This window comes from Simochromis diagramma, unplaced genomic scaffold, assembly GCF_900408965.1.
Source record: "Simochromis diagramma unplaced genomic scaffold, fSimDia1.1 OVJJ01000596.1, whole genome shotgun sequence".
NCBI classification, from domain to species: domain Eukaryota; kingdom Metazoa; phylum Chordata; class Actinopteri; order Cichliformes; family Cichlidae; genus Simochromis; species Simochromis diagramma.
Window position 1 is genome coordinate 8,854,228 of NW_024387245.1, and position 144,179 is coordinate 8,998,406.

The 144,179-nt window shown below is 38.9% G+C and overlaps 3 protein-coding genes and 1 long non-coding RNA gene across 9 annotated transcripts; 3 read left to right on the forward strand and 1 right to left on the reverse strand.

Annotated features, from left to right (window-relative positions):
- The first annotated feature begins 7,913 nt into the window (after window positions 1-7,913).
- LOC120714081 (G-protein-signaling modulator 1-like) lies at window positions 7,914-33,077 on the forward strand. 2 transcript variants are annotated; one of them, XM_040000124.1, is made up of 14 exons: window positions 7,914-8,135; window positions 17,251-17,472; window positions 18,942-19,077; window positions 19,189-19,331; window positions 20,439-20,562; window positions 22,573-22,688; window positions 22,915-23,070; window positions 23,164-23,272; window positions 23,364-23,478; window positions 25,264-25,334; window positions 25,428-25,598; window positions 30,465-30,627; window positions 30,795-31,000; window positions 31,124-33,077. In XM_040000124.1, the coding sequence occupies exons 1-14, from the start codon at window positions 8,074-8,076 to the stop codon at window positions 31,322-31,324; spliced, it is 1,995 nt and encodes a 664-aa protein (XP_039856058.1). In that variant the 5' UTR covers window positions 7,914-8,073; the 3' UTR covers window positions 31,325-33,077. The 2 variants fall into 2 exon arrangements, with proteins under 2 accessions (XP_039856058.1, XP_039856057.1); XM_040000123.1 differs by lacking the exon at window positions 7,914-8,135 and adding an exon at window positions 12,990-16,082.
- A 659-nt stretch (window positions 33,078-33,736) lies between these two features.
- Window positions 33,737-38,977, forward strand: ak1 (adenylate kinase 1). Of its 2 annotated transcripts, XM_040000126.1 has the most exons (7): window positions 33,737-33,869; window positions 36,772-36,806; window positions 37,426-37,461; window positions 37,569-37,732; window positions 37,925-38,041; window positions 38,135-38,326; window positions 38,427-38,977. In XM_040000126.1, the coding sequence occupies exons 2-7, from the start codon at window positions 36,800-36,802 to the stop codon at window positions 38,490-38,492; spliced, it is 582 nt and encodes a 193-aa protein (XP_039856060.1). In that variant the 5' UTR covers window positions 33,737-33,869; window positions 36,772-36,799; the 3' UTR covers window positions 38,493-38,977. The 2 variants fall into 2 exon arrangements, with proteins under 2 accessions (XP_039856060.1, XP_039856059.1); XM_040000125.1 differs by lacking the exons at window positions 33,737-33,869; window positions 36,772-36,806 and adding an exon at window positions 37,200-37,324.
- An 8,025-nt stretch (window positions 38,978-47,002) lies between these two features.
- On the forward strand, window positions 47,003-91,143 carry eng (endoglin). 4 transcript variants are annotated; one of them, XM_040053526.1, is made up of 14 exons: window positions 47,003-47,096; window positions 48,061-48,234; window positions 64,514-64,656; window positions 72,160-72,273; window positions 77,393-77,603; window positions 79,759-79,927; window positions 80,011-80,116; window positions 80,279-80,480; window positions 80,839-80,990; window positions 81,289-81,519; window positions 81,674-81,740; window positions 86,573-86,680; window positions 86,777-86,824; window positions 86,900-91,143. In XM_040053526.1, exons 2-14 carry the CDS (start codon window positions 48,174-48,176, stop codon window positions 87,019-87,021), a joined length of 1,734 nt encoding a protein of 577 aa, XP_039909460.1. In that variant the 5' UTR covers window positions 47,003-47,096; window positions 48,061-48,173; the 3' UTR covers window positions 87,022-91,143. The 4 variants fall into 4 exon arrangements, with proteins under 4 accessions (XP_039909460.1, XP_039909463.1, XP_039909461.1 ...); XM_040053529.1 differs by having other exon boundaries at window positions 77,393-77,582; XM_040053527.1 differs by having other exon boundaries at window positions 48,083-48,234.
- Window positions 91,144-137,639: 46,496 nt separating this feature from the next.
- Window positions 137,640-138,107, reverse strand: LOC120714599. Its single transcript, XR_005691439.1, has 2 exons — window positions 137,885-138,107; window positions 137,640-137,795 (listed from the first exon to the last, which is right to left on the reverse strand). It is a non-coding gene; the product is annotated as an uncharacterized LOC120714599 (long non-coding RNA).
- Between the last annotated feature and the right edge of the window lie 6,072 nt (window positions 138,108-144,179).

The window sequence follows — 144,179 nt, forward strand, 5'->3', positions numbered from 1 at the left end:
AAACATGATGGAGCAGCAGCCTCCTCTTACCCATGAGGAGCCTCCAGACGCGGGGTGGAGGGGTGGAACAACCCCCCCTACTCTGTCAAGACAAAGGAAAAGGCAGACTCCTGTAAAGTCTCCCAAAAGCCAAATAAGAGGTTCAGGAACACTAATACCCAAACCTGATGCTCTTATTAGTTCAATCTGATGAATAATTCAGAGGATGTGCCACTTTGTTTCCAGTCCGGAAAAATAAAGGAAAAAAAAATCTGTTAGTTGAGGACTTTATATATTTTTAGGTGGTTCTGCTGATACGCTAAGATTCTTTGTAACCTTTGTAAAAATGTGCATTTATGCAGACGATGTTCTACTTTACTGGAAGATTTAAAATTTAAGTTGTTCAGTGGAACAAAGTGGCAAATACAGCCGCTGAGTGATCTTGGCCTTCATGTCAGATGGTTCTTCTTGAGAAGATTCTTAACACTTCATGCTGATCTGCCAATTCAATGTAGTTCTTTTGTTAACTACATCAGGAAATGGGAAGACTTTAAAGCAAGGATCTCAGCCATTTCCTAATTAAACTACTGAATTAAGCAGAGATCATCCACCGATACAAAGGAAATGAAATGAAAAGAACAGCTTCTCCACTATTATGTCTCATCCCTTGAAAACATGCTGACCGACATCATGGCACGCGCTGAAGGACAAATAGGTCAACAAATGCTGCATTATGCATTAGATCATATCACCACCATACTTCTTATTCTTTTTATTAACCACCACCACCCGCCCCTGCTCTTGCTTTTTTGTTGCTGAAAACACACAGCTCTTACTTCTCTATTTATCTTAATCCCTGGCAGACTTTAAGTGTCTGGCATCGAGGCAAAATCCCAAACTGCAGAGGAGCGTGTTTGGAGACCTAATCCCCTTACCCATAGACTCGAGTTGCCCTCAATTCACCTCTCCCAAAGTAGGCCAAGAACAAGGAGCCACAACAGAGAGGCAAGCGGCTTCACGAGGCTCAGTATTATCACGCGTCCCGACAGACAGACATGAATGACACATACGTTGGCACATGCACACAGACGGATACATGGACTGATGGTGTATAAGCTGGTATACAGTACTATATAGACACATATGTGACAAGCTGACACACAGACACACCCAGATGCTAACCTGAATCATTAGACTTCTTCGACTTCTTTATGTTCTTCAACAGTCAGATTTCAGTGTTTCAATCATCCAAATTGAATCATCTCCATATTCTGTTTCAGCTGATTAGATGATGATTTTCTGTGTACAGCTTACTGGGTCTTATTCTTAGTAGAACAGGAGGGGCTCAGTATTAACTGTTTACACAAATCAATAGTGTTCCAGATCATATCCTGCATGCAAGCGATGCTGTCCACATAGACAGTAGGTGTAAATACTGACATGTCTGCCTTAGACAGTTATTCTTTGTTATTCAGGTTATTATTGACTTAAACATATGCATAGAGGTCAATACAATACCTCAAAGTCCTTTAAAAAAGTAGATTTGTGACATCTTTTATTTTTTTCAAAACTTGTATACGTGGCTTTTTGCTATTTTATTCTACTTGTGGCCAGTGACACTGGGATTTGCAAATGTAAATATGATTTAAGCGATGGCAATAAAATAAACATTTAATGTTCTGTGAAATATGCACTTCTTTGTTCATGTAAATCAAATATATGGCAAATGCACGGAAGCTAATCATTTAGCTGTCACTATCCTCAAGCTGCATGCCAGTAAACAAATGTGATTCCTTTTTATTAGGCACAGGAAACCTGGAAGAACACCGATGGAGACTTATGCACAAAAGCGTGATTATTGTTTTAACATATCATGACTACAGTTTAATGTGGTTTGCAGTTTCTACCATAATAACTGAGTAAACTCAGACCTGAGAGGAATGAACAACGCTGCCACCCCTTGGCTCTTTGGAGTAAATTTTCTCAGATGTGTTGGAAATCTAAGCAGTGGTATTGGCCGTGTGTGCATGCCTTATACCAGTTGACCACATGCTGCAACTTCAAATAAAACAAATGAGTAAATATCAAACTATGTAAATAGCAGTTGCCACCCTTCATGCATACATTATCTATAAATGGTATTGTCAAGATACAGTTGATGATTTCATGATTTTATAGAAATCACGTATGAAATAGAGAGGCTTACCGGTGTATTCTTCAATATCAGGCTCGGTGGAGACTAAAGCATTGTCTTGGTGTTCAAAGAGGTTTAAGAATGGAGCTAAGAGACAAGACGAGCTTGATTTTGAGTATTATTTAAAGGCTTATCCATCACTTTTCCCATTTCTTACATCCTTCCCCCCTCCTTTACTTCATCTTCTTTAAGTTCCCAGGCTGATATCAAGAGATTATGTCAGATTTTCCCATTATGTAAATTGTTTTACCCTTCTCACTTATCCTTCCTCACACAGTTTTATTAAAATAATGCTTTATCACTAGAACCAAACTTAGTAGAAAATAGGCAATTTACTGTAATGTACTAAGCGAATGTGTTGTGTTTGGGCAAGACACTAACTCCAAGTTGCACCTGCATTGGATGGCACTGAAAATTCGCCCACTTTTCTTTCCATCATGGTAGCTGAGATGGCTCACAGAAATGCAGACAGCCTAGAATAAGTATCTGTATTAGTGAATATGAACAGAAGCTCCTTCTTGGTGGCAGCATTTTTTGCCCCTTGAAGGGAGGGATTATGTAATCATTTCTGTTTGTTTGTTTGTTTGTGTGTCTGTTTGTTAGCAGTTTAGCATCCACAGTTGTGAAGATATTATTTTCGAATTTTGTGTGATGGTAGATGCCAATAACAGCTGTTAATTTCAGTGAAAATTGAGTCAAGGTCAAGGTTACACTAAATGTTTTTAAAAAACCTTCAATTATGGACAGTCTTAAGACCTCCCAACTATTTAGTATGCTTTGCGGGACACCAGTACCTAGGTTGGCTAAGCATTTGACCTTGACAATCATTGTTAGCACCCAAGATCAAAGGTGGATATCACACTTTTTTTTTCCCGATATGACACCCTACACAGCACAAAATCACACACTGCATGAATATATCTTCCAATCTCACATTTTTACATCTTGTTCTTTCTTGTTTATCCAGAGCCCTACCACTGTGAGCAATGGCATGCTCCCTGCATATTCCTGTGACAGCACTGCTCCTATGTCTGGACCACTAGCATGTGTACCTATAGCGACTTGTATCTAGCATTTGTATCTGTTAGAGGGTGATATTAAACAAAACTTAGAATGTCCAAAGGTGTCCATCTAGACCACTTACTTTTCTCCTTTAATTGATGGACGGATGAAAAAAGGTTTTCACAATGGCTATCCCAACAAATGCACCTCATTCTGGATCTTTGGCACTGCCATGAAGTGTCTCAAAGGATGAACCAATGCTGTGTCTACACATAAAATACAGCAAACTAATTTTAAATTGTATCTTTACACAAAAAACATGTCATTTGTTGCCATTTCTTCAATTGAATCTATGAAAAAATGTAAAAGATGACATAGTGTGACAGGCATGAAATAGCATTTTTGCACAAACAAGGCCATTCCCAAAGAGCTATTAGTGGAAAACTTTTCTCTGTATTGTGTGCAGTGTGTTCTTAAAAATGAACACGTACATGACAAAAAATAACAAGGAAGAAGTAGCAGACCTAAAAAAAAAATATCTATAGCTGAGCTGAAAATATGAAAGCGGTATCTGAAAATCATGCCCCTAAAGAAATAGGAAAACATCCAGCAAAAATCAGGTGATTCATCTACTGTTCACTGAGCCTCATCAGGAATGGTCTCAGTGAAAAGATGGCTGTCAAGAAGCCATTCTTAAGCAGGGAAAACAGGGAGGAAAGGTTGAGGTGTGCCCAAATTACACAACATCTGGACTAATAGCAGGTCCAATACTGTGTAAATTTTGGTTTGGTTTGGTTATTTGGTTCAAATAGTCATGGATATGCATGAAGGTCAGGAGAGAGATACAACAGTGAGAGTCTACAGTCATCTGCAAAACACAGTAGAGCCGGTGATGTTCAGGATCTTGTTAAAATTGACAGAATTATGAGCACAGAACACATGTAGCATCAGATTTTGATCCACCGGGCAATATCATCTGCAAATCATGTGACTGGTAACGACTTCATGTCCCTTTGGTACAGATTCACAACCTGATCCTACAACAATGGAAAATGAGCAGTACAGAGATAACCTAATATGTACAGGCATACGGTTTGGTTTGTTATTTGTTTGGCTGCCTTACTAAAGAGAAACAAATTTAAGTTGCTCCCTTTAAATCTAAAAATCAGCTTACCTCAATCTCATTGTGATTCTGTTGCTCCTTTTTGTCTGTAATGAGCTATTGCATGGGTGGCCCATGGATGAGATCCAACTGAGGATTAAAGCAAAAACACACCAAAAATGTAAAACAAGTGAGAACAGAAAAAAACATGTTTTTTGAGTGGTGAGAAAATGGAAATTAAAATAGCTTCCATGGGGAGCTTATTATTATCTGAACAGTCAAATGGCAATTCATTAAAATAAGTGGTTCCCACCGCCATAATATCAAACACAAACAAATAAAGCACACTCTGAAGATTAGTGGCTTTTCCTTTGTTCCCAGAATCATTTTATCGCTCTTAGTTTGGCAAAGCAGAAATTTAGAATAACAAAATCTTTTGATCTAAAACTGAGATGACACTGGGCAAAATGTGTGAATTTATTCATAGAAAGTCATAATATTAATTGTATGATGACACCGCATCACAATATGATCGCAAAAAAAGTATTAAAACAATTTTCATCAAACGAGTAAAATGAAATAAGACAGAAATAATCAAATAGCAGATTAATCATTTAAAACAATATAATATACTTTATATAAAAAATGTAGGATTTGTCAGTGTATTCTTTATTTTTTTTTTACACTTGCTTTATAGATTCAACAAAAAATCTGTAATCTCTGATGATTGAAATTATTTAAGATATCTGACATCTTAACATTTATTCTGGTGGTCAGAAATGCTTTTCTTTTCGTGATGGATGAAGAGGACTGGATGTGCACTGATGTCTACACTCTGTATGCTGCTGTTATTTTCACATAGAGTTTCTAAATCTTCCTATAATTGTAATATTCCTCTTGGTGTATTAATATAATAGAAGATCTTTGAGGGGTGCACACCAACCAAATAACAGCACTGTAAACATCACAGCACAACAGCTGTAGGGCTGTGTTCAAAAGGAAATGAAAGAAAATCCCTCGATAAGACAGCTAAGTGAATAATATGATATTATCTTGCATAGCTTGTATATTACAAAGCAAATTGTTTACACACGCAGACTTAATCACATACAAAATTAGTTTAATATTGAAAAAAAAAAAAACCCCACATCACAGACTGACTACTGAATATCCGTCTGTGTTATTGTGCCAGCAGTATATTTATTATATAGAGTAACTGTCTAACTATGCTGAAATATCTTCAGCCATGTTAAAGATCACTGTTTTTTGTTGTTGTTTAATTGCATGCATTCTTGGTTTTCCTTGGGATATAAATCCAGCTTTATTCCTGCTTGTCTTTCACCAGTACAATGCTGCCCTCCTATGGTAAGGTTTAGGTTTTTTTTGCAGGGATCTTTGTATATTTGATACGAATCAAATTTATAACAAAAGCTTGCAGTGTTGAGGGATTTGTTTTTAAAATTCAAACTACATTAGACAAGACTAAACTAATATTTTACTGTTCTAAGCTGCTTAACACAACACCTTATGCAACACCAGTGTACAAGTGTATTATTAGCACTTTGAAGATTGGCATGAAAACCATACGGCTCTTACCTACACGGTCACATATAAAAAGAGAAAAACAATCATATTTTATATCTGTGACATTGACAGCAAAGTAATTTAACAGATGTATGTACGCTGCTATTGTTAGTTCCCATCAAGCACAGAAAAACAACCTCCCGGTCTTCTGCACGAGTATTGTGTGGATCAGTTTAATTTAATCTAACACTTCTTGTTTCCTGTAAAAATGACTCCCCCCCCCATATTCAGAACACATATTTTGTGGAACATGAGGGTTTTTGCAGAATTAGCAGGTATTCTTTGCGTTGTATTTATTCTTCTGTGTTTTCTGAAAAAAAGGGCATCATACCAGCAATACATTTAATGGTTTCCTCAGTCATATTTAGTGATACAGATGAAGGAGAACCAAATACATCCATCCATCCATCCACTCTTCCACCCACTTTCTTATCCTGGTATCAGTAGTGGGTGCAGAGATGAACTTGCTGGCCATTGTCCTCAGGTTTCCCAAGATGCTCTAAGTCTCCTGCTCCACTTTTCACTCAGTCATGAACAACAACACAAATTACTGAAAACCCTCCATGTGATGTGGCATAACATAGTGTGGGCACTCCACCCTTTTCAGGCTAAAATCTATGGATTCAGATATAGAGGAACTAATTCTCATCCCATTTGCTTTTATTTTTACTGCAAGGATCACAGGGTGGGCTGTAGATCATGGCTTGTGGATCCCCACAGGATAAAAAAAATCACTGGAAATGGACACCCTCTGGCCCTTTGTTACACATAAATTGTGCTCATAAAAGTTGTGGTAGTGTCCACATGAAACAAGTCTGACTTGTGGAACAATCCTTGAACGGGTAAAGATCCTCCTAGTTGAAACCTCCTGGCTTTAATGATATTTTTAACTGAAAATCAACTGTTATAAACAAGTGCAACACACCACTACATTCCTGCTTAAAAAAATCTCGAAAGTATAGTTGGTGACAGAAAAACAACAGTGTGTCAAAACTTTACTTACAGTTTGGAGCACTTTTCACAACCATTGCCATTGGTGATTTTCTTCAAATTGCTGGGATACCTAGCTGTTCCAGGTTTATACTACCACCAATTCAACTGACTGTGACACTGCATCAGTCCATTATCTGGGATTAAATTGTCTTGACTTGCTGTGTACAAGGTAACCAATGAGATGTTTGGGTCTGTTAATGAGATGCAGTGAAAGTTAAAATATTTCATGATGCGCTGCAGCACAGGAACCATGAAATCAAATAGTAAAAATAATCAAAATGGTTTTTAAATGAAATTAATTTATACTTTAATAAGTAAATGGTACGTGTACCCATTTAATTACGTATTTTGTAAATTATTAATTATTTATTTCCTACTGTAATTAAATGAGGACACATGCTAGTTTTATTTATGACACGTTGGCACTTTTGGCGTTCAATAAGTTTGTTAGGCGACTCCTGCCTTTCTCACTGCAAAGACTGATTTAAAGCAAAGAGCAACACAAACATTGTGAGCCGGCTGACACTGCCCCCTGCTGACAGTACACATTTAAAACACGTAGACGCCGATCTGCAAATCTCTGGGAGACATTAGGACACGCCCATATTTACGCGTCATCCCCAAGACACCGCTTGACCGCGATGACCTGTGCATGCATGCCTGCTTTCAGGGTACTTGGAAAAAAGTATAACTGTATAACAGGGATGACTACTCATCCGTGGTGGGCATATGTGTCTGCGAACTTGAGAGTGTGCGGCTTATTTTTGTACTTAAATTCTTTTTTTTGTAATTAACTGTCGTACAGGGATTGAGGAAAGACTATTTACTTTCCGCTGCCCTAACAGCCTAGAGAAGATTTGGTACATTTAGGTCTTTTTATGGGTGGGGAAATAATTTTACAAAAGTACTGTTAATATAATATTTATTATTTAATTATTTATTTTTTTAAATGTGAAATTAGTCCTTTCTCACCGGCGACACCACGAGCAGCTACGTGACGTCATTTCGGGGGCGGGGCTTGGATTTTTTTCTGGTGTATTTGCAGAATACCTCACTTCCTCGGCTGCTGCCATTATTGTGGTGAATGAGGAAAGAAGAGTGGGAGATACGGGGACAGTGGGGGAAGAACGAGAGGGAGGGTGGTCTCAAGAAACAAGAGCTAGCTGCCTCTGGAGCATACAGGGAAGGGCCCTCATAACGGGCGCGAGCAAGCCAGGTTATGGCTCATTCGGCTACTAACGGTGTGGACCAGGATCTGGCCAGCAAGAGGCTGCACTCAAGGTAGGAAGCCTCGGGAGGACATCGGTATATCATAAGGGGGGTCAGCTCCGTAGCACGTCCTTGAATGCCGAAAAAGAGACAAGTAAGACGATTGAGAGAGAGAATAGCAAGGGCTGCCAGCTCACAGCTTTGCTTACTAAGGAGGAACTGGGCAGGGGGAGCTTGACCAGCCAGCTTTCACAGATTTAAAGAGCTCAAGACCCAGCCACAGCTGCAGCCAGAGCCCAGCTCCAAGCCTCATTCCTGGCTCGGGTCACTGAGCGGCTGTGGCTGGAATGTACAGACTGAGAGGAGCCTCATAAGATGCAGACGCGGTGTAACAAGGGGAGACTGGCTAAAGGGTGCACAAGCTGACAGCGCGCATGGTTTTTAAGGTGCGACGTGTGTGCTGAACTTCACCTTGAAGGGTGATGGACCTAAACCCAAATGCACACAGACTGGCTCTCAGAGCGTTGCTAGTTAAAACCCAGTGTTTACATACAAATGTCACAGCCTCGTTCAGTTTCATTTGTAGTTTCTTTTAATCATCTTTGATGATCATCAGAAATATGTATACTTGCACCATTTGCCTCTTAATTAGCATAACATTTGACTGTGTCCTCCATGGCCAGGCAGTGAGAGTATTTATTAGTTTTCTGCATTATGAAGAACTCAATAATGACAGTGTTACCGAACTTTAGTTAAGTTTGACAAAACTTGAGCATATGTTATGTTGTTTGTGATTTATGATTAATCATCTCTATTTCATCTCAGATGATCCATTTGCTTATGAGAAATGTGATGTCTCATCATCCGGTCAGCTAGCTGACGGTGTGATTCAGCACCACTTATCACATAATTTTGACATTTTGTCCAGTGTCATGCATTGGACAAAACTACCATTAATCACTGTGAATATCAGAAGTATCCTACATTAAACACATTTATGGTAACATTGCCCAGAGAGCTGGGGTGAGGGAGCAGGCATGTTTATATATAAAGTCAAATCATGCTTGTATACTTTAAGTTGATACCTTATTCCATTGGCTTTAAGGGATATGTAATATACATCTTAAGTGATTATGTTAGATACTTTAAGAAAACAACAATTAAACTTACTATTGTCAAGCTGCAGGAGTGACATTCACAAACCCTGCAAGGTTATCATATGCTCTGCCAACATAAACACAAGATTCATAGACACACACATGGGGTGGGTAGGACTGCTATTAGAGCTGTGATAGGTTTTCCTCTATTTAACTCAACACATGACCTTTGTACATGACGGTTTGGTGAGTGTGTGTGTGTGTGTGTGTGTGTGTGTGTGTGTGTGTGTGTATTATCTTTAAACTCCAAAAAGCATAGGCAAGCACAAAGGGGACGTTATGTTTAGGATTTATTTGTCAACTGACCTATCCTGTAAAATCCTTTTGTTTTCTTCCTAAAATGAGAACGTGTCTGGCTATAGAGATTAGTATTTTAAAGCCTATTTGTCCACTTGTGTGTGTGTGTGTTTGTGTGTGTGTGATGATTGAGGAGAACAAAACAATCTTTATATCTTTAAAAAAGAAAGAAAGAAATTAACAACAACAAAAAAAGCCACAAAACATAATTAGCATTAATTCAATAAATAAATCTAAAAAAAATAAGGCAAGACTTACACAAGCTCTTTTTCAGTACCAAAGCACTTTGAATTAAACCCTCAAAAACAACTATTTGCTGCGGTTTTGTAAGCTTTGGAAATAGTACTGTTGTTTTTCCATAAACTTCATGTAATGGTATTTTCCCTGAACCTATACTAGATTTTTGCGACTGAAAACTGAAACGTTTACTAATACTTAAATTACAAATGTCTGACTCAGCACCTGTTGCCGTGTAACAAATGATTTAAATATAAAATTGTGACTTTGTGTCGTAAAAAAGCAAGCTAGAGAAAGGGATTTACTCTGAAATCTTTAAATCTAGCCTGTCTTTCTGTCAGTAATGACAGTAGTTACTAACTGAAATTCATCTTAGATTGACTAACATCATTGCCGTGTTCATTGCTTTGTTTTCATAGCCCCTGCAGCACTTGGTTCCCTTCGTATGGCCTACAGTGTGTGTGTGTGTGTGTGTGTGTGTGTGTGTGTGTGTATGTATGTGTGTGTGTGTGTGTGTAAGTAGCACTATTCAACCTGGCTCTAGAAAACAGAACATGCAGAGAGTAAAAATGCAGCTTAACAAGAGACTTAGACAAAGGAGAGGAGGAGAGAGCCTAGCTTTAACTGAAAGTGACATGCACTGAGGAAGGAAAGCATTCCTAGAGAGTTTCTCTTTGGTTTCCCTGACAACTAGCCATGGCACTCTGTAATTATGGCTGGATTACTGAGTGCACAGTTTCTTAGCTTAACCAAGATTCACAGTGTTGGACGTATAGGCCTTTAAAAATGAAATAAGAATCAATGAATTGAATTAAATCAGCTAAAACAAAAGTATAACTGATTTTAATGATGAAATAAAATCCAAGTAAATTAGATTGCTGGCCATTAATTGGTTGAGATGTCACATACCAGTTGTAATTAAATACTACTCCGAAGCAGCGTGTATCCTAATGGGTTTACTGCTTTCCCAACTACATGCCTGATAAGAATCTCAGGTATGAGTGTTGAATAGCTCTTTAATGTCCTCCGGACTCTGCTCTGTACCAGGAGAGCAGCAGCAAGAGCCAACACGTGATCGAAGACAGCAGATGTGACACTGATGAAGTCAGGCACAGCTTGGAGGTGGGCATGCTTTGAATGTACAGAAGTGAATCAGCTGCGCTATCAGCTGTGAGCAGACACTGAGGTCAGCTGATCTGCTGAGCGATTACCTGAAGTGATTACCTCACAGTCTGTTACGTATTACATTTTGTTGCACAGAGGCGGTATCTTTGCACAAATCAATATGCTCTGTTTAAATCATAAATTCCAAATGGACCAGTAATAGTTGTTACAGTACTGTGATAGTTGTGTATACTTACATTTCCGGGGGAGCTGCACATAAAGCTACAGCTTAGGCTATGGCGTAAGGTGTGCTGCTCCAGTGCACCTACAGTGTACATTTAGTCTAGACTTACAACTCAAGATTAACATCTGAGCTACTGCGCATTGTCCCCGTCTTTGTAGGCATTGTGTAGCCATGACCAGTTTATGTGTTGAAGGTCACCTTTCCATAAACTTCCACCAACGTAAACATTTGGATGTCTCATCTTTACTCCCCGTCTTTGTCTTCTGAACTTTTTTAAACTTGCATTTACACTTTAGCCTAATGATGAAGCATTATTTCACGTTTATATAGGTTATAATTAATTATTTGACAAATATTTATTATTGGCATTATATTGTTTTCCACTGACATTGTTGCACTCTAACCTCACTTCTGCCTCTCTTACTTACTCTTGAAACCTGCCCAGTGTGCTACATGTACTCCTTGATGCCATGGTAACAGCGCTGGGAGTTTGTCTCTGTTAGACCACAAGCAGGCTATTATGAGATGAGTGTCTCCCAAACAGAACAATTAGAGGGGGTAATAAGAGGAGAGAATGGCCGACTGTTCGGCACAAATTCTTCTTACTCCGACCGCAACGATGGCAAGAATGAATGTCACTTTATGGAAATCCTGCCATGAAATTTTGCTCTTTGTTTGCTTCAACTTTCCCCCCTCTATTCTTTCTTTTTTGTGTGTGAGTCAGCCTGCAGGCTGCCTCTTGAAGTTTAGTTTGCAGACTTTGATTAAAGTGAGTGAGGATGTGTTGACTTCCAACTTTACAACTGCAGAGTTTGGATTTTGCTCAAGCTTTTAAAAATATTGCGAGCCATTATTAAGGCAACACCCTTTTCCACAGCCACAGTTTTACAATGCAAGCCTTTATTGTTCGGCTGTGTTTTAACAAACTGAGGCCCCCGTCACCGTCTCTGACCAGACTTGCTGTCTTTTTGTTTTTCTTCTCATATTCTTGCACATCTGTGACTTCCAGCCATAAATTGAATTCTCGTCCACCCACAATAGCACTGACGATTGGGTAGATCAACATTTTGGCCGGTACCTCCCACCTACTCTTAGCATTATTTACAAACACTCTGTATGCACAAATCCCTGCATAAGCAGTCCATTCAAACATTTAATGCACAAATCTGTGCTACATCAATATCTTCTTACATGAATTTGTCAATACTCTGTGATTAAATGCGCACATATTTGTCTCATTATAAAGTTATTAACAAATGTTCACCAGAACTTCCTCAGACCATGAGCACCAGTAGAGCAGGGCAATATGGCCAAAAATATTTATCGCAATATATATTTAAAAATTTGCGATAATGATATAACTGAGATATAATTGACTCCAGACCATAACTCCGCAACTTTATTAGTGCAAAAAACCCTCAGTGTATTTTCACTGAAACAAGCAGCTGTTTTTTTTTATGCAAATTCCTTGCTGACAGTTTAACCAAAAGACATTTCCAGTGGAAATAGGCTGAGATATCCTGAGCATAACATGTATAATACCCACAAAACTTAAAAAGAGGTTATACACACACAATACGGTAATATTATGTTGAAGCACAGTACATATTACTCTGTGAGGCTCCCGACTATGATAGCCATAATGCTCCGACAATCCATCAAGCGGTGCTCCTTCGTAGCTTGTCAAAGTCGTACTAAAACATCTTTTGACAGATTTTCGAGCGCCGTGTACCACATAAAGTTGGTTCAAGGTTAGTAAGCACAACCAGGATTCATACACAAGGCACACCGGATTATAAGGGGCACTGTCGATTTTTCAGAAAATCAAAAGATTGATTTTAAGTGTGCCTTATTTTCTGAAAGACACGGTAATAGCGATGGCCAGCTTCCATGCTTTACCAAAAATTGTGCTTTTGTGTGTATCTGACGGACGAAAGCCAAACTAGTTCCACACCACTGAAGTTGCAGCATTTTTACGAACCAATTCTGGTTCATCTGTTTCATTCAACGATCCGCTTTTGCCCTTGTCATTCTCTGTTGCCGTCGTGCTTTTTCCACCATGTGCATATAAAAACAAAGGCACTGCGCATGCGCGTTTTACCCATATTCTACCGCAATATTTCATTTTCTTATCATTGCCTAACAGTATACCGGTATTACTGTGAACGGTGTGATATGGCGCAGCCCTACTTTCACCTGTATTTTCATTATCTCTACAGATCCTATCTACTATAGAAATGTTGATGGGAGGGTGGGTGTTCACAGTGAGTCAAAGTGAGTTTGACATGCTGCTGATATAACTGATCAGCTTTAAGTAAATCGCCTCTGTATTCTTTTGTATATGCACCAACTTTATGCCTTTCATCCCTCTGGCTATGGCTGTTAGGCTCTGCTCCACCTTCCTGTTTGCACTGAAGGGTAGCCTTGGCACATTCTGATGCCGGTCTGTCTTTAAGCAAGTTGTTTAGCTATGGCTAGTGCAAAAATCATTTTAGGGCGGAAGGACTACAGAGCTGGCAAGTTTTCCTCCACTGTTGAAGAAGTAGCTGTTGCTGTTTTATGTATACCAAGAAGATAACGTTGTACACTTTCAAGGACTGTTATCTAGGGTGGGAACTAGATTATCCACATTCCAGAGACTGGACTTTTGTTTGTTATTGCCAGCCATACAAAAAGGTGATGAGAGTCCCGCTTTTGCTCTGGCAGCATGTTTTTCTGCAACAACAGCAAAATTTGTTAATGTTAGCTGAAAGACAAAGAGCTGTGGAACCTCAACCAACAATACTTCACAATTTAATTGTTAGTAGTTTGCTAATTTAATGCATTTTTGATTTTTCGATGTCATCGAGGTTTTCACACAAAACCTTAATTTCTAAACAAGGCTGGGTAATAGAAATGGACTGGTGACAGTGCTAACCACTGCATCATTGTGCCACCCTGTTAGTATTTGTATTTTTAGACCGCTGATGACTTTGTTGCAATTCAGTATTGCACGTTCCAAGACTCTTTGATGGTTGGCTTTGCATGTTTCTCCTGTTTGTAAAGTAGTATCTAATTTCACAATGGGTACTTTCTAGTGAGCCACCTCCTAGCAGGCACGAGCAAAATACACAGTCTACCTTAACAGAACAAGACTTATGGTTGCAAACTATATATATATCCGACAATCCTGAACTTCCAATCCCTTGTAGTGGGTTGGGTTCTATAAGGATCTTGTAAAAATAATGCCACCAGCTTTTGAATGATCTTCAGCCGCAGAGCTCCACTGAATAAACACTCTTTTGGTGTAAATTCATGCTTTAGTTTTGGTTTCTACTCATTCTTCTCTTCACCTTCCTTTTTCCTAATATAGTTTATACAGTTATAGTGGTTGTTCCACTGCCCTCCACTTCAGCTATGAAAAATTAAATAAGCATTTTCTTCCTGTTTACATTTTCCAATGCAAGTTTGTATCCAGTTGCAGGAGGAATTGCATACTGAAAGCAAGATTTCTGGGAAACTAATCAAAATCATTGAATTCTCTTTATTACATTGTGCACTGAGAATTAACATTAATAAGTAATTTATTTGCATTCAATTTATCATGTTATTTTGCCATAAAAGGCAAAAATAGCATTTATTATATACATGTAGATGGCAAAAATAGGAAAAAAAACCCCCACTTAAATGTAAATTCCTATGTATATTTCCATGTTACTGTATAGACTGATATTTAATAAAGGGGGAAAACGACGCTGTAGTGAAGAGATCTCTTGTAAATCCCTTGTTTAGCTTGTATTTTGCTTGCTGCCCCTGTGACATTGTCTTGGTTAAGTAGGGCACTTGTTAATGTAGTTGTGCTTTCTGTGCTTTGAAAGCAGTTGGACATGTGTGTCATAGTGGCAAGATTTTCATGCAGGAAGTGTTTTTTATAGCTTTAAAATAAAATTAATCTAAAGATTAAAAACAGAAAAGCAACATGTGTTTCCTTTTTAGTGAAAATAAGTTTACTTAATACGTCCCTTAGGTCTTATTTACTCAGTGTCATCTGTCTCGGTTGGTGACCTAATAATGTTTATGCTAGTGTCAGCATGTAGTTGGATTTGTTTAGGCCACTCACTGTGCTGTATTGTCTCTACTGAGGAGGTGAGGGCATTGGATTAGCCATCCCTGTCTCTCTCATCCTTTCTCTCTGCCTCTCATTGGGGCAATGGTCAAGCTTAGATATAAGGTATTCACTTTGTAATCATTGACTGTTCCTCTACTCTTGCCCAGAATGGTCTGTCATCATGCTCCCCTGTTCTTTTAAAACCTGATAGAACAACTGGTCTCCGGGTCAGACTTGAGGAGAAGTTGAAGAGGATTAGAGATGAGCACAATTTTCTGTTGGGAGTAGCGGGAACTGAATTACATAACAACAATGGATATCTTAACTTGATTAAAATCATCTGGATTAATAAAACATAAACTTGTAAACTTGTGACGTCTTAGAAATTCACTTGTTTTGGAGCTCAACGTTCGTGTGGAATGATCTCAAATTCCCTCTGGACTGTTTTGTCTGCAGGTTGCTTCACTGTGTAGTTTTGGAGCGATCTTGAGGACTTGAAAAGCACACATTTTTCTCGGCTGGCTTTGGACTGTGGTTAGAATTTACAATTGGAGTGTGTCCAGGTTTGTTGTAATGTTGCTGATATGGTGGTTTTTATTGAAGCTGGGAAATATAAACTTTATAAGACCGCAGTTTGTTAAAGTGTGAGAGGAATTCTTAGTTGTAAGCATAGTACTTAAATGAACTCTACAGAGTTAATTTAAGAGTTTTCTGATAAAGTTAGTTTTACTTAACAATACCATCATGGCATCTGAGCCTTGTCCTCTGACTGGAGCAGAGAGAGCCGTGTGTAGACTTGTCCACTGTGGACCCCGACCTCAAGCTATGCTAAAGCCTTTACCTCTGGAGCTCCAGGTGTATGTGGACAAAACAAGGACCAAGCAAAAACACAGGTACTGTAAAAAAAAACCCAAAACAAAACTCAAAAGTAAACCGTCAAGTTTTTACAAACCAAAATGACCATGGTGAACACATACATTCCATATTAGGGCAATGTTATGAAATCTGACTAGAACATAGTGTAATATCAGCTGCTTTAAATGACTGTTCACGTCACAGTAAATCCTTTTTGCCTCAAAAATGACGATGCATTCGCGTCTTCGATTTGACAATAAATAAGCTGTAATGCAGAAAACTGCAAATGGTACGACTCTTTACCTTTTGAATGGAGCCTTTTGCAAAGCCTTTTGATTAGATGCAAGGATAATCCTTGCTTATCTCTACATTCTAGTACTTTATCTGGAATTTAGTGTTACTACTAAACTGTCTGGTCTTGTTTATCCTGGATTATGCAATGCATTTAGGGTGTATATTTCTGGATATAGCTCACTCATGAAGCCTTGTTGTACGCTTACAGTGAGTTCTGACTGGACACCACAGATGTTTTGCTGTATTTTAGCTCAGCAGCCAACTTCAATCTCTGAAACATAGTTTTGTTAACTTCAAGGCATGGAGTGCAACATAGGGCAAAATACTAACCCCTTTAGCTGTCCAGAAATACCAGATTTTCATAGACTTCATGCATTAACCCTGCAGAGGTCTGGCATCCTATCCAGAGCGTACCCCTGCTCTCATCAGAGACAGCTGGGGTAGGCTTTAAGCTGCCGGAGCCCCGAAGTAGATAAGCAGTTAAGGAAGTGGATGGATGACATTGTCTCAGATTGCAGTCAGTAGAGAACTATATTGTTTTTCAAATGTTTTCTCTCTGGTGTGGGTGGGACACTCTGTCTCTGTCTTATTTTGTTTCATATCCTCATGAAAATCTCAGAACATGCAAGAGAACGGCACGTCTTCGAACATCAGGCTGTTAACTGATTTAAGCAGTTAAAAGTGTATCACCTTTTCAAGGTGTTTGTCATCGAGCTCAAACTCAGTTACTAAGGCAACAGTCCACAGAATTTATTACAGACCTTGTTGTCATGGTGATACTGCGTCTCTGTGAAAGTATATTTCACTGCGGCTGTAATGGTATCCATGTTTACTGTATGTCCTAATCTGTGATAGGGCTAATGTTTTTATTTCATTAGTTTCATGACTTTATTGTATGCGTGTATCTTGCAGGATGGAGGCCTCGTGCTTAGAATTGGCCTTGGAAGGAGAGCGGCTATGCAAGGCTGGGGACTTCAAAGGGGGAACAGCGTTTTTCGAAGCAGCCGTAAAGGTCGGCACAGAAGACCTGAAGACCCTCAGTGCCATCTACAGCCAGCTGGGCAATGCATACTTCTACCTTAAGGAGTATGGCAAAGCCCTGGAATACCACAGACATGACCTTACCTTAGCAAGGTGAGCAATGTGCACAAGCTATGAGTAAAACATTCACCTCAGCTTTGTGCTGCTTGTTTTGAGCTGCTTGGGAGTCTTATTCAACAATCTGTTTGCTGCACTGTAAACAGTTAATAAACTTCACATTTGAAATCTTTAGCTGAGAAGAGCGGCATCTTTACGATAAGGGAACTTATACACAGATCAATAAACCCTGCATGCATACTGCATCTATCACACGGACATATAAGAGGACTGTGCACCAGTATGCAGGAATCATATGCTACGTTCTGTTATTTGATGTACACACAGTTCAAAAGGAAAACAGTCTTTTCCACCCTTTTGTCTTTAGATGATTTGATGCATGGAGACCTTCATGAATTTCAGACAAAGAAATTAAAAAAAAAGTGAGGAGACTTTTACGTAGTAACAGTTGACAAATACCAACTGGATATTTAGCTTGTGAGTAATCTGGTCTCCTGCAGTTAGTGCAGCTGGTACTCCTGCAGGGAACTGATTAAGAACCCTAGGGAGATTTACCTTGTTACATTACAGTCTCACCAGGGCCACTGGGGCTTGGTCCTCGGAAGTAGGCAACTGTTGTTGCAGTATTTTAATGGTTATTCATTAGCTAAATGGATAACTCGTGGCTTCCTGTGGGTCATCTGGGCTGCCTGCTAGAGGACAATAACATAATGAAACAATGTGGTAGTAGCAGGTTCATAAGAGCATATAGTAACTGCAAGCACTTAGTGCATACCATCTTTTAGTTGCTCAGTTTCAAAGTGTGAAAGTGAAAAAAGGAGAACGACACAATGGGGAAATTATTTCTCACTTCCAGCATGAAGAGAAAGTAGGCCATAGCAACCAGAGAGGAACTAATCGTGTTGACAAGTTCCGATTCAACGATGCATGATTAAGCCTAAAGTAATTAGTGGACATGGTGCTCTATTTAGTGCTTGTTATGCTTTATAATGCATTGTCAGTGACTCTCTAGGGTTGTGCATAACTTTACATGTATAACAAATAAAGAAAATCAGTTATGTTCAATAGCCCGTTGTTGAATAAATGTAATATAGCAGCAATATGACTGAATATCTTACAAATTCCTTGATGTGGATGGTCATTTTAGGTCCAGAAAAAACAGTCTTGGAAAACAGAAGCAGTGACCAAAACCACAACCTTAAAGTGACATTTGATTTCCTTGATTCACTTTACAGTCATCTGGTGAAGAAAACGATCAGATACGGTCTGTTGTAGATATTAATTGCAGTGATATTTAGTTTGTGGTACACCAAGCTTATTGTGTATTTTTTATTTTATTTATTCATTTTTAAAATAAAAGTTGTGTAGATCACTAATTGATCTAAATGTTTAACTAGCGGGGTCTCAAAAAAGCAGTGATTTTGATTCTAATGGTGCAAGATCTCCGAGCAATAACTTGGTCTTTAACTCTGCCACTAATCGCCAAAGATGTCTTTCCTCCACAGAACAATAGGAGACCGAATTGGAGAAGGAAAGGCCAGCGGCAACCTCGGTAACACTTTAAAAGTATTAGGGCGTTTCGATGAGGCCGCTGTCTGCTGCCAAAGACACCTGGACATTTCTCAAGAGCAGGGCGATAAGGTAAGATTACGTACATATATTTGGATATCCAAACAAACCAACACAAACAGAAATATGAAAACCTTCTCGGAAAAAGATAGTGGCAGCCTGTGTTTCTTCACTGTCCTGAAGGTTGGAGAGGCCAGAGCACTGTATAACATGGGGAACGTGTTTCACGCAAAGGGCAAACAGCAGTTATGGGGCTGCACCCAGGAACCAGGGGACCTGCCTCCTGATGTCAGAGACACACTGCAAAGGGCTACTGGATTTTACGAGTATGTATGTTTTATGCCTGTAGAGCAAATGAATGTATAGAACAGCTACCAGAGTCACAGTAGTCAGTAGCTCTGACATACGAATGTTGCTGCGTTTTGTGGTACTATTGATGATTTTTAAATATTGTCAATTCCCTTTTTTGTCAAGTAGTGGCCGAGAGTTGGTTTGGCTGCTTACTCATTTTAAACAGAATAACAGTGTACATGTGTGTAACAGTGAATTTACTTTTGAGTCCCTGATGATTAAAAGCAACCGTCACAGCCCTCACTGTGCTACCGTCTTTATGACTGGGGTGAGGGTGACTTTGAAAAGATTTTTTTAAATCCGTTTTAATACAGTCTTGGTACCACCACTGTGATAATGAAGGTTTCATTTTATTTTCACCATACTATCAAATATTTTAATTTCTACTCTCCTGCTGTTATTTTACCAAGATCGTTGTCAATAATATGCCAAGATAAGAGCAAATAAGTTAAATAATGTGTGCCAATCAGGTAAACATGATGAGGTCCTTGACCCGGTTTCTCCTCCACATGTTGAGAGGGTTGAATTGGGGCTAAACTGGCCTAAACTTATTGTAATGCAGGTTTTACAGCATAAAGTCTTCAGTTGAACTTTGATAAAGGAAGTGTTGTCTTTCAACACAAGAAGTACAACACACTGAGTATATTGCAACACATCATCTTATTTCTTTATAAATTATGGGCTGAAATGTTCACGGGCAGGCTGTAAATGACATTAAAAAGAAACCAAATGCAATTAGTGCCAATTTGGTGTTTCTGAAAATATGGCCAATACATAAGAAAAAGGGTACACTGAAAAAACACTATTTTACAGATAGAAGTGTGTGCAACACAGCTCATCTTCCTGGGTAACTTAAAGAGCCCATTTAAAAAAAAACAAAGAATTAATATTTTACTTTTTTGGTTTCTTTCTAACTATAATGAATGTAGTAATTGCTTTATATCAACATCAATTAATTAGCTGTTGTCTCATGTCGTACCTCGCATAGTAGACTCAATTCTGTTAATTACACATAAAAATGGGAATGCAAAAAAAAAGTTCAACAACCAATAACAACTAAATGTGTGTGCCTGGATGTGTAGGATGAACCTGTGTTTGGTCAAAGAGCTTGGCGACCGAGCTGCTCAGGGGAGGGCCTACGGGAACTTGGGCAACACCCACTACCTGCTGGGTAACTTTGTGGAGGCTATAAAGTTCCACCGTCAGGTAAGAAATCCACATTTCATCCACAAGTTTCAAGATCGCACTGCTGTAATGCAGAGGTGGGAGGTATCAGCCATAATGATTTCATATGAGCAGTTTTCCAGCTTGGACCATTCACTGTGCAGCTGTTCAGCAGCCGTGGCCTCCCATCATATAATACATGTATGATACATACATATCATGTTTGGGTGAATGATGTTGAAGTTCTTAGGTGTATTAATAGATTGTAAATTAAGTAAGGAAACTCAATAAAATATATTTCAATAAAAATGTTTACAAGAATCGCGTTATTACACAAAGTCAAAGAATTTATAAATCCCATTTCTTTTTAGATAATGTGCTGCTCACTCGTAGTTCCATACTTGACCTACAAAGTGGAATGGAATACAGTGCTGTGCAAAACCAAAATGCTGTAAACAAAGAATGCTTTCAAAAATGGAAGTGTTAATCATTTATTTTCATCAATCAACAAAATGAAGTGACTGAACAAAAGAGAAATCTAAATCAAATCAATACTTGGTGTGGCCACACTTTGCCTTCAAAACAGCATCAATTCTTCTAGGTACACTTGCACACAGTTTTTGAAAGATCTCGGCTGGTAGGTTATTCCAAACATCTTGGAGAACTAACCATAGATCTTAATCATGTAATCCCAGACACACTCGATGATGTTGAGGTCAGGGCTCTGTGGGAGCCATACCATCACTTCCAGCACTTCTTGTTCTTTACGCTGAAGATAATTCTTAATGACTTTGGCTGTGTGTTTGGGGTCGTTGTCTTGCTGCAGAGTACATTTGGGGCCAATAAACAATTATTTATATTTCTGAAAGCATTCTTTGTTTATAGCATTTTTTCCACACCTGCCTAAAACTTTTGCACAGTACTGTAAATAGATAAATAATAATTCTAAAAGGAATAAAGCGTAGTTGCATATACGTTTGTTTATATTATGTGCCCTTTTTGCAGAGATAAAGTTGTTCTTTTCTTGTTTCCCTTTGCTTTTGGAAAATATTGCTTGTTTTGCAGTATTTTTGCAGTATTTTCAGACAGAAATAAAATGAATTAATGAACAAACGTTATTTGCATCTGGCTGAGCAAAAAAAACAAACCCCAAAGATTTGAATGAAGCTCTTTCATTTTCCAAATTTGTTTCACAACATCATGTAAAAGATGAACCTAATGTTTTACATATGTTTTGCCTTGTCTGGTGTGGTTTTGGTGGCCTGTGTCCTTACTGTTGTGGCCTTGACATCCTGGATGTTTGAACTGCAGCACTGAGTGAAACTACATTTTCTTTATTTTAGCCTCCTTTATCTGTTAAATGCACCTGAGAAGCAAACAGGTGGCCCGCACCGAATTTGCTTTGGTGTTGAGATAAGATCAGAAACATTTGCATGACTTGAGCGTTTAGCTACTAAGTTCAGTCAGAGTAGAGTACAGTTCATTTAATTTCAGTCAGTGAAGCAGATGGTGTTCCTGAGAGATGTTTTTGCTGGTCTTACCAAGGTAAATGTGGTGTAAAAGTGTGTGTTTCAGTGCTTTGGTATCCATCTAAAGCTGCCCTAGCGGACAGTTTGCAGAGATTGATGGCTACTCATACAGAAAAAGGACAAAATTGGTTTCTTGGTGAATCAGCGGGAAGCATGGCTTCAGGCTTCCACCCTCCATTTTTCTATTGAAAACCAAGTTTTTCCTCAAGTGGGAAACTGATTTCTCCCCTTCCTTCCCTGTTACAAATCTATCAGTATGCTGCAGAGGAGAGGTTTCCTATGGAGAGAATCAGAGGAGCTGATTTGATGCACCGCTGCTGCAGCATCACCTCTGCTTATGAAATAAGGTTTCCTACAGAGCTTCCAATATGAACTTGTGAAAAATCTCTCTGCCTGAGCACCAAGTAAAACAAATGCACCTAAGTAAAGCAAAGTGAAAGGAGGATTTAACTTGTTGTCATTAAAGTTAACAATTGAAATTAAAAGTCTTGATTTGTGAACTTGTTGCTGTCATCATTTACAGCGATTATCCATTGCCAAAGAATTCGGGGACAAAGCAGCTGAACGGCGGGCTTACAGTAACTTAGGCAATGCCCTGATATTCCTGGGACAGTTCAACACAGCCACAGAGTACTACAGGTGAGGAAAGAGTGCAGTCTGACATCTAGTGGATTGAAGGAGAAATGAAACAATTTTAACCACTTAGAATATCTCATGAATGCTTAAGTACGTGTAGTGAAATAGCTATGTAGCTGTTTAATCATCATTCTTATTCATGTACCCTGTTTCTTGCATTCCTTTGTTAGCCTCTATTTTCTTCATTTTTTCCCTACCCTTATTTATCCCATTATTTTCCTTCCTATAGGAAAACTCTGCAACTGTCCAGGCAGTTGAGGGATCAGGTGATGGAGGCTCAAGCGTGTTACAGCCTGGGCAACACTTACACTCTTTTACAGCAGTATGAGAGGGCCATAGACTATCACCTCAAGCACCTGTACATAGCGCAGGAGCTAACAGATAGGTATTGTTTAAAAACAATTGAAAGAAAACCAAACAAATGACCACAGGAACAGTTTTTTTTTTTTTTTAATGTTGTGCGTTCACTTTTTCATAGGGTTGGAGAGGGCCGTGCATGTTGGAGTCTGGGAAATGCATATGTGTCTTTAGGGAACCACAAACAAGCGCTTTACTATGCCAGAAAGCACCTGGAAATCTCTAAAGAAGTGAGAAATCTTTACAAGCGCAATAATATAAAAAGACCACTTGCATTTCATGTAATTTCTTTTGTCTCTTTGTCCCTGATTTCATCCGCAGATTGGAGACAGAAATGGTGAACTGACAGCCAGGATGAATGTGGATCAGCTGATGGAGGCCCTGGGGGTCACTGAGAGCGACCTTTCACCCTCAAGTTCAGAGTTTGAGATGCAAGGTAGCACTGAAAAATTTTTTTTTTTTTTTGCTTTTTTTACATGAAAGGTAATGTGGTCATGCTGGACTTTGTGTTTAGGATATACTTTATTGATGTCGAAAGTTGGGAAATTATCGTCACAGTAGATAAAACATGAAAAACAACCTGCCTTAGTAACATGAATACAAGATCCCAAAACAGAAATAGCTCAGAAATATTAAAAAATATACTTGTTGATTAGATTGGTCAGGTACTTTCAGGCAAAGGTCCCACAGAGATGATCTCTTTCAACAAAGTGTGTGTCTGGAATATGTCAGAGCACAAACTGTATCATGTAGCTTGTTAGCATGCTGTTGTTTACGCTCAGTATTAACTTCCTTGTTTTGCTCAATTGTGTGAAGACGGTGCTTCTTCTTTTCAAAGTATGTGCATGTGCTAACTTCTCTCACAGATAAATGCACCAATCCAGAACACAGAACCTTTCTCCTGCATTGACTCTATCGCTTCTCCTCAAATAAAACTGCTTATCGCTGATATGTAATGTGAACGTCCTCATGTGGTTTGCAATGTCTATTTCTTCAGCTGACAGAAAAAAGGCGAACCAAGGCTGAGAGGAAACGCTTCTTACACATATGCATGCATAAACAATAAATGGAACAGCAGTGGAAAGTGCTTATTATCACTAAGAAACACATATATCTGCTAGCATGTGCAGACTGTGTAATCAAAATTATGCTTTTAATGCTAAAATGTAATAATAACCATCATCATCATTGTTGTTATTATTATTACTATTATCCACAAATTTACAAAAAAGCTGGAAAAAATATTTGCTTAAGATGCCAAATCACACCTGTTTAACTTGCATTCTTAAACAGAAAACGTTAGTGATGAAATTATTTGGTTACTTGTTACTTAAATACACATAAATACACTTCAGTAAATTTGTATTTAATTAATTTTTTTACAGATTTCTAAAATATTTCTGTTTTGTTGTTATTATGACAGGTCATGGTTAAGCACTACATATATCATCAAAAACAAGAATCATTCTGAACTTTGTTGAAGTTTAGTAAATGTGCAGTTAAATGCTTTTCTCATCCGATTAGGCCCACACATACTGCACAAGTTCTGTGTGGTATGTGTAGGCCTGAGCAAGCTAACTACAATGTTTTATGTGTGCACAAAATTATAAATGCAAAACAAACTCCAGGTGGGACGGTGTGTTAAATCTGCACTGAGGCTAAATGTGACAGAAAACAAGTGGTGTGTGCATATTTATGAGGTAGGATAAAGATACTTGTTTCACTCTCAGTGGTCCAGGAGGATGGGCTGTCCGTAAGCCATATCAGGCCTCGAGTAACAACAATGTTTTATTGAGTCCCCTCAAATGGTCCACCAGCTCACATAGACATCAGAGCCTTGTATAATAAAGTGAGTAGAAACTGTAATATCTGAACAGTTTGTCTGGCTTCTCTGTGATATTTGCTTTCATAAACTATCCTCCAGGCAGAAATTCACACCCATGTCCTACATTTCCCTCTGGAGCAGAGCTGGCAAACAGACTCTTATTCACTTTGCGTGCCTAGTGGTCGGCCTAAGCCTCATATCCACACTGAATATCATGGGACCACAGCCGAGATTACAGCCTACTGCGAAAATAAAAGATAAACAAAGGGCAGCTTGCAAGCTTAAATCAGCTGATAAATGGGATTCAAGACTGTCTAAGTGATCAAAACCCAAAATTGCAATGTAATGTAATGTAATGCTTTATTAAATATTTGAGGGTTTTTTTTTTTCCTGTAGGAGCAAGACCCAAATTCACCAAGAGAAACAGCATGGACAGTGTAGAACTGTGGAAATACTCTTCAGATAAGGTGATTTCCATTATTTGAACATGTCTCTAAACCACTGTAGGAAAATGTGCCTACATTGTGATCCACCTCTAACAGCATGCTCTGTTCATGCAGAATGGTGAGAACCAAGACTTGGAAAGTATACCGAGGAGATCTAAGAGTCACCTGTCGCAGCCTAGCAAAAGAAAAGGCTGTTCTGACAGCCAGTCATCAGAGGAAAGGCTGTGGTTTGACTCACCCGTGGACACTGATGACATCACTGTGCAAGTTCCACCTCCAGTGCCAGTAAGTGGCCTCAATGTTGCTGTTTTTATTAAATACTTATTGACTCCCGACCTCCCATCATATCCTTATTGCCACGTCACTGCACTCGTAACCTGATCTTCAACAAGTATCAAAAATTAAACAGTAGTTATTCCAGCTCCATTTCATGGAATACAATGTGAAAATTCTTAAAGTATAGGTGTGTTCCTGTGTTTCTTTTTGTTTTTAACCCCTCCCCCCCCCTTTTTTTTTTTTTTTGCTGATAACAGCAAACAAAAAACTTAAAATTTAATTTCAAGCTTTACAGTTTCAAGAAGCCTAAAATGTCAAGGATTTTTCTTATAGGATTTTACCAGCACTTGATTAACAGTTTATTTAAACTGTACACAAAAGCTTTATAAACATAGTAGACATTTTTGTTTATGGACTCATTTGAAATAACAAGAAAATGTAGATATTTCTGTTACAGTATAACACAGACACTCATTTACTGTACACGGACTGATGAGTGTTCATTTCACCAGCTTCATATTTCTAAGATACACCTGAGCCTCAGTGCAATCTCTTACAGTGCATCTGAGTAAAGGTGGAGATAATTTTGTAGAAAGCGCGAGATGACTGTGAGATAGTGAATGTTTCACTTAACTTCGCTTTCTTATCTTTTCTGTTCATTGTAGCTTCTGCTTTAAAAGCGAAAAATGAGGGAGAAAATACATTAATTTCAAATAACTTTGGTAAAAGATGTCTTCTGCAGTGTAAAAGTGACTTCTCTGGTAATAATATAAACTAGATTCTTAATGGATATGTTTTTTCCCCCCACAGCTGTTCTGTCTGACTCACCACAGCACCTAATCATGCCTTGTTTCTGTGGCACTGCTAATTGTTGTTATTAGTAATGTGACATGCGGAAAAAAAAAGAGTGAAAATTACAGGGCTTTGGGAATAACAGTTTATCACAGCGAAGTAGAAATAGAAGTACAGAAGTAAATGTGGGTGATCTTGAGTCATACCTATTTTCAAATCTAGCATTAAGACCGTTTAAGACCATTTGTGTATCTGTGAGCTGCAGATGTTACGACTTTTCTTTGTTTTTGCTACAAGTTAATGGAAGGCTGATTTTTGATGAAACCATAGGTGATAAAGTCCTCGGCTTCGGTTGCTAAGCATTTCGTGTTTCTGCTTTTTTTTTTTTTTCATGCTACATCTGCAGCATGCAGTTTGACATTTGATTTTGCCATAGCGAGTGTATCTAGGCAGATAAGCTAACTTTAGCTCTCGAGTCGGTTGAAAAAGCTGCATCGTGCTTAGTTTTTAATATTACCAGACGACTCGTTGCTTGTGTCAACTGCGCCTGCTTGATAGGGTCGGGATTACCCAAAAAGTACCGGCCAAGTTTTAATGACACTTGAATGGAAACTGTTTCACAAATTTAGCCTCACCAGTAGCTTGTGAACAGGCATGCCAAGCTCCGTGCTTGGAGGCTCGGGTTGTTAATGGGCCACTGAGGACTGACAAACTTTACTCCCTCCCTGTTAAGTAACCAGCAGATGGTTTGCAATGACATATCAGTAGAAAAACTCCTGAGAAAGGGGCCCTAGGTAGAGGGTGAATGCAATGCACACCAGCAGTGTAGACTATGAGAGAGTGTTGGGTCTAATTGGGATTTCAGTGATGTTCAGTGTTACTCCTTTGTGGTTTAAGTACATGGTGTGTATGTTAATTGGTGTTACGTTTTGTTCATGAATAAATCATTATGATGTTTGATCTGAGTGCTCGCTGTGGGGGATGTCTGCAGTGTCTGTGTCCTTCTAGTTTTTAAAAATCAGAAACATGCAAAAAGTAGAAATGCACTGACAGGCAGTTTAGGCTGTATGTACCAGGGAAAAAGTTATGTAGAAGACACAGAACTCAATAAGCAGTGCTTTTCTTACATTGGTTGAAATCTGGCAAAGGCCTCCCTCTTCATACTCTATAGACAGGGGAAGGTTAACCCTGAAAGAAACCTCTCCCATCAGGATTAAAAAATTTCATCATAGAAAAAGTTAATCACTTCTTTCTAAGGGGGGAAGTAGACCTAAACCATCAAGCAAAAGGCCCACCAAAGCATATCAAAGTCACCAGATCCCCCTCGCTTTGGGGGGGTCAGTGATTCAGGTCCTCCTTTAATTTTGTCACCTATCTATACTTTAGGAAGAACTTCCTTTTATCATTCACTGTCCCGGTCTGACAGTACTCCCAGTCTCTCTCTGCAAGCACACACATATCTTTACCTCTCCACCCTCCTACTGTCTATTCTCTTCCTCTCTCACCATCATCACGTGTTCCTTTCTCTCTTGTTCTTTCCATATGGCCTACTTGATTAGTTGGCCTATACAGAGAAGCAAATGACAGCATCCACATAGAGACAGAGAGGAAACTGCTTTAAGTCACATTGGGTGTGTGTTTATAGAGCCCAGTCATGTGAGTTTGTAAGAAGTAAGTGAAGATAGTGGTGTTTTTTGCCATCTGAGAGTAGTTGACTTCTGATGGAAATGGGTGCTCGCATGCATTTCACTCATAACTGTACTCCTCCACCCATCTTTCTACCCCTGCTGCCTCCCCCTCCTCCCCTTTGTCCATACCAGCCCTCCCTCTTAGCTGATAATGTGACCTTGATCAGAGAAGCGCTACTCTCCCCATAGGGTCAACCCCCCCCCCCCAGCTCTCCATAATGAGTTGTTTTCCCACAGTGAGTGAACAGGACAAAAATGGCCTGCTGGAGAGCTGCACAGAGAGAGTAAGATAGACACAGGGGGAGAGGGAGAGAGAGAGAGGAGGCGGCAGTGGTTGGTAGAGATTAAAAAACTCTGGAAGAGGAGAATGCAAGGAAATTAGAGGTAGGTAGTAGGAGCAGCAGGAAAGCAGAGAGTGATGTAAAGGGGAGGGTGAAAGTAGGGGAGAAGGAGGTGTGAGCCAGACGTGCGGACAGCGCTAGACAGAAAGAGAGCTCATAAAGACATGAGACAGAAGGGTAGATAGAGGACAAAGAAGTGCTCCTGGTAAGTTGTCTCACTTTTTGTTTTGTAACTTGGAAAAACGGCTTCCCGCAAAGGTTTAGCGGGGTGTATTCACTTTCTTTTCACGTTTGATACCGAAGCGTGCCTTTATTTGCAGTTAGTGTGTTTGTCTTGCACTGCATGTAAAAATATTTTACTGTTTTCACTGAGCAAATACCGCAGAGTTGGGAAAAAAAGACATTTCTTTATGATCTATAGTACAACTTTTTGTGTATTTTAAACAACAGTTTGACTTTTTCAATGCAGAAGTTGAAAAACACGTGATTCTTAGAATAGAGATGCATGAAATCTGGTGTCTGCTGACCTACTTCACATATTGCTGTAAGGCAAAGTGATTTGAGCTCTGTTCAGTAGTCGGTGTTGAAGGTGTTCAAAACAGATTATTTGGAACAAGTCTATTATATTTGCTGCGCGTGGGAGAGGAATGCAACCAGAAAACTTTTATAAGGAAGACCCCATCAGCTTGTGTTGATTTTAGTGCCATTGACCCAAGTTAACCTGCTCTGGCACTTTTGTGTCACAAATATAATGCAGCAGATGTTGTCGATTGTTCAATGTTGAGATATGAAAAGCCAAACTTTTGAAAAAGAAAAAAAGAATTGCTATTAGGCTGTAATTTATAAACTTAAATAGATTAAATTCAAAATTACTGGCCGGTAACAAGTTTTTCAAAATTATTCTGACAAATGTACAGTATTATATAGCACATATTTTCCCAGCTCTAGAGGGTCTAGAGAGTTAATGCAGCAAGTGTGATCATTTATGCACAAATGTTTATTTCGAAGTGCAGCCCACCACCCTTTTGCACGATTGTAGTTTAATATTTTGTGAAATATGCAGCTGAAAGTTGTTTCTCTTTTCAGTCTAGCACTTTGTGATGTGTTGCGTGAAAGTTGGTTTGTTAGCAGTTTTCCATCAGATGATCGCTGGATCAGCAGCTTAATTTTAATTTGAGACGGTGTTAACATCTCATTTCATCTGCTGCCATCCGGTCTGGCAGATAAGCTTTTGTTTCAGAGGTATGATATTGTAGCCCGAGTGCCACAATATTTAGCAGCATTGTTCAAACATAATAAATTCCACATCTGCTTTGCTAGCGCGGGGTATTTGTTTCACACATAAATTATCCACTTCACTTGCAAACTTGTGTGTATTATCAAGACTCTGGTTGTGTTTAATTAAAAGGAAAAAAAAAGCATCATTCAGCAGGATATGAGCGAGAGAACCTCTTGGTGTTATCTCAGAATAAACAGCAGAAAGCTGTTGCTGGAGGACTGATTCCAGGGAAGTCAGTGTAACACAAAAATGGCATTCAGTCGATGTGACTGACCCATTGACTAGATCTGATACACAAAATGATGTTTAACAGTTCAATAATTCTGTGGCAGCTGCTAAATTTTTTTTAAAAAAGATTTCCATCTGATTTTACTAGTTGATGGTCATTGGGCCATATGACTTGCTGCAGCTGGTACTCATTTCATGTGCTTGTATCACATTCCGTATGTAGGTCAAGGTAGTCTCTTCAGAAGTGCCATCCCTTGTGAGTTAATCAGATTATTTTTCACCTCCGCGAGCTGGCTATCTTGAAAATCCTCATTATGCAACTCCTAATGGCATTGAGCTTAATTAAGTCACCTGCACATAATGGTTTTTTAATGTACGAGCAGTTCATCATAATCAAGTGCGCTTGAAATACTTTAGTTGCCTCACTTTCAGGAAGTATCTTTTCAGACAGAGCAGCAAAAAATAAGAAAATGAGAAAACAGGCACTCGGCAGATAAGACAGACGCTCTTTGTGCTTAAAGTGAGAGATTTGTTGTTTTCGTTGCAGAAGCTGGGCCGTGACCCCTCTGATGAAGACTGCTTCTTTGACCTCCTCAGCAAATTCCAGAGCAGCCGCATGGATGACCAGCGCTGCCACCTCGATGAGCCACAGAATGGAGACAACAGAGAAGGCGCCGCAACCTCCATGTCATCCCTGAGTGAGATGATAGGTTTGTGACAACAGCATATGCCTTTTATGTCTTTTGTGTCCTATGTTAGGATTAACTGCTTTCTTTATGGCATCTCTGTTCTTGCTGAAAGCTCATCCCTGCAAAGGTTTGGGATCTACCAGATCATTTGCACTCACTGGGATATCTCTGCCCCCCTTTTTCTTTAGATCCTGCAATTACCACTTCCCCCCAGACAGAGGAGCTGTTTGATTTGATCGCCAGCTCTCAGAGTCGACGTCTTGATGACCAACGTGTTAATGTTGGTAACCTCCCGGGCCTGAGGATTACTCATAACAACCTGGGTCACCTGGTGGGAGAGGGAGATCATCAAGAGCCCAGTGATGACTTCTTCAACATGCTTATCAAGTGCCAAGTAATGACACATTAGCACACACATAAATTTGAAATGTGGTTGTTGTATTGTTTATGTAGGTTGCCTCTTTAGCAAATGTGAATCCTATATTAAATAATCTGTATGCGCTCTTTCTGGTTCTAGTCATCTAGAATTGACGATCAGCGGTGCTCCCCACCAGAAGCGGGCCCCCATGCCCCTACGGTGCCTGATGAAGACTTCTTCAGTCTGATCCAGAGGGTGCAGGCCAAGCGTATGGACGAGCAGCGCGTCCAGCTGCCCACAGACGACCAGGAAAGCCCTCCGTCCCCAAGTCCCGAGCCAGCTAGCGGATTTTCCAGCTAGGATTTGGTGAATAAAGCTTCATGTCAAAGAAAATGGAAGCAGGAAAAAAGGAAAGGATGAGCCAACATTTAAGGACAGTACTAAAGGGTGAACTAACAAGCTTTTTAATAACAAGACAAATTCAATGTGCAATAGATGTTGCCCTGTTAAATGTTGCTCAGTGTATTATGTTAAATGTGTGTAAATATAATGGCAAACAGGCAGAATTTAACCTCGGTGATGCAGAGAAGAGGAAAATGAAAGTGTGGGGGTGACATGATTACAAATATTAAATATATATTTAATCTAATGCCTTAATCAGCATTAAAAAAAAGAATCTGACTCAAGATTGTATTCACGGGTGTCAGATGTGTTTCTTCTAGAAGCACATTGTATAATATGGACATTTAATATAGATAGCTACAGTGGAAGTCACAAAGACTTATTTATAGAAACAGTGTTGACATTAGATAATCTTAGAATCTTAAAAACATACCTGATAATGAAAATTTGAGACAGATATATCTGAAGTGCTCAATGCTGCTTTTATCCTTCGATTTTCGTGGTCCCCACTGCTCATAGAAATGTGCTGTTATTTACAGTATTACAACCCCCACCCCCCAGTGTTATGACAAAAAATGCTTTGGTCAATTTGAACTTCTCCATTATTGGTAACTGCACTCCATCCACACGAAGCGATTATATTTGGTTAAATTAAAACACTGATTTAAGTCTGGTTTCCCACAAAAATGTAATTTATGCGAATCTATGCCTTTAAAAAGTGCATCTCACATGCTGTGCTAATGTTACTGAGCAAAAAAACAAAAACAAAATCTGCAACATTTCACAGGCTCAAAAGTACGATGGTGTGATATTTAATCTCCAGTTTATGTTTCTGCTTGGCTTTTAAAGTGGTGCTATCTGCTGCCCTTTGTGTTCAAAAAATTCTGATAATGGACTACTGCTACTTACTGCCTTTATTGTTACTTAAATAGACTTAGAAGCAAATATATTAAATAAGAAATGAGACACGTGTGTCATATTTTGAAAATTCTAACACGGTGAGCAATGCTAACTCTGTGTTGCTACTATATGTTGCCTCTCGGTGGCCAAAATGTAGTATTACCTCTGTGAAATGAAGAGTGCAGTCTGTCGGGGAAAACAGGCTTCCTCTCTTCTAGAATATTTGAAGGTTTATTTTATACCTACATTCTGTTCTGCACAAATTCTGCAAACAAAGTTATGCTAACCTGTACCCTAATTGTTACCATGATATATTGTTTGGTAAACTTTAAATTGCACCATTAAATCCAGGTACGGCCTGGTGCACTTTCCTGTTTCTTACAAACTTTTCTTTTTGGTTTTTTCGCTAAAGGCTTGAAAATATTTATTGTACAAAGTGACTGCATCATGGCACCGAAAATATTTGACCTTACCCAGTGGCTTGCTTTATTTTTAATTTTTTTTTAATCAAAAGTAGTACCTCAATGCTTACATGAACCTTAAACATACTGAATTGTGAATCAGGATGGATCATGTACCACAGTGCTTTATGTTTGGTCCATCTCTCTTTGATAAACAACACATTGGGAGCTAAGGTTAAAAAAAATTCTCTTCATGTTTTTTGTGAATTAAGATTTTTTTAGACACTACACGGTACGCTTCGATTTGTCTTTGCCATAATTTGTACATATAAAGATATTTTGTATTTATGTTCCTTTTAAGGGCATGAATATGTCCCCTCATGCTTTTAATAAAATGTTTGAGATGTTTAGTTTGGACTTGTTTTTTAAAAAAAGCTTGCATGCATTAGTTCCTCTTTGCTTACACGTACACCTCTGTGCTGTATGAACCTTGCAATCATTTGGATGGATTGGATTTCTCAAGCTGTAATCTTTTGTGGAACATTTCACAAAAAGCTAATCGGACTCTGTTGGCCCACTCAAATATGGTTGCTCAACTAAGACTGGGTAGGAATGTGAAGAATTAAATATAACAAACATAAAGTTTCTTATTTGCATTTACACCACTCCCTGCATCACATCGGATAAACCTGCGGTGTAATTCTAGCTGTATTAATCTGCATGGTGTAATTACAAAGCACTGCAATTCTATTATATAATAATTATAGATTCAATATTAGGTTAAAAAGCACCATTATAATGCATCTATGTGTTTTTTAATGGTTACATATCACTTAATCAAACTTCCTCAAACGCTGAGCATTTTTGCATGTCACATGTCCTCTTCTTCTCATCAGATATCCCCCAAACTTGCAAAGACACACTGACCACAAGATTTTAATTTACTAAGGGGGTGTGTTGATGTGCAGCTGTCAGACCATGCCACTCCGCTTTCCCCACTTCCTCCCGTCCATCATCCCTTCTTTCCTCCCTCCTACCCAGAATGCAATGCAAACTTGAGCAGGCTCAGGCGAGCTATAAAAAGGCATAGAAGCGGAGAGGGAGGGCTGGCGTGCAGCAGGAACTGTGCAGTCACACGCACACGGGGATCCAGGGACAGCAGCCCCTTGCGCTGAGATCTAAAGCCACAACGCGAAAGAGAGGTCAGTACAGAGGACAAAGGCTCTATAGAGGAAAACAGGCAGGAAACGCCTCTGAACAGGGCTGGGTTTGTCAGAGAGGGAGACAAATAGAGGAATATCGGAGAGACAAAGTGGGCAGGGCTGTTTGACGGGATGGAGAGTGGGAATGACAGAGGCAGAGGTTCTTATGGGAACTGTCATGGGACCGTTTAGTCCCACTTTAAAATGGTTGACATTTCTTTTTTTCTTTATGTGCCAAAGGAGCCAATCATGGATTTCTTTGCAGTGTAAAGGCATGCAGGGCTCGTCTGTCATTCACAGTGATGTTACTTAAGGCATTACATCATAATTATCCCCCAAACTATAATTAGCACTGATTGTATTTGCTTGTTTTGCTTTGACTTTTCCTTCTCTGGTTTTCTTCTACTTTGATACCGTGTCAACATTCTCCTGAACCTGCAGCCATTTAAAAGGGCATTTTCATGCAACCCCGCGTAGCCATTGAAGTCCGCTGCAAAGCTTTCAGAGCCCGCGAGGATCATTAGCAGCTGATGAGGGCTGAGTGCTATTGATTCCTGTTTTTACGTGCAATTTGGAGCACAGACACATTAATAACACCCACAGCAAACAATTGAATGTCTCATGCTCCATCCTTTCACAAACAACACGGAATATCTCCCACCGCACTGACGTCAAAGGGTCCCCTGGTTTCCCTTAAAGGGACAGCGCTCTCAATTAAAACCGCAGAGCACCCTGGTAACCAAACGATTTACAGGGAGAATGTACTGTTAGATCATCGCTTTCTGTGTTTTGCTTTCAGGGGCGGTCAGTCAGAGCTTCATCTCCATGGGCTTTTTAGGAATGCTTGACAGATAACCTTTAACAGCTGCACATCGGCTTGAGTCTTTTTTTAGCAGGGCCGCATGTTTAAAAACGGTAATTAGACATGAGGGTGGTGCTGGCAAGATGGACTGTCCCATCTTCCTTAGGATGGATGTAATGGTGATTGTAGGATCTGTAAAGATAGAATTAAAAAATCCAAAACTGCATATATGAATAGACCACCACTACTATATCAGGTTCTCTAAATAATTTCAGCACTTGATTGGACTGAATTGAATTTTCATATTGCAGGATTATATAAGGGACAATTTGGACACCACGTCTCTGTTAAGACTCTCCCGAGGAAATGTAGTATGTAGTTTCCCTTCCATAATTGCAGACAGTGTTAAATGCCATGCCCACACCTAGGAGTTGTGCAATCAGGAGTTAGTACACATATGACATGTCAGGACACAGAAGGTGGCACCATAATAGGCCACACCGAGACTCCCAAAACAGGTTCTGTGCTGACTCAGATGTCAGCCTCCGAGTGACATTTACCCAGACCACAGGGTTAATGGCTGCTGACATACAACTGGACACCTGAGAAGCAACGGCAGGGAGCACTGAGGCGTAATACAAGTGAGAATCAGAGAACAAGCTGACAAACTTTTAATGCAAACCAAGAAGCACACACTAGGTTTAGGAATGTACAAGTTTCCTTCAGATTAAGTATACTTTAATGTATATCTTACTTTTTCTGTCCGGCAGTTTAGCCATAAAATGACTCATATCGCACTGTTCTGCAAGCGTATTTTGCAACCTGGCACTATGCAAACTGTACTATTTGAATTGCAAGGGCTAGATAAAATGCAAACTGCTGCAATGTCACCAGGTCAGGTTTGTTTCACTTAATTTAATGCTACTCCTCGAGGTGTGGTTCTTTTAATGCATTCTAATAAAATCTTGCCACAGTAAAACAGTTCCTGGAGATCCTTGAGGAATATTTAACTCCTATTAAATAATAAATCCTAAAATACTGTTTTTTAGTTGTTCATTTAAATACACGGTCCACGATTACACTCAAAATGTCCAACACTGCACCTATGAAGATATTTGTCACCATATAATGTTTTTTTTTTTCTGGTGTACAGTGTGTCCTTTCCTTTTTAGTGCCAATGCCAAGGCACTTGGAGGCACCAAGTAACCTGAGAAGTACTCTCTTGCCTTTTGACACACATTTAATTTGACATACAAGCAGCTTCTTAGGTTACTTTAAGACTATAGCTAGCCAATTTGTTTCATGTGCGTAACATAGTAACAAGCACAATAGCCAAAAAGTGCTCTATGCATAACTCCAAAGGCACACAAGTAGTGCAAAAACTCACCTCAGTGCACAGCAGCTGTGTGAGAGAAATCCATTTAATTTAGGAAACAATACATGACAACTTTGACAGAGTGTGTGGGCATATTTTTGACTGGCACTGCTTTAAAGTATTTTGTTTTTCAACTGTATGTTCAGACGGACATGCAGCTACTTGAACATGCCTATTTATGCCAGCAACCCAGCCTTCTTCCTCATTCTTCAGACTTCTGTCTTTGAGTCAGCTAAAACGGACGTGTAAACAGGAAACAAACTGGCTATTGTCTTTTTTAGATATGCCCAGGTCTATTAATACAACACTAAAAGGTATTTTATTACGCCAAAGGTTTTGTGAATCAAAATATGCTCATAACAGCTTTTACACTATAGGAAAGAAAAGCAGGGTTGCCATTAACAGCATGCTGCGTGCTGTTGTGTCTGCTCAGTCGTGCTCAGTACACTGTACTCTCAATGACACACCAGAAAACTGGCGTTTCCTACATTATACTATACAAAACACACACACAAACAAACTGTTGTGACTTTACCAGGAATAGTAATATTGCCAGCTTTACTAAAACCAATTTCCCCCCAAAAGTTGGAATATTGTGTAAAATCCATAGTTATTGATTTATACATTAAAGGGCTACCAATAAATCTATGCCTTGCTCGACCTTGCTTGCTGTATGTATCTTCTGTGAATATATTCACTTTTCTGTGTCCTTTTCTCTCTTTTAGTTGACCGAAAACACTCAGACGTAACACAATGGCAGGTAATTAATACACCTGTTCAAGTATTATTATAAATGTCTCTTTATTGATGATTAATGAGGTGGAACGTGTTCGTTTGTGTGTTTATTATTAATCTAATGGAGTAAAGGAAAGCAGACAGACGGTTGCGTTTCCATGAACTCTACTGCCCTCTTTTGGACAGTTTGGAGAACACAGGGAAGGTTTTAATATGTACATTTTAAAAATATTGCGCTCGGATTCTTTGTCGTGATATTGCATTTAATGAAAAACCCAGACACGATCGCAGAATATGATTAAGAACAAATGGAAATGGCCTTATTGGTTAGATTTGCAATTCAGACTTTGTTATAAGTGCCTGGGAACACTTGGCAACAAAACAAGGGGTAACAACAGTTGCCATGCCAACACTACTTAAGCAATAGCACTAAGCTAGACATAAACAAGCTCAGTCTAAACAGCCTGTTGCAGCAGTTAAAAATGGACGTGTTTTCTTCTTCATCATGTGCGCGTCTTTCCTCCACATACGACTATCAAGACGGTTTGTTACAAAAACTTTTTCCTTGTGATTTGAACTTTTGCTGTCAAGAAAAACCTCCCGATTCACGCATGTATAACTTTGTCTGTGCCTGCTCATTTCAGACAAACTCAAAGATGCCAAGATCATTTTTGTTGTGGGTAAGTACCCTGAGCCGCTCTTAGCACTTTAGCAGTAGCACATTTAGCTTTTATTTGCCTTCATGCCACATGACTGTTTTTTTTTTTTTTTAAATCTTCTTTTAAAGGTGGGCCTGGCTCTGGAAAGGGCACCCAGTGTGAGAAGATAGTGGCAAAGTACGGCTACACTCACCTGTCATCTGGGGATCTGCTCCGTGCTGAGGTGGCTTCTGGCTCTGAGAGGGGCAAGCATCTCCAGGCCATCATGCAGAAGGGAGAGCTGGTACCTTTGGTAAGAGAGGGCACTATAACTGAAATAATTGCGAGTATGCATAATTTAAAAGAAAATAAAAGGTTTCATGTTTTTTTTGTCCAATACTAAATGAAAAGACAAAATACAAGTGTCAGCTCTTCTAAGACAACTTTTTTTGTCAGTGCCATATCATAGTGAAGATTGATCATAATGTTTTGGGGCTACCTGCAGGACACAGTTTTAGACATGATTAAGGAAGCCATGATTGCCAAGGCTGATGTCTCCAAGGGTTTCCTTATTGATGGCTATCCCCGTGAGGTGAAGCAGGGGGAGGAGTTTGAGAAGAAGGTATGGGCTTAATTCATCTTTGCAGCAATGATTTAAAAAGAAAGAAAGAAAGAAAGACGGAAGCTTAAATGAACAAACTGTCTTTGATCCCAGATCGGCAAACCCTGCTTGCTGCTGTACGTCGACGCAAAAGCAGAGACTATGGCCAAGAGGCTTTTGAAACGCGGTGAGACCAGCGGCCGCTCTGATGACAACGAGGAGACCATCAAGAAGCGCCTGGACCTGTATTACAAAGCAACCGAGCCAGTGATTGCCTTTTATGAGAGCCGTGGTATTGTCAGGAAGGTGTGTGCGACTGCTGCGACAGCGGAAAAACAACATTTGAATCTCATGTGAAACGTCAACATATATTCTAACGCATCCATTGTCATCTTATTTTGCCCAGGTTGACTCAGAGCTGCCAGTGGATGATGTCTTCGGCCAAGTCTCCAAGGCTATTGATGCTCTGTAGTAAAGCAGCATAACTAGATGGGCCTGTGTCTGATTGTTTATTTTCAAATTTCAAAAAAACAAACTAAAAAAAACAAACAAAAAAAGCCAAAACAAAAGAGAAACAATACACTTTCAACTCATTTGGCCATCAGTCTCAAAGATGTCTTAACTTTAATCCTAATCCAGCAATAAGAACCTAAAGTTTTAAAGTTACACAGAAATGATTCTGTGTGAAGCAACTTAAAAAAATATCTCTATATGTACAACGTATAAGTCTTGTTTCTATACTTAACATTTACAGATATGGATGCAGGCCTGTCTACAACTCAGAGGTGCTGTATACAAGAAATTTTAACCACCTTCTAACCTTTAAGGCCTACACTTGGTCAAACACGCACTTTACACTCCCCCTTTTTTCCCCTCTTAAGTGCTGCCGTATTAGAACCAAGAGTTAATGACTTCTTTATACATTGTGCCATTAAATAACTGCAGAGATCACTGTGGGCAAACTGGTGGAACTTCATTTTCATGTTCGTTGATGGAGCTTTTAAATTACAGTTGCTGACCGCTTTTAACTTCACGCGGTCATTTCTGTTAATCTATTTACAGTTACATTTAAAGCACAAAAATGTTCAATTTCTTTTCTATTTTTTCATTAAGATATACACGTGTTACATGTATTTCTATAATGTGGTATATGTAAAAATGAAAGATTAAAATAGCCTATAATAAAAAACAATTTGAGTTATTACTGGTGATTGTGTTACCATTGCCCTGCAGTCTGTAGTAATACTTAAAAAACATACTGTCTTCTTTACAGTGTATAAAACAATATACAAAGTCATATTGTGAGGAATCCTGGACAACAACAAGCGCACCTAAAAAGGGGACTTTGACCAGGCTTACGAGTTCAAAAGGGGAAATGGTGGTGTTGCTGAAGCTTGTAGACACAACAGGATGCAGAAAGCTGTGAGCCAGTCCTCTCCTGTTATAAAGTTTTCCCTTAAGACCTTGGTGACCACCTGGTCTTCACTTGCCTCTCATCTTCCTCTCTCTCGCACACACAAACACACATTTCCAGCTGGCCAAGCAAACACTGCAGCAGGTATCCGGACTACTCTCAAAGGAGAGCTCTGATCATGACCGTGTGCTGCAGGGACAAGGAAGAGGAAAACGACCTCTGAAAGGTGCACAGGATGTGTCCATCGGAAAGTCAATCAGGAGACGGCGTCTCTATGTGCTTTCATGAAGCCATTGAGGATGCGGCCTGAATGCTAGGAATGCTGGTCTTACTTAATAAAGGTAGAAAACAAAGGGAATGACCAGAGGTCGCAGTGGAATTTATCACGTACAGCAGAGAAAGAAAGACAGAGGCGCATGTCTCTGAATGGGGGAGAGAGGTGAGAGGGAGACGGGGGTGATAGCAACCCTAAGTGTGTGCGCGTGTCTACTTACCTACAGCCCTGCAAGTTTGGGATCTGCAACCAAGCTAACCTATTCTGATTTACTAAAAAATATATACAATACAGAGCAAATGTTTTGAGACCCCCTTTATTTCTTGCTCTGTTATTAGGTGCTTTTGGTTTATTTAAGTAGTCTGGGCTTCTTGAAGGGCATTCAAAGATCTTCTTTGGATGTTGGCTTACTTTTGTTGATCCCACACTGCTTCAATAATGTTAAAGTCTGAGCTGTTTCTGAGTATTTGCTATCATTGGTATGATGAAAATTGAAATTTTTGACAATCAGATTGTATTACATAGGGGCTCAAAATCTGATGGCACTTTTATGCGTTCATATTTCCATCAATTTTAACAAGATCAACTAAACTACTGGCTGGAATGCAACCACAAACCCACGATAAAGCCTCCACCGCGTTCTGCAGAGGGTTGTTGACACTCACCGTATCTCTCTCCTGACCTTTAATTTATGGATGATGATTTGAGGCTTTGGTAAACAGTAGATGGATCAGCTAAAGGCCCAGGCCTTTAAGGGCATGACTTTTGGATGTCGATCATCAGTGTCCTTAAGATTTTTTAAGGACTACTGCACAGCAGATATGCCAAATCTTAAGTTAATAGGGTTTGGGGAATCATCTTGTTACACTCCAAGAATTATACATCTAGCTCTTTGAAAGCAAGAATATAACAAAATAAAGATTGGCTCTAGACTTTTTTTTACACAACACCGTGTGATGTTTTGTAAAAAATTAATGTATAAAAGAAGAGACCTACTTCATTACATTTTTCATTTGCTATTGTGGCAAATATTTTAAAAAGGTAGCAGGCCTGCATTGCAGACAGGCCACATTTGCACCTAGACTCTTTTGCTATGGAAGAATTCTGATGAGTGTGCAGATTATAGTTTGGCATTCTCTGCACATGATTCCTCAAAAACATTCATATATAAAAATTTCATCTCTTGCCCACTGATGCCTTCTTGTTCCACTAGCCCACTTCTCATCAGGGCATCCTGATTCCTCAACATCTGGACCTTGTTAATCCGGGTGACATCCAAGCTGACATGACTTCATATTTATTTTAAAAAACCTCATGTCTGCGGCAGGCTGGCTTAGCATGGGGAATCTAGCCTTAGAACCTTTTAAATATATATATATATATAAATACACATACACACACGCACACACACACACACACATATATATATATTTAATGTGGGTGTAGGTTCAGCTCTTAACAAGCTGGAAATTCTCTTGCCTCCTCAAACCACAGGCTTGGTGTACATTACTTGGATTGGTTGGACCAAGAGACAGTTCTTCACTTTGACTGAGACCATCTTTAATGAGCTCGGGCTCAATGAAAGTCGTGGCATTTTTGTATATTTTTTTTCATTGCATGAGCTGCATGTGCTGTACTGATGATGTATGTTCACTGTCAGTGGTTTTTAGTGTTGTGATGTGCATTTTCTTTTTCTGGTGTTGCCCCTTGCAGTTAAAGGCTGCTTTAGATTCTCTGGATTATTTAATGATATGTGTTATTTACAGTATGACGATACATCACCTACTATGCAGTATGAATAGAAAATAACCCCCAAATTCTTTGCATTTATATGTTGAAAAGCATCATTTTTAAATTGTTCAAGTATTTGCTCACATAGCCTGTCACTGAGTGGTAAACTCTTTCTGTAATTATGAGTGAAAGACAGGTTTTCCAGTGTTTTGTTGCCCATATCGCAGCTTTATCAAAGCGGCATAGGGAGTGTTGTTAATATAAAATTCAGAGTAACATATTACAGATGATACATTTGCAAGTTTGATCAGTAGATGTTTAATTGATTTAGTCTTGTTTTGGCTTCCTTTTAGGGGTCATCTCGCCTCTGTCAGTGCGCCCCAGGGCAGCTGTGGCTACAATGTAGCTTTCCATCACCAGTGTGTGAATGTGTGTGTGAATGGGTGGATGACTGAATGTAGTGTAAAGCGCTTTGGGGTCCTTAGGTACTAAGTAAAGCGCTATACAAATACAGGCCATTTAACATTTACCATTTTCATCTAAAGTTTCACTGTCCTCCTTCTGTCCTCTTCTCTCCCTTTTCTTTTCATTCTTTAGCTCCTTAAATGACTCCATCCACCTTCTCATCACGCTCTCTTCACACATTAGTACATTTGCGTCTCTGTCCTTAATTGCCCTAACTTGCTGCACATCCTTTCCAGCACACACTCTCTGCCTAGCCAATTGATGCAAGTCCTATAAGGCTTTGCCACCTCTCTCTTTAATATACAACTAGACTTTAAGTACTCCTTTACTACTTCTTCCCCCTTTTCTTTGCCAGCCTCTTCCTTCAAATACTTGCCTGTACTCCCTCTTTCCACCACCATGTGTCATTGCCTTCTTTCTTCCGTCCAGAGGATACACCAAATACCTTCTTTGTAGTTTTACTTAGTTCTTCACTCCTTTTTGAACTCAACAACATTTTTCCTCCCTCACCTTCCATCTCTTGGAAGTCTAATTCACTACTAAGTCAAAATGATTTGCACATCTTTACACTCTTTTTTCACTAATAGATTTTATGCAATGTTCCAAGTCCAACACCTGCACAACGAACAACAAGCAGGGAAGATCTGAGCACTTATTTCTTCATAGCCTATGTAGGATTTGATTTTTTTCTTCAGTGCCCCCCTGTGGAGGTTTTTTAAACAGTAAGTGAATGGCCTTGCATGCAAAAATTTATTTGCTTTAAAACCTGGTTAAAAGGCAAGTTTCAAATGAAACAGTCCATGTGTAAGATTTCAGCCAAGGCAGAAAGGACGATCTGAAAAAAAGGTGTACATGATGTATAACTGCGTTCACTTATTTGCACAGCAGAATCTAACGTCAGCTAGAAATTCTAAGGAAAGGCTTGTTGGGCTTTGTTTATTCCAGACATCGGGTATCTCATGATCTCATGGGAGTCATTCCAGCTACCAGCAACTTATGTATACAGAGTTTTTTTTTTTTTTTTTTTTTTGGGGGGGGGGTCAACTTGCTTAGAAAATAACCTGCCTGCTTTCAGACTGTCACAGACTGTTACCAGGGCCTCTCATTTAACTCAAAGATAAACGCACTCTAACAAAAGCCTTGGATTACTTTTAAAGGTGAGATATGATTTTGCAAATGGGACTTTTCTATAATGAAGGTCTTGCCAATTAAACAGCATAGGGGATTGTGGGTGTAGGTTCAATTGCTTTGTAAAACGGACAGACTTCTGTTCATCTGGTATCAGTCTGTGAAATTACCAGTGGAAGGCCATGTGTCAGATCCCCCTCGGAGTACGATAAGGAAATAAGTAAGCTGGCTCATAGTCCTCATTCTCCTTCTACTTTGCTGTGGACTGCATAGCACGGGCTGGCTGGCACCACCACAGAGACCCAGTGGCACCGTGCGGGAACCAACGTCAACTTGTGATGAAAGACGACGGCCGATTGTTTCCTGTTATTGAAAAAGGACGCATGGGTGGGGGTGGAGAGTTGGGGGCCGGCTCCAATAAAAAAGGAATGCCATTGAAGCAGAGGGCTACTGTCCTTTAGCTTCAGAGGGACTTAAATACCTGAAGCAAATGCAAAGTGTGATATACGCCTCAGTACGAGAGCACTGCAGTTGTTTGAGCATCAATGGACACAAGTAGCACGCAGTCGTCTCTGTTTCGTGTCACATCCCATGTGCACTTCTTTGTTCATTCCGCCTGAAGGAATGTGGTCATTTTACAGAGTCCATACACAGAATACTAACCAGACTTAGAGACATGTGCTGCCTTCATTAAACGTGTCCACTAAACTGTGTACACGAAGGCAAGTTCAGAGTGACTTAGGCAGTTAAGTATTTCTTTTACATTCCTATATTGCACATGTAAATCATTAGGGAGAGAGAAAATGAAAGAAAGCCACAAAACACTTGTGCAAGTGTTTGCTACTGGACTTTTGTGATTACTATGAACGCTTTTGTTGCATTGTTGATTTGATACGATGATGACTCCTCCGAGTCTGTTCAGTGCAAAAAGGATGTTGTGTCTACTCTTTAGAACTCTCACTCTTTCTTTGTGAGGCTGATGTAGCCAAACATAAACACAGTTCAAAGAAAAATCTAACTTTTTTTCCCCAGTTTTGGTTTTTAAAGTAAGCAGCTCGTAAAAATGTCACACTATTTTTTTTTAATTAAAAAAAAAATTACAAGGTGTTCTTACACATAATTGCAAATAACAAAATATTTTTGAAATGTTAAATAAGTAATTAATTTATGTATGTGCAATTAAAAAAATGAACATTTTTTAAATGTTTCCTTGAGTTTTTGAGCCGTATTTTTTAGTCTCCAGTCTGCATTGCTCAATCTTCATATTTGCAGGTTATGAATTTAAGAATAACTTTAATAATGTCTCATATCCACTTTGCTGGCATTGAAAAGCCAGCCATGAAAAAAAATTGCATATTAGTTAAAGTAAAATGTGACAAAATGTGGTGTGGGAACAAATTTAGTGAATAAATCATGATTTAAATGAGATTATAAGTATCACTTAAGTCTCTGCTTTGCTGAAGGGACCAGAGGGAAGCTGGTGTGGCCCAGTGATGAACTTCAAATTGATACATAAATACTATTTTTCTGTTAAATTGTGAATATGGTTTCTCTCCTTTTTAAAATGTTTTGGTCTTTTACTTCTGTCTCCTTGTGCCATCCTCCCCTGTAGCACTTCACTTGTGAATTTGCTCCTAACTGTTAGATATAAAGAGCACTCAACTGACAACAGATTGCATTTTCCCCCTCATTGGTGAAAATGTATTCTGTATACTGAAACTTGACAACTGTCTTGTTGTAACTGCTTGCAGGTGACACTGACCTTGCTTACTATATAGCTGTCAAACTTAGTGTCTGACTTCTTGGATCCTAGTCCAAAACAATCCCATCTTAATACACTTTAAATAATCTATAGTGTCCATGTGCTACTTTACACCATCACCACCACAAACGGGAGTCATAAAATGCACGACCTTTGTGCGATATGGTAATTATTGGCATTTACTGAATTGTGGGGATATTAGTAGAAAATGGTGTACATAGGAAAAGCACCTTCAGTGACACCTGGTAAATAATTTTAACTAAAATGGACCTGCTAATATTTTTAAATTATGCATCGGTTTCCTAAGTATAGACCATTAAACACAGCACTGACCTTTACCTGATAATAGGTGTGTAATTTCCATAATAGCACTGTAATGACACCGATTATGCTTCCCCGAGGCATACAAAAACTTACTTCCATATTACACAATTCTGTGTCGGTCTGGGGACAATACTGTACATGAATAGGCGTGTGACTGGAAATAGAAATGAACGTGCATAACTCAAAATGAGCAACAATTTAGTGTGCCGTCAGCTCTGGGCAGCTTGGACTTTGTATATATGTGCATAAGATGAGCAGACATCTGGAACTTCTTGTCTCACTGAAAGATGAGAAACCAAATGTGACAGTAATTGTTGAAACACCTTCTTGTTGATATATATTTGGTAACACCTGTGCTCTGTTGTGTGGCATATGTGCCATTTAGTGTTCTCCAAACACATCACATTTCCTTCGGGATTAATAAAGTATTCTGATTCTGATTTGGACAAGTGTGGAACAGAAACTTGGATATCTAGCTGTATCTCTGGGAATACTGCTTTAATCTGTTTCACCACTGACTGCAGGCACTAGTATTCTGCTTAAGTCACAGCTCAGTAAATTTGCTCGCAGCAGCAGTTTTGTAATTACGGTAAATGCTTTTGTTGCACTGGTTTTCATGACACCGCTGAGCCTGATCAATCTTGCTTTTCATCACAACAAACCTAATATATTAAGAAAAGGTCTAACAATGCACTGGTGACCAGAATGAGTGGATGCTTCTAATATACACTCACCAGACACTCCATTAGGTACAGTTTGCTAATATTGGGCTGGGCCCACTTTTACATTAAGAACTGTCTTAATTCTCTGTGCTAATGATTCTGCAAAGTGTTGGAATGATTACTCTGAGATTTTGCTCTATATTTACATGACAACATCACAGAGTTGCTGCAGATTTAATGGCTGCACATCCATAATGTGAATCTCCCACAGTAATCCAAAAATGCTGTAATAGATTTTGTTTTTCATCGGACCAGGCAATGACTTTCTTCTACACAGTTCTGTTTTGTTGGGCCCATATGAGCCTTGGAATCATGTTCTTCTGTTTCTGTTGCCCATCCGCTTCAAAGTTTAACGTACTGTGTTGACTAAGAGACAATCTTCTACACACTTTAGTTGTAGTGAGTGCTTATTCAAGGTGTTATTGCCTTCCTATCAGCTCGACGAAGGCTAGCTTCTCTCCTCTGACCTCTGGCAAAAGCAAGGGATTTTTGTCCAGGCAACTAGATATTTTCTCTTCATCAGACATTTCTCTGTAAAGCTGAGATGGTTGTACATCTAAAGTTCTCAGACCTATATTGCCATATTCACAATCTCTTAAATCCTCTTTCTTCCCCAGTCTGACACTTACTTTGAACTCCAGTGGGTTAACTTGACCACACTGGGCACACTTAACTGGGCTGGGTTGTTGCCATGTGTTTGTTAGACTAGATATTTGCTTTAACTGGCAGGTGAGTGTAGATGATCGGTGTTTGTGCCAGATAAAACAGCTAAGGCTTGTGGAGCTGATTCCAGAAGGTTCATATCCTTTGCTATAAAACTTGGCCTATGTTATTCATCCTTCTCCTGAAAGTCCAAGCCCATTTTGGAAAGTACAGCTACTATGTGTCATAGGAGTTTTTCTTTCAACAATATGATCATCATTCATCAACACATGTATAAGGCATGTTTTCCTTTCTTATCTAAGCATGCCCTGCACTCGATACGTTTTAAATACAATAATTTCGCCCCGTGCGTTGTCACAGTTGGTTTCAATAGTAAAGTCTTATTACTCAAAAACTCCACGGAATGACAATAGCATGACGGTGGGAGTGCTTATTAGACTGGGAGGGAGGGAGGGCTGCTGAAGTAAATTCGCACCGCCCAGACAGCACAAAAAAGTTTGGAAAGTCCAGGCATCGTTACATTGCTCAAAGCACCACATCCCCGCCCGTGGATTATAAACCTACTTTATTCGAGATAGACACCTACATAAAAAGTAAGTTTTGCTGTTTATAACTTTCTCTACTTCATCTTTGTAACTCTCTGTGATCTGTGATTCATTTCCTGAAAGTTTGTTGGGAAATGTCTGTGTCTAGATTCTAAAGCAATCCGGCTTCATGTCCGTTTAAAAACAATTTAATGCGCATGTTTTGGTCAAATAACGCTGTGAAGATCCCAAATGTTAGAATTGCGAAAACACGGAATTATGGGAGGCAGAAATGGGAGGCGTGCGTGTGTTAAAGTCAAACTACTTTCTGTATTAACGCAGTGCCTGATAAAATCCGCGCTTATTACTTTACTAATATGCACATCTGTGGATTTCAAAAAGCACGTCAGTCCACGGGTAAGTCATTTTCTCTCTTACGGCAAGATATTGCGGGAAATAACGAATTAACGAGACATTTTGTTTTCCATTTGGAACTCCATAAACAGTTTACACAGGCTCTTCCTTTTACTCTATATGAATCATATAACAGGAGCAGTCTCCTTCTTATCTGATGCTGGCATTGTGATATTATTTAAAGAAAACGGTGCCGTGGTGCTTCCTGAAACCGTCGGCCAGAAGCATAGTGACCACCAGATAACCTCTAGGTTCAGACCCTCATTGTGTGCCAGGAAGACGGGCAGGAACATGATGAGATGAGGAAGAAATGTAAGCAGCTGTCTCCACCAATAATATCATTACAATAATCATGTTAATAATAAATAATAATCACCATAATCGTGGTTGCTAAAGAGCAGAGACCAAACTCATGGCATAAGCTGTCCATTACACACATGTGGATACTTGGTTTGACATCGCACGCTGACTCTCAGAGGGACATGCTGGAAATTGGCAGTTAGTCAGAGCCTTATCAGCCATCACGTCTCCTCCTCTCCTCACCATTTCCCCAGCTTCTTACTTTCTGACCTTTCCACCTTTTTAAGACTGGAATTGTTCTGCTCTTCCTCTGTCACAGTCTTTTGCTGCTCTGCCACCAGACAAGCACGCTTCAACCTCCGCCCGAGTGTCTTCACACCCCAGAGACTGAGATTCAGCTTTCTCCCAACACCTTAAACTTCAGCAGCAGAGATGGAGGATTGCGTGACACGGTTTGCCCTTTTTCTGTGCATCATCGCTACTACAGCCTTTGGTAAGTCTGCCTGCTGTTATTGAGCATTTTAGCAGTTCAGATCTGAAGTTAGTTTCCGTTCTTTCTTTTTTTCTTTCTTTCTGCAGCTTGAATTTATTAAATTGGGAAAAAGGAAAACATTATCATCCTAGTCAGCAGACACTAGCTTTAGAAAAAACCTCCAGGGACTGTTTCTGGCCTGAAGTTCAAGATCGTCTCCTGTCTCGTGCTCTGACAATAATGTATTTTTTTTTTAGATGGAAATCAGTCTGAAGATGAAAAAATTACATGCAAAAAAGAACAAAACTCTTGAATTATGGTTGAATTTTACAAATCAAATGAAGAATTATACTGGTAACAAGGGAGCAAGTGTTGTTCCAAGTCAGCCAAAGCATTTGTTTGTCTAGTTTTTCATTTTTTTTTTAGTGCTAAAAAATATTTTCTTTAAAGATTGTCCAGATTCAGGTAACAAGACGGCATGCGGATGCTACATAGATTTTATGTGATCTTCCTCTGTTGTCCGCTCTGCCATTCCCTGCCTTGGCTGCATGTGGCTGCTCATATCGAATTCAAACCTGTAATCCCTGCGAGGTGGCAAAAGGATCAGAAACCCTCCCTATCTCCATAGGCCTTAATCCAGCTTCGCTCTCTTACCTCCAGTGATGCTTCAGGGTGTTTGCGTCACACTTCCCCACAGCAGCATGGCATTTGAGGTGGCCACAGTTTAGGTGTTTTTTTAATAAGGTTAAAAAAAATGTTATATATTTCATGTTAAAGCATTAGCAGGTAAAAGTGGATTAAAGTGCACATTTTTTTGTTACAGTCATCTTTCCCCCCCTCCAAATAAGAGATATGCTAATCTGAATATGAAAATGTTTCACTTTTAAAAACAAGAAATTATCAGTCTTTTATTATTAGCTTTAGGGAAACCTTTTATCCCAGTCTGGTTGTTCTGAATTGTCAAGTGTTAAAAGCTACGAGCCTCAATTTAATAGCTGACTGTAAATGTAAAACACACATTTCCTCACTCGAAATGTCATAAAAGAACGCATAACACGCCCTGGTGTTATTTAATACAGCTTTAAAATTAACTGTCAGTTAAATGAGCTCGGGTGCTTGCATTTTTCAGTGCCATATACTTACATATGCAAAAGAAAACCCAAAACGAAAACCTAACAAAACACTTAAGTGCCAAATAACCTTTTCCACACTCCAGCCCCATAAACATACAGTAGAAAAAATAAAGTGACATTTTCAGCTTGCTCTTTAAATAAAGCAAAGTAGCCGAGGCAAGCATACATCACTGTTAAAGTTATGCGCCAGAAAAACAAGCCTATTCACTGAATTTGGCTTCAGTGCTGACCTGCTGTATGACAAATCACAATATTGCCACAAGTGCTAAACACCCTCTCAGCAGGGGTGCTGGTGGCAGAAATACAGAGGTATTTTTTGGCCAACTGGCAGACCTATGGAGAGCTGACCTTATGTAGCATCCACCGCAGGGGATCAGTCTCGCTGTCTGCTGGTGTAGTCTGTGAGGAACTGTTTTGCTCAGTCCTAATTGCCTCTGTGACACATAGTTCTGTATTTGCTATTATTTTTTTCTTTCTTGAATGAGGCTCTGCAAATTTTCCTTTTTCCCCTCCTTTTCTTTACATCTGCTGCAGCAGCTTTAGAAGAAGACCCAGAGGGAGCTGTGCCACTATTTTCAGGCGACAAAGTGCTCTGATTCTCTGTACATCGTTTCTTCTTTAAGTTTATTTCTTTATTATGTAGCCCAGTACTGTCATATTATTTAACCATTTTCTCTTATATAGTCTTCTGGGATTAATAATGCGTTCTTAGGTAAATCAAGCACAATCCTCAGGTGTGACATGCTGTACCCAGTGCCATAAAATCATATTTCCAGACAGGTGATAGATACATAAATAGATATACGAGTATATATTCCGTACACATTTGGAAACATCCACTGTGATTCGATGTCTGCGTGTTTAATCGAATCCAAGTAAACTCCAAGTCACTGTTGGAGAAGACACGATGCGAAGGCAACTGAGAAGAAGAGGTAAACAGAAAAAAGTAAATCAAAAATAGCCCGCAGCCTGCCACAAATCCCATGAAGCCCTTACCCAACTGCAAGAAATGGCATATTGTGTTTTGCTTCAGGTCAGTCTTGCTTTAGCTTTATTTAAGCTTTCCATATGTTTGACCCCCTGTCAGCTCCTTGAAATCAGACTCATGAAATCCTCGTGTGACGTTTAAAGCAGGGTTTGAATTTCAAACAGTTGTTAAGCTCAAAGTTAAAGCGAGCCTTATACTTCATGTATAGATCTTATTGGTATATTACGCACTCTGAGCTACTACAGATGCACAATCTTGCAAAATGACCCAGTAAAACCCAGAGGATTATGTTTGTACCCTTAATTCTAAGAGTCATATACTTAACGTGTGCACCTAATTTCCTGAAATTGGAAACTTAATTGCTCCTTGGAGCTTCCCTTGGTCTTCTGTCATGTGTTCATTTACCTTTGGACAGATTATTAGCGTTAAAGCGTTAGCAGTAAAAAAAACTTGGAGGCGAGGGCTTTTTCCTTAATGTTCCTGCATGCTTATCAATTCACTGTTGGGCTGTCTGAGACCAAAGGACTGAAATATTCTTCCTATTACAATAGTACAGACAGTGTCTTTCATTAAAATGACACTATCTAACTAATCCGGCCAAATTTAGAGACTCTATAGATGATAATAAGGTGGATGCCTTGCAGCAGTCCCTGGGTAAATCAGTAAAACTGCAGTCATCTTGTTAAGCCCACCAGACTCCAGTTCCTTAGCTCTTACGCTGACTTGCTGGCTTCCTTTCTTAAAAACCCAGACATGACTTTTGTACTTACCCTGCAATTTGACAAACACGGATAAATTTGGTTCCGAGGCCGTGTTTTCTTTAGCTCTGGATTATCTGTAAAGTCACCCTCTGCCTATGTCTTCCAGTGAAACGATCATCCGTTCTTTCATGTTACTGCATGATTATTAAAATTCTCTCTGTGTTGGGATCAGTCAGGCCTTTCTCTTTCTTGTTTGCAGCTCATCCATATTCTCTGGACGAGCTTCTGTCAGGCTCCAGTGAAACAGACAACATCACGCTGGTCTTAGTTTCACTACACTGTCTCCCTGTGAGGTCAATTGTGTTCAAAATGTTGCTGTTTGTTTTGAAGGTCTTACATGGTCCAAGCTACAGGTTTATCTCTGAGCGCCTCTGCAGCCGCGATGTGTCTGAATCCGTTTTAACTGTGGTATTTTCTTGTGTCAAGCTCATATAGACACTGTGATGCATCTAATAAACACGCAGTTTCCCCTCAGTTGTCTAACTCTCTTTAGGTTTTCCTTTTGACTCTTTTTTGTGTAGTTTTTGACTCTTTCGAGTGTGAAGTGCAGCTACTGTGTCAGGTTTTCTTGCAATTGCATTGTTTTGAGGCATTATGTGAAGCTAACGCGGCACCTTCTCAGTGTGGATGTGATAACATTTGTCTCGCTTACTGCTCGGCCTGTAACTAGGATGACTTTTACTGATGTAAGCCAGTGCTTATGTTGTGTCACGTTAAATTTGCACTGGCTCACTGTTCAAAAATAGTGTGACGGAGAGTTGAAACACTGAAGACCAAAGACGCCTTTGTTTCCCTGGCACCACAACTGGTGCCTCCCTGTCTTGTTAAGAAGTCTACTTTTGTAAACGCCCCCACTTTCTCTTATAACTCTCTCATTAATCTTAACTTTCTAAGCACAAACTGCGATAACCCTCATGATGTCATCGGGGTTAATTTGCCTGACTTGAAAAAAGCCCCTCCAGGATACAGAGGACATTATGCAACTAGCTTTTAGGCTGTTACAAATGAACGGATCTTTGTGTATACAATCAGCGGAGTGCCCCTGCTGGCCTTTTAGATCTAGACATTTTAGCATGTATGTGGTTTTGCTATCCAAGCGTCGCTGCAGATTGCGTCTGGCTAGCCGCTTATTATATGGGAGGTAGCTGCATGCCACCTCCTTTGAAGACAAATTTCAGATTATTATTTCCAGACCGAGCACAATAAGCGTTACCACTTAAGCCGACCGTGGCAGTTGGACGCATAAACAGTTATCTTTGTGTCTGACTGAAGTCTTTGTATTTAGTGATTTTTATCCACTGTGAGTCCGGCATTTCCTGGCAGGAAAATCGTGTTGAATATGCCCCCTGCTGCAACAGCTTTCCCAGTGGGAGACATCGTGATGTTAACTGCCAGACCTCCTGCTGCACTTTTGCTTACCCCCGAGCCTCCCGCCACGGGCTAAAGGAAAAGTACAAAAGTGATTAGCGAACCACTGGAGAAGGACGACAAGCTGTCTGAAAATTAATCTTAAAGAGGGAAAGAGAGAGACAGGCGGACAGACAGAAACACAAACAGAGATAACAGAATTCATAAAGGCTGATTCATGGAGACAGTGAGGGAGTGGGGATCAAATTTATGTGACTGTCAAAGAGAAGATAAGTGGTTCAGAAGAAAGATTTTGGGGGGGAGAAGTAAATAGTGGATTAAAAAAAAGAAAGATAAGAAAAATGCAAAACGGATAAACATTAAGAGATATAGAGGAGGGAAATTTCAAGTAGTGATAAGTGAAAATGCAAAACTATTAATTACACAAAATAATGACATCAAAGAGAAAGACGAGGGAAGAAAACTTCTGAAACCAAAAGAGGAATGTGTTCGTTTACAGAAAGGGGATGTCAGGGACTTAAAAAGATTATAAGAAATTGAAAGAGATGACTGAGACTTCTCAGAAAGCATGCTGAAGTAGAAAAAAACAAAAAAACACGTCATGTTAAAAATGGCTTTGAGAGTCAAAACAGTCAACTTCCCCTGTTTTACTGCAGTGAGCCAGCTCTGCCTGCAGTCAGACTGGGTGGCAGGGAGACGCGACCGCTTGTCGCTGCCTGAGACTGATTTCAATCTCCTTCAGTGTTATGCCCCTCCCAAATAACAATCCATTTCTGACTGCCTCGCTTTTCCTCTGTTTGAATACAGAAAGCATTGTGGGGAAGCCTCACTAACACCATGTCCCGGCACTTGACTGGACGGCTTTGGCGTGCAGTGTGGCGTACACGCGATGGTATCTGTGCGATCTCAACAAGGGAGTCCACAGTTTTTTGCGTTATCTCCCCATTCTTACTTTGTCTTTGAGAAAACTAGTGTTAATTTCATCAAAGAAAAAGCAGGATGAAAAATATTGACAAGTAATTTTTTTCATGATCAAAGCGAAACGGCTGCGTGTGAGGAAGCTGGATAAACCCAGTATGTCGAGATTAAAACTATAAAGATATGTTTTAGAGGTTTTTTTTTCTTCAAATAAAAACGATTTAACAAACAAAAACGTAATTAAAGTATTCACGATGAACCGAAGAACACTTTACGGTTTGGAGTCTTTGGAATTAAATAGTGCAACTTTTCATTAGCAAACATATCCACTGACCCCCCCCCCCCCCTATTAGTGTTTCTGTCGATAAAAGATAAAAGCTATATGAGGTCTCGGTTTAAATTCTGCTCAGTGTTTCCCAGTGTATGGTTGAATATGGGTATTTAGAAGGCAGGATACAAACACGGACACATTTCCAGGTGGGATCGGATTTATAAAAGGAACATGCGATCCAGGTGTGTGTTCACGTGTTTTATAAATCTCACTTTTTTTGTGTGCGGCCATTATTGGCTTTCGTGCTCATGTACTTGTAGTATTGATCTTTAGCACTCTTTTATAGATGAGACCTCTAATATGGACTGAACACACCTGTGATTGGCTAAAGCTTTTTTACTTCCACCTCAGACCACCTGAATTACAATATGTTGCCCCCAAGGTTATTATGGATTTTTTTTTTCATCAAATGATGCCCAAAACATGTTTCCTGTCCCAGGTTTAATCTGACACAGTTTATGAAACACAGGTGATGCAGTGTTAATGTTAATTTCAGAGAGGTATTGTCTGTGCTTTCAAAAGATTTGGCTCTCTTTGCCAGGCAAAGCCAGAAAGAGCTTTTTTTAAAGTAAAGAAGTGAATCAATGATCTTCTGAATAGCAGCAGCTCATCATTAAAGAGAACAAGTAGCTGCGGCAATAATGCTACAGCAGGATGGACAGAGAAAAGCGGCTCTGCTTAAACAGAATTTGTAAATGATAATGTTTACTGAGAAAAGTATTTTTGGAACACTGCAGAGGAGATGGACATGGAATCTCAGCCTCCTGCATTAACCTCGCCACAGATGAGAAGGACTCTTGTAGCCATGGTAACCTTACACAAAGATCCTTAGGAGATATAAAAAGGAAAAATCGAGAAATTAGATAAAAAAGAAATCAATAAGGTCTTCAATTTTTATTGACAGAAATTATACAAAAATCTAATGAAAATCCATCCGCCTTTTTCTGTTGATCCAATTTATGGTTGCAGCAGGGGCGGGGCCTGGAGCCTGCACCAGCTATCATAGAGTGAGAGGCAGGGTACATCCTGGACAGGTTGCCAGCCTGTTGCAAGGCTAACACATAAAGACAACTATTTAGATCCATGGCCAAACCACTGCACCCATGTGCTGACCTCTAATAACAAAAATCAGTAGTCAAAAATTTGAATGACGTTATTTGAAATTCATATCAGGGCTAAATGTATCACTGGACAAGAAAAAACTGCACACTGTTTCAAAACACAAACAAACCAAAAATGTGAAACACGGTTCATGCTGCAGCTGTGCTGTATCTCACCCTTATATTATATAAATGAAACCATCTTCTTCTTAATGGCTCTGCAAGTTTCCTTCACTACTGAAACCTGAGTGCAGCATCATCATATAAATTTAAGATACCGGCACTTAGCCGTGTCCTGAACATCATTATTATGTGACTGCAAGGTCTCATGCCCTCTGGCCCAATGTTTTTCATTATGGAGCTGTATGAGCACTGAATGCCTCATTAGTGCTGGGCGAGATAAATGCCCAGTCAGCATGGCGACCACTTGTACCCATGTCAACATGCCTGCTGTCTGTGAAGATAAGGCATGGTTTTATGTATTCTTATCTTGTGCTCTGTCTGCCACAGTCACCCTTGGTCTGCACAAATGCAGGAAATGCACCTGCATAGTATTACTGGATTTAGTGGATGAACTACTGGCGGGTCATCTGACTCACCCTATGACTTCATGTCAGAGGTGCCAACTCACAGTAGGGTTATGTGGTCTGTCCTTGCTTAGCAAAATCTTAGACGGGTATCTTTAATTAATGCTTTTGCAGGTCAGAGTTCAAAATTTCTTGACAGAACAGCTTGACAAAAATATGCTCAGTTGAAAAGCTTTCAAATATTTTGTGTCACGTTATAGCGTGAGTATAGAGCTGTTGCTCGGAAACCTTTTGGTTTGAATTAACTTTCAGCAAACATAAACTGTGGAATCTTTAGCTCACATGTATTTTAGATGTTAACGTACAATTTACTTGTACACGGTGCTTTCCTAAACAGGAAATATGGGCTTTCTCAGTACACGATATACTGATTTCTAATGGTGCACAATGTGCAGTCGAGTGCTTTAAAATGGCAGGGCCTCTTGATTCAAGCACTGGGTGGGTAGTTTTCCTGTTGATTCAGGTGCCAAACCGGTCAATCTGTATTTAAAGAGCTGAAATTTCTCTGTGATGTCTGGCTGTGCGTGTGTTTTTTCCTAGCGTGTGTGTGTTTGATGTGATGAGAGAGCCCTCGCTGGATTTGGACGCTCGATATTTCATTTGCTTGTATTTCTGTGATATGTCAGAAAGCAGAATATGTGACTCGAAGAGAAAGCTTTGAGACATCTGACAGATTATTTTAATCTGCTCATACAGTGTTACTACAACAAATCCAACAGTCAAACTTGGGGTACTTAATAATCTTTTCCCTGCTGCAGGGAATAAAGTTACACTTGTCAAATAACAAGTGCCGGAGTCCAGACACTTCCATTAGTTAAACAGTGAAATGAAATCACAAAACTTGAAGCTGTCTCATAGATCTCTTTTTGAGATGATTCAAAACCCTTTGAGGCCCACTGAAGTCGTTTGTGTGACCACATATATTTAAATATCTCTTCATGGAAATAAAAAGACACTATTCATTTTGTGTTTGCAGAATATCACTTCCAGTTTGAGAGCCTCTCCGGTCCCGTATAGTGCACTATGATGGCTCTCAATCCATAGATCATGAATCGCACCCTTGACCCTCCCTCACTTAGAATATCTTAAGAAAATATCAGAGCCTTCATTAATATGCAGTCTTCATGTTGGAAAGTATTAATATTTACTGGCAAAACTCAGTCAAGAAAAACAGGCTAATCTCTATTGGTTCTACACGAAGCATATGTTGTGCAAAGCTACATCAATCTTGAATGATTAGGAGCAGCTACTGTGCAATGAATCTCTCAACGCTTCAGCCTGTTTTGGTTGCACGCAGTTAGCATGAAACTTGCTAAATTAGTCTGTCTATCCACCAATTAACACTTAGATGATTAATTGTGTTTTGCCAGTGCTCTTTTGGTGTAGAGGAGAGAAATCTAACGAAACAAGTGGATAGAAAAGAAACACTTTACCTGTTAACCATCTGCAGTATAATACATCACCGAGAGAAAATGCGAGCATCGACATAAAAATTATGCTTTTTACGTGTGTCACTGAGCTAATCAGCAGTAGTGGCTAAATATTAGCAACAGACAGGGTATAAGGTTGCGTGTGTGTGTGTGGTGAACATCGCCACTGGTTTATGACAATGATGAGACGACGGACGAATGGCTCCCAGAGGTGTAAACAGAGCTAGTGTGAAGACAGGCTGTCTCCAGACCCGCTATCACATCCGTAATTCCTGCCCCAGCAAATAGTGGAAGCAGGACTTCTAGGACCCACTATCAAGCTAACAAGACTAATCAGCATTTTTTTTTTCTTTTTTGGATAAAATATCAGCCTTAGGAGAGGGAGGTGAGATGGTCAGAAAGCTTGTGTGTTGCATGGAGTGTGTACTGTGTAGTATGCAGGGGTGAGAGGCCAGGGGACAGTGCAGGCCCCTGCAGAGCACTGATAAGAGCTTGTTTACCTTCCTGTGGATGGTCAGGCCTCAATCTGCAGTCGCGGAAGCGCCAGGACAATAGGTGTGTGTGTGTGTGTGTGTGTGGAATCAAGAGAGAAACTTGAGCTAGCCTTGAAGCTCCCCTTTCCCTCTCTGACTAACTAGGGTAGGACTGCTGACCCTCCCTCCACATTCCCCGTCACGACTCTGTCGCCCGACCCTGGACACAAACAGTTTACTTGACCCCAAGGGACCATGGGAGACAGCTGGTCTTGATGTTGTTTGCTGTCAGGGTTTCCCCCTCCTGTTTTTTTTTTCTCCCTTTCCTCTCTCCTTCCTTTCTTTCTCTTTCTCTCTCGCTTTTAAACCATCCTACTGCAAGTTTTGCAAGGCTTCGTTTTGCATACACTCCAGGCAAGTAGCTCCATTTTTCCACAGAGACTCACAATGAGGGTGTGCGTGAAAGATCGGGCATGAAATCAAGCCTGCCTGCTTGCTTTCCTGAGGTGAATGAAAAGGCAGCAAGTTATTGAACAGCAAGTACTCAGTGCTTTGAATCAAAATCAGCATTTAGTTAGGGTGTGATGGAACTTTTTAAATTCAAGGACTCGCTGGTGGCTGTCAGCATTCTGCACGGTGGGGTTGCTTCAAGTTAACGAAAACAGTCCTGGGCTTTTGAGATCTTTAAGAACGCCTTAAAACATCACGTAAAACTACCCAAATCGCGCATGTTTGTGGCGAATAATGCAACTAAATAATTATTTGTGTGTGCTGACTGACTATGTGCAACATCAGTCTCTGCAAAACCAAAACTGTTTGAATATACCAAGCACGATTTCTCTGGGGTTCATTACATCAAGGGTGCTTTCCCATAAAAGAGATGTTGTATTTGCTGTTCACAGGCTTCTAGTCTTCTTTAATGTTATTGCTCCCATTACCGGAGTCAGCTTTAGTCCTTTTTATTTTTGCTGACCAATGACATGCTGACACCCTAGAATATATTCAAAATGAGAAGCTGACTGAAAAGTGAACTTTACTTTTTGCATATATGTGCTTCTCCTTTTCCTGGCAGTTATAGACAGTCTGGAGCCATAGTGAATAATTTCTAGGATTTGGGATGTAAGCAAGAGAGTTATACTGAAATGCACTGTGTGCACATAAGTAATGGTTAGCTAACATATTCTTTAAAAAAAAAAAGGTCAAATACATACAAATACAGAGAGGTGTTATGTTATAGTACTTGTAGCACTGAAAGCATAGAGTTCCACATATCCCCATTCAGCCTATCAAATGCTAGCGCCAGTGCACAGGTGCCCGTATTATACTATTTCCTAGCATTTGTAATAACTTGATTACCTTGGGAACATTCAGCTTGTTCTTTTGTGGATTCACAAACACTTACTTGACGCTGGTAGCATATTATGTGTTGACTAGACAGTATATGTTTTAAATTTTTGTAGAGAAGATTTGCTTCCCATGAACGTGTTACAACAAATTTTACACAAATGTAAAAGGAACAGATTTGAGTTTGAACACGTATCAAGTTAGGATATCAGCAATGTGTAGGGTACCTTTGATCTTAATAATGATAAATCACCTCCAAGTCTCCAAGCACAGCCTCTGGCCTCAGTTCAGCTACACTGCACTCTTCATAATTATGTGGCTCCCTCCTGGACAGTGATACTTCATTTGAGAGGTTCAGGTTGGCATCTCGAATTAATTACATTTTTCCAAAGTGTTTTAATTTAAATCTGGAAACAATGTGGAAGAACACTTTGGTGCACACGTGGATAATGTGTTTAGTGGGGTGTTGCTGGTCAGTCAAGCTGCAGTCTAAAAATATTAAAATTAGCATAATGTAATTAATACATAAAAAAATAAGATGTCACACATTTCTCATCCTGAGACCAGACAAATCTGTGCTCTGTTTGTGAGGTTACTTTCTGACTCAGTCAGGTGATACTTTCGTAAAATGCTAGCGTTAGCATGATAACATTTTTACATAAAGAACCCGACCTGACCTCACTGCTAACTGAAACTAAGTGTAAAACAAGCGTGACAAAATAAAATGTAGCTTGCTGAGCTAAGCATAATAAAGTATGGCCGTTTATTGAATGAGCACTTGAGTACCAGTGTTGTTCACATTAATCAGATATTTTTATCCCTGTATTATCTTGTGTTGATATCTATGCAGTGTTTTACACTGCAGTAGTAGCCTGGGGATGGAATAGGGAACCATATGTATATGTGTTTTATGGTGTGTACGTGTTTGTGGTGAGATGAGAAGGTGGGTTTTGTCAAAACATGTGCATTTGATATTGTTACCTGCTTAGGGATTACCGATGGAAATTAGCTAGTAGCTACAGCGCTGTGCAAAGGTCTTGAGCCACACTTCATTACTTTATATTTTTACAGGAACATGGGAAATAGGTGCAGCAATGTATTGAAACTTGTGCAGACTTAAATGGGAATACAGTATATAAGGCAAAAACATAGTTTGTACAATCCTAATAAGCTTGGAAATCTATATTTTCTAAGACAGATTTTATTTTTCAAGAAAATCTGAACTGAATAAAGTCAAGCTTTATTGCCATTTCTTCTGTCTTCAGGGGTACTTCCGCAGGCTTCTTGAAGGACACTCAGAGGTCTTCTTTGAATGTTGGCTGCCTTTTATTCTGTTCTCTGTCAAGATGATCCCACACTGCTTAAATAATGTTGAGGTCAGGGCTCTGGGGAGATCAGTGCACGACTGATACTGTTCCATTGTGTGCTGTTCTATTCAGGTATAATTTTGCTGCATTGCTAGTGTGTTTTTCAGGCCATTCTCATGATGAAAAATGCATACATTGTCAGTCGTGTGGTTTCCAGCTGGTATTGCATGGTCAATCTAGCGTCATTTTTCTGTGTTTGTAATTCAATCAGTTTTAACAAGATGCCCAACACCACTGGCAGAATGAAGCCCCAAACAATGACAGCACCTTCACTGTGTTTCAGATGGTTGTAGACGCTCACTGTTGTACCTCTTTCCTGACCTCCTCCATACATATTGATGATGATTTGAACCAGAATTTTAAAATATCAATTCATCACTCTATAAGAACTGTTGCCACTGATTTTCAGTCCAGTTCTTGTGTAATTTGGCATACATCAGCCTTTTCTGACCATTTCACTTCTTTAAGAATGGCTGCTTGACAGTCAGCCTTCCACTGACACCATTTCTGATGAGGCTCCAGTGAACAGTAAATGGATCAACTAAGGGCCCAGATGCAGGTCCTGTGTAAAATTGTGTTGTCTTTGTCAATTTTTGTAACTAAAGAAGTGTTTTTGCAACACGCTGCTACTAACAAAGGGCCTAAAAATACAATTTAAAGTTGGTTCTTTGATAAGTTGTATGTTATATGTGACCACAACGCTGGTTCATCCCTCAAGATTGTCCCTTTTTGAAGTTTGAACAATTCATAGATGGGTGTTAAGTAGCTTAACAAAAAAAATATTTAAAAAACCAAAATAATCATTCCTATTGAAATGGTAAAGTACAAGGATGAAAGTGAGTTAGAAGCAGCCAATGTCCAAAAGGAAAATAAAGTTTGAAAGGCCTACAAAAAAAACCTTGAGAACTACTGCTGAAGACCTCAAATCTGTCTCCTTGGAATACAAAAAAATGAGGGGTGGGTCAGGACTTTCACACAGTACTTCAAATCTGATAGACTGCATCTCTACTCATTGAGTTCAGTATTTGTATGCATAATTGCTAACAAATAAATAAATAAAGTAGAGCTATGAAGCAGAGCATAGTTGATGTCAAGCTGATCCTCAGATTTCCTAAAATGGGCACAGTGTTGATGCTGGATTAATGGTCCCATGCACAATTGAACATGTGGAAAACGGATGTCTGTCATTTTCTGAGTCCGTCTCCCATCCTCTGGTAGAATGCCCTGAAGGTTAAGAAAGCAAGAGCAGATAGAACCTGGACACGCAAAGGGACCAGATGGACCCCCCCCTCAGACAAGTGTGTCATGCAGTATGGTTTTCATCAGTCACAGGTATCGGCTTAATCCGCAAATATGAACCTTGTCCAAAGTCTCTTTTACAAACAGCAAATTGACAATTATTGATTTTGACTACAGACTTGGTTTTATTTTATAAGCTTTCGATCGGTTTGCTACGATTGGGTTTCATCGGTCTCCCGTTGAATAAAACTGTCTTCACGTCTGTTTTCATAAGAGATGGATTTCTAAGTAGCCTGTTTAGGTCTATAAAATAACAGACATGACATATACAACTACTGAAAAGGAAAGGAATAAAGATTAAAGAAGGCTTTAAGATCAAATCTTATTTCATGAATCGGGGGTATTTTCTGTCTTCAATTATGTTTTCTATTTATATCTACCCCTGATACCTAACATCTAAATAGAAAATCAGCAGCATCCATAAACACGTCTTCTCATGGAATGGAAAATGGAGGCGACTGATATAAGTAGATAAAGAGGACAGCGAATGAAATAGTTCTTCTATACCTCATTTACCAGCAGACCGCTTAGCGAGGCCATTGGCATTTCCGGGGGCAAGAGGGCAAAATGAATGTTCTTCATATCCGATGGTGACTCATAAAAAAAGGAGGCTGGTGACACAAGCATGCACAAGCACGCAAACATACACGCACATTCTTGTGTGGTCAGTGTGATTTATACCCAGAGCTCTTGGGCAACAGTCATGGGCCGTTGACTCTATGACAGCAGAACAAGAGAGAAATAACTTTATGGTTGTGGTTATTGAGCAACAAACATTAACACAGAAGAGCAGAATAACAGGAAGCCAGCCTTGACCTCTGGGGTGAGAGGCAGAGGGAAAAAAAAAAGAGAACGCAAAGTATGGATGGCTCCCCATCTGGATTTTCAGGAAAACTTTTAGTTTGATGCTGAGCAGACTGAGGAACAGTGAAGATGACGATTTACAAATGATACAGGCCTCCCAAGTCCCTCAATTTGTGCCAAATATGTTCCTAACTTCATGGAATAATGAGACGACTTGTTCCACAATCTAAGAGGGAAAAAAACACCACGTGGAACATAAAAAGATGCATCACTTCTACAGTGCACAAAAGTGATGCGATAACAGTGATATAACTGAGTTTAAATTAAAAGCAGCCTATTTTCATCAGGGATATCTTAGGTCACAGGTAATGTGAGGAGAAAAAAACATGTGAATTTACCAATTGAATACCCCCCCCCCCCAAACAAAAGAAAAAACACAAAAAACCAGCCCATTAAAGGAGACAAAGAGCTGATTATGTAACATGCTCTTGCTCCCACTATCTTGCCGTTGTTTGTTGCATTCATCCATTTCTGTCCCATTTTTATCACAATCTCTGGCCACTCTCGCCCACCAGCAGTGATGACATTGCCTCAAACAAGGCCGCTGATTAGTGCCACTTCTAAATAAGGCACATCCGGTTAGCTTTCCAATCCTCGTAATGTATCCATTAACCCCTTCCACCCTATTCTCCTGTCTCTGTCTCGCTTGCCTCACTCCAGATCTCCTCTGTGATGAATTGTGGCCTGCTAGGTAAACAGACCAAATGCATCATAAAAGCCAGTGGAGCGCAGTGTTATGCAGCATTTGCTTAGTAAATTCGTCGCTTCTGTCATGATACCACGCTCGCTCACTTATGTGCTTCGGTGCCAGCTGCTTTGAGGGTGATTGAGGCATGAATAGTGGATGTTTCGGCATATGTTGCGTATATTCATCACACAATGGATATGCTTATCTTATTTTTGAGTGTAGATCAGTTCTGACTGATTTAATGAAAGCTCATTCCATGTGCAGGTGGGCTAAGGAAGACTCTGTAAGGAGTAAATCCAAACTAGTGACTGTGTCAGCCATGATGTGGCTGTGACTAGTGCCAGAAAACTTCTAGAATAACCCACTTAAACTCTGTCATCTATAGTCAGCGAACGGTGAGCGATGGGCAAGGAAAGCGATCTCTAATTGAGCTGGAAAAAGCCTCTGACCTTTTTTCTTGAGGAAAGAGGAAGTTTGTTGGAGAATATTTTGTCCCTGGCAACTTTATACAGGTTAGAATAAGCATGCGTGCACACATATTCATTTTAGTCTAGCACAATAGATCTCTGGCACACAGACACACATACACAGTCCAGGTCAAATACCAGGCATTTATACCCACCCTCACCAGTGATCATACACCCTTGGCTGGATTAATTCAGCCTCCCAAGACTTGGATCCTCAGGTTAAACAGCAGTCTTCTAGCAGGGAGCAGAGTGAGCACGGTGATGAATGACCGCAGCCCCGTGTCCTGACACGTCTGATAAACGTGAACCAGCGGATCTGTTTTTAAACAATGTAGTCCTACCCACACATTTAACATCCATTCTCTGCGACCAGGGGAAAGCTTTCAAAATGATTAATAACAAATTTAGCCCTGTTCTGACAAGAAATCTGTAACATTGCTGGGTTTATCTTTCTTTTAAATAATAGCGTTTTGGCTTTCACACATGAAGGTTTTCTTTTGGTTTTTCTCCTGTTATGTCAAAATATGACAGGATTGTTACAGATGGATTCAAATTCTTGCAATAAGATATGAGACTAGAGAATAAAGGGAGTTTCATATTAAGGTTGTGAGCAGTGTTGGTCAAGTTACTTGAAAAAGGTAATCAGTAACTAATTACTGATTACTTCCCCCAAAAAGTAATCCCGTTACTTTACTGATTACTTATTTTCAAAAGTAATTAATTACTTAGTTACTTAGTTACTTTTTAAAAACACGATTTACAACCTGAATAGGTAATAAAGCGATAGGTCTTTCAGCCCAATTCTACTTTTTCTGCATAATCCATCATACAAAATGTAATCAAATGGAAAAGTCCCTTTTTAAAACTTGTTTTATTAGTTTTAATCTTTTAACTTCATGCATCAAGCAAATTTTTTTTTGTGTTTACACTCACTCTTTCAAATAGATGCAAGTAAAACACAGCAGAAAATAAATAAAAAATCAGCCTCGCAAAAAATCACGGTTTTAGTAACGCAGTAACGCAGCGTTCCTACGGGAAGTAACGGTAATTTAATTACCGTTTTTGCAATAGTTACAAGTAACGCGTTGCTGCCCATCTCTGGTTGTAAGCAATAAATTATTTACTGCAACTTAAAAACATGCTGCTGTTCATATTTAACTATTCTTTCTTCATTTCTTTCAGCCACAAGTCAGACATGCACCCCGGGGACTTCAAAAGGTGAGAAAGGCAGTCCGTGGATCGTGAATGAGATTGGCTGTTGGACCAGTTTTGTCAGAGAGGACAAGGCAGAGGTCCACATCTTTAAACTGAACTTTAATAACCCGGTAAGCATGTCAAAGTTATTTGAGTCTATCTAAGTTAGATATAATAATCTGTAAAAATTGTCATCAAGTTTAAAAAAATCCAGTTTGACTGAGAGTGTTGTACACCGAGCTCGTCTGAGCTAAATTATTTTTATGGAAAGAAGTAATAACCTGAAAAGTAGTGGTAAAATTCAAATAAAACTTTAGGTAAACATCACAATGTAGAAAGTTCAAATGTTTCACAATCAAACTGCTGCCATCTGTCAAACACGGCTTAGTTGTCATTTAATCCCAAATTCCCCTGTGCGACAGGGATACGTTATCGTTTGCTCATTCATCATACTTCTGATGGAATAGTATGTCAGGTGCTGTCATGCTGAAAAGGAGAAAGCTCTGCACCTATGTTCACCTCACAGTTCACAGCATTCCTAAAATGAAATGTTTCATTCCACTGAACTATCATTACACTGAGTTTAATGATGCTCATTTACTTATTTATAGAGTTATCAGATGTTATGCAATGTGGGACAGTATTAAAGCTGAGTCAGTTTTAAAAACTGACCATACCCAGTAAAAAGAAGCATGCACTGTGATTATGCACATTTAACTTTAAATATATCAGTTTTTTTTGCATGATATTTTCTATGACGTATGAACACCACAAGAACTTTTGCAATCAACAGTCCAAAATTCAAAATAAATACTTGAACTAAAACTTGCACAAAATCAAAACCCCTTTTATACAGTATGTGAGTAATCACCAATTCAACCAATCTCCACAATATGCAGAACTACACTCATCAAAAGCACCAGCAAACACCCTCCTTTCCCTTTCTTGCTCCATCTCTAAACCTTGGTGTAACTGGCAAAATATCAGACAGCTTGTTGCAATTTTTGGCCTTGAAGTAAATGGAAGATTGTGTAACGGCAGAACTTGTTTTAGGGACGAAGCCCTCATTGTTAGCAGTTGACCTTTAGTTTCTAATCAAAAGGCTTCAGCAAGATTTACAAAGCTTATAATGATGGCAGTGCAGTTATTTAAGATAAGATAAGATAAGATAAGATAAGATAAGATAAAACTTTATTAATCCCTCGGGTGGGTTCCTCTGGGAAATTCGGTTTCTGGGAAATTTCTCAGTACCTTGACAAAAATTAATTCTCAGAGTTCAGCACTTTACTGATTATGTCACAGTAATTATGCAGTTTTTACTTCTTGTCTATAACTTTTTGGGCTTTTCAATGTTGTGACGGGGGCTTTCAGAGACCAGCGCGAACGATGAATGTTCCTTATTCATTTCTAAAAATATCAATGCTACATTTGAGCATGTTCTTCTAACCAAGTGAAGCATCCAAAAAAACACCTCAGTGTTCGAACACATCGTTTGACACCGTCCCACACAGAGTGAGGTCATTAATTTCGCAAGAAATAAAACTGGCATAGGATGGAGCATATAATTTACACACTTGATATAGTTTGACAGATATGATTTTATTCAGTTTAATGTGTTCAAATTAATGAATAACAGTGTTAAAAGCACCGCATAGACCATTAAACACTCCTCTTCTTTATGTAAATTGATGACCTGTGAATAAAAAGAAAAATACATAATGACTTAATTATGAAGGAAATATGTTAAAGTATTCCTTTTTAAAAAAAAATGTAAAACAGTCTGTGTGCTTTACTGTATCAGACATTATGCTGTGGTGAGGTAAATAAGTGCAGCTTCAAAAGAGTCTTATTCCTTTTAAAGGCACATTTTCAGCTGGATGGGAAAGGATGAAGGATATATTTTAGTATTCAAATTAGAAAAAGAACAGGTGTAATTGTATGAATTAATGATGGCTGAGCTCCTTTAGAACTTGGGTAATGTGCATACGTGTTCACAGTGCCTTGCCTTAAAATGGATGGATGTTATTGTTTAGTTGTCAAACCTGCAGCTTTCCTTCTCTGACAACTCATAATGTCGTTGTAACGCAGAGATGTAAAGACCTTGTATTACCGCGGAAGCACTAGCTGGTAGTCGGGCCGTACGCGTGTCTTAGTGCAGTTGAACATAATCCACAAAGTCCGCTTGTAGTCGAAAAACAAACAGGCAAACATTTATTTCCACAGTTTGAAATACAGTGATCCATTTCTGAGTAAACTAAGAGATGATTAGACCTTTATCCTATACACCTTGAGTTAGCAAAGATGCACTGCTACCTGTCTTATGTAAAGTCTTGATAAGGAACAGCTTTTGTAGGTTGGAAAATCTGTCATGTGATCTGGGATCTTACTGCTGATGTGTGTCAGGCATGAAAACAAAACTGTAGGCTAAAAAAGTCCTATGGGGGATCAATGTGTGGAACCTGGCATTTTATGAGAGACACACACTAAAGATAATAGTGTATCTGGTATGTTTTTTAAAAAATGCACATTTTACCGTATTTGGTCAACATTGTGCGCAGACTTTCCCTGACTCTGAATAAATAAGCTTTTAAACATCTTCCCACATTACAAAACATAAACACACTCCTTTCCCAACTTTATCAGCCTGACAACTAGCTAACCATTAACAGATGCCAGATGCGACAGAAACGCAGCTTTTTTCAACCCCTTTTAAAAGCCACATTGTTCAATTTTGGTCTGTGTTTAAAGAATTCATTTTCCAGCTAAACAAACATATGCAGTAATTGCTGATAGGGTATTGGGATGTTTTGATTTTCAAACTTTTTGCTTCAGGGAATGTCAGTGAAAAGTAATTCCAGAAAAGTTCTAATCTATATGTTGTTATTGTTCGGCCAGACTCCATTTTTCACTGTCCAACATTGTCGGTCAGCTCGCATTAGTCATTTCTTTATCAGTGTCCTTTGTTTGTTTGCTTGCTTCTGCTGTTTGTTTTCACTTAGTCTATGTAGTATTTTTGCACAACTTCTGTTAAGCAAATGCTATTTATTGATCATCCCGTTTTATTTTTCACTGTATTGGTTTTTCGCCGTCATCTGGCAGAGATTATGAGAAGGGAAAAGCAGATGTGTGCAGCCTCGCTAAGACATTGTCACAGGATGGTGAAATACAATCCCTGCCTGCCCATCCATCAGCTCCAGAATTAATAAAAGCCTCAAGGTCCTTTCCTTTAACCTCTCCCAGGAAAGCCATTGAGAATCCTGTCATCCTTTAGCAGAAACGTTTACCAGCAAGCTAAACTGATTCAATTTGATTTCCACTGGAAAATGTTATGATATACAAAGAATCATTAACACAAGCGTCCTTAAGAATGAAGCTTGGTTACCTCACATATGGTTTTGTGGCTTTCTTTGCTTCGAGTAATGCTGCTAACATTGTGCAAGCACATCATTGTCTTTGTCTCAAAGACACAGTTACTGCTGCAAATGTCGTCAGGTCTTTAGTCTCATTTAATGGACTGTAAATCAGAAGAAAATGCAGTTTGATGACAAAACAGATTTAAAGCATATTAGAAAGGAAATGGTTCTCGGTCTTTTTATTAGGCCCGAAGAGTAAAATTAGGCACATTATGTTCTGTGGGAGAGGAAGAAAATTTAATTGCAAAAAGTTCTAAGGGTAGTTTGTGGAAAGAATGGCGCAAGCTCTCTGATTTTAAAAAAAGGTGAACTCTGTTTGAGACTGGTGAGAGTTCACAAAAGGAATTTGGTCTGCGATCTGTGTGATCCACTCAACACTGTGCATAATTGGCATATCCTGGTCTCTTGATGGGACCATGAGTGGACGTTTTATCATATCAAAAAGCAAGAAAAAAAGTGGACATGTGACCTCTTAACACATACCCCTTATCTGCTTTTGGCTGTCTGTTTATATAAAAAAAAAACTGTTCTTGTAAACAAAAAGAAAGGGGAACATATTCATCTTATGCCAGACTGTCCAGTCAAAAGGGAGGTTTGCTCTTGGATCCTCTTTTCTTTGTCCTCCAAATTGTCTTATCACCTTCTTCCCCATTCCTTTATTTTCATACTGATTTACAACCTGCCAGGAACAGTTGACTGTCACAGTTTGACCCCACAGAGAATTATAGAGGGAGCATCAAGGGGGTACACAGTCAGAGAGAATTCACTGGGAGGAGCCGCTTGCACAGGACTCATTGATGTCACACAGAGGCTTGGATAGTCAGGCTCTTGGCACAAGGCCGAGACGAGACCAAGAGAGCCAATTCAAGCCAAGGGAGAGAGTCAAAAGAATAACTGGAAACTGTATCAGCAAAGGCCCTTCAAAAAATGCTCTGAAGAAAAGAAAAAAAAAACCTGAAAAGGAAAACAATTGTATCTTGAAAGCACAGGAACAAAAGCAGCAAAGGTGAGTGATCAGGGTCAGAGTTCAAAAGGAAAGAAAGAAAGTCACAAAAGGATGAAGGGAAGTTAGACAGAAAGCTCATTAGAAAGGGGTATTTAAGGAAAACACCGCCGAGAGTTATCTCTGTATGAAGCACAATGAAGTCAGGAGGAAATGCCGTTCATTCATTTGCTCTACGCACATGTAACACAACAAGTGAGGCACAAACTAAATGTTACAAAAGAACCTCAGACCTCTCCAAGGTTAGTCTGTCTTCAGGGCAATCTAGCTGTATTCTTTTTCTTTTTTTTTTAAAATTTAATAATATATACCGTGCACAGAAGATGGAATCAAAAATGTGATTTCCTGTGGCTCACCTTGCCACATTCACACAGTATTGCACATGTTATGCATTTATAGAGACTGACACATGGAAATCATATACAGCAGTAGCTCATATTTTATGGCCACCTTCTGCACTGTTGCAGACAACTAGCATTATACGGTATGCTAATATGTTAGCCAATTATTTTTCAACACCCTTTGCAGGATTTTTTTTGTCTGTGATTTGATCTTATAGCCCCTGTCTTATTCACTGATATCTGATTTTCCTGTGGGCTATCACAGGAATTTTAAATTCCCCGACTTGTAGAACTGGGTCTATCTTTACATTCAAAGTGAGTGTGATGCTATTATGATGGGCAGAGCAGCATTTGAGTACTTGGATATCTAACAGCTTTAGACACTGTGTTCCAGGTTCTTGTGGTAAGTTATTATTTTCATGCCAAACCCTCCCCCTGTAGCGAACATGTTTCTTTTATAAGTAGTCCTAACCACTGATCTATTCAGATAAATTCCACTGTATCTTTACCTGGGACTGCAGTCACCCCTTTTAGACATTTTTCCTTTCAAACTGGGGACTGAACCCATTTATAAGATGCAGAAGTCATTAAGCACAAGCCTGCATGTACTAGACACCGGTTAAAGCTTGTGTCTCACTGTGTGTGTATATCAGTGATCCTTCTGTCCATAGCACTCAGCGTGCAAGGCTGTCTTTGAAATTCATCTGTGTTTGGTTTATAGGCAATTTGTCCATGGTCTCCTTAGACTTAATTTGCTCTGCTCTGTATGCGCTTGAAAATTTCCATAGCTTCAACCTGAGCTCATCACAATTCTCTTGGATCACACTCTGGCAACATCAGGTATCAAGTAAATGAATTTGATATGAGGGCTTCTTACTGTTTCCCCAGCAAGCTCATTGTGTCACTAACAGGTTCTGTCTGAAAACAATCTGCCTTCAAATACACACAATATAACAGAATAAAGCATTTGGTGTCAAAAAAAAGTTGTGAATGTTAACCTCCCATAAAAGCCTCACATTGGAGCAATACTTCCAAGTTTTTCCCCCCTTCTTCTTCTTCTTTTTTAAAGCTGTTGTTCATTTCTAATGCACTGAGTCATAAAATTGAGCTGATTACAAATCCATGACTCTTTCACTTTTCTAAACCTAATTATCTTGGGTCTCTTGCGGAAGTAAAAAGACCTGGGATTCATTGGAATTAAGTCTGTCGAAAAAATAAAAAGTCTTTAAACCCAGACTTATTATTCCACATTCAAAAGGTTTACTCACCACCACTTACATCCATAAATCTCTGCAGCACCAGCTTTGCCAAACGCATATGCGAAGCATAGTAATTAAGGCTGATTCATAGTGTGACTGGGGTGGTGATTAGCAAATCACATCACCATTATGTTACTGTGGTTAAAATATAGTTAATTGGATATTACATTATGTGTTGAATTATGTTGATAGAGTTTTATATGTAATATGCCTCATAACAACCACCAAGGTTAGCCATTGTTAAGGCAGCAGGTTGTGAATGAAACGAAGTAGATAAATTAATAATAAGACTGTACATAAGTAATTCTGACTACACCTTTAGGTAGGATAGTTTTAATGCAACCAAGACACAGAGTATACATTACACAAATGCATCTAATTGCACATCTGGTAAATAATTAATTTTATAGCTTTGCATGTTTTTTATGTCTCCTCCCTTGCATTGCATAGAAATGTAATAATAGAACCAAGCTACATTACCTCATAAATATCAGCGTCAGCTCAAAAGCAGGCATTTGAAGACTGTTTTCTTCTTGCCTGTTTTTGACTCTCTTCAAATGAGTGGTTGCACGTGTGTCTGGAGCGATCCACGTGTTGACATCTCATGGTTGCGAAAATAAGGAATAGTCACGTCCCCCCTGCTGAGATTTCCTCCAGCATGGAAATGAAATCAAAGTTGTGCGGTATTAAATTGGGGTTGGAACTATTTTTGTGTGCTGCAAGTAAAATATCTCCCTCCTCTGTCAACTTGAGGCCTATTAATTTAATGACAGATAGGGAAGGTTGCAAATTGGTGAGCAGCTCTACCCAAGACCTTCAAAGTTTGAGCACTGTTGAATTGTGATTCAGTGCAAAATGACCATAATAATGTTGGTCTTTTTATTTGCTCTCTGAAGTTTCAGAACTTTTCATTCTTCATGTCACAGGTTAGAAAATGCTTAAATCGCATTTGTGATGTTTTTCATCTTAAGCCAGTGTAATAATGTTTGAATTTCAGGAAAATATTACGTTTCAATTTTGCCTGTGCTAAAGGTTAATTCTTGTCATTTCATTACTGGATATTTTTCATTGTCTGCATTAATTCAGCCCCCCAAAAATGATGTAGCATAGCTGCTATGTATTCTGTTTTCCTTTCTTATTCCATTCTGCTTTATGATAACACAATCAAAAATTATACAATGGGAGCCAGAAGCATTGCTTGAAGTGCTTTTCAAACATTTTAATGTTTTGATTTTATTTCTGTATTACGTGGCACATACACAACGTGGAAGGCTTTCCAGAAAACTTCTAATAGACAGTGCAGTAGCTCCCATATGGCTAAACAGTGTGACTGAATATTTATAACACTTGATTGCTTTGTCTTTCGTATCAGTACCAATCTTCCACCTGGAGATGTATACCACCTTCAGACATCATTTTCCTGCAACACTTTCTGAACCTGCAAACTATTTGGAAAGTTGTTAGCTTTCATATGTAAAGCAGACTTTCCACTGTAAAAATAGATGCTGCATTTAAAACTTCAGTCTGAACTTATATGAATAGATCTTTAAAATAACAGCTGCATTGTGTGATTTTCTATTTTTATTCTTGTAATAATTTGTGTTTTTTTTCCTTTCAGGAAAATGCCATATTTCAAATTAACTTGACTGATGCAAAGCCAATGCACCTTATCCTCACATCTGCAGAAACAGCTTATGGTTTATGCTATCTCAACAGCAAGGTTCACTTGTATGTAAGTAATGCATCTTTGTTTTTCTGTACTACTGTGCGCACATGCAGTTTTTTTCTTTTCTTTTGAATGCACATTTGGGACTGAACCTGGAAATAAAATGCCACCTTTGGCCCACTTTTATTTAACCTTGATTACACATACTGCCTCAGCTGTAACATAAGGTTGTTAAAGAGTCACTAACTAATCATAAAAAAGATCAGGTTGTGGGGATGCCACTACAAGTAGTTAGTTTTATCCGTAATGCATGATTTTCACATGTCTCCAGATGTGCTTGTCTATCGCCAGCTGTTTTCACACACAGTCAAGCTGACACAGCTGTGCAGCTCTGTGAGTCTGTTTGGAGAGACAGTAAACTATGTTGATTTTGCAGTGTTGATTCCCCAGTGGCCCCTCTGTAGCGAAATGTTACAAAAGAGCAAGCAGTTTTGTATTTTGTGTCTTTTACTCTCCACACTATAAAATCGTAAGAGAAGTTTTAGAGAGTATCGAGGAAGGCTGATGCTGATGGCACTGGCCATAAAATTTATGTTCCAATGAAACCGGAGATTCTGATTTTTATACACTGTTCTTAGATTATGTTTGTGGACTGAACCCAGGAAGAACTTGAAACTTTTATTCTATTGTGTGCTTAAGTGATAATGTCAGGGCAAAATGCTACAGTGGTAATTAAAAACATAAACCAGGATTTAAATAGCACTGAGATGGGCAAATAAATGAGCTTGCCTCTAACTAGGCTATTATTTCTAAATATGTTATTGATGAAGCTCCTCGTTGCTAAATGAAAAATGTTGCAGTATCTGTACATAAGGACCCTTATCCTCATGAGAAATTGTAATAACTGTGATTAAATCAATATTAAAACCATTAGGCATCTGATGCTGTTGAGGGCTATAGAAAGTATTTGGTTTTTAAAGTCACAGTGCAGCACTGTACAACTACACAATGACTGTAACACTTTGTGCTCCCAAAGGAAGGATGGAGGTGTTTTTCCTACCTTAGAGTAAACTGAATTTAGATTTGAAACATCCTCGGGAGGTAGAATTACACTGAACATTTAATTGTCTTTATTTCTTTCCACAAACTTTGCCAATCTAGTTTAAAACATTTTTTCGCCTGGATTGTGTCACTGTTTTTGTCTTGAGAACAATTAACATTGGATTTTGAAAACAAACAAAAAAAAGGAAGAAAGAAAAAAGCTTAATCTCACTGTCCTTTTCGTGAAGTTAGTGTTTCGTATTTGTCAGTTTTAAGAAGCCATGATACGCTTGAAAAACAATGAAATGTTTGGAGGAATGTCACCAATTACTGATATGCTGACAGCAGTGTGATAGCACATCCTGTATCATGTCCTGTCGAGAGCCTAGACAACATTGCCTGTGACTGCAGGATGTTTTTGTGGGATGAGCCATATCACTGGGGGATAATAGCGCTTTACTGCAGATTGCATTGTAAGAGAATCAGCATCTGGTCAGCATCTGAGAAAGTACGTCACCAGCTTGACAGCTTGGCTCAGTGTCACAGCTCTTGTTGACCTCCCATAGCTGACCCGAATACATGTGGCGACAGCAGCGTTTTATCTGTAACGTCTTGCAGCATTTTTTAACGATCTTACGTGACAGCTTGTTAGTTGAAAAAGCTTCTTTTTTTTTCTCTCCACCAGATTTCAAACAATTTGTAACAAACTTAACATAATTAAAATACTTATACGAACTGATAACATTTTATGGAGGAATGCCCAGCTTCTGACATGACACTATACAATTATTGCATGGAGTAACTGATGGGTAGTAGAAGAAGAAATTCCTGTAATCCTCAGCAAACAGAAAGGCTCATTTATTCCAAAAGAAAGGTTCCTTGATCATTACTGGAAGAATTCGCAATAACAAACTGATATTACTGATACTAATGTGAGTTAAATTCCGCTGTAGTCATTAAAATGATTGCCATTGTTATTTCCTTTTTTCTTTCCATCCTGCCTTTGAGGCCTTCCCTGTCTGTCGTGACTAACTTGCCTTCTTTTATTTCTGTCGTTTCCCTTCACACTATTTTTGATCGCACGTCAATCAAATATTTATGTAGAAAGACTGATGACTCCCTCAGGCTTCCTCGGCTTTCACCAACACCCCCCCCCCCCCCCCTTTCCTTGTGACGCAAAAGCTTATTTTGGTCAGATGCTATGTTATGCCAAACATCTGTTGAATGTGTTCACCTCGAGTTGAAGGACCAATCGGCATGGTAGTTGTAGTAATGTGCTGAACAGTGAAAGAAACACTGATGACTGCCCAAAACGCATAAGAGCTTAAAACTTCAATTGTAAAACTTCAGATACAGCTAACTGAAATATTCAAAGCAAGGCAAAAAGTTAATGTGAAATTGAAATTAGGGGTGGGCGGTATAAACGGTATACGGTAGAAACGATATAAATTTGGCCAAAGGTAGAGATTTTGACTATACCGCTCTACCGCGATAGCGCATATTGATGGTGTCATCAAGCTGTGCCTGTTTTGGTCGAAAACATTGCAGCGGCTGCAAACAACATCATCTCCAAATTATGCCGTGCCACAGTAATAGCAAAGACATTAAGCACTTTTGGAATATGGGGAAAGCCAAAAGCTGCGCTTCCTCCACATCTGTACCATTAATTCATTAATGCTGAATTCTCTCACAGCTGCTCTATTACCATGTTGTTGCAGTATATTAATGACTAACCTCGTATTGTGGATGGATTATCTCAGTTGTTCTCCTGACTGAAGTTTGGTCCGTTTACAACACCCTTCCATGCAATTGCATTTGTCCCTAACCACCAGAAACCCTCACCTTAACTTTTATCGAGTGGAAAAAAGTTCGTCGTTCAGCTTCACTGTGCTAATGTTATGCTAACATAGCTGTGTCGCTAGCGATCACGTAGGACATCATTATATACCACCTAGTCCAACTGCCCTACAGACGTCACTGCTGTTTCGTTTTCTGTCTTCAATTATGTTGGAAGTGATAGCAGAGCTGTACATTTAAATTTTGTCAGAAATCTCTCAGTCAGAACATGCTATACCATGTTTAGGTAGAAACTAGCGAGCTAACTTCCTGCTAACTTTTAACTCCATTCAATTCTGTTTTCATGGATCCCTGGATGTTAAACTTAATTGTTACACCTGGTAAAGCAGCAACGCTGATCATTTTATTAAAGATGAAAGAATTTAGACAGTTTTTAACTCTCAGTGATGCCACAGTGTTCGTTTGACTTTGGGACCTGAAGCTGACGTTTTAGACCCAGATTACTCCACGAGGCTCCTGACTACAGTAGCCGTAATGCTCCAACAATCCATCAAGCAGTGCACCTTCATAGCTTACCAAAGTCGTACTAAAACATTTTTTGACAGATTACTGCGCGCTGTGTGCTACGTAAAATTGGTTCGAGGTCAATAAGCACAACCAGAATTCATAGATAAGGCACACTCTCGATTTTTGAGAAAATTAAAGGATTTTAAGTGTGCCTTATATTGTGTAAAATACGTTATACAGAAGAAAATAATATATCGCGATATATATCGTTACTGCACATGTATGGCGTTATTTTTGTGCCACTATTCTGAGCGCATGTAAAAAAAAGTTTTATAACCTTGATATGTAAAAATGTGCTCAATAAATAACAATTAAAAAAAGAAACCATGGGCTCCAGGTTTATTTTGGGCTCAATCTTTAATGAATTTCTATCTAGGCTGCGTTGTTCTTCTCTACTTGAGTGCTCCAAGAGCTGAAGAAGAAAAAAAGTACTGCACCTCTTCAGTGCATTCAGTGCCACACAATGAATGGAGAACAGCTAATTTTGAAGAAATAGGTTATACCAATCCAATGACATCACTGGCCAAATAAAATAAAATGTTATTTCAATTAGGGCTGGGCGATATGGCCTAAAATCCATATCACGGTATAATGTGAAGCATGTGTATTGCGTTATTTTTGTGCCACTATTCTGAGCGCAAGTAAAAAAAATTTGAGCGCACGTAAAAAAAAGTTTGCAGGTGCAAGTGTTGCATTTTGAGGAGAAATTTATTTCGAGCAAAGAAAAGCTAAATTTGAGTGAACAAAATTCATTGCTGCGCGCAAAAATGTATTTCAGTGTTTGCTATTATCCACACACACACACAATAGCAGCCCCTGTCGCTCAGTTTTTGCATTAGCGCTTGCTTGCAATGTGCTGCTTGCGCTCTCGACATTTCTGCCCGTGCGCGTTCAACTCTTTCTGTGCACCGTTATATTTGTGCCACAAAGCCAGCCAATCACAGACTTGGATGCAAAAAAATCTGATTATAACCTATTTCTTCAAAATTAGCTGTTCTCCATTCATTGTGTGGCACTGAATGCACTGAAGAGGTGCACTACTTTTTTTCTTCTTCAGCTCTTGGAGCACTCAAGTAGAGAAGAACAACTCAGCCTAGATAGAAATTCATTAAAGATTGAGCCCAAAATAAACCTGGAGCCCATGGTTTCTTTTTTTAATTGTTATTTATTGAGCACATTTTTACATATCAAGGTTATAAAAGGCTACTCTTAACAATCTTAGCAATCCCTATTCCTAAAGCCTTCCCCTACTTTCTTATTCATGCAAAACATAATATAAACTCCATTATTTCCCATTGGCCCAGACGAGGAAACAGCAGTGTCTAGTCGTTGGGATGGATGTATATATTTATACCTTGTATGGAGCCAGATTCCAGCCGACCGTGGTGACGCACAAAGCTAAAAAAGGTCCCATTTCCTGGCCCCACACAGGAAGCAAAGGAAAGACCTTGGCTCCAACAGGGTTGTGCAACTGGGCTCGTGGACACTTAACCATAATAAACATTTCTTTTTAACAGGGCCCTGCTAGGAGAATAGGGGGAAAGTTGGGTGTGGAGGGTAAGAACAAGTATAATGAGATTGATGGCCAAATATGTTTGATCTAACCAATTCTAAGCAGACAAGAGGTAAATAAAAATACATGCAAAGCTGACTCATACAGTTCTGTGTAATCATAGCAACGGGTAGTGGACATGCCTTTTAGGACCTGATTTTGCTCTGTGCTTTCTGAAAATTGCATTAAATGAAGGTAATGAATTTCTTTTTTGTCTTTTCTCTCCAGACAAACCAAAACTCCACAATTACACTACACAATGCCAAGGAACAGAGTTTTCAGAGAAATTTCCATTTGATACAAGGTTTACCCTCCGAAGAGGAGGAGCTGATCAAATGGGCAACAGAGACGTTTGGGGGTGTGACTTCATTCGCTACTCTTAGTAATGTGGATCATATCACATCAACAGGAACACAGGGTGAGAGACATTTGTGTAAAGGTGATTTTGGGTTAAGTTTTATTACAATCATCTTCTAAACCATCCATTTACTTGTAGGGCATGGAAATGTGCCATACACACATTATGAAATAAAGATGAAGATCTCTCTCTCTCTCCCATATAGATGTAGATATATAGATATATATATGTAGATACATCAGATCACAGAAGAACAGCAAAAAGGTTTCTTATCTGTCTCTAAAACAGTTTTTTAAATGAACTTTGAAACTGTGTGGGTTTTTTGTATTTAGGATATGCTATCTGCATCTGTGTTTGGTCTAAAACAGCATGTTTGGATGCTGAAGAGAACAAAGTAATTACAGTCAGCACATCATGCCGCTCCAGCTTACATAACTCAGGAGAGAGTCTGCATTATAGTAATCAAGGCTGGATGCGGTGCTGTTTCTGGTGCTCTATAGAGAGCATTCATCACTAACCTTCTTTTATCTGAAGTATGCATAAAAACACTTTCTGATGAAATAACTGCAAAAAGCAATGTGTGCACCAAAAAGCTGTTTTGAGTCGAACATTTTCATAGGCAAGATTTCTATTACTGAATGTCATCTGTGCACTGATTTCCAATGCTTTTCATACACATTTGTAGGTGGACAAGCCAGAGGAATTAAAAGCAAAACAAACAGCTGCGACAGATTTTTTTAAAACATTTTATTTTGTTTTTTCTATAAAGCTGTATGCAACAAGCACAACATGTTAAAATCTTAAGTAGTCTGAGAAAATCTTGAGCTTGGCTAAAGTGTTGAGGACTAATCAACATATTTTTTTAGTGCTGACAAGATGTCATTACATATGGCAGAACATTTGGAAAGAGAAGCAATTGAGAAGTGACCATTGATGCTGAAGATGGAAGCACAAAACAACACAGATTCAAAGTGAACATTCACGGATGACTAAAAGCTGGACATTAGGAATATTATGGGATGTTACTGCCATCAGCAGTAGCAGCAGGATGCTCAGTGCAAGCACAATTATTTCCTAGCAAAGCCTCCTTAAGGCAGTCTGAGCCAACACAGAGCTCTTAGATGGATTTAAAAAGAAGTGAACAGTGGTGGGGCTGAAATAGCGACGGCTGCTTGTGCTCCATTCCTATTATCATTTTGAGTATTTTTAAGGATTTATGTTTGAATCTGTCTTCATGATTCCCTGTCCTTCTCTGTGATTTCCAACATGTAATGTGTTACAGTACGAGGGAGCTCAGCTTCCCTTTCAAGCAGTGCTTTCTCTCATTGAAAATGCCGTATTTAAATTGTAAGCAAAAGGATGTTTTCAGCCTGCTTAGTTTTAGCTAATGTTGTAACTGAGTCATGCTCCACAAGGGCATGATAATTACTCAAGCAGTGGAACATTTTACATTTCTATTTTGTTGTATCATTTGGCCTTGCCTGCATTGGGGTTTTAGGTGCATTTGCGTAGGCCTTGTTGTAGGTGTTTGAAAAGTCTGTGCAATGACACACAACAATATGTTGCTGAGACGCGGGCTCGCCGAGTAGCAAGAGTAGAAAATGTGTGCATGTCCTTCGGGATTCGTCAATGTCAAATTTGAAATGTGATTTCAAATTCATGTCATGCTATTGCTTTTGCAGAAGACAAGTGTTAAGCAATGATAATGAAGCTACTTTTGAATTATAGTTAGAAGAGCTACAGACAAGATTTTAAGTAATTAGAAGAAGACTGCTCCAATCCTCTGTGCAAATGGAGCAATGGCAGCCAGCTTGAATTTGACTTGGTCACAGATTGCAATAATTTGTAGCATTTAATAAAAGTGTGGGGAAAAGCAACCCTGTCCTATAGAATGAGCCATTTTCCCCATGTGTTTTGGTTCCAAACACACATTAAGTATTCTTGGCACATACCGCTTGCCCATTAGTGTGATGATGTGGTGTCAGGAGCTGTGGGAAACGTATTTCAACCCACAATTCAGCCATAGTGTTCTAAAACTTTTGGAGCAAGTTACACCTTTGAACCACCTGTGTGTATCTTCAAAACTGCTGCTGGAGTATGTTTAACAGCAGTAAATGATAGGTGTTAATGTTCCTCCCAAAGCAGGTTAGTCCTTGGTTAGAGATTAGCTCATCAGTGTCTTTCTTGAACCATTGGACGACCGATGATAGAAAGTAATTGTTTTATGGTTTTACAGGAACCAAGCCAGGCTCTCCAATCTGTACACTTGAAATTGAAGATCTCCTGGAGAAGCATTTCATGAAGATTCAATCAAATCCAATCAAATTTTGCTTCCCACAGCAGCAGGCCTCAAGTCCTGAAACTGAGCTTCATATTATAAACATCGCAGAGAATTCCAGCATTCGGTAAACCTTAATATAAAATGCTTTTTTTTTAAGCTATATTTACTGGCAAAATCTTTCTTGTGACATTTCATTTTTTATTGCAGCAATGTATCCCTGCACGTGCATGCAAAGAAGCAGACCCGCGTGTTCATGAGGGGTCCTCAGGGCACCATGTGGACCTTCATCAATCCACAACACACTTCGTTTGCTGTAAGCATACATATTAAAGTCTCAAACTTCAAGAAGTATTTATGGCATGCACCATGTGTGAGATATTATTTATTAAGATCAAAAAGACTTCAGGTATTTAAGTTATCATGTCTACCTCTGCATTGTTACTGATTTATCTTAACCTGTCCTCATTTTCTTCAGTCTAACAATGAAATAACGCTGAATCATGCCTCAGCCTCGCACAAAATACCCCCTGCGTTGACACTGACTAGTGATACTGCATCAGATGTGCAAAGGATGGCTTTGTACCATTTTAAAGTCTCTACTTTTGCCAGCTATACTGAATTGGAATTAAAAGAATCGAGGATTTCACTGGTTCTAAAGAAAAACGAGAGCCCAACAGGTAAGACAATAAAATGAAAGCATTCTTCTTGTTTTATGTTGGAAGCTTTAGCAAAAATAGAGTAGACTGAGTATTGCAAAATACAATAACCTCCCCAAAAAATACATGTTACCAAACCCAGAGACTGTACTGTATCAGTAGGATAATGACAGCAATAACAAATTAAATATTAACATTCTTGCATTTGGTGTATATATATATATATATTTTTACTATGCTGTAATTTGAATGGTCATTTAAATTCTCAGTAACAGAGCTACTCTTGTTTTTCAGAAAGAATCCAAGAACATCAACAGTGATACAGTTGTTTCATGCAAAAAAAATTTGTTGACCTATTTTAATTTAATTTCTCGCTCAGTTGCACCAAGCGTTCCGGCACCAGGCAATCCTGTTGCGACAAATTCCCCCACTCAAATCCCCATGGTGATAATGCTGTACACCGCTGCAGACTATCAGACGCCCATAGACTTTAACACCAAAATCCAGACCAACAAGAGAATTTTTGCAGAGGTAAAACTCTCTTTACCTTTTTAACTGCATTTATTCACTGCTTAAATAAGTGATAGGCAATGTTTTTGTCTTTGTGGTCTTTTTTTAATTATTACAGGGATGACACCCATCACACGGTTACTGCTTTTAGTTAACTGCAGTACGCAAACTGAATTAAATAGGATTTTTTTCTATCTAAATATAAATATTTTACAATGCAACAAAAAGGCTTACTGTTTAACATATCAGATTGTCCTTCATCCTCTAATGCACATTGAACTTATCATCTTTGTTTTGAATTCTTTTCTGTTCTCTGCAGATTTCTGGAAACACTTTAGGGAGTCTAGTCTTGACTTGGAAGGTGACCAAATGTATTTTGCGATCCAAAGGCTCGTGCCTTGCAGAGAAAAACTTGCCCTTCTTTCCAGTGGACTGCCCCTCAAATTCTTGTCCTAACAGAGCTCGATTCACCTTCTCCATAGAGCAGCTTCAGGAGCTTTCATCCACCACATGGGACATGGAATGTGATGTCAGCTTTTGTTATACTGAGGTAAGGATTTATCAACCACTTTTAATGTTTCACATCAATACAACACTTTACAGTTTTAATGTGTTTAACTCAGTCGCTCTGAATTCAGAAAATCTGCCTGTATGACAAACCTATGGACACTTTTGGGTGAGCTGTGTTTCTGCTTCTTCCCTAGCAATGTGCATATGGAGGAAAAGCCAGCAGGAATTTGGAATTTACCCAACCATGCCCAGAAGCCCCAAGTGAGTTCAGTTTAAACTCCAACATGTGGATGAATTATTTTTTTTATTTCGTTAAATTAATAAAAAAAAAAAAAAGTTGCAAAAAAAAAAGTCCCAACGTCCCATTGAGTTTAAAATTAATTTTTGACAGATGAATGTTTTATATTTAACTCTCTAAGAATAAACTCTCCAAACTCTAAGCAGAAATACCAAAACTTTTAAATTACCTTTTATGCCTTCAGGACTTAATTGCTAGTCTGGTGCTTGGTCAGAGTGTTGTTGCTTGCTGCAATAATTTTCATTCCTATTATTGCTTTCAGTGCAAAACAAATGCTGCACAGGCTGTTGTCATAACAGTGGATATGCAGTGAGGCACGTAAGGGGTTGTGGGGCAGGCCCTCGTCCTTTAGGAAGGTCTGCAGACTGACCTTGTGGCCACAATCAAAAATAATGACCCTCGGGGGAGGGGGGGTGAAGTCCTTTGTGTTTCCAAGGGGTTTGACTGCGCTGCTGTCCTAACATAGGCACTGAGCTTTGTGCTATTGTCAGACCAATCAACACAGTTGACTCAAGCAAGAAAAGATGTCTTTCTTGAAAGAAAGTACCGTCGCCACACGTTATGATTAATTTCTAGGAAATTTCAGATGAATCAATTTCTAAACAAGAAGACACAAGGAAGCAGAAGCTGATTAAATGGAAGGACACATGAAGTGTCTTTGTAAAACTTGTAATTTGTTTGTTCATGCCTTAAGCTGCCTTTATGCTTCCTGTCCTTTTAGAGAAGAAAGATAAAGGTTTTTATGTCAGTATTGCAGGGGAAGCTGCCTAAACTACTCATCCATGCTTCCCTGTGTCCTGGTTGTCCTCTTCCTTGATTCTCTCTGCATTTCTTTGACTTATATGGTTTAAAGAAATGTGTATTTTTTTTGGAGACCAGGGTAAATTGAGAGATCTAACTTTAAAGTAACACACTTGTTTGGTACGTCTGTTCACTTCATTAGCCAGTGTCAGACATACAAGGGTTATTGTATACTAGCTGCACTAGCAGACTGCAGTCTGCTGCAAGCCTTCACTGGGCAGGACTATGAACTCCATTCAGCAATCTTTCCTGTTTGGTAGTTTTCATACAGAGGGCTACAGGGAGTCTGAGCGCAGGCATGCTGTCTCTCTCCTCCTCTCCACCTGCGCTGAAGCTTCTGCTTCCTCCTCTTGTTTATTCAGCTTCGCTGTCAAAGTCTCACTTATACAAACTAGCACACCAATTGATAATAGAAAAAAACATCTCTAGGGAAAACCTACTTAGGTTGCTGTGATGTTTTTCACTCATTTAGGAATGTCCTTCGCTGTGAAATCAACAAACTGGGTTGACTGCCTGGAATGCAGTCAGCCCAAATGCCCACAAGATGTCACTGTGTCAGTGCTCTGGTTCACATTATATGTGAAATGACACACATAAACACACACACCCACTGAGAATTTCTGCGTTAATTTAGAGTTAAATGTGTCTTGGCCTTATGACGACTTTATGCAGACACGATTCAGCTTCACACAGATATTAGTCAAATGACCATACTGTGTTAAGTAGGATTACGTTTTTGCAAAGCAAGCTCCTGCTTTCTGGTTGTTATGTCCTGATGAGGTTTTATGTTTTGTGCATTAGTGCTTAGCATGTTCAACCCAGAGGCAGAAGGCAGCAGAAGGCAGGTGAGAAACTCATGGAAAGGTGATGATTAGTTTCCTCCTACTGCTCTGGATACTTGTGGGAAAATCTCTACAGGCAGCAGTAGAGGGGAAGGAGGGAAAGCCGGTATTTACGCAGTGGTTTTCTTGATAGATAACACATAACATACTGCCTCTGCTCTTGTGGGGACTTCTAACAGCTCACATGGTTTGGGACAAGGTTGTTTATTTGCAGCCTTGAAAAGCTTCACTACATTCCCAGATATTGATTTTGGTGCAAATTCTGTAAACAATTTGACAGTTAATTCAGGCCAGTCAGATGGATACTGAACAAATCAAAGTTTAGATCTAAGCAATAAGTTTTTAACATTGTTTGTCATTGGAAACTTTAATACATTTAAGAACATCTGTTTGTTTTCCCATCTTCAAATGAGGGTTAGAGTTTACTGTGATGTTTGAGAGAAGGGAAAAACTGTCAGTGATCTGTTGTGCAGCCTTTTTGAAAAGATGTCTTTCTCAAGGTTGTTAATTTCTAGCTTTGCCAGCCAACTAAAACTAGAGAAAAAAAATTGCTAGGCTGTTACAATATGTACAGTCTGGTTGATGCAGTTTGTGGGTAATGATATTTTTTTCTCATTTTGCCTCTATAAACTACCACAGTGGATTTTAAATCAAACACTCAAGATATTTCCACCCTTGAGATGATCCATTAGGCTTTACTGCAGCCACCTTCAGTTGCTCCGTGTTTGTCGGTCTGCCTTCAGTTTGGTATTTAATAACTAAAGACCATGCTCTGCTGGGTTGAAGAATATTCCGGTTCTTTGCTCGGAGAAACTCTTGCTTTCACTTTGTGTTTTAGGTCATCATCAATTCGCACTGTGAAGTGCCATCTGATCAGTTTTGCGGGGCTTGAGTGAATCTGAGTACAGCACGACACAATTCAGAATTTAGAACTGCTACTGCTATCAGCAGACCCAGTTCCACTGACGGCTGTAGATGCAATAGCACGGCCTCCACAGTTTTTGACAGATGATGCGGTTCAGATCACGAGCTCTCTCTCTCGCCTTCTCCATAAATTTCTCTTCCCATCAGTTTTGTACAAGTTAATCTTAGCTTCATCTGTCCAACGAATCCCCCCCCCCCAGAACTCTGCAGGGTGTTTTTGATGTTTTCTGGCAAAGTCTAACCTTGAGTGCAACCAGTGGTTTGCACCTTATTGTAAACCGTCTGTATTGTAATTCATTCATTTTTGATTCATTGGACAATTAACTGACAAGCAGGCCAGGTGAGACCAGAGAGTGAGCAAAAATGTACAGAATGGCTTTAATACGAGGTTAGCACTTTTTGCCTCACCACAAGAATGTCCCGAGCTGGACTTCACCATCTGGCTGGGGCCTTTCTGTGTGCCTTTCGCCTTCTGGTTGCAGGGATAGGCTTGTGCAACCCTGATAAGCATAAGAGAATGGATGGATTCACACAGTCAATGCAATACTTTTGTTAAACCCCTTTGAATTAAAGCAGAAAATCTTCTCTTCAATCACATTTAAATTTAATTGATTTTTTTTTAAGTTTAAAAATCCATTGTGGTAGTGTACAGAAAGATTTTCATTTTCCAAGTATGCTGGACGTCTGATGTGCCCCGGTACATATTCATTCAGAGCTGCTTTGAGGGAAAGTATTTTATTTTTATAACTACTGGTTCAAGGTTATAGGTTATCTAATATATTTTGTTAGCCAAAAAGTCTCTTGTGTAGTGGAAGCCAGCTCATGGCATGCTCAGAAAACTTTAGAAATTGCAAAGTTGGTTATTAATCAAAATTCGTATGGCTACATTGGAACAGGACAAATTCAATTTTCTTTAAAAAAAATTCTGACTCACCCAAAACATTGGCTGTAGTTTTGGGAGGTGATAAACAGCACTGTATGTAAGCTCTATTGATTTCCAGAAGGTGTTTTAGTAGATGCATAGATAGTCTGCCAGCTTCAGGAGTGGATGGAAAGAATTATGGCAATTATCATGAAGTCCTATGTGGAGCGACTCTGGCGTGCATTAAGGTTAAGTAGCACTTAATTTTGTAACACAGAGGCTGTTTTGGATATAGATGGCACGATTATTATTGTTAATATAGTACTTTATGTTGAGGCATGAACTATTGGCAAGTCATGGAAAAATGTCCAGTGTATTGAATGTCTGTCAGATTATGGGTTTGAAATTTGGTGGTTTCATAGAGATGTAAATTATAACTGTGTACATTGCAGAACTAGCCTCTCATTTCAGGGAGTTCATAAACTTTAACTAGTTTTTTTCTATTACAGAGGATATGGAATAGTAACTTTTAAGCATCACACATAAATGTACGAACAGCAGCTCACTAGAACATTTAATAGAGATGCTCTCTAAGGACACACATGGGTTAGTTGAGGTGAATTCTTTATTGAACTAAGAAGATTACATTGTAGTCATCGTGATTCACAGTACAGATTTAGGACAAACCCAAATTAAGAACATATTTTCAGATGGAAAATCAGTTAAAGTGGTCAAAAAATCTCTGTGTGCAGAGTTAAGTTCAGTTACATAAAAAATACCAAGTACATTGGTCTTCCTGAAAAGAAAACACTTGCTATGTGGCTATGTGATTTTGGTTTTGGTTAGAGTGAATAGATAGAATCTGTGTTTGTGTTGTAATAGAGATAATCTAATCTACATATTCTACTTGTGTGCATTATATAATGAACCTATTGCATGACTGATTTTATTTGGTATAGAGGAAACAATTCTGTCTGTGTACTACCAAACCTTTACAATGTGAAAATGCAATGTTATTAAAAGGACACACCATAGCTTGTAAGAAGAACATGTATTTTATGCCACCATATAAATTGTTGTATATCACATGCTTTTGATTGATTGTCCGGTGTAGTCCTGCTGGAGCACAACAAATAGGACTTTTCAGTGGTTCTTTGGAGAAATTATTATATGTTATTACTATATTATATATTATATTCAAGCTGCATTACAATATAAAAGGAGGATTTCGGGTTTCCAAAGATTTTTTAAATCGTGTTCGATTGAACGTAATTGTAGTTGTAGCAGTTGTAGTAAATCTTTTTCTTTCTTTTTTTTTTTTTAAATTTAAGCTTGCATACATTGTTTTTGCATGTCTGCTTTTCAGCCGAACCATGCATTAACGGCCTGCCTGGAGTTCTGGGTATTGCCTTTGGAGGATTCCTGATTGGGGTATTACTTGTTGGAGCGCTGTGGTTTATCAAAATCAAAACAGGTAAATTGATGAGTGAGGACAGAATGTTTGGACTCCAGAATAGATCTGAATTGACGTATGTCTGAATTTGAAATTGTCCAATTCTCCTTAATTCAGGGTACCCAACTGGACTGGAGATGAATTCAACTGTAGTCAATATTCCTGGTAAGGACTCTTATTTTTTAATAATTCTTTTTTATTTTTAGCAGGTTCTTATTGGCTTGTTTTTCCTTTCCACAGGATGTCCTTGCTCAGGAGCAAAGCGACAACCTGTTTCTACCAACCCATCCCCCTCTGAGAACAGCAGTGCCAATGCTAGCATTGGAAGCACCCAGAGCACACCTACCAGCAGCATGGCTTGAGAATGTGGTATTTTCACCCAGCAGGGCCACCATCCTCTTTCAAATTTACCTATACGGGTTTTGTGCTTCTTCTTCTTTTCTTTTTTTTTAAATCGGTGCCTGAAAAGCATTTGTTACATTCCTACTTCTTTAGATTCTCCTTTAAAAAGCACAACACATATCTTTGGCATAACACCTCTGAAACGGATGTGATTTGGGAGCTTGTAATTGGCGGTGGGGAGGGCTAAGCGATGGTAACCAAAGTTTAATCAATGGCTTCTGACGTTCACCTCTGTTACTTCTCTGTAAAGTCAAGCTCTAAGACAGGAAGTTAAAGAGGGCAAAAGAAAAAAAATAAATTGGCTTGCAGCAACAGGAAAAACAAACCATATCCCCACAAGAGCTAACAGGAAATTCACTGCATTCCTTCCAATGAATTGTGCTTGTGTGATGGCAGCACAATAATAGTCAGACAGGAGACAAAACCAGTCAAAAGACATACTTTAAACAGATGAAAAGCTGTTGTGCGCTCACATCAAGCTACAAAAATATGAGGGGCTGTTTGCTAGGTCAGTCTAGTCAGCAGCATTTTGCGGACTGAAAAGATCAACGTGTTTGGATCTCAGACAAGTCAACAAAATGCTTATTTCAGTGGCTATTTTTCTTAAATAAAGTTTAAGGTTAATGGTTAACAGCTACCTCTTATTATTTAGTCTAGACCTAAGTTTAAACTTAGATATCTGTAGTGAATTTCATTTTCTTTCTTTCTTTTTTTATAAATTCTGTGTCACTTTAGGTGAATCTTAAAATGACTGTTTCGGTCATATGTAGCCTATGAAACAAAGTTATGGTGCCATTTTCCTGCTATTAATAGATGAATCAAAGCTGCTGTACTAATGTGTTTTGGAAGATATATTTACTAATTGCTCAAGAAGTACAATCAAAGCTATCATTTATGGCTCACAGGTTGCAATTAATACTGAATCATTAAGACGTCAGTACCTTTAGTTGTCCAAAGTGTCACATGTAGAGACGTATGGCTGTATTCAGAACTGAATAGTATGGCTGTAATTAGGCGTTAGTTCTAAAACACTACAATATCCGTTCTAATGAGAGTCATCAATCACCACGTCTATCACCATGGCCTGACAATTTGCTGTACTTTTTTCACAACAACATTTTAAATTACATTTTGGTGTTTTCAGGGTGGTGTAATCATCACCCAGTAGAATTAAGCGCACTGTTTATAGTGTTAACAGTATATTGTACTTACATTTGAATACTTGACATGAAGACCAGCTGACCTTCTTATATTCAGTGTCATTTTATTCAAAATGTAGGCAGTAATTTTCTGCTCTATTTTTTGATTGGAGATGAGTGCACAGGGTGTGAAAAGGCTTTTGTCATTAAACTGATGCCGTGGATCACGAATGCATCAGAGATTTTGCATTAAAGAAAAAAAACAGCTATTGTTACCCATGCCATGACCTTGCTTTAGGTGGGAAGTACAGGCTCAATGAAAAGGTGATCATTTTTTAAAATAATAAATATAAGTGCTAATGTAACACATTAAATGTTTTGTTTTTTTTAATGTGAAAAAAAAAGAATCCAGTCTAAGGCAAATGTTTGCTTTAAATGAGATGGCTGTGCTCAAATGTGCCCACGTGTATGTAAATTTGCCCCTGAAAACAGCTCCCCCCACTTATCCTTTGACCTTTAACTTTTTAACTTTAACTGCCTACTTAAATCAGCTCTGAACACAGCCCGTTGTGACTCTGCAGTATCAATTGCAACTGTACTGTACGACCATATTCTGAATGTATGTTTATGTATTAAAATTTGAATTCAGCTCCATGCATACTATTATAAAAATTCAAATCTTTATTTTTTTTTTCATTTGTCACATGACCTGTGTAAAGATATGGAAGCTGTCATTTGCAAGAAATTAGTTTGTGGTTATCAATATTAACTTCTGCTTTCCACATTTAATAGGCTGCATCAGCCACTGCCTGGCTAATGTTAGACTTATGCTGCATATTCGCATGATGAGGATGTTAAGGGGGGGGGGGGTCTATAACTGTAAAGTGACGGTTGATCCGTGAACCCACTTTTTTATTTTAATGTACAAATGTAAATGAGTTTAGTATTTTATTGCCACTCTTTTACCTCTAAAATATTGCCATCGCACATCAACTCTGGGGTAGGTAAGCAAATAAGTACCGGTAATTTAGCATTTACAGGACATTGCATCAACACAAGTAGTAAAACTGTGATATGTCAAACTTTATGATGACAAACACTCTCTCACACACACATATATATGATGTATATATAAAAAGTACACCCTTACTGTTTACTCAGGAATTAAGAGTGGAAGTAGCAGCCAGATTGCTGCTAGTCAAATGCACTTGATTAACTGACCATCAGTAAGTGTGACCACCTCTGTAAAAGCAGTAGTTCTGGCGATTTGGTCAGCAATCAGCTTTGTTTTAAAATGCCACTGTTTTCCAGTAAATTCACAGCAAAGTGAGAGAGATCACACAAAAACTAAACATCTGTAACTCTTCAGGCCTCACTTAGCCTGAAGGTATTGTAAAGCGCTTTGGGTGCCTTGAAAAGCGCTATATAAATCCAATCCATTATTATTATTATTATTATTAGCATGTTACAATTCATGAAGATACAACTAGAAGAAGACTGAACAAAAATAGCATGTCACGAGAAAGCCTCTTTTCTAAAAAGAACTGGGCGGGAGGTATAACGTTTGCTTTTCTTACATCTGAGCAAACCACAAGACTTTGGAAAAACTAAACTGAGTATATCAGTAGAAACACCTCCTAACAACTGTCAAGCATGGCGGTGGAGGGGTTATGATTTGGGCTTGTTTTTTAATCACAGGACCTGTGCACCTTGCAGTCGTTAGATCAAGCATGATCTCCTCTTTTTACCAAAGCATTTTATTTAGTTTAGAAGTTGGGTTATGCAGCAGTACAAGCTCATTAGCAAATCTACAGCAGTGCAGCTGAAAAGAGAAGATTACTACATGTTATAGTGCTAAGGGTGGTTCTTCAAGCTTTGAAACATGACGTGTGCCTAGTTTTTCAGAGGATATACAGTATATATATATATATATATATGTATGTGTGTGTGTGTGTGTGTGTAGACCTAGGAATTATTTAAATTCAAATGAGAAATGCTTATCCTCCTTCTCCTTCTGGTTTGCTATAAGAATTTGTTCACCTTTAATTATGATCTTAAAAATGTTCCAAACCACTAACATAGTAAAATGTCTTTTCTTTGTATGTGAGCAATGTAGCAGAACCACATTTTCTCTCTTACTCAGTGTGTCTGCATGTACATTTTCCAGTGCATGCCTGATTTTCTTTGTATATTTTTTGTAGACAAAGAGGGCCAGTACAAGCTGTCACTTGAGTATTTGTGCAATATAATGAGGTAAACCTGTATGTAATGTCTATATGTCATTTTTATCCTTTTTTTTGTAAGTTTTGTATGATAATCTTACATTGAATGATTTTTTAACCTGCCTTGTTCTTTTATGTATTTAATTTACTGGGACAATTCATAATCATGGCACGTATAAAATGCACATTGATTCTGTATAGCAATTGTTTTTGAATCTCATATAGGTTTTTATTCTGTAATCACAGACAGTGCGTGTCACATCACGTCACAGTACATATGGTTTATTGATTTTAGCCCTGTTTCACTTTTTGCCCTCACCCTAAGGGTCCCGTGCTGTCCAAAAACACGAGATATCTCTGCAAACTGACATCCTGACATTGTGTTGTATTCATTGTACTATCTTCACTGGGTGTGAGGGGGAAGTGCATTCTGGATTCTGAAGACAGGATGTCTCACTAAACAGTAGCATCACAGTTAAATATTCAGCACTGACAGTTACCAGGATACATTCGCACCAAAAATAGTCAAAACGCAGCTATTATTACAAACTTTTTTTCATTAGATTCGTGGATGCGTTTGCGGCATGAGACTTTTTTTCTATAATACCTATCCTGCACCTGTGTTAAACCAGCCCCAGTAACTGTCTAAGCACTGACAGTAGAATCAGACAGGTTGTCAGTTAATTCAGTGTTAACCCTGCAGATCCCTTCGTTACCTCTCACAAAAGCTCTCACTTCTCTACACAGTTAATGAAATATGTGCACATATACACAGTATCCGTGCTCTGTGTGTGTGCGCGGGTGTGTCGTTACAATAGGAATTACAGCTACATTTATGCGATTGGATTCTTACCTGTATTCCTACCAAACAGTCGGAAATTGTAACAATGTGTCAAAACGTCTGCTTTTATTTTATCAAGTATAAGATGCAGTGTTATTTTTGTTCCTGAGTTGGCAGCCTTTTACTGTTTAAAATGAGTCCATTTGTTGAGACAGTATTCAACTGATGCCGTGTACTTCTGTGTTGTCTCAGAGAAATATATGTTTTGTCAAAATTATCTTAATAAACTCCATTTGAAAAAAATTCCCTGTGTTTTCTGCTGTGTTTCTTAGGCCTTTATGTTACGCTAGCTGGTAGACCTTGGAAACAGCAAACTCCCAGGACACGACAGATCTCCCAGGATAAGCAATATCAGAGAGCAGTAATATAGCACACTTTGTAGAGCGTTGATGTGGAATAAAGAACCAGATTTACCGCACCGTCTCAAATGTATTCATAGCACAAATGAAAAATGCAAAGGAACAACAAAGAGTACAGTGTTTTTAAGCCATATTTGCCCACCAATTTGATGAAATCATTGCTGAACATACAGGGGGCTATAAAAATGAAGATTTATTTGACTGATTTTTTTTTTCTGTGACAACTACTTTGGCATTCTCTTGCTTGCGGTCAAGTGAGAGCTTCTCTTGACTGCTGTGTTTTTGATTAGACAGCAAATCCATATGAGTATGGTGCAGAGAGTTTATACTAATAGATACATTAGATACACACTTGCGGTTACTTATCAACCCATATGGACATACTCTATATGGTTTTGGCATATTACAGAAATATTAAACCTTGTATCATATTAGTTTTTCACTTAACTTACAAACGTCTCCATTACTTGAAATGAATACATCCACCAAGGAGGTTGTCTTTTTGGTAGCGTTTGTGTGAGTGTCTGTAAACACGATGGATCCACCAAGGCCTTAAAGGTGAACTTAATGATTTATTGGTTGAAATTAAAAAAAAAAAAAAAGCCATATAACTGTGATTGCTACAAGTTTAGTGTGTATTGTCAACATATAGAAAGTACTGTGTAAGATATCATCGTACATTTGAAATGTAACCTTTCATTCAAGGTCAATAGATTGATCTGAAGTGATAATAATGAAGCTATTTATTAAAACTATGTTTACTGCCATTGCATGTATTGACATGAAAGATATTTAGGCCATATAGGGAAAGCTATATAGGGATTCTAAATATCACGCCACTTTAAAACGCTGACATCTTCTTCAACATGTCAGCTGTTCAAGGTCAAATAAGGTCAAACTTTCATGTGTTTTATCTTTAAAACTATGATTGAAATTCTACTGACTTGTACTTGTACTGGCAACACGTAGGAAATGATACTGGTACATGGGAATATTAAATATTACATTGTAGTTTGCATCCAAATGTCATGTCATATTTGACCTCTGATCTCACTTTTACATTTTACATCTGCATTTCTTGTAAGTTGACCCCAAAATGTGTATTGCCAAATTTATTCACCTGTACTGTCAAGGGACAGCAAATGAATCCATATTTAAAAACAAAATTGTAGTCAAAATTTTGTCAAGTATATCAAAATGGATTTCAACTGGGCAAAAAATAAAAACCTGGACTTTGCACTCTTGAGTCACGGGCGATCGTGGCTCAAGAGTTGGGAGTTCGCCTTGTAAGGTTGCCGGTTCGAGCCCCGGCTTGGACAGTCTCGGTCGTTGTGTCCTTGGGTAAGACACTTCACCTGTTGCCTACTGGTGGTGGTCAGAGGGCCCGGTGGCGCCAGTGTCCGGCAGCCTCGCCTCTGTCAGTGCGCCCCAGGGCAGCTGTGGCTACAATGTAGCTTGCCATCACCAGTGTGTGAATGTGTGTGTGAATGGGTGGATGACTGGATATGTAAAGCGCTTTGGGGTCCTTAGGGACTAGTAAAGCGCTATATAAATACAGGCCATTTTACTTGTTTTTACTGCACTCCAAACTTCATAAAGTATGTTTAAAAACATAGAAAATAAAATGAATTTATGCAAAATACAATAGTATTCCATTAAAAGTAGATACTGGCCAGAGATTAAGGTTTGCACTCTCTGAGTCTTCTTGTTTCGTATGTGTTCAACAGTATCCCTGTTAGAATTTAGCTTTATGGCTAAACAAAAAAAGTGTAGTAGTACAGCTAAGTTTGTCACTTACAAAGTATTTGCAGCTGTAACATACTGTAAATAAAAGTTCAATGTTTAGCTCTAAAGTGCAATGAGATACATTCATAAAGTTGTGTAAGACGTGCCTGGGTTAATGCATTTTCACCACCAGTATCGAGTAGTCAGTTTTTCAGATTTTATTATTCTGACTCAGAAAAAAGTTTGACTCATGAATGACTGAATTCAAAACACACTCTAATGACCTTGTGAGTCATATATAACCTTTTTGTTGGGGAATATAAATGAAAAAAATATTTTTCTGCTGTAGTCATTCTTTAGGCTCCAACTCTTCCTTTTAATACACAAGTTCAATCAGTATTTTCAGGACTGCAGCCAAGGCACACAATCCATGTTTATGGACAGCATTCATCTCCAAATGTGACCATGAAACCATTTGGCCTTGCACAGGATACATTTCGTGATGTATCCGTCTGTGTGCGTGCCTGTTCTTTCTGCAAAACTGTGCCTGGTGAAATGTGTTATCCATGCATAAAGCTCGCAACAATAGCCTCGGGGTAAAAACAGTTGTCAGCTCTTTTCTATAGAATTAAGGTGTGAATGTGTAAGAGAGAAAGATTTTTCTTTTCTCTTGACAACATCATGCACTCCGTGTGTTTATATGTAAATAAAGAGACAGATGTCAGTGTTGTATGGAGCTGTAGGCTCTGAGGATATATTTCAAGAAGTAGAAGGAAAGAAAAGCCATTGTTGCCAAGGAGTTGCTTCCCAACGATATACATCATAGCGTGTTGCTAGGCTCTCAAGGGCAGCAGAGTCGGTAACACATTAGTGTTCAGCAATAGACCATTAGAAAAACAATTTCTTGTTCAGTCAGCTCAGATGAGTATAATAAGTAATGTACTGCAGACAATAGTTGTTAAATATATTGGTTTTAGCCTTAACTTTTAGCCTTTCCTATTGTTAAAAAAAAGTTAATTAAGATCACCGTGCAAGCTGAAATATAGAAAATTAGCACACAGTATGGGAGCACATTACTTTTAGGATTATTAACTAGTATATCGTGTTTAGACCACATTCTCTGTATATTAAAAGAACCTTTACATTTATATTTTAAAAAAAAGTAAAATATATTAATGACACAAATGTGCTAAGCAGTAGACAAACAGAAAACATTACCTCTGATCCGCTGCCATCTGTTTTGTAAGAACTGCATAGTGCATTTAATAGATGGTAAAAGCACAGGGAGAGAAAGGAAAAGACTGGAAATAGAAAGGTAATCATGGGAGCTGTGCCTGTGTGTATTTGCTGCGAGGAAAACGGGCGCAAAGGAATGGTATCATTAAATTAGAAAACAAAATCAACCTCATACACAGAAGAAAGAAGGAAACAACATTAATAATAAATATGTAATATATATAATACGGCATTATGAATAATAATCCATAATAATGTGTTATTATTGTAATGTAAATGTATGTTTGGATCTCCATTATGTTTTTGGGCTTAATTTACATTTACATTATTAATATATAAAGCATTTCATAAGCTGAAAAATGTAACATTCACAAACTACTCAAAAAAAGTAAGTAAGAATGGGAGAAACTGGTGCAGTAGGAGTTTACCGGTGACTCTAATTTCGTGGTCTTGTTCAGTCGTATGTCCCCGAGCACCACCTTAGTACTCAATAAACCCAATTGTGTAAAGGTGACCATCGACTATGATGAAATTAAAAAGATAAACTATCCCGGTATAGATGTCATTATACTGTTAAATATTCCTTTAACAACGCATAATGAGTGGCTGCGGGGAAACATACCATTCCATTTAATTACCCTGATGAATGGATTACTGCTGGCCACCACCAGATGGTGCAACAATTTGTATTTTTCTCTGAATGCACAGATTGCGTGGCCTGTCAACAGAAGAAGACAATGAGCCTTCACTGGAATCAAAGTACCAAACAAATTTGCAGAGAAACACTTAAATGAAATCAATAACAAAGCAAAAGAGAAATTCAGTGTAAAAGCCTGACATGAAGCCTTATAGCCATGTTGAATTCAGGAAGCTACAACAGAGCACAACTGGAGCTGCCCAGAGTAAGGCGGCTCTCCGTCAGACTTTCACACCCTGAGGCGCTGTGCTGCACACAAGGTTGTTTACACTTTTCAAGCCTGTGTACAGGCTCAGCCTCTCACCTCATCTCTCACCCACACATCACTCTCTTGCAGGCGCCCGTGTACTTGCCCACACCTCACTGAGTATCTACCGCCTGGTCCGGGGTAATCCTCTAACTTAAAGGCAGTACAGTCTGCTAGAAGCAAATTGTATTCCTTCAAAATGCAGACACCTCTGAGCTGATGTTTGGATAAAACACCTCAGAGGTGTACAGCAACACTTTCCCTTCCTTCAGTCTTTGCTCATCTTGCTCACCTACATGCAAACAGTTATTGGAAATGTGACATTTAATACAAATATCCTGGCTAGTATCATATTACTCCTGTAATTAAAAAGAAAATGATTTTTTCAAGGCATACATTCTCTTAAAACATAGTATTTAACAGGTGAGCTGCTTCTAACAATAAGCAGCTTAACTTACATTTGTAATTTGTTGCTTTTACACACAAACAGTTCGACATATAAGAAAAGTGAATGTTGTGAGCATTATTATTTTCTTCTAACAGTGCTCGGATTGAAATAGTGCAAAATAAAAGCCAATATAGATGCAGACCCTGTAAGCTCATACATTTCTCTAAATTTTAAAAGACACACAGTTCTACTTCCTAACATACAGCACATCTCAGTCCAGGTGCCGCTAGTGTGTGAATATATTTTCCTGATAGGTGAAGGGAAACCTAGTCTGCAGATGGTAGGTCATGTCAATCCAGCCATTCATCCAACTTGTTATTTTGCAGACCTGCAAGGGGAAGTAACCCACAGCCTCTCCATACCAGTGTGTCCTCAAAGTTCCACAGTTGTATCCTCAGATGTGCTAAGAACAGCTGCAAAGTGCTGCCCCGGGAGATCATCAAGGTTCAACAGTTTTAACAGGATGGTCCACAACAGTTCCCTCTGCTGGAGAAAACCTTTACCCCGACAAACCCATAGTGGTCTCCTCATCTAAAACTGCCAGGTTGTCGCCAGCTGAATTCTTCTTGAAATTACATACCCAGAAGTAGTGCCTGAAGCAATGCATTTTAAACTGCTGCAAAAGTAGCTCTGACAGACGTCCTCGTGTGACAGAGCAAAGCCAGGACTGTTGCGTTTACTTATTGATTGAACACTGAGTTTTGAAACATATGTGTATTTTCTTCATTATTACGCATATTCAGCCACAGTTAACCTGTAGCCTAATGTAATGTTACTTTTACTGGAAACCAATCTTTCCTTTTGCAACAGCTCTTTGAAAAGGAATAAAGAACAGAATGGTGTCTTTTCTATCGACTCTACCTTTGTTTTGCATGATTCACAAAAAAGGCTCTTGCAGTAACATTTTAGGTGCTGAACATTTTCTCCTCTTGCCTGGTGATCCAGCTGATGTGTAATTGGTTTCGCCTAAATCCTCTACAGGTATTGGGTTTTGTTTCTCTTTTAGTTTGTCTCTCTGCTGACTGCCACAACAGATTAAAATTTTCATCAGGTTGCTCGCGTCTGCTAATGCTGGTCTATCACAGAACATTTTGTTTACCACTTTCAAATGGGCTGAACTAGGTAAGCGTTACAGAGTTCACAGTTACAGGTTTGTTTTATATATCTAGTGGCTCTCGATATAACCAAACACGCCTGAGTTGTTTTGACTCGGGAATGATGGACGAGTGTTTGCACATAAAACGGTAAAGTCACAAAGGCAAAATATAAAAAAATAAGCATCTAAATATATAGCGGTACAAGAACAGTCAGTGTAGTCTAGTGAGTCATGCAGATGGCTCGCCACGAGTGGTTCTGATAGAGCATGCAGTGGTAAAGATCTTTCTGTGTGAAATTTGGATGTTCAGTCCAAACAGATCAATGTTAGAGATCAATGTTAGTTAGTGGGTGTTTATAAATGATCTATAATGCAGGTGTGAAACTGGATAGGTAGCTGTCAGTAACGAGACGATTGGTTAGACTCTGCTTTACAAAACGTTGCTTATTAATGCTAATTAAAGATGTTCAGTGGGATGTATGGCAAAACATCTTCCATGCTTCTTACATGAAGCTCCCTGATGTTTCTTACATGTCTGCAAATTTGTGATCATAAAGCATGTGTGTTAATATCCTTGTAGCTCATATGCTGGTGTTTCTGTACCAGGCACTTGCCTAATTGGTTATGTAGCCCTAAAGATAGCTAGATCAATAGATACATAGATAGAAAGATAGATATATATGTATATAGATAGATTTGACTGACAGGTGCAATTGAGCTTTGGCAAAATTGAACTCTTAAGGTTTCTCACATTAAATTCAGAGATACAATTAGATAAAATAAGATTTTGAACACTGAAATATTCTATGTTTTCACAATCCATAAGCATCCTTCTACTTGATCAAAGTGGTGTGCATTTCCATGGTGTTGGGTATTTTACCCTTCATCAGCTATTTAAGGTCCTCAAGGATATTTTCAGGATGTTTTCTTTGAAGTTGTCAGATGCTTTTCTTTTTCTTTCACCCACAATGTTGTTTTGCTTATTTTTTTTTAAGACCAAAATTATTATTTGACCTCATCCAGCATTGCTGTTTTCCTTGATGGTGATGATGTTATTGCATCACCATTCAATTTTTCAAAAGAAACTGAGTGTAAGCTCATGTTTTTGTAGTGCTGAAGCAGCCTGTGTTAGTTATAGCTTAAATGTGACTGATAAATTTCCTCTGTGAAGGCAACCTAGCCCCACCGTGGCAGATATGGAAATAAGTGGAAAGGAAAACACAAATGTAAATTAGTGTAAGCAGTAAGTGTAGCTCTAGATAAACCTCTGGCTGGCTGTAAAGACAAGTGCCTCCGTGCACAGAATGCTGAGTGCAGCTATCCCCTTGTAAACAAAGCTTCTGCTATTTAGTTTCAGTTGGCTTAATTAGAATGAATGAGGGGGCCTTGTGCAAAAAAAAAAAAAAAAAAAAGACAGTTTTTGTGGGTGGGGGGAGAGAGGACTTGGCTACAGTGGATGGAAAGCTGGACTGAGAGATAAAGTTAGTAGCGGGTGGCACGGACCAATTGGACAATGACTAACAGTGCCCTGAGCCAAAATCACAGCCGTAATGAATTTTGGGGAACAACATACATGTTAATGTGGTTTCAAATCGAATTATTATGATTATATCTGCACACCAAGGAGAGATGAAGTGTGTGTGTTTATGTGTGTGCTACACAGGAGTGAAAGAGAACATAGTTTTATGTGTAACTGCTCGAGTGCATTTCCGTCCTTCTTTTTACAGACTGATATTTAGCATTTAAGTCCTGCAGAGGCCCTTCACCATATGTTGCTTGGAACAAATTGTAATGCCAGTGTTATGGAGATTACATTATAAAATGAAAATGACCTCTCACAGCGAAGGCTCCATGCAATGAACAAAAGCCAGGAGGATAAAAATCTGTGAAATGGCCATGTGCTTACTAAAGTCAACATTTTCAAGTAATCTTGCAGTGATATCAATGATACATTTTTTTTTCTTTTCTTTGTTTTTTAATTGAAAGATACTGGCTGACCTTGTTATGGTACCAATGTTTTTTTTTTTTTGCTGTAATGTAACCATGAATGCAATACAGAAATACAGCATTCAGCGTATGCTATTGACTCCTGTTGTCAGTGTTTTCTTTTCTTTCTTTTTTTTAGATCAATCCTTCTATTTGGTGACGTCTCACTATCTGTTAAAGCTGGAAAAAACCTTTAGGACTATCATGACCTTCATCTACTGATGGTAATCAGTGTTTTGGCTCTATTGTAGCCCCAAGAGCAGACTACCCATATTGTCTTTCCTTATCTGGAGAGTTTATCTAGGATGGTCTGTGTGACTCTATGTAAGATTTTAACTTCAGAATTGGATGACCATGCCAGCTATAATATTGTTCACCAGTTCTCCTTGATATCAAGTGATAATTCTTAGTAAATGTGTCTATATTTTATATAATATACTTTGTATTATACTTTTTTTTTTTACCATCCCTCTGTGTCTCCTGACAATTATTTATGCACAAGGGCAAACCTAAAAGCCATCATATGCATGAATATGCTACATCCCACTCTCTGGCCGCTATATGGTTGTGTAATGAACTCAGTCAAGCACTTTTTTCTTTTCTTTTCTTTTTTATTTTTGCATAAGACTACAAGATATAATCAGCACAGCTCCAAATCTGTGAAGCTCCACTAAGATTTAAACCAACTGAATGGAAGCATTTCGTATTAATTTTAAAACAAAGCGGGCATATGTTTTTGAACACTGAATTAATCCTGGAAGTACTCTGTGTTCTGATTCAGCTTACTTCTGCCACAGGGCTAAAATAAACTATTAAAAAGGCATTATTGAGCCACACCGCCGAAGTGACATCTTTCTTCATTCTAAAAAGCTAGACGGCGCACTTTATTTAGTCACAGCTCCACACACTAATAACAACGATCACTTTCACTTTACAAAGACGTGAAAGTGTCCACTGTTATTCTGTGGCAGCATTAAGCTACTATACCTGTCTAACATGTTTGTCATAGGTAAGCTGTGAGATTTCATGAGAGTTGTAGTTACACAAAAATACATCAAAATGTGTGATTGAAGAAACCATCAAATCCATGTTCATGCACAGTCATGACATATTGAAGGTGAGCTGTCACACCCACATGAAGAAGGTGATAATAAGGATGGTGATAATGATGATTGGAGCAAAGCAGGAATAATAGCACACTGGATTATAAAACAATAATGTTGCATGATATCCATCCAACCAAGAATTAAATGACTAATTTAAATTTTTAGTAGAAGAAAGTGATAAATAAAACATTTACAATGCAGACATTAATTAATGCAATTAATCTATATTTTTTGGTGGAAACGCACAAGGCTCTGAACAGTGGTGATTAATCAACATCAATCATCTAAGTTTGCATTCTTCACCCTGTAAGTTTTATAAAGAAACAAGAAAACCCAGAGGATATTCTGTGACGTGTTCAAACATCAACAAGTCTCCCATATTGACTTTGTGTCACCCTACCACTTGGCCTTTTGTTTTGGTGGGGATGGCCTGTCACTGTGATGGCCGTAGAAGGAGGGACGATTTCTCTGAGGAAAGATGTTGAGCGAAAGGTCACGGTGAATAAAAGGCTTTTAATCTGAGTACCTTGTGTCGTGTGCCCAGGGAATATCAAAGTCATCCCATTACTAGTGAGGTCAGACCAGGGCAGCCTCCCTGTTTGCCCACTGCACTATTCTGTGTTTGTGATGCCTAAATACCCAGGGTAGGGTAGTTTTAAGAAAGGTGAGAAGCAGCATGATGTTTGGCCTCATTGTCTATGGCTCTATTTGTTTCTCTCTCTGTGTCCATGTGGTTTTGTAGACTTGAGTGAAGCACACTGCGCTGAGACGAGCTATAGAATGAGGCGGTGTTGCTGATGCGACACAGAGCGAACACCAGAAAAGGTCAGAAGTATTTTTAAGCATTTTTAAATATATCAAGAGTTGAACATTGTGATGCATGATCACAAAAATGAGTAGCTATGGGAACATTCAATAATTCTTTTAGTGCTGTTTTTCTTGCAACTCTTCAGATTTATTCAGATTTCAGCATTTTATTCACACAGTATGCAGTATATAGGGGTATTTGTCTTATTGTACTGGTGGAGCTAGATCATAAAGTTTTAATTAGATGGAAGGACTGTTGTCAGCTTTACAAAATGACTGGGCTTTTATTTTGGAATCACTAGCAGTGTAGGGGATGGGCTGCCAGTCCATTAGGTGTGAAGTGGAATCACTTTTTCCACAACGCTGGGCACAAGCATCCATCATGCCACACTTTCACAACTCTTAAACTCCACAGTGCTCGCTGGCTGCTTTTAAAGTTGCATCTTCCAAACACACACAGAGGTGTTAAGGAAGAAAACACTACAAATACATACAAACAAACAAACAAACAAACAAACCCAACCACCCCCCAAAAATTGCCCTAAACCAAAAAATCGCCATTTTCTTTTTCATAAATATTGCTTCTTTTGTAGTGCATCTATCCACAAGTACTTTCCTTACTTGAATGACATCTACTCTTAGTGGCTCTCTTTTATTATTATATACAGAGAACCATTTTTTCTGTGCACAAAATATGTGCACAGGAAATATTTTTAAAATTACAGGAAGACTCATGAAAACCATTTATTTTCCTTAACATTGAGTCAGAATTAGTTGGTCTAAAAAATTGTGTCCAAAGAGGAGAAAAGGTGCATATTACTAAAATATTTCTTGAGAAGTGGAAAAACAAGCAACTGAAATAACTGCAGGTGGTGAATGCTATGACGAATGCTAAATCCCCTGATACGAACACCTGATCAGGACAAAGCAGGTGAAAGTAATTGACACACAAGGATATTGCAAACACTGCTGGGGTGATTTCTTTAAAAAAACTAATGTATTAGACATTTCTTTTGAAAAGCAGAGCCATGTGTTACTTAATTAGTTGTTTGCATTATATTACATGACCTTAGACAAAAATTGACATAGTAACTGTTCCCACACATTCACACACATTGACTGAAACCTATATCCTAATGAGGACATAGCCAATAGCAAAACTGAAACCATCACTGCAATTCTACTGTAGAGGCAAGTGTAGACTGACTAAGACTGACTGCTTTTCTTACCTGTTGATCAGCCTCTGGGTTCTGGGGTCATGTCCGCTGACACTCACCTTTTAACATTCCCTACTGGAGTAGTACTAGCATGCTGACTTTGCAGATACTTGCAAAGAAATGCTGTCCTGTTAGCCGCATTGGATAGTTGTTTCTGTTTCTGTACACAGTGTGCGCTTTAACAGCATGTTCAATGCTCTTTTTGTTCTGTGAAAATAAAAGTAATGCCCATATCTCCACTCCTTAAAATTTAAAGACTGGCCCAGCTGACTGTAGCACTGAAATAGTTATTTATCTGTCCATTGCACAGATAGAAGAACCTTTGTAACACAAGTAATGATGTAATTATAAATTTAACGTGATTACTTAATTTAGTATAAAGTGCTGCATTACAAAACTACCGAAAAATGTCATATGATCGCATTAACACATAACTGTTGTGTTATTGCCAGCGTAGACTGCAATTGTAAGCTACTGGATATCATGGCAAAATGTGTAATATGCGCCGCTCCATTTTGTGCTTTGCCTCTCTGAAATGTGACATGGACACACATGCAGAAATTGCATTACTGCATGCAGAAGTTGCCTTACCAGCAAGGAGAGATAATATATTTATTTAAAGCCACAAAGTCAGTACTTAGCAAAGAAACGTATGAAGTACATTCCAGGGCCCTTAATAGCCAGAAATGATTAAGCTAATATGTATATACATGCAAATGCGTTAATAATGTGTGTTTAAATGTTTTCCCGTGATATTTTTAATGTTGGCTTGAAATAATATATCTCCCTCTGCTGTTACTGCAGCTTACTGCACCTTCTGTCCATTTCACGTTTCGAAGTGTCAAGGTGTGAAATGGACACAGCAGAACGGCGTGTCTATTACACGTTTTGCCGTGATATCGGGTTGCTCACATTATTGTAGAGAAATTTAGAGACACTCTATTTCATTGATATTTGCAGGCATTTTAATTATGCATTAAGGTCTTGGACCCTATTCTTTTCTTTTTCACCCACTCTGGTTGAATTTCTGGTGTGCTTACCCTGTTGCGTGACTCATTTTGGGCAAAACTTTAGCTGTCGACACATGGCCTCACATTTGACTAGAATAATTTAGTATGCAGTTTGACTTACTTCAATGTGCCCAGCTTCTGTGGCTTCGAAATAAGCCCAACTCATCACTCTTCCACGGGCTGACAGTTGGTTTGAGGTGTTTGTGTTAATTTGCTATGTTTTTGATTTCTGGCACATGTGACCCTGTGTTTAATGGCCAAACATCATTTTGGTCTTATATATCCTAAGTGCATCGTTCCAGATGTTTTGTAGTTTGATTTGTAAACCTAAGCCATGGTGCCAGAATTGCGTAAAACATAAGAACACAACATTTAATTTTCACCCAGTTGGTTGATGTTCATTGTTCAGTGTTGCAGTGACTTGAAGGATGTGTTAGTCTAGTCATTTATATGAACTACAACACCCTGATTGAGAGGCATTTGAACAGCTTAGTATCCTACTGAGTTAGACTAAATGAGAAAAGTCAGGAATGGCACGCAGGTCATGAGTCAATGTCTGAGTGACTGTTCCATTACTATTCATTTTGACAGTGTGCCTCTCCCCTCACGGACTGCTTAAGTGCAGTTTAGTTTGGCTTTGTGGAAAACAAGAGAATAAAAGCATTTTAAGACAGTGGTGAAATCCCACAAACAACAACAATGGAAAAAGTGATGGCTCCTGGCAACTCAGCAGTGTTACATGTCCCACATGTTTTATGAAATTATATGGACAGCCAGCATCTGTTGCAGCAGCTTCCTTGTCACGAGTACCTCACATCAGGTTTTCTTCTTTTATAATGCTTAAGTCTTTTGCATTGCTTGTGACTCAGGTCTTTCCTCTTAAATCAGGTGAGTTTGCAGAGAAGTGATTGGTGATGGGGCTGTGCGGTATCCAACCACTTCCACTAACTACACCTACATGATTTAATGCAATGTATCAAACAGATGCAAATCAAATGCAACACTTAATTAATTATTTGATGCCAATGATAAAAAAAAAAAAAGCTTTTCTACACCCACACACGTCACATATAGCTCAGACGCTTAAGATAGCTTGCTGTCTTTACCAAAGTTCTCCTGCCGGATTAATTTTGGAGGAGACTGTCAGTAGCAACCAGCTTCACTACTCTACTGTTGATTGTTCCTCCTTGGGGCTAAAAAATAATCACCCTTTTCTGCATCAGATTTGAGGACACTGATTTGGAAAATTTATCATATATCTCCAGTCTGCCACTGGCTTCATAACGGCACCATAAAAGAGTTGAGCGAGGGACCAAATAGAAAATTATTACCCCCAACCCCAACATGATAGCATTATACAGCAACTAGTCTGCATATTAAAAAAACAAAACAACTAAACTGTTGTGTCATTAATGACTAGAAACAGAATTATCCAACACTCTCTGGTGTCCAACTGTCCCTGATCATCCATGTCACTGAAATAGTTTTTCCACACACAAAATATATTAATGACACGTCTCATGTCCCACAGCTAAGAATCTTACAACAGAGAAAGAAAAATGAAATATTTCATAGTTATATAAGAGAAGAATGAGGTTCCTTAATGAGATGGGAGTGAGATACCACTATATTGAGGTCGACAAGATGTTAAAGAGAGCTGTGGCAACAGAGATGTTGCTGTTCAGAGTCCACTCTGATGTTATGTATACAACATGGGGACAATGGGAGAAAAAAAGGGGAAAGAAATACTGCTTTTGGTCATTAATATCAATGAGATTTATAAGAATGATCATTTGATCAATGAAGGGTGGTGCTTGTATGTTAAAAAAAGGTGTTTTGCATGGGATGTAAGATGGCCATACTTCACTGGGAAAATGTGCATCTTAGACAGGTTGACCTTTCTGGCTGGGTTCCGGTGAGGCAATGACAACACATTCAGAGAAATTCCATTCTGCTTTTATGCCTTCCTTCCCTTTAGAAAAAGAAAGCATTCATCTTTAGCATACTGAAGTATAGAAGGATGTCTTTTCAAATAATAACGTCTTCTATTATGCTGAACAGAATTGTGGGACTTTCAGTTGTGCAGTTAAATGGCTTTCAAGAGAAGTAAGGAAAATAAAAAGAAAAATTACTTGTTGATGTGCCAAGGCATTGATTACCATGCTTAGCTTTGCAGCCTCTCATAGTAATATATTCACTTGTGAAGTAATTTAATGTAGAAATTATTTTGCATTTTTGCAGTGCAAAGTGGAGATTGGTGTTTCTAAGAGATAGAAGATGAAGCTGAGAATGAGCCCATGCTTAAAAGGATATGTCTGCCATGCGGTGTTTGATTAATGGCACCACAGGCCTGCTCATCAAGAGGTAATAAAATATGAGGGCATAAGTCGGGCTGCATCCTATGGTTCTGGCAGGTGTGCAGGTCTTCAAGCACAAGCAACTCCAAGGTAGCCGAAATAAAACATCTATCTCTATCCCCTCTATGTAGTTTATTTCTAATGCTTTTACTACCATTGATCTTTCACAAAAAGAATTAATATATTTTAGGACTGTGAAAATGTACATGTTTACTACCTACACTGCAATACATATGCACAGAAAAATACATGAATACTATTTCTGACACGCCTAAGAGTAATGCGAAAACTTCAGCAGCCATGGGAAAAAAGCATGCTTTGCAGGCTTCTTCTCTTTAGGCTTCAAACCCTGTGCTTTGTCTACAATCCCAGACTTCTTCACCACAGACATAGTCTGGCCAAGAAAAAAGGCTGTCACAGAACGTCATGCTGGAAGATGGCAAAACACTGAATACTGTCTTAAAAATCCAGTCATAGGAAATCTCTGTGGCCCCCAAACCGGCTGCCTCCAAGAACTTGATAGGCGAGTGTGTGAGTGCATATGACTGAAAATTACAGTGAAGAATATCAAAACTCAAAGCTGTATTCAGCTGTATCCCCAGTTCATTTCAAGACATGACACATTTTCCTCTTCCAAATGTATGTATATGTTATTTGTTTCTATGAGTCTTTGCTATTATGTTACTTGTCTTAGGTGCAAGTAATTAAGAAATTGTATTTATATTTAATGCACACCCAGTTAATGATCTTTACACAAATATGCAACAGTCAAACACAGAGACCAGACATTGGAGAATGTGCTAATGAGAAAGTAGTTGCTTTATAACAGTGAAAACCACTGACATACCTTCTAAGCAAACCGTGAGCACGTTCACGGTTTAACTGTTGTGGTTTGTTGTTTAGTGTTGCAAATGTGCTCGTCTTCTGCTCCTAATGAATCTCCACGCCGCCTAGATCCCGTAGGCCACATTTCCAGCAGTCAGTATAGGATTTTACTCCAGCTGAAAAATGATCTAAACTCGTCCGAATCCACAAAATAACACCGCCAAACAAGCAAAGAGACAGATACTTGAAAAGCAAAAATAAGTTTTGTGCCCTTTATTTTGCGATAATTTGCTGAAATCCATTTTCTCCTTTCAAAAACCCGTCCCTGAAAGAGCCACACTGCAACAGTTCATTCCACTCTTATTGAGCTGTGATTCATATTAACCCACAGGCCATGAGTGCTGTTCCTTAACATGCTGCAGCAACATATTCTAGCTGATATTATCTCTGTATAGCTCAAGTATCCTGTGGATAGCAAAAGTTTAAGCAACCCTGATTAAAATGTGTTATTTCCAAAATAAAATGAAACATGAATCATTTATTTACAGATTATGTTTTATTTAAGTTTTTTACAGTTCCAAACTAATGAAAAAGGAAAAAGGCCTGAAGCATAAGTCAAGGCATTCTTTATGTATGGTCAGAGCTTCTTTTTTCTTTTTTTCAGATTTGAACTCCATTCTATTTAGCTAAAGGCTTCGAATTTTGTAATACACTTGGGCTGTCTTTAATGCCATTTTCCTTTGAGGTCTAACAACACATTAAAAAAAAAAGATTTTTAAGGTTGGGTGTCTCTGCAGGGCCTTGGTGAAACCTTTAACTTGCCTCTCTTGAAGCTGTCCAACGTAGAAGTTGAAAAGGGGATTTTTTTCTCATGACATTCAGGTGTTCTTTCTTATTGCATATAACAAAAAGATCGGATGCTAAATTATCTGGTTAAACTGGAAAACTTAGTTAAACTTCTTTCAACTTCATAATGTTGATCTCTGGTTTGAACATAGGAGGAGACTCACATCCCTTTGGGGTGGAGCTGCTGCAGATACTGGAGCAACCCCTTCTCAATAAGGGCGCAGCTAAAAGTAGCTTTTTAGGGTTGTTCGTGCACGTGTCGCTGCAAAGCAGAAAAGTGCAACTCTCATTTTCTACGTTCATAATGACAGCGCAAGCTGAAGAAACTGCTTCACTTCTATTGCCTGATGACCTTGTGTCAATTATTTTAGCTTTTGTTTTGCCTAGGTAGACGCTGATTGTTTTAAAAAAATCACAGCACTTGCAGAATATTATTTAGGCGAAACCGATATAACCTGGCTTTCCCCATCAGTGTTGGAGTAAGCAATCCTGGAGAGCTAGCTGCAATCTCAGACCTTGGCAAATAGTTATTCGAGAGTTCAGATCTGCTGGAATATGCACAGTCCTCATTTCCTTTTTTCAATATAATTAACTAATCTCATTTTCTTTTAACTTTATGCCATTTGGAGACCAATTAATTTTCTACTCTGTTAAATGTTATAATAACAATAATAACTTTATTTGTACAGAACTTCACAAACTCTTTGCAGTAGCAGCAATTTTAACCATGGGTTCCTTAACCTTTTGCATACAATTGTGCCCCTGAGATATTAGAGTGCAGTTTTGCATACTGTTAAAATAATTTCTCTCTTGTCTTTTGAACAGTGCCTAATGCCTAACATTTTTTGTTGCCAGTAATAACACACAGCTGCATCTGCAAGTAATAAAATGTTACTAGAAATGCCACAATGAATCATGTTTTAAATTTCCTGTTTGCTGAGAGCTTATGATAGTAATAGTTGATAGAGTCCTACTGAGAGATAATTCTATAAGATATTAGTGAAACTGAGTCTCCCGTATATTTGGGCTTCATAGTGTTTGCCAAAAGAAAAATACCTTTTTTTCATTGAATAGTTGGTTGTATATCATTAAATATACATATCCAGTTCATTTCTTGGACATTTCTTGAGTTGTAGCTTACAAAAGTGTCAGTAATTGCAAGTATTTTTCCAACAGACTGGTCAGAAACACACAAATATATATTGCAGCTCTATTTATGTGTATGAGAACAGACCAACCTTCCCCCCGTCTTACAGTTCTAAAGAAATTTGTACCACTGTATTCAATTATTTTCTGTTCTTTAATGTGTTATCTTGCAGATAATAGTGCAAATACTAGTAACTGCAATTAAAAAGCATCTTGTTTTACCAGATTGCTTGAACTGTTTGGAAATAGTTTGAAATTCCCCCTCCCCCCATTTGAAACCCCTCACAATTTAAAACCGACAAAGGAAACAGAAACATAAGACTGTTTTAATGTAAGAGGTCAGTAGAATAAAGGGTTTGGGGTTTTAAATGGGGGGTGTTTCTGAGTGTTTTCATTGGGCTCTTTTTAGATGAAGGCAACATTGCAATGTCTTCAAAAGTTCTTAGAATATAAAATTATGACAGAGGAAGAGATTGATATGGTGTCTTTTATCCAATACACTATAATGAGATGCTGTCAAAATAATTTCATGTCAGACTGTCACTTCGAGCTCCACTCAGTTAAACCAGCTCATCCCGTTCCCAAAGCATCAAATACGACCGTTTTGTCCAAGCTGCTGGCATCTCAGAGATACACAGACGGTGGCTTCTGCCATTGCCAACTGCAAACACTCATGTTTGCAAAAATGTCCACATGTCCACAGGTCTGGGGAGCAGTGGCATCAGAATACTGTCAGCCATTTTCATTTTGACTTTATGTGACTTACATGCACATTGTAACTGAAACATCTTATAGAAACTTGCATATGTGTGAGAAAAGTTATGTGCTGAAGTAGGTCCTCTATCTCCCGGGCATGCCAGAAGGCAAATACAGCTGTAACTGTGCTATTATAGGCTAATCTTTAATGTATTAATTGTGAAATAATGTCACCCATACAAGGCAGTCAAATGAATTTCTATAACATTTTTGTTTCTGAGCGCTGGCCCCATTGTTTTTGTTGCTTACATGCAAATTTTTCATAACCAAACCTCAATGCATCTCTGAAACTTCCAGCTCAGACTGAGCAACTAAAATATCAAATACTATAGGCATTTAATTAGTATTTTCTATTTACATCCTGTTGCTTGGGCAGCGGAGGAGATGAGCTGCTACAGAGCTGAGATGTCTGAGAAGTATTATTCCCACCAGACACTCTGAGCAATTACGAAAATTAACTTAGCTCCATATTTGATGGTCCTTTTATTCTTCTGCAACAGACAGACAGACCACAATGCATGATGGTGTTGGCTGATGAAGACAGTGTTTTCTCGACACTTTTTTTGGGAGTGTAACATTGCCATGTTGTAGTGTGTTAATAGTTGATGTTTGCTTTGCCAGGGTTGAACTATAGAGAAGGTCAGAAGGAGTGCCTTTGTGGATCTAGAGAAAGGACATGGTAAGGTGTCAAGACACGAACTGTAGTTCTGTATGAGAGGTGTGTGAAGGTAGTGCAAGAGATGTATGAAGACAGCGAGACAGTGATGCGGTGTTTGTTAGGAGTCACAGATGGGTTCAAGGTGGGGTTGGGATTACAGTAGGGATCGCCTTGGAATTTGCAGTGGTGATGGACAGGCTGATAGATGAGGTCATAAGGTCAGGAGTCCCCCTGGACTATGATGTTTGCAGATGACTTTGTGATCCATACGTATAGTAGGGAGCAAGTGGATAAGAATCTGGAAAGGTGGAGGTATTCACAGGGGAGAAGAAGTCGGCAGAAGAGAGAAAGAATACATGTCTCTGGATGACAGGGAGAAACAAACTGTGCACAAAAAAGGGTTGAAGACCAGAGTGCAGGCAGGTTGGAGTAGGTGGAGATGGGGGTCAGAGGTGATTTGTGATAGAAAAATAGCAACAAGGGTGAAATGGAAGGTTTACCTGCTATGATGTATGGTTTGGAGATGGTGATGCTAACAAAAGAGTCAGTTCTCCAGGTGCCAGAACTGTAGATGCTAAGATTTTCATTGAGAGTGATGAAGATGGAAAAGAAAGGAGTACATCAGAGGGCCAGCTCAGAATAAGCGGTTTGGAGATAAAGTTAGAGAAGCAAAGTTGAGGTGGTTTGGACATGTGCAGAGGAGCAATACACAGTGGATACACTGGGCAATAGATACTGAAGATAGAGCTGCCAGGCAAGAGGAAAAGAGGAAGACCTCAAAGGAAGTTCATAGAGTTCATGAAGTGAACAAGGGGATGTAGAGGGTTGGTGTGACAGAAGCTTAAATGTAGCAACTGGAAGAAGAAGTGTAGTTGATGAAATTAATAGGTGATGTGGAATAAAGCACTGTAATGAGCTGATTTACTAGTTAGTGTACAATGTAGGAAACAGGAGGTCACTTTATGTATAGCCTGGTCTGTGAGACTGAGGCTGCTTAATAGCAAGTACAAGCCATACATGTATTCTTAGGTAAATGCAAATGTTTCCCAAATGTTTCTGTTTCTGCATAACTAGGCCCAGATGTATTATCCTGGAGTTCCATTGAGATTTTTACATTTTCACCTTGTAGAAAAATATTTAAAAAATAAAAAGAAATTTCTTAATCTAGCTTGGCTCATGAGTGGATCATCACAGTTTGATGATACAGTATACAAACTGCTTTTAGTCACAGTTTTCAAATTTCATGCACACAAATTTTCTTCACCAGAGTTACAGCAGAGTTACATTCTTTGAACCTTAATGCTGTGCAATATAATGTGTAGAACAAAGTCAAAATTTCTTACGGCGGCGGTTTAAATGGAAGTCATAACTTTCTACTTTTTAAACTATATGATTTGCACTGTATGTTATTCACTCGCTTCTATTTTATGATTAAAAAAGAGAACTGCAAGTTTAAAATACGCCAGACATAATGTCTGGAAAAGAGCTTTAATTCTTTTGCATGTGTATCTTTTGTGCTCTCATTCAGATGCACAGCATGTGGATAATTAGCCTTCTCCACTGATGAGACTTTCAGGGGAGGCAGGTTATATACTGCCTCCTACTGCTATCAGAAAAAACTTCTGTTTATAATTATTCAATTAATATGACTGTGTCTTTTGTTTCTCATATTCATATGTATAAGAATCATGTACGGCTATCTTCTTGGCAGGCAGAGGATGCATAAACCATTTAGCCACGGACACTAGTGTCTGTGTGAAAGGTGGCAAGTTAGCCTGTTATCGTAAGCACAGCAAGTTGTCATGTAATATTGCGTTTAATGTGTCTATGAAATGTCACATTGCTATGCTCCCCAAAGATGTAACTCCCCACCAGTGCTGCACTTTTGTATTTGCAGTGGTTTATACTGTGAATTTGTACTGACACATCCTCTCATTTCTTCATCCCTCTGTTGGGTTCAAATGGGGTCGCACGCAAGATGTCACCGATATTGCAGCTAAAACACTTTTCATGATGTTCATTTGAAGAAAAACACCAGTGGCTGACATTGGGGACCTTCAACAAAAGAGGGCACATAAAATTGCTCTTACTTTTCTTTTCTGAAAGGTACCAAAGGAGAGATTGGCTTTGTGGATGTGCTATAGTGAAGAGGCTTCTGTTGTTCTGTTTCCTACGTTTGCTGTTTGGTGGCAGTGTCCTGAGAATTGAAGCTGGTTGTTTTGACACGACGCTCTGCTTCACTTGCAGGTTTCTGGCTAATTAGGCCTTTCTTTTGAAAACCGTAAGTGTGCACACAGCAGCCTCACTGGCACAGACTGTAGCTCAGCTGTTAGATCCTCTGCCCTATCACCAAAGGTGTTAAAGAAATAATGATATAATGTAACAATAACAAAGCAATAGTGGTCATTTCTTGATTTAGAAGGTATGAAGACCAAAAACCCAACTTGGGTTTATTGGTATCTTAAACCATATTTTTTTCTTTAGCAAGTACATCAAGGCAAAGACCAAATCAGTGTTTGATTAGATGAAACACATAGGAGCAGGTAGCTGTTTCATGGCTTACAGGATTTTTGAGAAACGTACAATGCTTAACAAATTTCCTTGACCACCACCCATGTAAAGTTTATGCCACAGTTGCCCTAATGACTAAAATGTTATTTATGTTTCTATTATGAGTAGGCACAAGCTCTTTAGTCAGAAATAGATTGTTAATATTAAAACATAATAATTGTTTTTGTTCATGAACTTTCCAATTTACTATTTTACAAAATTAGAAGAAAGAAACAAATAGTAAAGCACATAATTATTTTCGATGATGTCGTCAAATTAGACTTATTTACCAGAAATTCTGAAATTAGATTTAATGGTTGACTGTTACGCCTAGGTAATTTAAAACTCCTCAGAGAAGATGAATGTGCTGTGCCTGTGTTTTTGACCAGCTTCTGAAATATCTGTTTTCTTGGTGGTCTAATAAATTTGTCGAGCAGTGTACGTGCATTAGATTGTATTTTTGACTTATAAATGTCGGGTAGGATACCGTTGTGAATGACGAATGATACAGAATGCACACAAACTCCTAACCCTCAACACAATTCTTGCTGTTTCATGCATCCTGCATCAACACTAATCGTCTCCACTTAGCTAACAATTGCAATATTCAATAATTACATCAGAAGGGAGCACCCGATGGAAGTGGGACATTAAACTTTGCAAGATATAACATTTCCATTAAATTGGAGCTTTTTTCCAATCCTTTTAGTACTGTATGATAGGTGTGATTTTTGGATTTTATACCACTGGCACCTGAAAAAGCTACAATCTCCACCCTATGATGCTTCCCCCCCTCCAAACAGTAATGATAAAAGAAAGCTGCAGCAATCTCTAGTTTATTTCCCCCATTCATTCAACTTAGCTTCATGCCATACATTTCTCCTGGTCCTCCATGCCCTCCCTGCAGTGCCTATGCTCTGTGCTCCACAGTTTGAGAACCACTGCTTTAGACCAATCTGTCAGTATGTGCCAGCTGCCACTACCAAACATAAGGCAGTAACACATTTGCTTAAAAGCTGAAGCAGAATGTGCTCACTGCTGTGAAAATGAATGCAAACAATTCTCCAGTTGTAATGCATCTCAGTGCCTGCTCCCTAAAAGACCGTCTAAATGATGGAGCCTTTTAGTGAAATCAGATTTAGTCCTAATTGGATGACAGGCGCAGTGTGGACTCCCTCAGGACAGTGATGCACATACATGGGGGTGGATGAAATAACAAGCACACATTGCGCTATAATATAATGCCAAGCAATAAAAGTTCAACAAATAAAATCATGGGAAACTTAAATAGTTCAACTTGTTGTTGGTACCACGCTGGCAAACTATGAGGTGAGAGTTTGTGCTGCTGAGGAGCAAATGCAACAGCTGGTGTTGGATCAATCTGTTGGCACTGTTTATCTTTGTTAGTACCCTTGTGTTTGGCACTTGACACATTTTCTAGTGCTTGCGAGAAACTGTCCAGCACATAAAGGCAGAAATGCATTACAAGTAATCCAGTAAGCCCCACAAGCAACCTTGTTTGAAATGCAATCACTGCCTGGATTATGGTCACAAAGAAAAATTTTTGAGTGAAGGGCATAGTGGTGGTCAAGATGGATGATAGTCTCAAAGCATGAAACTCTAGAGAATACTGAATTTAATTTCAGTTATGTGTTAACAAGCTTGCTGAGCTTTGTGACTGAAAACACTCCACTGGTTTGTCTTATGTTCTATTAGTTCATTTGTCTGAAAATGAATGACCATTTAAAAAAGTCAACATTTTTCTGACCCGTATGATGATGGTGTGATGAATTTCTGCTGTTGCTTAATCCACAGAGAGCCACATTTCCTGTAAACGGAAAACCTAGTAACATATTCAGTTTGCTGAAGTGGCTTACACGGCCGTGGGGCCATGCATTTCCACCAAATGCTGTGGGAATTAAAATTACCTAGTCTATATCTGTATAGATATTCAGCTTGATGTTTTTTCCCCCAATTCAGATCTAATGTGCTTTCAAAGTGTTCCTTTAATTATTTTGAGCTGTATATAGCCTGAGCAACAAAGCAATGCTAGAGTCAATAACATACACGTTACTTTGCCTGATTTTCCTTTTTGGTGGTGGTGGGGGGGAAGGGTGTAAAACTGGTTATTTGAAGTGGAAAGAAGGCAATACATAAATCAACACAAGAATCTTTTTTTCTTTTCTTTCAGTGAGAATTACCAAAGCCTCTTAATTACCCAGAACTCACATTGATTCTCAGTGAAATGGAAACACTAATAGGAACTTCTTCTCTCTCTCTCAGAGCTAAAACCACTGGAGCCCTTTAAAGGGTCTCTATCTGAGAAATGTCCTGCTGCTTTCCCAGAAGGAAGATTCAGGCTATGCAGCCTGTCACGATCTTCAAACATGAACAAAGACAGAACCGGCGGGGCTAGTGCCACCCCATGATATCTCCTCAGAACACACAGCACAAGAAATGAAAAATAAAATTAAGAAAAAACACCCCAAAACAATTATATTTGGAGTAATGCTCTACAGGAGGCATCTGGGATGCTAGATTACGCTTTAGTTTTCACCCAGGTACAAAACAGATGAGGCATCATTATGGCCTGTCACTAATTTGCTTTTTTCAGCATAATGTAATGATGATATGGGGATAGGTGGATGATTTCACTGTCTTAAAAAAAAAGGTAAGTGGTGAAAGGTGAGTTTATTCTCACATTTTCATTTAAGCCCAGTTTATAGATTCAGAGCAATATTTGATAACGGTGTGGCTTAAGTGGTTGTCAAGATAGGTAATCAATTCTGGCTTTTGTCCCAAGGATACATTGACCCTTTTTGTGCATAATTGTTTGTCACAGAAGCACAAAAATCAGCTTTTGCAATCAGCACCCCTATAAGGAAAAAGAAGATAAAGAATGGGAAAGAGAGAAAAGCTAAGTAGACAAACAGGCTGTAGCTTCTGATTTTTTCAAACCCAGAGAAATATTAAGGCTTTCAAAGTAGCATTTATTTCCTTCCTTCCTTGTTTGGCTTTCTAACATTGTTGATGGGCATTAGGAGGAGGAGGCAGGGCATCTGACTGGGCGCTGTTGCAGTCCATTGACTGTTTTCTTCAGAGGGAAAGGTCAGAGGATACAGTACGATGGGGCACCTGCTGAAGGTAATCATTAATAAGCCTGCTGTCCTGTCAGCAGCCGCTGGCTTTACCAGATGTGTTCTGCTAAAAAGAAGGAAATGTGTCAGAAGTGCCCTCACATCATTATTATACTAATTGGCAGTTCTAAGCCAACAATCAACATGGATGCTTTATGATACAGCAAACAAAATTTAGGGAATGTTTGACTTGTGTTAGCTGCACATTGTACATTTGACCATTGTCAGTGAAAACCGGATACCACAGAGTTTATTGTTCACCAGGAATCTCTAATTTAAAGCTTTATGTCAGGTTTCCAAGGCAACCCTCTTTCATACACTGAACGATTACCAAGGACAGACCTTTATATTTGAAACCAAGTTGTTCTGCAGGTATAATATTACAACATAGTTCTGCAATGGCTTTAAGATTAATTGCAGTGTTATATGTTATCATGTATTTACAGCAACTTAGGGTTTTGCAACTGATTTAAAAAAATCGTCTTGTTGAAATAAATCATTTATATTCATGATTCTGTTTTTGCCACGTGACACTATTTAACCTCTCCTCCCTTGATCACCTTTCTCGAGCCACTGTACTCCCACTGCAGCTTCATGCAAATCAGGCCCCTGTCCTGCAGAGGAGAAAAGGTGGGAAACCAAATTGGATCGAATGTAATTCAGTTCACCGAGCAGGGAATGAATCGATAATGCTGAGAAATGGCTTTCGGAGGACTGAGTGCCCACCTTGGGTAAGAGGTTTCTTCTGTTTACAGCACAACCTAGGATTGCATGCTTATGTATTTTACGATAGGTTAATCAAGAATCCCAGTACTTTCTACTTCACTGCTGACATCTCTTCTTGAGATGCTGGCTGTGCAGCACTTCAGAAAATGTCTTGCCTGTTTGATAGTGTGAAAGGTCGGCTTGAATGGTCTTTCCACTGATTTGCATTCTCTTCTTGTAATGTATTCACTGAAAATAGCTGAGCAAACAAATTGGAATAGTTTGTATTTACTCTCAGCGACATCAAACCATTTATAAGCAACAACGTTTGCATACTTGCACACACAGATCATGAATATGCACTCAAAATTAAATTTACTGATGCATTGTTTCGTCTGTTGCATTCGCTTTTTTAACACCCAATCATACAAACACATTCACACATGAATGCTCATACAAATACAAAGAATCAGAATAAGTATGGCTCCTGCATCATTTGTAAAATAACATCACTAGATTGTGTGAGTTTGCTTTTGTTTCTCTGCCCTCAAACTTTGCACTCTATGGTAAATATTAACAATTCCACTATCTATTTTATCACCGTGTTGCCTATGTCAAATCAAGCACACAATTCAGCCCGTGCTGAATATGCATGTTTTGATAACAGCGACCGATTATCTCACAGTCGGTGTAAGAGCTTTGCTGATGCCAATACTCTGCAGACGCTGCACTAGCTTGTCAAATTAGGACATATTTTGTGCAAATTTGACTGATGTATTTGAGAGTCATCAAAATCAAAGCTAGTAAAAAGTAAAAATAGTTAGCATGTTGAAGCATGAGGTGGTGTTATGCAGACACCCAGAAGGAAAAAATAAAGGAGACTTAACTGATACACAACACGTGTTCTGCAGACTATAAAAACAGGATCACAAGATATTTCATCACTCCTCTTGCTTCTCAAACCATCTTTTTGAACATCCTTAAAAATCTGAAAAGCGTCAGAACCAGAACAGTCAAATATGCAAGCTGCACTTGCACAGAGGGTGGTTATTAATGTGCTATTTTTATTTTGTCACTTTAAGGTATACTTTGAATCTTAGCTGGTTTGTGACACTGACAGCACCCCTATTGGAGCTCTTTTTTATTACTATGCAATTATGTATTTTTATCACTTAAAAAAAACAAACATGTGCTCATAAAACCAAATTCCTCTGAGCTATGTGGGACTGGTTATGAAGTACCAAATCTTGACTTTTCTCTTTCATATAACAACAAAAATAAAAAAAGAAAAGGAAAAAATGAATAGAGACAAAATAATGAATACAGACACTTCCATTCAGGGAGAAGGGATACTACAATGCATAAATTACTCAAGCCAGTGCCCATCACTGATTGGACATTTCTGACAAACTTCTTCAGTTAGTTGTGTGTCTACAGATGGGTGACAAATCAGAAGAAGACACCAACATTTGCACCAAGCAATACTGTGTATCATAAGAAGAAGGTCGGACAACCACACACTACCAGAATAGCTTCAGTATATTCTGATAAGGATTATATTCTCATCTTATTTTAAGATTGTCTAAATTATTATTATTATTATTATTATTATTATTATTTTTTTTATTATTATCAACAAATAATTTAGTGATGCCTCATCCCCTACGGAAGGGGCGATTACCATCTTAGAGGAGACACTCTCATCGGGGTACAAATGCTTCAGCATATAAAGTCCTGTACAAAAGTCATTGGCAACGCCTTATTTCTTTATATTTCATTTCTAGAATATAGTTCTGGTTTTAGATTTGAAGTTCTTTTAAAGTTTCTCTATGGACATTGGCTGTTTTTTCACTCTCTTTCATTTTAAGAGGAACTGGTCTTTTACTTTAAATTGTATCTATAAGCACTTTGTTACCAGCAGCCTGTCACAAAAACATCATTTGTTCCCATTTCTTTAGCTGAATCTGCAAAGAATGTTAATGATAACATAGTTTGACAGTCATAATAAATACAATTTTGTTGTTGTACATGTACAATGTCAATAAAGGGCTAATCTATTCTGTTGCACCAGCAAGGCAATTCCCTGAAACTTGGCATATTTTAGCATGTTTTGCTAAAAAAAAAAAAACCAGAGAAAACTGGACACATGGAGGACTAAAAGATTTAAGTGGCATACCTAAAAAGCTATCTTCAGTAGATGAACAGTAGCTGAAAGTCATGTGTCAGGTTTTTGTTGGATAAATTCAGCCTGACAGGACGTGACAGAAGTGTCTGGCTCTTCAGTTGATTCATCGAAGCCTCATCAGATATGGTCTCAGTGGAAAGGTGGATGTCAAGAAGCCATTCTTAGGCAAAAGAGACAGAGAAAGAAAAGGTATGTCAAATTGCATAAGAACTGAAAATTAGTCGCAGCAGGTCCTATGGAGTTAGGAATGCAGTTCTTAATGCACTTTTGAAAGTTTTGCCATAAATTGTCATCAGTATGTATAGAGAAGAACAGGAGAGAGATACAACAGTGTCTGCAGCCTCCTGTAAAACACAGTGGAGGCTCTGTCATGGTTTGGAGCTGCATTTCAGCTGGTGGTGCTGGGGATTTTGTCTTAGCACAGAATAGTATGAATAGTAGTTGGTCCCACATGCAGTACCATCTGGAAAGCATTTGATGGAAATCACATGATCCCCAAAACACTGCCAAAGCCGTAAAAGTATACCTGGACAGAAAAGACACACACAACAGAACAGTTTCAATCATTAACTGATCTCCTCAGAGTCTGGACCTCAACATTATTGATGCAGTGTTGTGGTGTAATACAAATAAGCACTTCTGAGGGGGCAGGTGAACACAAAACATCTTGTGGAGCAATAGTCCATCCATATCATCCATACCATCATACCATTAAAAGATACAGGTCATACATAATCAAGGGATACTAAAACACTCACAACACTTATCTTATATACCCTATGTAAGCCAGATGCACCTTTAGGTTGGGGCTTTTATTTAAAATACCTGTGACTGTCCATAGGTTGTCAGTTGTCAGGCAACACCATGGCAAGCAGGGATCCATTAGCAGACCATTAGCATTTTGTTTGAAAAATTCCTGGCTGGGTTTCTGCTTAATTTGGATTGGAAGTGAGAGGAGGCGGAGAGAAAAGGAAGTCAAATAGACAGGTTGATGTACAGAGTAAGGGGGGGAAAGAAGACAGGGAGAAACAAAAATTAGCTTTTCATCTCGTGACAGCAGCAACTCAAAGAGAAAGAGGGGGAATAGCCAAGCTGAGAGAACGGAACAGCTAAAAGATGCAAAGTGGGAGTTACAAAGACTTGGAAATTTGCCGGGGGGATCAAGAGAGACACATAGTGGAAGGTGGGCTGCAAAGAAGTGAAACGAAGCAGGGCACAGTGACAGAAAAAAAAAAGACATCAAGGTATAAGAGCAGAAGGAGAGGAAGGTAGCTGCAACCTTGTACACATTAAGAATGACTAGTGGAGGAGGGGTGTAATTAAAGTTTCATTAAGTGACACTAACATTAAATAAAAGTCGGTGCAATTAAAGTGTCTCTGTTATGTAAAAAAGTTTTCTTGTAGGCGACTGCCAAACCTACTGAGAATCAACACCTAGCTGCTGTAGCGATACACATATTCAGACAGCATGGTTGTTCCCTATTGGCTGTTATCAAGTCTCTGCAAACGTTCCAACGTTTCCAACAAGTAAGATGCTCAGGGTGAATTAGCAAACAGAAAAAGTAAAAGTAAAAACACCTAGAGATTTTTCTCCTAATTTTGTGATCGATATAGCCAAATTCTTTTGTTTTTTGTGAAGAATGTCTTTAGAGATCCCAAACTATGCAGGATTATGTTGCTCTATTAGTCTATTATTTAAAGCAACAAAACAGCAAAGAAAGAAAGAAACAAAACAAAACAAACAAACAAAAAAGACAGTGGGCTAAAGAAAACCAGGAATAAAGAATTTTAAAAAATTACATTCCTGTTTTTACTGAGTTGCAATTTTTTATGATGGAAAAAATTAAAATAAATAAAGAAAAAATAGCATGATCCTGAAGTTTTGTTTTCAAGAATGATTGGCCAATCTTCCCACATTTGTAGTAATGAGTTTATGAGTAATGCCATTTACTAGTTATAGCCATGCATTTTGCTTGTTTAGCCATGGACATATCTAATGGCACTTGAAAGCACTTATGATGGACATAAAGACAGATGTACCCAGTGACTCAAGTCAGCATACCCAAGGAGAGCTGTGTTGCCCTTAGCAACACTGTCTGCTGTTCTTCTCTTTACCCATTGAGAGGCCTCCATGATAAATAAGTATGTCCTACAGCATGGCTGGGACTGGCTAGCTGCCTTGCTTTCATGTAACCAAGCTCCACAAGAAGCGCAAAAAAAAGAAAAAAAAATGGATAGAGGGGAGAAAACAATCAAAGTAGAGGTACTGAGAAAGTTAGAGAGAAAACAAAGGAGAGAGAGGAACAAAGTATAGATGAAGGGTTGGAAATAAACAACATTTAAGTTCACTGCAGCTACAGAGAACACAAAAGAATGAATTGGAATTTAATGGATTGGTCATACACACGTAATCTGATGCAGCATTGGCAGTGGCCACCAGAGAGTCTCAGCGCAATTAGAACTGGTTTTGGGGCACTGATTTTCTGATAGATGGCTACTTAGAAGCCCTATACCTCCTGAATAAGAAACTCAGGGCAGTGTCTGGGGATGTTACATCAATGCAACTCACGTAACATTCTGAAAATAGAGAGGGGAATGGCAGTAGGGGGGAACTGTGGTATTTGGATTAAATCCACTGATGTACAAGGCACTGAGTGAACATAAGCAGCCGCTGCAAAAAGAAAGGCACATTTCATATGCTACTACACAGCAGCTCCGGGTTTTTTTCTATTAAAAATATCTTTTTATACAAAACTTTAGGTTTTTTCAGTGAAGGAAGGTTCATTCAACCTCTACAGGGAACAGTTCTTAGACTTACAGCGGAACATTTGCAACACCTGCTAGAAACCACAGCCTTGGGTTTCTGTAGCCACTTACATTATCCATTTTTGTTTTGTTTTTTTCTTCTACATTTTTCCAACATAGTGAATGTGAATCATTAAGTGTAATTCTCAACCTTTTCTGATTTATCTTCTTCACAGGTCCTGGGCAACTGGGCCAATTTTTTAAATGGTAGATATATTGTGCCCACACGAAAAGAACACTATTAATAATAGGAGCCCTGCAGGAACTGATGATGTTTAGCAAAAACCTAACACATGACAGAAGTCATGGTTTTTGCTGCTTCATATAACAAAAAAATCAAACAAACCCTCATTCATTCACTCAATGGAAATTTATCTGGAAATATTTGATGTGAACCATTTGTGAGTGCTGGGTTTCAGAGGGCATGTTGGAATTGTGCACCAAAATTTGTTTTTCTAATCCATTGAGTTTTAGAGTACATGCTGTGCAGTTTTCTGCAAGTATTTGGTTTCCAACTTGGGACACAAAGAAGAGAGAATTGACCACCAATAGGGGAAAATATCTAAGATATTTTGGATGCCCTGGGTATTTTACTTTTCAGAAACAGTGTCAATGCTTCAATGACAAGTGCAGATACATTTTTATGAGGAAAAAGAATCAAAACTAGTATTAACCTCCTAAGACCCGAACTCTTCCACGGCATGCATTTTTAATTTCTCTTTGATATTTGGGCATATTGGGGCCCTGATGAATGTAAAAAGAAAGAATGACCAGATTTTTTTTTTTTTTACCTTATTTTTGTTTTTAGGAAAAATAAGAGCCACATATGAGGATATTCATTTAAAATTTTGATAGAACAGCAGCAGTATAATGTCCTCGTAAATGGATATCAGGCCCTTGTAGAGGAAAATTGAGTATTTTGGTCTAAATAACCCAAAATGTGATGTTCACATATGTGGACACCAGGTCCTAGGAGGTTAATATATTTATGATAAGGACTTTAAGTGGATGTGCAAAGATGGGGTGACCTTGAAGACCTTTGATGACTGGCCTTGGAAACTCATCAAACTCGAGCACCATTTGGAGACGATTGATAGTTTATTGGCAGATATAGTATAATTCACATTGGCTTTATACTAAAGCTGCTTGCTTTCTTCTACCAACAATTCTTTCAACAGTTACCCCTAAAACACAGATTACTGCAAGTACTTACATTTTGCAGAGAAATAACTACTGGGGGCTGTTAGGTGCCTCTGATGCTCACATTACTGTGGAAGTACAGACATCATTACTACAGCTGAGCCACAAAACATTGCATTTTTCCCAAGAGACACCACAAAGTATGTTCAAGTTATATGATTTTAATGCCATAACATATTTCTTTTGAATTATGCTTGGCAGTGACAAATAAATAAATAACTTTTTTTCAAGTTCATTAGAAATATATCACTTCATCTGCATGTTTTGCTTCAACTGTCTTGATATCACTCACAAACCTAAAGGAGACATCCTGAGTTCTCACAAATCATTTGCGTTATATAGACTCGGTGTGGATTGGTTTCACAGTGTGGTTTGTAGAAAAGCTTTAGACGAAACCATCGAAGATAGACTTTGGAATATTGAGGTCTGTGAGCAAAGCTTTCCTTTCAGTATGTTCTTTTAGATTTGAGCACAAAAACCACATTTCCCCACCTTCAAAATGTAAGGCTTTGTATGGGTTCATTCTCAAGTGCTGAGAAAGACAGCAACTGGACTTTTTTGGGGGTTGTTAAGATTTTTCCCCTCTCATCCAAGAAGCTTCCTCAGTTCTAAAACAGCTGACGGAGGCTCCTAGTTTTTTTTTTTTTTTTTTTTTTTTTTTCCCAGAACTGAGCAAGCCTTTTGGACGAGAGGTGAAACCTTTTCACAACCCAAAAGAAGTCCAGTTGCCTTCTTTTTAAGGACTTGAGGCTACTGTGACCAGGATGACCTAGAGCCTACACAGATGTCTATTATGTATCTGAATTATTCAGATATGTGGGTGGAAGATTGTGTGTATGTGCCTCAATCTGCTTGTGGTTTAACTGAAAAGTGCTCCAAAACTGTTTTCAGATTTGCAAGTGTATTGAGATTTTTAGTGTAGATACATTTGCAAATGTGAGCATAGATAAAACAACTGATAACAACAAAATTTTTGTTTCTGGAATGAACTTACTTAAACGTGCGTGTGTCACCCATGTCACGATCCTGGGTCTTTTGACCCAGCGTTTTGAGTTTTAGTTTATGTTTAAGCCCTTCAGGTTTTCTAAGTTCATTTTTTATCATGGCTAGGTTGTTCTAGTTCTTTGTTATTAGATTCCCCTTGTGTTTTCCACCCCTGTTAAGTCTCCCTTGCCCTTCATGTGTTTCATGTCTGCGTCTTATGTTTTCTGTTTTATTTTGAAGAGGTCTTGTGTTCCTGTGTTCATCGTGTCTAGTATTACTCTTCCACTGGGACGTCGTTATGTTCATGTGTGTCAGCTGTTTCCCCCATGTGCTCCCACTTCTCTCATTAGCCTCCTGTGTGTATTTAGTCTGTGCCTTTTCATTCAGTCTTTGTCGGATCGTCTGTGTTGTTCCCATACCAAGTCCTGTGTTCAGGTTTTCATATATATATATATATATATATATATATATATATATACACATATATATACATATATATGCTCATCATCATCATTGCCATGTTTAGAGTTTTGTTTGTTTTTCTGTTTGCCAGGGTTTTTCATAGTTCGTGCTTCCTTTCTAGTTTACCCAGTTTAGGTTATCGCTTAGGTTGCATTGTTTTTGCCCTTTTATTTTTACTGTTCTGTCTGCCTTAATAAACAGCTCATCATCAGTTAAGTTTGAGTTTTAGAATGTCTGCACCTGGGTCCACTCTTCAAACTCCACGCAGTTTGCCTCGACAAACTGTGACACCCATGTATTTCAATGTACGGACCATGTATGGACTTGGCCTGAACCTGAACCAGCTCAGACTTGTTTTGTGCTTATTGGGGATTCTATACATCCTTTTAAAGTCAATGAAGCTGACTAAAAACATGAAGGATAACTGTGAATGGGTGCAGGTGTGAATTTCTGTAGCAGGAGGAATTATGAGTTCTGAGGAGGCCAATCCACGACTGATTTTGTTCCATTGTGTAATTTTTCTAACTAGTTACTCTTTTACTGCATTGGCAGTGGTTTTGGGATCACTGTCATGCAGAAAAATGAAGCTGTTGCCCATCAGAAGCTTTTCAGAGGGCACTGGATGGTAGATCAAAATCTGACAAGTTCTTTTCTGTGCTCATAATTTCATCATTTTTGACAAGATTCCCGACACTACTGTCTGAAATTTACCCCCAGAACCATGACAGAGCCTCAAATGTGTTATACAGTTGGCTGAAGGCACTCACTACCTACTTCCTGACCTCCTCCATGCATATTGATAAGTGACAAGTGGCTAAACAAAAATGAGTGAGAAAGCAGTTAATGTCCAAAGAAAAATCTGGAAAGACTTGCACAGAACTATTGCACAAGATCACATTAAAAAAATGAAAAGAGTGTCTGCTGCTTGAAAAGACAATAGAAAGAAAAGACAAGTAGCTCAAGACTTTTTCTCAATAATGTAATTGCTCATAACATGATAATTACATGGACTTTATTACTGAAGAATAAATTAAAAAGTTCCCCTCGAGCTGGACATTTATTAATTCCCACCTCTCTGTGCAGTTTCTGTTGAAGCTTAAACGTACAATTGTAAAATAGCCAGTAAGCTTGTGTTAAGCTTTGCTAGCAGATAGTAAAGTAAAACTATATCATGTTTAATTATTTTGTATATTATTGAGCGTGCATAGCACTTATATATAGAAACAAAACTTCACTGAGTCAGTACTGCAGTTATGCATTAAAATTGTATCTTTTGTGGGCCCTTACATCACTGAAGGACTTCCACAGGAAATTAGTAATTCAAAGAACCGTATCAAAAGCTGTCACTCTTTCAAAGAACAGCCAGATGGTGAATATATGAGCTGATGTCCAGGGAATGTGTTCTCCTACACCAAAATGGCTCAAGGACACAGAATACACAGCAAAACACAAAACAGAGCATTGTTTTATGGGGAAAAAAATGAAATAAAACAAATAAAAAAAATATCTCCTCCCTTTAAAACAAATGAGAAAATAGTGATGCTATAAAAACACTTGAATTGCATAATTAAAATGACAACAGCACAGTGCGGTATGAAGGAGAAGGCCATGGCTTTGACCACCACGGTTCACCACTAATAGAGGTTTGCAATCACAAAAAGGTCATTTCATTGTGTCCTGGTGAGGCAGGGGCTCTTTGAAGGGAGCAATTACAGCATTCACTGCTGCCAGGGCCCTGACTTATTTCTCTTCAGAGAGTGTGCTGTACACATAGTCCATTTTGCTTTTGTCCCATTTACCATCATTCTGTCTTCACATGCTGTTCTGAGCTCTTGTTACGACTGCTGTGGCTTCCAGTACAAAGACCTAATTACAGTAATGGCAAGGGATAAACAGATAAACAAGCAAGCAGACGAACTGCATGCCATGAAGGCAGTTTGATAATATGTAAACCTCCCACACTGCTTGCATAAAATCCATTCCAACCAGGCAGTTAGCTAGTCAGGGAAACCAGCTAAAGGCTACACCAAAGCAAATTAAAAATAACTATTAATATGATGCGGCTCTGTGAAATTATTCAGGAGATGTCCAGCAGTCTCATAAAACAGGCCATTAAAATTAAATAAAATGTAATTCAAATAAATTTTTGAACTAGAGTTTGATCATGTTTGAACATCAGCATGGATGTGTATGTGAGGTGTGAACATATTCTAAGCATACCCAGTGAGAGTAGCTCTAGGCAGAATACTCAATGGGTGACTAATGAAAACTTGTTTTACCACCGTTGCCTTGGATATCTGGATGTAGTGCTTTAGCGTGACTGTTCATCGTGCCCATCGTTTAACCATGGGACCCTGGCTCTACGAAGAGAGCTTGGTGCAGGTGTTAAAGAAGGATGAGGGAGATCTAGGAATCTTTTGTTGTCCTTGATACCGCATAGTCCAGGATTATTGATCCAAGGAAAACCACTCAATCATGACTGTGTGCCTTCTGCAGAGCCAGCACAAATCCCTTGCTTAAAATTGGAGTCCCGAGCCCCTTTTCGTTTGTCAAACAAAAACAGACACCTAAATTGCACACACAGAGAGAAAAAAAATGTGCGTATGTGTGCATCCACAGCAATAAAACATTTATGGTCCACTCTTGCAAAATATTTTTAGTCTAGTGCTCATTTTTTTTCTCACCCAAACCACAATTCAAACAGATTTTAGAGTAAAGGTAAGACGATAGAAGCTGCACGAGAAGACAAATCGTACAAACGCAACAAATGTAACTACAGACTACTGTATGTGTTAGCTAACTGATTTTGATGCTTCCTGCTTAAAGGCAACCCAGAAGCAGGACACAAGGAGAGGTAGGGGGTTTATTAAAGGTTAAAACTGGTGGATTTGCAGATTGACTAAGCTTTGGTTTGCAGTGCAAGCTGAAACCGGAGATGGCTGTCCTAGAATAAGGCTGGCAGAGTCAGAACTGGTGTTAGGTAATGGAGTCAGGCTGGCAGTTGGAGGTTAGCAGGAAGTGTGGCAGAAGGAGAGTGGGCAGGCAGGCAGAAGAACTGATGAAGTCGAGCAACTGGGAAGACATGATAAACCTTGACACATGGAGAATTAAGTTAGTGGGAGTAAACACACAAAAAAACCCAAACTTAAGTTACCATAAAATCTGACATAATGATCTGGGGAAGATTAGATTAAACACTCGGGCAGATATACTGCTGAGGCAAAAGAGGGATGGGATGCAGGCCTATTAATCTGGTGGTTGCTCCAGAACTGGTAGGAGTTGCCGCCCCCACATCTCAAGCCACATATAAGCACACGATGTGCTTTAATGCACTTATTTGTGTAGTAGATTCGTTTTAGGATTTCAATTCTGTGCACTTACCAGTGATGAGGTTTGCAGTATCTGACTGCGTTAGGTACTGCCTTTGGTGTATATTTGCAATGAACCATGTCTTACCATGCACCTAATTATTTTTCACAATGAACAATGACGGTGCGGTTACCTGTAATGCCTGGAAATATACCTGCTGTGTGCTGCTATATGTGATAATTAGCTGGCATTATTATCAGTAATGATAACAAATTCTCCTTCTACTGACTAAAAATAATTTTATAGTGTGAATGCACCTATGGAACCAAAAATATCAAGTGTGCAGTCTAAAAGAGGGGAATAGAGAGATCAATAGGCAGCAGACTGGTAGAGAACATGACATTAATAGACTGGTGATCTATTTCCTGCCCAGTGCATCCCGGTCCAATTGCAAACTGGCATAGAAGACGATAACTTTTTCTTTGTTAAGCTCAATGTATTTAAGCAATATAATAAAAAACACTGAAAACTGAATGAATAGAGTAAGTGGAAGTTCACAGGCTCAGATATTTAAAAAAAGTCAAAGTTTAATGGTAAAAGAGAGAGGCAATGAAGTGAAACAGGGAATTGCACATGAGCACAGAAAGCCACTCTAATTGTGAGTCTGTGGAAGTTACTGAAAATAATCAACACAAAGTCAATGTTGGCGGCAGAGTGTGACCACTGTAGATTTAACAACTGACCATGAACCTCTGCACATGGCAAATGGAGTAAACATTAGAAAGGCAAGGGAGAGGGGCTAACCTGTTTGGGCTGATTGATGATGATGTTTGTCTGACCCAGCACAATGACTTAACTCTGGTGGCACAATTTCATAATAAACCAAGCCTCTATCTATCTATCTATCTATCTATCTATCTATCTATCTATCTATCTATCTATCTATCTATCTATCTATCTATCTATCTATCTATCTATCTATCTATCTATCTATCTATCTATCTATCTATCTATCTATCTATCTATCTGACATCCTTCCACCCATCTGCCTACAGCAGATGTCTGTCTGTGTGAGATCCAAGTGCAATTGTTTGCTTAGACTGCACACTATTATAATCCCTGAGGTGAACTGAGATGCTAGACACAAAATTCTCTCTGAAGTGGAAAGTGGAAAGGAAAACTCCCAAGTTTGTGTGTTTTGAATGTTTTTGTGTATATTTTGAGTTTCTGCTCAGCAAAAGTCAGATCCCGCTGCTCTACAATGCACACTGGTTCTGCTTTCTAGGTTTTCCCACAGAGTAATTTAATCTTTGCCATAAATCCTCAATACTGACTATACGAACAGACACATGACAAATTAAAAGAAAAATGTGAACACTTGACCCCTACTGTGTGGGTGTAGGCTGTTATGCTGTGGGGGTATTTTGCTGGCATGGTTTAGAGTTTCTTGTTGGCTTAGAGAGCGAAGAGTCACAAATCAATACCAAGTTTTTTTCCTGAGTGATTCCCTTTATCCGTAGATGAATCAGTTCTATCCTGATGGAAATCATCTCTTCCAGTGTGACAGTTCTTCCATCTATCTGGCACACGGAATCACTGAATGACGAGTATGAAAATGATGTAAATCATTAGCTATGCCTCACCAGTCGCAGCAGTCTCAATCCACCTGAGCACCTATGGGTGATTTTGGACATCAGTGGTAGACAGTGCACTCTCACCAACATCAAATCACCCAGTGAAGAAAGAATAATGGTCTGTTTCTCTGGTAAAGCTCCAGAAACTTGTAGATAAATGCCAAGCTATACTGACGATGACTTAAAAGATTGCTAAGATGCTTTGTTTTTTCCTTTAATTTGTCACCCATCATATAAAGTGACTGAAAGGTATTCCCGTTGCCACACTGTAATAGAACTGATTAATGATTTGCTTTGTATATTACAAAGTAAGTAATGAAAACACGTTAGAAACACCCCAGCAGAATCTGGGGAATGTGTAAATACTTGTTCAAGACTGAAATGCTTACAAAATCATAAGAAAATCCTCTCAACACAAAATAAAAAAAAAATAATTGAAAGATGAATAGGAAACTGTATGTAGGACACAAAGAACAGATAGTAAAAAGTGGCAGATAATTGCCTTGAAAAAAGAAACTCAGCACACATATTTATCTTGAGTTCATAAATAAATAAAAGTACTGATAGTGGTTGGATTTAAATAAGCAACCAACAGGGTCAAAAACCAGGGAAAAAAATATGTATTTTTTTTCATTTCTCTGATTAGTTTTAATGTGAGGAATGATGGCGCCACAAAAGCCTCGTCATTGAGAGCAGTTGCTTGAGGAACATAAGCGAGGCTTTTGTCATCATATCATTTCTCTGCACAGAAGTTCCGATCGGGAGCATTGTCACGTCTAACCATGCTTATGCCTCGATGTTATCAGTTACCACAGCTTGGGGATAATACACAACAGTTCAGATTAGAGCTTCCCCCCACCTAAAAAATCTAATTAATCAGGAGTTTAGTGAGAAAGAGTTTCAGTTTAATCTCCCAAGGGAGGATGCTTCATGTACCTCATTGAAGCATGTCAGAGTTCAGGGGTTTAAGGGATTGTGGCACAGGCTTACCTCGTCTGGACAGGGACAGTTATTGAGTGCACTTGTCCTTGGGGTCAGACAAGGCTTACGTGCTAGTGATGAGAGTGACAATAGCACTGTATTGTGATTGTTTCCTATAGTTTTTGGTTTGGCAAAGGAAACGAAAAGAAGACTGAATAATCCATCCAGCTAATGTTAAAAAATGTAAAATGTATTAATTGATTAGTTATATGACAGAAAAGGAGTGGGCAAGATAACGTTTATATATCATTTCCATTTTGCTGTTATTATGCTTATGTTATTATGTTATTATGAAAAAAAAGCAACGATGCAATGCTACATTCAGTTACTACTGTTATTGTAATTTGAACAACAAATTGTTACCCTCTCTAGAACATGTAACACAATCTTTTAATCATGCATTTAGCTGTTCGCCATTTCGTTTTTGCATATTTATGGAAATCTTTAAATTGCCATGTTGCAATTATAGCATGACATTCTCAGGGTGTTTATTGCCTGTGAAAATATATTTTATGTGCTCCAAAATGATAAAGCATTTTCTAACAGCAAACAGTGACCAAGAATATAATATCTAAGAGTGTGCTGTCAATAAACACCTCCAAGGCTAGAGCTTTCACTGCGACAGAGAGCACCTTTCATTCATGGTTCACTACCCCAGTGCTGGTCCTCAAGAGTCATTTAGCAACAACATAGGATGGAGCTCAGATCACAGATTGATTCTTGGAAATCTTAGCTAGATGTGATATGTGGTTTCGGCATCTCACCTCTTATCATTTAATACTCTTTGTGTACGTCTCTGAAGAGATATCCTTAATCGCTCCTTTGCATAAAAATCCCATTAATTTCTCTCTCCTGTTATCACTGGATACGTTTTAGAGGCATGAGATCCAAAGCAGGTTCATCGCATAATAAGCATATCTACAGTATATTTAATACGGTTTTGTTCAGGTCAAACTGATTATGGAAGTAAGTGAAACGTCAAAAAGATCATATCACTGATCTCAAAATGTTTTTGAATGTATTGTCAGATCTTCGTGATTTTCTTTAAAAAGATTGGTCAGATTGAGGCAACATTAGTTTGAGAATCTGATTGGTAGAATTTTGGCATTTAAAATAATGTTAGTCTTTTGGTTGCTTACATGACAAAAAGACTTAAAATGTAATGCAACTTTTGATTGTAAGTAATTATCTTATTATACTATTAAATGTTGAACTGAATTATGTTGTACTAAGTGATTGAAAACAACATAATCAACGTGGCATCCTGAAAATATTAAATAGTTATATGGAAATGTTGCATTGATGGATCAAGAGAGGAAAAAATTATCAGGCTACGAATGTGTTGTAACTGACAGCTTATTGTGTAGAGGAGCAGACCTTTTTACATCATTAATGAAAATCTTCTTTTTTTTTGTTTTGATGTTTTTTAAAATTTAATTTGCAACATTGAGCAATCTGTCAAGTAGCTTTAATGAAGACAATGTTCATTATAGACAATCATTCATTATAGGCTAACTAAGGATACTCTGAATATTTTCAATAAATTAATAGGCACCTGCTAAAAGGTTGGATTCATTATTTGACAGGAACTGAAGCAGAGAAATGGGCAAAGGCCAGGTGATGATGGCAAAACAACCCAGAGTATCTCCTTAACTGGAAATCTCGCTGGATATTTCTGGTGTAAAATGTTTAGTATTTAGCAAAAGTAAAGTACCCAAGAAACGACAGCCAGTAACTGAACTGGTAATTGCATCACATATCCCCCAGGTGTTCTTTTGGAGGTCCACAATGCCCAGTCTACACGAATCTATATCAAACAACTTGAGGTCTTTTCATATTTTCTAAGATCCAAGTTGCACAGTGGAGACTGCAGCCAACTTCTTACGAGCACACTCACATGAAAGGCGTTTCAGAAGTATCTCAGTATGTAGGTGCTTTTAAAGAAACTGCTAACATTTTGGGGTTGCATGCACATTGTGACAGCACCCTCTTATAATGGGAGCAAGTTCAGAAGTGTTACCTCTGCTGCTAACTTAACATGGCATTCAGCACAGATCCACACACCTGTGTAGAAAAGGAAAAGAGAAATACAGAAGTCAAGAATTGATATGAGACACACACACACACACACACACACACACACACACACACACACACACACACACACACACACACACACACACATGCTTTGAAGGGAATACAAACAAATAATGACAATGTGGCATTTCCATTTGGGGAATAATAAAACTGATGAAAATGTTTGATTTTGATTTTTGAGTAACTTGTATTCATCCTACTGGACTTCAGAGTATCATGATGTGGGGCCTCAAATGTCCGAATATGCCTGACGCATTCCACATGTCAGCAAGCAGTACATGGTAATCATCAGTAACCAGGCAAGGCCCTACTTCAGAAGGAGTCAATATCTGTCAGCAGTTAGCATCAGCAACCTGCAGTTCAGGCCTGGCCCCTTACAGCAGACCTGTCAGTATGCCTCCGGCATTGCATCATTAGTATAACCCCATGTCAGCGCTCACTCATGTTGTAGCCAAGTATCCACTGTTTTTGTTCACAAATAGTTCTAAATAAAATCTGTCTCCAAACTCCATATATTCACATTGATATTCTTCATGCAATATGTTATTATTAATTTTGCCATGTGTCCTTATCCATCTACCATCAGTTTTATGTTTTCTGTTGCTATGTTTCATCTGGAACAACTAAATCATTCGGGGGTTACAACACTTTTAATGATGAGGTTACTGATTAGACCTGGTTTTCCATTTTTCAACTGCTTTGAGGTTGTTGATGATGCTGAACATCCTAAATAAAATGAAAACAAACGAACATAAGGTAACTAGCTACCTCAGTGTATATAACACCTCAGTTTCTAAAGGGTTGAGATGATTTGTCAAATGTAAATTACAAAAAAATAATGCAGTGATTTAATAGAACTTGGAAAACGGACCCAATGCGTAATCTTAAAAAATGTGACAAGAAAATTATTAGCTCATTTTCAGTTTAATGGCAGCAACAGGGACAGGGCGATGTTCACCACTGTGTAATATTTCTTCTTCTTTTGACAACAGCCTGTAAATATCTGTGAACTGAGGAGACTGGTTGCTGGACTATTGGGAATGTTATGCCATTCCTGTTAAATTGGAGTTTTTCCTTCCCTCTGTTGCCAAAGTGCATGCTCTAAGGGGGTCATATAACGTTTGTGGTTTTATCTAAATGTTTACGTAGCTTTCACATCTTAAACATACTGAACCATATTTCTAACTGGATGGCTACGCTGAGAAGGCCCCAGGGCAGACCTAGGGCATGTTGGTAAAATTACGGTTCTCGGCTGAGAGTTGTTGGAGCACAGCAAAATCTCCAGTGTTAAATTAACACTAGAGAGTGTCTATATGGGTCCACTCCTCTGAGTGTTAAATACAACACTGTTGAGTGTTAAATTAACACTTTTGACAGTGTTATATGTTTAAAAGTAACCTAGTCAGTTTTGAAGATTAACAATGGCTAACACTGAGCAGTGCTGATTTTCTAACACTGGAAAATAACTCAAAATGTTAGAAATATTCCAGTGTTAGAAAATCAGCACTGCTCAGTGTTAGCCATTGTTAATCTTCAAAACTGACTAGGTTACTTTTAAACATATAACACTGTCAAAAGTGTTAATTTAACACTCAACAGTGTTGTATTTAACACTCAGAGGTGTGGACCCATATAGACACTCTCTAGTGTTAATTTAACACTGGAGATTTTGCTGTGAGGAGGCTGGGAAGAGGGTCAGCTCAGACTTCTGCCCATGCGATCCAGACTCAGATAAGCGGCAGAAAATTAATGGATTGATGGATGACTTGGGAGATATGTACTACTTAGACATCTTTTAGACCTCTAATGAACAAAAATTGCTCAGTTGGTGAATGTGCCTCAGTGAATGGTTGAAAAGAGGTTAAAGTCTTTGTAATGTTGGAAACAACAACTTTTTACTCTTTTTAACCAAATTTAGATGTGCAGTAGACATCCAGATTTAGCCCTGAAAACAACATCCACGGATGTCTGGTGCTTGGGAGGCAAACGTTATCTGTCTACCCCAAGTATATGGTAAACACATGCACAATGTCTTGCAAGATAAGATTATTTTATATCCTGATTCATTCTCTGTCTGAAGCATTGGCAATAAATGTGTACTCTGGGGAGTGTTTGGCTTCTTTCTGTGGTTTATAGAGAGACAGAGTGAATGGCCACTGTCACTCATGTCAGATTCAGTGCTTGTTAGAACACATGAAAGAATATGAGCAGTCATCTGCATACATTTTGGATCAAACACTGCACAAATTACAGGATGCTAAGAGAATCTAGACTGAAGAATATAGGCCAACTTGAGTTCTGTTTTCCTTCAGAATTGCATAAACAGCAATATAAGATTTCATTTCAATGGCTTATTGGATAAAATGCTTGAGTTGGATGCTAAACCACTGCAATGATAAAGGCTTCCTGTGTCATAAAGAAATAACCAATAGAAAATGTGGCACATTTGGGTTAAAAACTAAAGAATCTGGCCAAAAATAATTTGCAATTTGAAAGTGCAATTTGACAGGCTTTGGGAAAGAAAAATAAAAGTTGTGACACCTATACAGTGACATAAGTTTTGCACCACAACAGATGTGCTTGCAAATGAGATGATGTGTAATGCAGTATAATGACAGAAGCAACAAACAGCCTACACAGAGAAAATCTCAAATATATCCACGTATATGCATTTGAGAAATATATATATACATTGTTGTATTAAGCAACAAGACATCTACAGAATCACAAGAATGGCACCCAAAGATCCTATGGACTTGTACCTGCTCTTTGCATCAGTAAAACAGGGCTTTGTTTCTGGGCATCAATTTTTCATCAAAATGTCCATCTATCTTTTAACTTGTGTATGAGCGCCTTTTTGAAGGCATGCCGAATGAGATGGGTCCTCTGTTTTTCACAACAAGTGATTTGTTGCTCCGAGCTGAATTCCTTAGAATTAAGAATGAGCTCTTGTCTGTTTTTGTGAATACAAAAACACAAGGGTGAAGGCTGTCAGCGCTGTGGGTTTGGTCTGGGGAGCATGGTGGAATGCACTGTGAATGTCTTTTGAGAAACATACCAACTCCATCACTGTTTTCACTAAAGTCATTTTCAGATTTGAGGAGTCATTGTCTGGTTATCTTGGCAGAGGGATTGACTTTGATGGATCTCCAGTTGTTCTGCAGCCTGTGGGTTTGATGCAGCTTGTTTGCTAATGACCTCACCATATTACTCTCCACCACCCACGCCTCTTCTTGGAAATTATCAATAATAATGTCATGAGCTGAGATTTTTCAACTGCACTGCTCTGTTTAATAAACCACAAATTTAGACGTAGATTTACTGTGCACAAATCTCTTCCATAGACAGCATACACCTGCCTTGGCTGTGGATTTAGTACAAAAATCGTATTCTATATGTGCTTTTGGAAGCCTTTCAGCAGAGCCTTTAAGCTTGATGTCTGTCTGTTAAACAGCTGGTATACTCCTTGGCTACTTTTTTGAGGTTTGCAGGGCTGCTTTTATAATGGCAACACATTCAATAATGCTAATCTTGAGTCAAAGGAAAAGTTCTAAACTTTCATAGCATTGCGGATGCTTTTTCTTGAAAAAAAAAGGCCACTGGTAGCCTTGGGGCCTGCATCATCCAACGGTGTAACAATGAAGCCACCCACCACTTTGCTATAGTCTTGATTCATTGGTAGCAGGCACCACAAAAACACTTTTTGCAGAAAGGCATTTGCAGTAAGGCATCAGGATGACAAAGTCTTCTCTGCTCTGTGTCATGGAGTGTTTGACTTGTAGGCAGACTGAATCATTATCTGTGCAATTACACAACTTAATTACGACTGCTAGGGGCAAACCCCGCATACTGTCCATCTGTCAGGCGCCCTTGAACTCAATCCATCTTTTTTGTCCCTTTTCTTTGGATTTACATCCAAGGATGAATGAAACTGGAACTTAAGACAGCTGAGGGCTGTCATCCATCTGCTGTTTCTGTATCCTGATTGACTGTCTTGTTTTTCAGCATTTTGAGCAAGTGATGTTCAAGTTGTCTTTAAAGTTGAGATAGTATCCTTTACTGGGAATATGTGGACGTTGCCTCTTGGAAATACCCCAAATCTCCAGACTCAGTGTCTGAATAGAGATTGTCTACTTTTCAGTTGACAACAGTGGCTGTGTCTTAAACAAGAAATCATTCAAAACATAGATGTAGCCATGGTGATGTTTATGAACTATTTGAATATCAGTGCATGTTATATATATATATATATATATATATATATATATATATATATATATATATATATATATATATATATATATACATATATACATATATATATATACATATATATACATATATTAGGGGTTATATTTGGATGGGACAGTAGACCTGGGAAGTTAGCACAATAATTAATTTGCTTGTTATTAATGAAACAAAATCAGTAATATTAATTAATAATAATACATTTTAATATTACATTAGTTTACAGCAAGTAAAGTAAGCCTTGAAACCAGTGACTGAAGCCAAAAACACAACAGAAAAATGTGATTAGAAGAGATGAGGCCATGTTCCCCACAGACTTCCATGAAACCAAAATCGCTTCCTACTGGATTAAAAAAAAAAATAAAAAAAAAAAATACAGGCATTTCTGCATTAGCCCTTTAAAATCTGGAGTCTATGTTCATCTTTTATATACAGTGTAAGGAATTTACTTGCTGGTTGTGCCAGCCTTAAGTCTTTTAGGTACTTCACTGGCTTATTTTTCAGCCCTGAATGGCTGCAGTACTTTGAAGTAAAATAAAAATTGTTTCCATGTTTAGAATGATCTTTTTTTTATTTCTATGAATTTTCCTGTAGGAAGAAAAACATATATTTTTTAACCAGATGTAAATTCATGATGTCTAGGGTTAGTCACCCCTAGATTACTGTAAGACAGCTAGACAGTGGTAGGACCTCCCACTTTTTTGTTTCAATATAGGCAGAGCGATTATGTAATGCTGTATAAGCATGAACGTGAACTCACATACCGTTTTCCCTCTCTTTTCTCTGGTATTTTTTTTTCTCCAGTACAGATTGCATTGTAACAAGGTAAGGTATTGTTCAATGCACGAGGCAAACACTAACCCCCTCTGCTGTTTTGTTTGGCTTTCTTTTGTTCTACTCTTTCAAATTCATGTTTGTGTGTTCTGTTTGTTTGGTCCAATTTCCTTTGATTGCTTTCTTTTGTTTCATTTTTAGTTAGGCCTTAGTATGGTTTTTCTCTGTTGTGTGCTAGGCCAGCTGTTCATTGTGCAATATCATTATGCTGCCCTTCCCCAAGACAAATTTTGTCGCATAGAGCTTCATTTGTAGCTGTCTGCGAATCTTTTGTAATATCATTTTTTTTTCTTTTTTTACATTTTGTGCTCTGTAATTAGCATGGCCATGCAAAAGGCAGGGAGCCGGCACTTTACTCCCTTAATTGTGTGTTTTGTACTCAGTAGTTTAGTTTCTTGCATATATACTTTTATTTAGTTTATATTATTTATTTTGTGTTTTTTTAGCACCTTTGAGCAGGTGTTTGGTAAGGGAACCAGTCCCAATCTCCACTGGCATCTTTTTTCTGTTTAGGATTTTGATTTTCAAATATCTCTGGCCCAGTAGTTCTATTTAGGAATTTTGAATTAGGATAGCATCTTAGTTTTTTAACAGAACTACTGTATAACATGGTCAAAAATCCGTTTACATATGATAAACTTTTTATTGTTCATTGTTTTCTGTCAGGGGTACTGAATTACACAGATGGATTACGTGGCAGAAACACACACACGGACGCAAAAATAGTTTGTGATGCAAGTTTATATACACGAGTAAGGGGGATATTTACAAGGGAAGGGGCTATATACAGTGATGGATAAAAATGTGCCAGGAGATAAACACCGAGGAGATGAGACGGAGCCGAGGCATGCAGGTAGGCAGCAGACGCACCGGAGCTTCCTGACAACAAGGAACAAAACAGAGCTTAGGGCGTACCGTTGATAGCCGAACGTTAAACACAAGTGGACGGAGAGAGTTGGAGAGCTTACTTGACCACCCAAACCACAGCCGCTGCGGTGATCGCAGCCTGATGAAACGTGGCACTCCGTCGCGGATCCACACTAGCCAACACAAAATCCTAGGTAGGCGGGCAGGCGATGGAACAGGCTAAGACAAAGAGAAGCAGGCAAAACGTGGATCCTTAAAACATACAGCTCCACAGCGTAAAATCAACAGATGCAGCCTGTGCTAACTCGTTACCACTTATGACAGTGACAATACTCCGACACCAGACGTCCGTGACTCTGCTCCCTAAAAGCGCTCACTGATGACGTCCGATGCGTCGCAGGTGTGTTGGAATGCCATCAAGCCCCGCCTCGCCTACCTATAACCAAAAAGAAAACAAAAACCCAAACAACAACAATACACCTATCCACCACCTCCTAACAGTATCCCCCCCTCAAGGAACGCCACCCGGCGGTCCTCCAGGCTTGTCAGGATGCCTCCTGTAAAAATCCACAATAAGCGCCGGGTCCACAATGAAGGCCCTAGAGACCCAGGAGCGCTCCTCCGGGCCATACTAAGGGAGCATCCTGAGTTCTCACAAATCATTTGAGGTTAATATAGACTCGGTGTCGAGTGGTTTTCCAACAGGTGTGGTTTGTAGAAAAACTTTTAGACGGAAACCAGCGCAGATAGACTTTGGAATAGTGAGGTCTGTAGCAAAGCTTTCCCCGTTCAGTATGTTCTTTTAGATTTGAGGCACAAAACCACAGTTCCCCACCTTCAAAAGGTAAGGCTTTGTATGGGTTCATTCTCCAGGGGCTGAGAAGAGACAGCAACTGGACTGTTTGGGGGGGTTGTTAAGATTTTTCCCCCCTCTCATTCCAAGAAGCTGCTCCAGTTGCCTAAAACAGCTGACGAAGGCTCCGAGTTTTGTATTTTTTGTTTTTTTGGTTTTTCCCCAGAACTGAGCAAGCCTTTTTTTTGGGAAGACCGAAGAGGTGGAAACCTTTCACACCCCAAAAGAAGTCCCAGTTGCCTTCTTTTGTAAGGACGTGAGGCTACTGTGACCAGGATAGGACACTAGAGCCACACAGATTTCGATTAGTATCTGAAATTATTCAAGTATTGGGTTGAAGATTGGTGTGATGTGTCCTCAACTGCTGGTGGTTTAAATGAAAAGTGCTCGCAAACTGTTTTCCAAGATTTGGCAAATGTATTGAGATTTTTAGTGTAAGAATTTGGCAAAAGGTGAGGGCAAAGATAAAACCAACTGATAACAACAAAATTTGTGTTTCTGGAATTGAACTAAGGTTACTTAAACGTGCGTGTGTAACACAGGTCACGATCCGGGGTCGGTTTGACCCAGCGGTTTGAGTGTTTAGTTTAAGTTTAAGCCCGTCAGGTTTGCCCTGAGTATCCATTTTTTATCATGGCTAGGTTGTTGCTAGTTCTTTGGTTATAGATTCCCCTTGTGTTTTCCACACCCCTGTTAAGTCCTCCCTGCCCTGCATGGTGTTGTCATGTCTGCGTCTTATGTCTTCGTGTTTTATTTTGAAGAGGTACTTGTTGGTTCAACTGTGTTCAGCGTGTCTAGTATTACTCTTCCACTGGACGGGCGTTATGTGCCAGATGTGGGTCAGCTTTTCCCCCTCCAGTTGCTCCCACTTCTCGCATTAGCCGCCGGGTGGTGTATTTAGTCCTGTGCCTGTTTCAGGCAGTCCTTTGTCGGAGCTCTGGTGTTGTTTCCCAGACCAAGTCCTCGTGTTAGTTTGTCAATATATATAATTATATATATATATCTATATATTATATAGAAATATATCTATATATTGTGTGTATAGATATATCTATATATTCTAGGTTGTGTGGATATAGATATATATATAGGTGCGTGTGTATATAGATATATATATCGATATCTATCTCTAGCGTCTATCCGCTATCGACTAATATATATTATATTCCTATATATCATCTATCTGTAAGGATGTATACATAGATCTATCTCTGTATCCTATGTATAGCTCTAGCCTAGATGGGATCTGGCTGTCTCTACGAGCTAGACTCTATATATCTCTCAACATATATCTCTCGCGGTATATGTGTGTGTGTGTACTCTCGCTAATCTATGTGATGTCTCTTCTTCTGTGTGTGTGTACTCTCTAATCTCTCTCTCGCTCTACTCCTATCGTCTGTGTAGTACTCTCTCTGTGTGGCTCTCTATCTGTGTGTCTCTATATCGTATGTGTGTCTATCGCTCTGTGTGTCTCTCTCTCATCTCTGTGTGTCTCTGTCTCTATCTCTATCTCGCCTCTGATCGCTCTCTCTCGCCTCTCGCGTCTCATCTCTCTGTCTCATGGCTCGTTCTGTGTTGTGTCTCTATCCTATTGTCGGTCTGGTGTGTGTCCTCTTCTATCTCTACTCTCTCTCTCTCTCTTCGCTCGTCTCGCTCTCTCATCTCTACTCTCTCTCTCTCTCTCCTCTCTCCTATCTGCTCCTGCCTCCGCCTGGGCCCTGTGTCGCGTTGTAGGTTGTTTGTTCTGTTGTGCCCCGGGTTTTTCCTAGTTCGTGGGCGTCCTTTCTCGTTTCCCCAGTGTCAGGTATCTCGCTTCTGGTGGCCTTGTGTTTTTGCCCTGTTCTTTTTCCCGGTTAGCTGTGCTTGCCTCCGCCCCCCGCTCCTCCCAGTTCGCAGTTTGCGTTTTCGCCTTCTGCCCCGCGGGCCCCTGCTTAATCCCCCTCCACGCCGTTTGGCCCCATCGCCACCGTGCCCCCCCTGTATGTCCCTGTCCACGGCCCCCTGTCTGGGCCTTGGCCTGCAACCTGCCCGACCGCTCCCCTTGTTTTTTGTGCTTCTTGGGGCTTCTCTCCCCCTCCTTTCCCCGTCCCTGCCGCTGCCTTCCCCCCCTGCCGGCTCCCTGGTGCCTGGGTGCCGGTGTGCAGGCTGTCGCCGGCGGCCCTTTGCGGTCTGCGGCGAGGCCCCTCCACGCCGGATTTGTTTCCAGTGGGTAATTTGTTCTAACTAGTAACGCTTTTACGCTGGGCATTGGCGTGGTTTGTGGGATCACTGTCATGCAGAAAAATGAAGCTGGTGGCCCATCAGAAGCTTTTCGAGGGCACTGGATGTAGATCAAAATCTGACAATTCGTTTCTGTGCTCAAAGTGCATCATGTTTGACAAGATTCCCGACACTACTGTCTGAAAGTTAAACCCCCAGACCATGACAGAGCCGCAAATGTGTTTACAGTTGGCTGAGGCACCACTACCATACTATCCGGTGACCTCCTCAATGCATATATGATAATGGGGGGACAAGTGGCTAAAACAAAAATGAGTGGGAGAAGCAGTTAATGTCCAAAGAAAAAGCTGGAATAATTGCACAAACTATTTCAGAAGATCAGCATGTAAAAAAATAGAAAAGAGTTCTGCTGCTTTAAAAGACAATAGAAATAAAAATAACAAGTAAGCTCAAGACTTTTTTCTCATAATGTAATTGCTCATAACATGATGGAGATAATTACAGGACTTTATTACTGATGGAATAAATTCAAACAGTTCCCCCTCCGAGCTGGACTGTATTAATTTCCCACCTCTCTGGGTCGAGTTTTCCTGTTGAAGCTTAAACAGTACAATTGTGAAAATGAGCCAGTAAGCTGTTGTTAAGCTGTTGCGAGCAGATAGAAAAGTAAACTATATACAATGTTTAATTAGTTTTGTAATATTATGAGCGTTGAAATTTAAGCCACTTATAGATAGAAACAAAACTTCACTGGGATAGTACTGCAGTTATGCATTAAAATTGTATCTTTTTGTGGCCCTTACAAATCACTAGAAGGACTTCACAGGAAATTAGTAACTTCCAAAAACCGGTACATCAAAAGCGTGTCCACTCTTTCAAGATACAAGCCCGATGAGTTGGAATAAGTGAGCGATGTCCAGGGAATGTGTATTTCTCTCCACACAAAAATGGCTCCAAGGCCACAGACGATCACAGCAAAAGGCAAAAGGACAGAGCATTGTATTTATGAGGTGAAAAAAATGAAATAAAAAACATAAAAAAACTACTCTCCGGTCAGGGCTTGGTAAGTCATGATGAATGTGTGTTCGAGTTATGCTATCAAAACACTTGAATGGGTGCATAATTAACAATGACAAACAGCACAGTGCGGATATTAGGATAATGCCATGGCTTTGACCACCACGGTGTTCACCACTAATAGAGGTTTGCAATCACAAAAAGGTCATTTCATTGTGTTCACTGGTGAGGCAGGGCTCTTTGAAGGGAGCAATTACAGCATCACTGCTGCCAGGGCCCTGACTTATTTCTCTTCAGAGAGTGTGCTGTACACATAGTCCATTTGGCTTTTGTCCATTTACCATCATTCTTCTTCACATTGACTGTTTCTGAGCTCTTGTTACGACTGCTGTGGCTGCCAGGACAAAGACCGTAATTAAAGTAATGGCAAGGGATAAAAAACAGAAACAAGCAAGCAGACGAACTGCATGCCATGAAGGCAGTTTGATAATATGTAAACCTCCCACACTGCTTGCATAAAAAATCCATTCCAACCAGGCAGTTAGCTAGTCAGGGGAAACCAGCTAAAGGCTACACCAAAGCAAATTAAAAATAACTATTAATAGCGATGCGCGCTCTGTGAAATTATTCAGGAGATGTCCTCAGTCTCATAAAACAGGGCCATTAAAATAAATAAAATGTAATTCAAATAATTTTTGAACGAGAGTTTGATCATGTATTAACATCAGCATGGATGTGTATGTGAGGTGTGAACATATCTAAGCATACGCCAGTGAGAGTAGCTCTAGGGCAAAACTCAATGGGTGACAAATGAAAAACTTGTTTTAACCACCGGTTTGCCTGAGATATCTGGATGTAGTTCTTAGCGTCGACTGTTCATCGTGCCCATCGTTTAAACCATGGGACCCCCTGCGCTACGAAGAGAGTTGGTGCATGTGTGAAAGAAGGATGAGGGAGATCTAGTGAATCTTTTGTTGTCCTTGAACCGCATAGTCCAGGATTATTGATCCAAGGAAAACCACTCAAGATCAGGACCTGTGTGCCTTCTGCAGAGCCAGCACAAATCCCTTGCTTAAAATTGGAGTCCCGAGCCCCTTTCGTTTGTCAAACAAAAACAGACACCTAAAATTGCACACAACATGAGAGAAAAAAATGTGCGTATGTGTGCATCCAAGCAATAAAACATTTATGGTCCACCTCTGCAAAATATTTTAGTCTAGTGCTCATTTTTTTTCTCACCCAAACCACAATTCAAACAGATTTTAGAGTAAGGTAAGACGATAGAAGCTGCACGCAGAAGACAAATCGTACAAACGCAACAAATGTACTACAAGACTACTGTATGTGTTAGCTACTGATTTTGATGCTTCCTGCTTAAAGGCAACCAGAAGCAGGAACAACAAGGAGAGGTAGGGGTTTATTAAAGGTTAAAACTGGTGGAATTTGACGAGATGACTAAGCTTGGTTGCAGTGCAAGCTGAAACCGGAATGGCTGTCCTAAGAAAAGGCTGGCAAGAGTCAGAACTGGTGTTAAGGTAATGGAGTCAGGCGGGCAGTTGGGTTTAGCAGGAAGTGTGGCAGAAGGAGAGTGGGCAGGCAGGCAGAAGGAACTGATGAAGTCGAGCAACTGGGAAGACCTGAATAAACTTGACACATGGAGAATTAAGAAGTTAGTGGGAGTAAACACACAAAAAAACCCAAACTTAAGTTACCAAAAATCTGACATAATGATCTGGGGAAAGATTAGATTAAAACACTCGGGCAGATATACTGCTGAGGGCAAAAGAGGGATGGGATGCAGGCCATTATCTGGTGTTGCTCCAGAACTGGTAGGAGTTGCCCACCCACCACTCAAGCCACATATAAGCACACGATGTGCTTTAATGACATTATTTGTGAGTAGATTGCGTTTAAGGATTTCAATTCTGTGCACTTACCAGTGATGGGAGGTTTGCAGTATCTGACTGCGTTAGGTACTGCCATTGTGTGTGTATATTTGCACATGAACCTGTCTTACCATGCACCTAATTATTTTCACAAGAACAAGACGTGCGGTTACCTGTAATGCCTGGAAATAGACCTGCTGTGTGCTGCTATAGTGTAATAAGTAGCTGGCATTATTACAGTAATGATAACAAATCTCCTTCACTGACTAAAAATATTTTATAGTGTGAATGCACCTATGGAACCAAAAATATCAAGTGTGCCAGTCTAAAGAGGGGAATAGAGAGATCAATAGGCAGCAGGACTGGTAGAGAATGACATTAATAGACTGGTGATCTATTTCCTGCCCAGTGCATCCCGGT

Bases quoted from the DNA above. Each gene is read 5' to 3' on its own strand.
- ak1 (XM_040000125.1), top strand. From the start codon at position 37,264: ATGGACGTGTTTTCTTCTTCATCATGTGCGCGTCTTTCCTCCACATAC. The intron at 37,325-37,425 runs GTTTGTTACAAA...TGCTCATTTCAG, and splicing joins CACATACGACTATCAAGACG to ACAAACTCAAAGATGCCAAG. The intron at 37,733-37,924 runs GTAAGAGAGGGC...GGCTACCTGCAG, and splicing joins AGGGAGAGCTGGTACCTTTG to GACACAGTTTTAGACATGAT.
- LOC120714081 (XM_040000123.1), top strand. From the start codon at position 15,934: ATGGCATCTGAGCCTTGTCCTCTGACTGGAGCAGAGAGAGCCGTGTGT. The intron at 17,473-18,941 runs GTGAGCAATGTG...TTTCCTCCACAG, and splicing joins CATGACCTTACCTTAGCAAG to AACAATAGGAGACCGAATTG. The intron at 23,479-25,263 runs GTAGCACTGAAA...TTTTTCCTGTAG, and splicing joins TTCAGAGTTTGAGATGCAAG to GAGCAAGACCCAAATTCACC.
- eng (XM_040053526.1), top strand. From the start codon at position 48,174: ATGGAGGATTGCGTGACACGGTTTGCCCTTTTTCTGTGCATCATCGCT. The intron at 77,604-79,758 runs GTGATTTTGGGT...ATGGTTTTACAG, and splicing joins TGAGAGACATTTGTGTAAAG to GAACCAAGCCAGGCTCTCCA. The intron at 79,928-80,010 runs GTAAACCTTAAT...TTTTTATTGCAG, and splicing joins GCAGAGAATTCCAGCATTCG to CAATGTATCCCTGCACGTGC.